Source organism: Somniosus microcephalus, chromosome 2 (genome assembly GCF_052327205.1).
Source record: "Somniosus microcephalus isolate GS21.2 chromosome 2, FLI_Smic_1.0, whole genome shotgun sequence".
NCBI classification, from domain to species: Eukaryota; Metazoa; Chordata; class Chondrichthyes; order Squaliformes; family Somniosidae; genus Somniosus; species Somniosus microcephalus.
Window position 1 is genome coordinate 356,630,697 of NC_140988.1, and position 144,179 is coordinate 356,774,875.

The following is a 144,179-nucleotide window of genomic DNA, read 5'->3' on the forward strand; positions in this document are numbered from 1 at the left end:
GTAGCATGCAGCGCCTGATTTAGCGCCGCAATCACCTTTAGGGGCGTTGCAACCCAATATCGTGTTAGGTGGCGCTAAATTGCGCCTGGCACTAAACTTTGCGCATCGCCAGGACTAGCGCCCCAAACGCAGCTGTACCGAATTTCTAGGCCTTTTTTGAATAAAATCTTACCCAGGTGTAAGTCAGAATAGTTTGTAGAGTGGAAAAACTTGCGGATCTTTGGGTTCTTCCGAGTTGGGTTTCCATTAGTCGCGGTGGCCCAATATTACCCGGTTGGCTGAGGGTAATATTCGGTTGGTTGTTTCGTGGGGCCCTTGGTGCCGCGAGGTGTCGTATGGTGTGTTACTTCTTTGAGAGAGAGAACTGCTTCGAGATGCTTGCTCCTTGATCTTGATGTTACTCGATGATGGCTCTTCTTCAACTTGGAACTGTTGCTCCCCTTACTGTTGTTGTTTTCGAACTGTTGAACAGGCCTCCAATTATACGAATCGAGGCCTGCTAATCTGCGCGCCAAATCAGTTTAGGTTTATTGTTAGATTTTGGTGGGCTCATTAACATTGAGTTGTGTAAATTGTTTAAGCGGTTTCGAGATGGCTCCCTGAGCTGTTGAAGTCGTTTAAAAATGTGAGAAGTGGATTCGGGATGGTTTCCTGAGCTGGTGAGCTCTTCTTTAATTGTAGTGAAATTGTCTTCAAGCTTTGAATTTCCTGTGGGGCCTGAGATTCTTTGTAGGTTGGTGAAGCGATTTGTTTTATGCATGTTTTTGGATGGGTCCTGTGAGGCTGTTCTTCCGTGGGTCTATTGTTAGCATGTAAATTTCTTGATAGGGGCTGAGTGACGTTTATAGTTCCCCCAGACAGTTTGACTACCTCGAATACTCAAACTGGCTACTGCAGAGGTAGATCCCAAATTCTGTAACAGCCTTTTTCTGTACAAGCCCGAACATGTCCAAAGTCAATTTTTAATAGGGTATTCCTTCGTTTTGAGGAATCTGTTAATTTTGAGAATCCTACAACCTGAAGCTGCACTGGACACAGGGCATCAGTCCCTGACAACATTGCTGGCTGGAAGGCCAGCGATGGCATCACCATGGCCAGATTTTCTTCACTTGATGCTGTAAACCCTGGCTGCCACATAATGCGCCAGGTTGACACCATCCCACACCAGCACCGTGAAGCATTCCTTTAATGTCCAAGCCATTCCATGCACACACATCACTATAGCGGAGGGCGGGGGGAGTTATGACTGAATCATCACTGAAACTCAGTAAGACACTTCTCAATATATGCTCAGATCTATCCAATAAGGGTTACTTTTGGAAAAAGAGATTTCACTGTATGACAACACATTACCAGAAACTTCACATGGACATTGGCTAAACCTCTCAAGTGCCCACCCTTATGTGTTGTTAGTTGGTATGCTTGCAGTAGGATGAGGGTGAGTGTGAAGGGTGGCTAGTGAGATGGGGAAGTGATAAAGTAGATAGAGAGAGTTGGGTGGAGGTGCAAGGTAAGTTGTTTCCTGGGGAGGTGTCTCTTCCACCCTTGGAAGGGAAGAGACCCTCCTTGCATGCTGTGACTCATCCATAAGCATATGGAGGGAGTCATTGGAGAGCCTGGGTGCAGGCGTTCACCTTTGTGCAGTGCTTGTCAGTGTTTGCAGCACCTCAATGCTGTCAAACCCTGACAGAACAACTGTCAAACTCCATGTGGACGTGGTCCCTTTAAGGAAACCGGCTGATGACATGTCATCAAATGACGTCATCAGACCCGCTTCCTGTTAAGTGGCCGGTAAACAAGGCCAATCAAGGGAAAATCATGTCTGCGGAGCGGAGGCAGCTGGGAGCGGGACCGGAACCCGGAAACCAGCCGTCCTGCCCCCCATCCCGCCTCCAGAATTAAATTCACAGCCGTTAACTCTGTTCCTCTCTCCACAGATGCTGCCTGACCCACTGAGTATTTCCAGCATTTTCTGTTTGAAACTTAGAAAATTCTAACAGGACTAGACAGACTAGATGCAGGAAGGATGTTCCCGACGGCGGGGGAGTCCAGAACCAGGGGTCACAGTCTAAGGATAAGGGGTAAGCCGTTTAGGACAGAGATGAGGAGGAATTTCTTCACCCAGAGAGTGGTGAACCTATGGAATTCCCTACCACAGAAGGCAGTTGAGGCCAATTCATTAAATATATTCAAGAAGAAGTTGGATATATTTCTTAAGGCTAAAGGGATCAAGGGATATGGGGAGAAGGCAGGGACAGGGTACTGAATTTGAATGATCAGCCATGATCTCATTGAATGGCGGAGCAGGCTTGAGGGGCCGAATGGCTTACTCCCGCTCCTATCTTCTATGTTTCAATGTTTTCACTTTGTATTATTCCAGCTGCTTTTGGTCATCTATCCTCCAAAGCAGTGGAGATAAGCGGAACGAGTATTTTTTGCCGGGGACTCAAAACCCTTGGAAGCTCACAGGAGTATTCTTGTTGCAGGAAAGGCAAATTAAGAACAGGGATAATGTAACTCTTTAAAATGCAGAGAAGCAAAGATAACCATGATGTAAAAGAGGGTTTTTTTCAGCATGAGGACACGAGTACAAAATTGGAAACCCTCAAGTATGACTAGGAAATAGGATTTTTTCAAGTATATTAGATGTACAGAAGAGACAGACTTGAAAAGTAGTTAACTTATAAAAGAAACAGAGTATAATGTAGTTATAAATGAAGTGAAGGTTATAAGGATAAGTAAAGACAAATGCAAGATGATCAAATGCTGAATAAAACAATACGGTTTCCATCTTATTTGGAACATGGGGGCTTTAGTCTCTCGAATGTAACGTATCAGGAATGAAATTAAAAGATAAAATGCTGGAAGCACTCAGCCGGTCAGGCAGCCTCTGTGGAGAGGGAAACGTCGGGTTAACGTTTCAGGTGGGTGACCTTTCATCAGAGAGCAGGAGTGGCAGCTGGAGACAGTTGCTGAGGAAAGAGATACGGCTGTGAAAGCGAGTTTCAGCAGACACTTTGATCTCACACATACGCAAGAAGGGAGACGGGTCGCAGTGAAGGTGAGTGAACTGGGTAAAAGTGACGAGCGGAAATGCAGTCGAAGAGAAGAGAAAGGTCTTCTTCAAGGTGGGCATCCCTGGAAGAGGATTGGCAGTGAATTATCAAAAGCAAAACACCGCAAATGCTGGAAATCTGAAATAAAAACAGAAAATGCTGGAAACACTCAGCAGGTCAGGCCGCGTCTGTGGAGAGAAAATCAGAGTTAACGTAGCAGGTCAATGACCTTTCATCAGAACCTCAGGATTGAACAATGTTAAGCTGATATCCAAGGGGCAGATGCTTTGATTGGTGGTAACTACACACTTTTGGCACCAAGCCAGTAACGTAATATTTCCTGATATTTATATAGGCCCGTATTTTCCGATGCCTATGGGAGTGTACGGGCTGTGTACACACCCGTAGGGACATCAGAAATGCCAGTTTCAGGCATGCGAAGCGCACGCACTGAAAACCAGCATTTCCGATCTGTCAAGAAGGCTCTTGACAGATTGGACGCCTGCCCGGGAGAAGGGCCTCTGCGGGTGGAGAGTTCCGCTTTCTGCAGAGCCTCTGCCCGCTGAAAACCCTTAGAAATCTTACGCCTGGTAAAAACAGGCGTAAGGCCTGCTTTTACCAGCATAAGAGTTTAAAAAAGCTAAAAAATAAAAATTTTCACTCATTTAAAATTTTAAAATATCTTTAAAAAAAGGTAAGTTTATTTTTAGCTCTGTAAAAATCCTTAATTATTTTTTCAAAAAATAAATTAAAAAAAATATTAAATTTAATGTAATTTTAACTCATTTTAAAAACGTGATTTAAAAAAAATTATTTAATGTTTTAGTGTCTTTTTTCAGTGATCCCCATTCATATTTTTGACAGTTCTATCTGTCAAAAGTATGAAGGGAGATTCCCTTCTCCCATTGGCTCGCCTGGCCCACGTGATCCCAGGGATGCTTGCGAACCACATGCGCCCCTGGGATACGTGGGCCCTGCGCATTTCGACTGTGGAGAGGCCCAGGAGCGGAAGTGACCGGACCTCGGGAGACCTCAGGTAAGGGCGTAGAGTTTTTTCTGATAGGAGGCATCTGCACGCAGGAAGCCTCCGATCGGAGATTACAGGCCATATTGTCAGTGGTAAGTTAAGACATTCACCCACTTGAGATTATCCAAATTTACTGCACTAACAAGCAGAAATGAGTCATTTGACCAATGTTTATTGGGACAACATGTAGCGTCGGTGCAGTAAAAGGTGGGCAAAACAGAGAAGGCTCACAGAAGATCATACTTCAACCGAGATGATCTGATAGTTCCTGTTACGCTGCGACAATGTTAAACTTGTTTCCAGACAAAGAAGACTTCTGAAACGCTTGGGTCAATATTTTAATAACATTTTTATGTTATAAGAATTGCAGAGGAGTGCTGAAAATGGGTCTGTGGCTTAAAATATGTGGCCAGGATAATGTACATTAAATAAAATATGCCCCACGGGAGAGCAAGCAACATAACTGCAAGAAAATACTAAACTGGCCAGGGAAATGGCAGCTGAACATTTTAATGTTCTGGAGCAGAGTGCCGGCATACCCAAGTCACCTCAGCCATAAACTCTACTCAATCCAATTTAATTACCCAAGGAAAGGCTCCAGCAAATATTTCCTATTCCCCAACAAAATGAGGCAAAACTACAAAGTATCTAACCTCAGATCCAAGTATTCAGCTATCTCCCTCCCATCTCCATTCCAGTTGCATTGATTTTAAGTTTTTTGCTTGTATCCATCATGTTCATTGATGCTTTCCTTCCTGTACCTCTTTTCTTGTTCCATTAGTTCTCCTATATGACTAAGGTACCCAACAATACTGCCTACAGTGGTTCACCAGCGATACTACGACTAAATTCCCATCCGTCAGCCCAGCAGCGCCGATGGGGCCCAATCAATTCACTCCACTGCTGTCACACCTGAACCAGCCCGGCCGCTTCATTCATCAGTATCCCTTTCCGAGACAAGTCATTCTTGACATTGTCTATCCAGCGCTTCCTTGGCCTTCCTCGGCTTCTTGCTCCGTGTACCTCTGTTTGCCGGGCCGTGAATGGTATTCCAGCTGTTTCCATTCTTGAAACGTGCCCCAAACCATCTCAGTCGTCTTTCTTGGACCTTCTGTTATTGGCTATTTCTTGAATGTTGGAAATTTGAAATAAAACCAAAAAATTATGAAAAGACACAGGACAGGTTATAGTTTCAGGGGATGTCCTTTTATCAGGACTGGAAAGGAAAGCCCTTCGCAGGACAAATCAGAAGAAAGCAGGGATGGGGAGAACAAGGAAAGTTCATATATCTCCCCAATCGCTCGTATTTTCTCACATTTTCCTTCGGTCTTTCACTGAGCTATTCACAGGCCCTTTGTTTCTTTAATGTCTTTTATTTCTTTAATATTTCTCTTTATTTACTTGATTGAGACAACCTGCTACATCATCATACTGATATTGTGAAGGAATAGCCATGATTCAGAGAAATACACGATACCATGAACAGATTTCTCATATTATTAATAAAAGACATGCTGGCCTAGAAATTCGGTTGTGGGTCCGCCAGGGCTTTAGCGCCCGAAATTTTGCGCCAGCGTTAATGCCGCTGCGCCCGACGAAAATTCGGTTGCCCCGGGCCCAGACGGCGGCGGGCGCTAATGGAGGGTTTTTGCGCCTCACTATGGGCGTTCAGTGCAGTTTTGAGGCGCTAATCCCCCGCTGCGGCACCCGGGGCGGTGCGGCAGGCTGGGGTACTGCAGGCCTCCTCCTTCTGTTAAGGAGGAGCTGCCTGCAGCCGACCGCTGGCCGGTCGATTCGCCCGACAAATGAGCCCGGCACCTCGGGGAAGAGCCGGGCTCGCGGGCCACACACATCAGTGCCGCGGGGGGGTGGTGGAGGAGTCCGGGGAGGGAGGTGCGGGCAGGCGGCCGCTGGGAAAGCGGCCGGCTGCCGCTCCACCTTTATGCGCCGGCGCAAAGGTGTGTAACATCCCTTTCAACAATCGTTGGTTGCGGCTGCCATGGGCGAGGCGGCCGCAACTGAATTTGGGCTTGGGGCCGGGTTACCACGGCAACCGGGATGCTGCGCACACCGATGACGTCATCGGTGCCGGCGCAGCGCTACCGGCAAACGCCGATGGTAGGGCCCAACGCAATTTCGTTACCAGCTATAATTCCGGCGCAAGACCCTCTAACGCCTCTAATTGGGCGCTAACCCCACCGAATTTCTAGGCCATTGGGTTTAAAAGATACAAGTCTCAGCAGACAGGCTGTAAACAGAAATACAGGCTTCTGAGAAAAGATGAAAATATGACTGTTAAGTCTGTGTGTTCCAGTTATATTTAAGGTCAATTACTGACACAGACTACAAGAATAACTTTTCAATAGGTCTTTACTATTCGGAGGTTAGGGCTGTACTACCCAGCAAATTACTACACAGCACTTATATACCGGTGTGGTCACCACCGGTATTACCGTATACAGCAGCCAGAGAAAGTAGTACATCTCTTAAGGTGGAACAGGTTTAAGTTCTCTTAAGGTGGAACAAGTTACATACACCACAATCCTCCCTTTTTAGCTTAACAGTTATATCCCCATTTAACATAACAACATATATACATATACAACTTTATGTAGAAACAGTTCAAAGGTTCAGTCTCTCAGGAGGCCTCCTGATTCGAGTTGGATAACGCCTTTCAGGGGTCTCTGATTCTTGTTGCTGAGGTGACTCCTCTAGTTGGTCTCTTATGTCTTGGACATCATCATCAGGTACATTCACTGCCGAGGTAGATGCTTCAGGTTCACTAACTTCTTCCACGGTTGTCTCTGTCGTAACCATGGGTTCGACCCTTGTTCTCGATTCTACCAGTTGGTCAGCATGACACCGTATTACATTTTTACCAACATCTACCGTGTACATCAGGGGTCCTTGTCTGGCCTGAATTGTTCCGGATTGCCATTTCTCGTTTCCATAGTCCCTGGCCAACACTGGCTGTCCTACCTCGAAACTCCGAGTGGTCTTGTTATTTATATGCTGGAACTGTTTGTTTTCAACTTCCCTCCGCACATTTGGTTTTAACAAGTCCAACCTGGACCGCAACCTCCTGTTATAAAACATCATGGCAGGACTTTGGTTTGTCACTGCATGAGCGGCGTTTCGATATGCCAGTAGAAACTTGTCCACCTTATGTTGTAGTGGAATCTGATCTTCGCTCATGGCCTTTATTGCCTTTTTGAATGTTTGTACAAATCTCTCGGCCAACCCATTTGTAGCCGGATGATATGGGGCAGAGGTATAATGTTTCACCCCATTCTTCTTTAAGAATTTTTGGAATTCTTCTGACACGAACTGTGGTCCGTTGTCGGAACATATTTGTTCTGGCAATCTGTTCCTTGCGAATATCGTTCTTAACACCGCAATTGTCTTTTCTGAAGTAGTGGTAGTCATCTTGATCACTTCTGGCCATTTAGAATGTGCGTCCACCGCAATTAGGAACATGGAGTCCATGAATGGACCAGCAAAGTCAATATGTACGCGTTGCCATGGGGCTGAAGGCCATTCCCATGGATGCAGCGGTGCAATCGGAGGTGCATTTTGCACTTTTTGGCACCCTGAGCAGCTTTTCGTCAACTCCTCTATCTGTTGGTCGATACCCGGCCACCACACATAAGCCCTAGCAAGGCTTTTCATCTTGACTCCCCCCAGATGACCTTCATGCAGTTCCTTTAGAACTCTTTCCCTTAACTTAGGAGGAATAATCACTCTCGTTCCATACATCAATGTTCCTTGACAGACGGACAGCTGGTCTCGTCTTGCCGAGAATGCCGGTAACAGAGAATCACCATGTGCTGGCCATCCCTTCACTGTCACCTCGTAGACTCGGGACAGTGTCGGGTCGTTCCTGGTTTCTCTTTCAATACTTGCATTGGTGACTGGTAAACACTCGATGATGGTCGAGTGAAATAACTCAACAGGGTCAACCTTCGTTGTCTCCTCTTCTTCAGGTAGTGGCAGGCGCGACAGCCCATCAGCATTACCATGCTGCTTTGTACCTTTGAATTCTATCTGATATTGATGTGCCCCTAGGAAAAGGGACCACCTCTGGAGTCTCTGTGCTGTCATCACCGACACACCCTTCTTAGGGTTAAAAATGGATACCAACGGCTGATGGTCTGTCAGAAGCGTAAACTTTTGGCCCTGCAGGTAATGATTAAACTTCTTTACTCCCCACACAAGGCTGAGAGCCTCCCTATCTATCTGAGCATAGTTGCGCTCAGCGGAGGTCAATGATCTGGATGCGAACGTGACTGGCCTCTCCGTGCCATTTGGCAACTTGTGTGAGAGTACTGCCCCAGTACCATACGGAGAAGCATCACAAGCCAAACGAATAGGCAGTGTTGGGTTGAAGTGAGCCAACACTTCCTCTGAGGTTATCAATTCCTTGCTTTTGCGAAAGGCCTTCTTACAGTCCTCGCTCCACTCCCATGGTACTCCCTTCTGCAAAAGAGCGTTCAGCGGGTGCAGTACCGTGGATAAATTTGGCAGAAACTTATGGTAATAGTTAATCAATCCTAGGAACGACCTCAACTGAGATACATTAACCGGAGCAGGAGCCTTCACAACCGCTTCGATCTTGTCAGGAGACTTATGAAGTCCCTCCTGGTCAATGACATGGCCACAGTACGAGATCCGCTTCTGAAAGAACTCACATTTCTGCCGATTAACTCGAAGTCCATATTCTTTCAATCTGATGAGCAGCAGTTCCAAATTTGCGAGGTGTTCCTCGTCACCATCTCCTGTAATCAGAATATCGTCCAGGTAACATTGTGTGCCTGGAATTCCCTGTAATACCTGCTCCATGGCCCTCTGCCAAATTGCTGGAGCCGATGCCACTCCAAAAACCAGTCTATTATACCGGCACAAGCCTCTATGCGTGTTGATCGTGAGGTACTGGCGTGACTCTTCCTCAACTTCCATCTGTAAGTACGCCTGCGCCAGGTCTATCTTGGTGAAGTGTTTCCCGCCCGACAATGAAGCGAAGATATCCTCAATCCGCGGAAGCGGATACTGCACCGTGTGAAGTACCGGATTAACAGTGATCTTGAAATCTCCACAGATGCGAACCTTCCCTGGTTCTCCCGGATTGTTGCTCGAAGGATGTTTCATCACGGGAACAATGGGCATAGCCCACTCACTCCAGTCTACCTTAGACAGTACTCCTGAATGTTCTAGTGCTTCCAGCTCCGCTTCCACAGCAGGTCGTATCGCATAGGGTACCGGTCTGGCTTTGAAAAATTTTGGTTGTGCATGTTCTTCAATCTTGATGTTTGCCGTAATTCCTCTCAGTGTTCCCAGTCCCTGCTGGAACACCTCTTTAGCATCGTCCAATATTCTGGACAATCGTTTAGGTTTGACATCTGTTTCCCTGGCATCTACCGTTAGTGCTTTTAAAGAATGCCAGTCCATATTCATTTTTCTAATCCACTCCCATCCCAGTAGTGGTGGACCTCCTTCAGGTAGCACATATAAGTCCATTCCTCGGCTTTCTTTGCCCTTGTGGACCACCTTTACCTCTATCTTTCCGATGGGGTATACTCTTTGCCCCGTGTATGTTTTCAATACAATCTCCGTATCCCATAGGGGAATATGTTGGAATAACCTTTTGTAATCTTTCTTATTCATGACCGTCAATGCCGATCCAGTGTCCAATTCCATCTTCACTTGGACTCCTGCTATCTGAAGTGTGACCCAAATTGTCTGGAGGTCTGCTTCCTTACCAACGTTGTGTACTCTTAAGCTACCCAGTTCATTACTGCTGGCGTCTGAATCTGACTTCTGTTCATTCGAACTGTTCTCTGTCACCTTGTGTACCTTTCTGTACTTTCCCTGCGGTGACTTTTTGTTGCTGGTCTTCTCTCCTGACCGGCATACTTTAGCTATGTGACCAAGCCTGCCACATTTTCTGCATTCCTTATTTTTGAACCAGCACTGGTTCTGATCGTGCGTTGTCTTTCCACTATGATAACATTTTACTGTACGCAAGACCATTTGATTTGTGCTGAGTTCCGGTGACCGTAGCTGCATTACCGCCGTGCCTCTCGCTGTGGCTTCGTGCGATGCTGCCATAGTGACAGCTTTATCAAGCGTCAGCTCATTCTCCTCAAGCAGTCGCTTTTGTGTCTCTTCTTTTAACAATCCACACACAAATTTATCTCTTAGCGCATCTGTTAGTCCTGTTCCAAACTGACAGTACTTTGCTAGCTTACGCAATTCAATTAAAAATTCAGCATTGCTTTCATCTTTCAGCTGCTTTCTGCTGTAAAATTTAAATCGTTCCGCTAGCATCAACGGCGTGGGGCTTAAATGATTTTTCAGGACGGTAACAATATCCGCGAAAGTCTTATCCGCCGGTTTCTCTGGTGATAGAAGGTGTTTCAATTGCCCGTATGTCTTCGCACCCATTAAGTTTAATAAGGTTAGTGCTTTCTCCCCATCTGGTATCTTATTTGCTCTACAATAAACTTCTATGCGTTCTACATACGTGGTCCAATCTTCGATGTCGCTATCAAAAGTATTAATGTTCCCATGTTTAGGCATCTTTGCAATTTTTTTTTTCCAAAATGGCGGCTTCCCGCGCTTGGCGGTCTTTCCCGCGCTCGTCTTCTTCACCCGCTGGCTGCAATGGCGATTGCTGTGCTGCTGCCGGTCTCGCCTCCCCAGTGGTTAACAACTCCCCCGACGCTGCTTCTACTCCACCGCGATTCCCGTGGGCATTCGCGCTTCCCTGCCGTCGCGCCTCGCAGCCCTTCTTGCAGCCCGGTTATGTGCACCCGCTGCGTTCGAATTCACCGCGGCTCTCGCGCCTTCAGCTGCCCCAGTCGCTGCGCCTTTCGGCCCGAATGCGGCCCGGCCCTTTTCACCGGCCGCGTTCGATTTCACCGCCCTCTTTCCTCCGTCTTCCCTCCCCTTCGCTACAGCCAACGCGGCCGACTTTCGCTGATTGGCTTACCCACCACCGTGGTAGAAGGAAGATAGCTGTCTGCCGCTGATGGGGGCTTCGAGTTCAGAATTTCTCTTCTTCACTCCAGGTCCTCGATGCCTCCCGCGCGACGTGCTGTTCAGCAGGATGATGAGGGTGGATGCCTCTTCTCGACGCCCGTTCTGAGGACGAAGTTGCTGTGGATGTAAACTGCCGCAGGGTAAGATCGGACTCGTCGCCACTGTTAAGTCTGTGTGTTCCAGTTATATTTAAGGTCAATTACTGACACAGACTACAAGAATAACTTTTCAATAGGTCTTTACTATTCGGAGGTTAGGGCTGTACTACCCAGCAAATTACTACACAGCACTTATATACCAGTGTGGTCACCACCGGTATTACCGTATACAGCAGCCAGAGAAAGTAGTACATCTCTTAAGGTGGAACAGGTTTAAGTTCTCTTAAGGTGGAACAAGTTACATACACCACAATGACTTCAATAGAAACACAAGGCAATTGCTTGGTGTCTCTATTGAAGTCATATTTTCAAAGCCTTCTTGTTGGTATCATATTTACAATATGTAAATCAAAACCACTTTAACTGTGTGTTTACTTGTTTTCTAGCTATCTCAATTGGTTGCATATTTAATCTTATGGTTCCTGTTTTCCAAGTTTAACATAAAACTATTTGACCAGCAGGTTTCTTTACTTGATGTCATGTTTCAAAGGCACATGCCTCTTTTAATATTTGTGTTTCTATTTTACGTGTTAGCTCTTCACACTTTAAACTGGGTCTTCTCATTGTGTTCGTTGCAAACCGTAGACCTTTCGGAACCACCAATGGTTTGCTTCAATCTTTCATTGTTTTAGAATATTTAACTAATTCCCATTTCAAAGCTTGTTTACAACTTTGTTATCAACTGATCTTATCTCAGAAGCCTGTATTTCTGTTTACAGCCTGTCTGCTGAGACTTGTATCTTTTAAACCCAGTATGTCTTTTATTAATAATGGCCCAGAAATTCGGGTCGGGGGCTTCCCGCGGGTGCAAACCTCCGACCTGCACTTACCTAGCCAGGAAGAGCTGTCAAAACCATAAATACTATAAGACCCAAAACATCACTAAAACTTCAATTAAATTTTAAAAAATCACATTTTTAAAATAACTATAAATTATATAAAATACCTATTTTAAACAATAATTTAAATTTTTGAAAAAATTAATTACATTTTCTAATGGGGCTAAAAATAAACTTACCTTTCTTTAAAGTATTTAAAAATAATAAACCTGTGGAAAAAATGTTTTAATTTTAATTAATTCACCACTTACCTTGTTAAAAGCAGGCCTTGCGCCTGCTTTTTACATGTGTAACTCCTGGAGACTTACCCTCCCGGAAAAACCTGGAATAAAAAACCTAAGTTCAATGCGCATGCGCTGCCTCTCCGGCGCATGCGTTCCACCTCTGAACCCCTTCTTTCAAGGGAACGGAAGTTCCGGTTTCCCGCGCATGCGCTGTGCATGCACGAAACCAGCACTTCCATTGGGCCTATGGGTGAGTACCCCGTGCGTACTCACCCGCGGAGACCTGAATTTCTGGGCCAATATTAGAAATCTGTTCATGGTATCGTGTATTTCTCGGAATCATGGCTATTCCTTCACAATACTTCTGTGTTTGTTTGTTTCTTTGTTTTTTTATAAACATACCTGAAACATTGACTGTCTGCTCCCTCCACAGACACAAGATTGATCTGCTTTTCTGCCAAGGTTCGGTACAGAAATGCTAAACCATAAAGAAGCAGCTAATGAACGTATTAGCCTGTAATTAGATTTAAGGCAAAAAGCTGGAAAGAGGTTGAAACGTTTTTGCGGTGTATATACAAAGGCCATTTCATTTGGGCAGTGTTAAGGTGGATGCTTGTTGAAGGAAATCTACAGCGAGTGAGGGACGACTGAAACTGTTAAAGTCAATAATGCTTCCTCTCTTTTCTCTTGTCAGAGCTAATGGATTTGCTGTGGATTACCAGTATTTTCAGGTTTCATTTCCCCCTCTCAGTATCACTTGTGTTCAGACTTGCAACTTGTTCCATTGGCATCCTGGGACAAAGATGCTCAGGGGCTGTTTGAAATGAACTCACCTGCGGGAAACTGATGGGATCAGTTTAGTCAGCACATTTTACACCCCGTCCAATTTTACATTCCATTGACTGCAATGGAGAGTAAAAGCTGGGGGCGGGGGTGGGGGGGGCGGTGATAAAACAAGGGGGGGGTGTGATCGATCCCCGGCTGTTACCCCCCCCGCGTCGGGTTAGGTTAAACTTACCCCCATTGTGTCCCAGTTGGTATGTTTGTCTTTTGTAAGTCATTGGTTTGACGAAGCCAAATAATCGATTCTCATTCCATATTTCCTCACATTCTTATGATTTTTAATTATTCTGAATTATTTGCACGGAGATTTGTTGTATAGAATGGAAGCAAATTCAACAGTGACTTTCAAAAGGGAATTGGATATACATTTGAAAAGGACATCATTTGCAGGGCTATGGGGAAAGGGCAGGGGAATGGGTCTAATTGGATGGCTCTTTCAAAGAGGCACACTGGGCCGGACGGCCTCCTTCTGTGCTGTATCATTCTATGGTTCTATTAGAATGGCTCTTGCTCACAGAGTTCTTTAACCAAAGGTCATGAATTAAGAAAAAAACAGTAGCTTTACCACGATGACAGGCTAACAATGGGAACATTCTGTATATAATTATCAGATGAGAAATGTAGTAAAACTACGAGGACATGTCTGGAAAGCAGATCGGTTGATCAATTATCACAAAAGTTGTCGCTGCAGAACAGCACACAAGTAAGTGAAACAGTAATAACCTTTCAGCTCATCCACACTTCTAATCAAGGTTGAGTTTCTCTTTATCAATGGATGGCTAATCGTTCAATGTAATTTATTTCAGGCTAGATTGTATGCTGCTTCAAAATGGCTCCATTTGCTGCTTAGCAGCTGGAGAATGGGATGAATTTAATTCATTAAAGTTATATTGATAAAACAAGGTATTCAATTTTTCTTGCTCCATTAATACCCACACAAAGAGTTTTACATAATTAGGGGTAATAAGTGGCACACTGGAATAAAATATAATCCACCATTAATTAAATATTATTGCCAAATGCACACACAAATATACACAGACACCCATGCAAACACATATAGATACATGCACACGACACACAGAAGTGCACACAGTCACCTACATCCCCATGCACATACAGCCACGCAATCACCTACAGGTACACATACATATACATACAGACACAGTACCGAAATGGCTCTCATCAAAGTCACAAATGACATCCTTTGTGATTGTGACAAAGTTAACCTATCCCTCCTCATCCTTCTCGACCTGTCTGTAGCCTTTGACACAGTTGACCACTCCATCCTCCTCCAACGCCTCTCCACTATCGTCCAGCTGGGTGGGACTGCACTCACCTGGTTCCATTCTTATCTATCTAATCATAGCCAGAGACTCACCTGCAATGGCTTCTCTTCCCGCTCCTGCATCAATACCTCTGGTGTCCCCCAAAGATCTATCCTTGGCCCCTTCCTATTTCTCATCTACATGCTGCCCCTTGGCGACACCATCCGAAAACACAGCGTCAGTTTCCACATGTACGCTGATGACACTCAGCCCTATCTCATGGCCACTTCTCTCGACCCCTGCACTGTCTCTAAATTGTCAGACTGCTTGTCCGACATCCAGTACTGGATGAGCAGAAACTTGCTCCAATTAAATATTGGGAAGGCTGAAGCCATTATTTTCGGTCCCCGCCACAAACTCTGTTCCCTAGCCATCGACTCCGTCCCTCTCCCTAACATCTGTCTGAGGCTGAAACACACTTTTCGCAGCCTTGGTGTCATATTTGACCCTGAAATGATCTTCTGACCACATATCTGCACCATAACTAAAACCGCCTATTTCCACCTCCGTAACATTGCCCGTCTCTGCCCTTGCCTCAGCTCCTCTGATGCTGAAACCCTCATCCATGCCTTTGTTACCTCTAGACTTGACTATTCCAACGCACCCCTGGCTGGGCTCCCACATTCTACCCTACATAAACTTAAGGTCATCCAAAACTGGGCTGCTACGTGTCCTAACTCGCACCAAGTCCCGTTCACCCGTCACCCCTGTGCTCGCTGACCTACATTGGCCCCCGGTTAAGCAACGCCTCGATTTTCAAATTCTCATCATTGTGTTCAAATCTGTCCATGGCCTCGCCCCTTCCCTATCTCTGTAATCTCCTCCAGCCCCACAACCTGCCGAGATATCTGCGCTCCTCTAATTCTGCCCTCTTGAGCATCCCCAATTTTAATCGCTCCACCATTGGTGGCCATGTGTTTAGCTGCCGAGGCCCTAAGCTCTGTAATTCCCTGCCTACACCTGTCCGCCTCACTACCTCTCTTTCCTCCTTTAAGACCAAGCTTTTGGTCACCTACCTTAGTTTCTCCTTGTGTGGCTCAGTGTCAAATTTTTTTGTCTTATAATACTCCTGTGCAGCACCTTGGAACGTTTTACTACATTAAAGATGCTATATAAATACAAGTTGTTGTTGTTGTTGACACATATACAAAGCCAGGAAAACACCTACAGGTATACACAACAATGGAAACACATAAAGGCAGACACACACAGCTACGCAAACACACACACACATAAGAAGATTGATGGCAAAAAAATGTATTTCTGAAATTTGAGAATAAGCTAAAAACTTTCACTGCCAAAATCTATGTTCTAATTTTTATTTTTAACGTGTCAGCCAAGTTGTAATTTTTGAGTCAACTGCAGAACAAATGTGTTGACAAAAAGAAAAAAAAATACCACCAATGGTGAAAATCTGAAACAGAAACAGAAAGTTCTGGAAAAGTGCAAGAAGGCTGGGGTGGAGATCGCCTTTACAGAAGGTAAGTACTGTAGAAAATATAGGGACAGAGTGATCTCCTGGAAGAATTTCGATCGCCTAGATGGGTCGGAGAGGAATTTCCCAGATTTTTTTCTCCCAAATTGGCCATTGGGTCTTTATCTGGTTTTTCGCCTCTCCCGGGAGATCACATGGGTTCGGGTGGATGCAGAGTGATAGAAGATTTGAGGTTAGGATCAGATCAGCCATGATCTTATTGAATGGTGGAGCAGGCTCGAGGGGCCGATTGGCCTACTCCTGCTCCTATTTCTTATGTTCTTATGTTCTTATGTAAGGATACTGGCGAGTTATAATGAAGGGTCTCCACCAGAACCATTCGTTTTTTTCAGATGTTGACGGGCGTGCTGTCTATTTCCAGAATTCCCTCTTTTATTACAAGTCGATGGTTTTCATGGGAGAATTTCCCTTTCGAGAGCCGAGTGCGGCCTGGCTCGGCTGGCACCGCTGGAGAAGAACGCCTGGGTGTTCCACCTCTCCCTCTCTGTGAAGGAGGCAACAAAAACTGAAATAAAGGTGAAAATAAGATTTTTTTTTGCACGTACGGTTTTAAGTCTGTCGATACATAACAGGCCCACAATGGAATGACGGGGCTTATTCATGAATAAGTGAGATCTCAGAATCTACAAGGTGTTAACAGTCATTAGTTATCTCCTGGAATCACTGGAGGCTTCTTGATGTGTCACTCAAAACACCTTCATCTGTTTAAGACCAGCACAATTGCTTCTGGATGGGATTTCACCATTAAAATGGTTCCCATAATGGAACTCCAAATGCGGTTAACCTTTTGACTACTCGAAGTCCTTTTCTATACAACTGTCAAACAATTCATTAAATATATTCAAGAAGGAGTTAGATATATTTCTCAAGGCTAAAGGGATCAAGGGATATGGGGAGAAAGCAGGGACCGCGTACTGAATTTGGATGATCAGCTATGATCTCATTGAATGGCGGAGCAGGCTCGAGGGACCGAATGGCCTACTCCTGCTTCTATCTTTTATGTTTCTATGTTTCTAAGGCATTGGATAGGCCACTCAGAGGGTGGTAGGTCCATGGAATATGCTGCCCCAAAAAGCTGTAGAAGCTACATCATTACATAAATTTAAAACAGAAATAGACAGTTTCCTAGAAGTAAAGGGAATAAAGGGTTATGGGGAGCGGGCAGGAATTTGGACATGAGTCTAGGTTTGGATCGGTCATGGCCCTGTGGGTAGCGGAGCGGGCCCAGGGGCCGTGTAGCCTGATCCTGCTCCTATTTTGTGTGTCTAATTCTGTTAGATTCAGGAGATGGTTCTGTGATAGTAGATTGGCGGTTAGGATCAGATCAGCCATGATCTTATTGAATGGCAGAGCAGGCTCGAGGGGCTGTTTGGCCTACTCCTGCTCCTATTTCTTATGTTCTTATGTTCTTATGTTCTGTGTTGCAATATTGGCCTGGATTTTAGGGTAAGAATAACAGTGAGGCTATCAGCGGTCACCGTTAATAAAGAATAAATCGGACAGCAATTTCCGGCCTCCGCACATGCACAGTTAAATGCTGAAATCAGAAAGTTGCTGTCCGAGTTGCCCTGCTGCTCCAGAAGCTGCACAATACTGGCATCGTGCCGAGAGACTCAGCATTGAAACACAAGGAAGGGCATGAAGTTATGGTACTTCCCGAATGGACAACTACTAAACATGGGTGGGGTCGGGTGGGGAGGGATATGCTGAGCGGAAATTTAAAAATTCAAAGAAAAATGAGAAGGCAAAAGTGCAGGGTAGCAATAGGGGTAATGATAACCAGAGTGTGACAGGAAGGGACAGAGCGTATACACATAAGAGTGCATCAGAAAGAGGGGTCAGAGTAGGGAAAAATGGTAAAAAGACAACATTAAAAGCTCCATATCTGAACGCACGCAGCATTCGTAACAAGATAGATGAGTTGACAGCACAAATAGAAATAAATGGTTATGATCTGATAGCCATTACAGAGATGTGGTTGCAAGGTGACCAAGGCTGGGAACTGAATATTCAGGGGTATTTGCTATTTCGTAAGGATAGGCAGAAAGGGAAAGGAGGTGGTGTAGCTCTGTTAATAAGGGATGAGATCAGTGCAGTAATGAGAAATGATATTGGCTTAAAAGATCAAGACGTAGAATATGTTTGGGTGGAGATAAGAAATAATAAGGGTAAGAAGTCACTGGTGGGAGTGGTCTACAGGCCCCCAAACAGTAGCCACACTGTAGGACAGAGAATAAATCAAGAAATAATAGAGGCTTGTAACAAAGGTACAGCTATAATCATGGGAGATTTTTATCTTCATATTGATTAGACAAAGCAAATTGGCAAAGGTAGACTTGAGGAAGAGTTCTTAGTGTATATGGGATGGTTTCTTGGAACAATACATTGTGGAACCAACCAGGGAGAAGAATATTTTAGATCTGGTAATGTGTAACGAGGCTGGATTAATTAATGATCTCGAAGTGAAGGATTCTCTTGGAAGAGTGATCATAGCATGGTAGAATTTCAAATTCAGTTTGATGGTGAGAAAGCTAGGTCTCAAACTAGTGTCCTTAACTTAAACAAAGGTAATTAAAAAGGTATGAAGACAGACATGACTAAAGTGGACTAGGAAAATATATTACAGGGTAAGACTGTAGAAAAGCAGTGGCAAACATTTAAGGAGATATTTTATAACTCTCAGCAAAGATATATTCCAGTGAGAAAGAAAGACTCTAAGAGAAGGATGAACCATTCGTGGCTAACTAAGGAAGTAAAAGATGGTATCAAATTGAAAACAAAAGCATACAATGTTGTGAAGAATAGTGGAAGGCCAGAGGATTGAGGAATTGTTACAAGGGAGAGAAGATAGCTTATGAGCCTAAGCTAGCAAGAAATAAAAAAAAGACAGTAAGAGCTTCTACAGGTATATAAAAAGGAAGAGAGTAGCTAAAGTAAATGTTGGTCCCCTAAGTTGGGCCTATACTCATTGGAGTTTAGAAGAATGAGAGGGGATCTTATTGAAACATATAAGATTCTGAAGGGGCTTGACAGGGTAGATTCAGAGAGGATGTTTCACCTTGTGGGGGAATCTAGAACTAGGGGGCATAATTTGAGAATAAAGGGCACCCATTTAAATCGGAAATGAGGAGGAATTTCTTCTCTCAGAGGGTCGTGAATCTTTGGAATTCTCTTCCCCAGTGAGCTGTGGAGGCGGAGTCACTGAATATATTTAAGGTGGAGATAGACAGATTTTTGAAAGGTAAGGGAGCGAAGGGTTATGGGGAACGGGCAGGGAAGTGGAGTTGAGGCCAAGATGAGATCAGCCATGATTTTATCGAATGGCGGAGCAGGCTCGAGGGGCCGAATGACCTACTCCTGCTTCTACGTCTTACGTTCTTATGTAAAAAGTCAAGTGTAAGTGAATTTTTCACAGCGTGATAAGTCTTAATTACTGCCATTCACCTCTCTGGCACTAAAAACTTACTTTTACAAGTGTGGAGTCTCATTCCTTCACATTTTAATTATTTAAGAAACTTAAAAATTATTTAAAAATTAAAATATAAAAGTTTTTAACTTTTTCTTTCTGTCTCTCTTTTCACTTCCTCTTCATCCCATTTTTCTTTCCCTTTCTTTGTTTCACTTTCTGTACATGATTTTACATTGAATTAAATATTCTAACTGACACTTCCTGGATTAGACTTTGCGTGTCTCAGTGAGGATTCTTCAATCTGATTGGTTAAAGAGACACACCATTGCTGTCCCTGTTCACACACACCACAGATCCCCTGTAGAGGGTGTTGTTAAGTCTGTGTGTTCTAGTTGTAATTACTAACACAGACTACAAGATTAAAGTTCAACAGGTCTTTACTGGTTGGAGGTCAGGACTATACTACAATACAATATTACTACACAGATCTTATATACCGGTGGTCACCACCGGTATTACGTATACAGCAGCCAGAGAAAGTAGTACATCTCTTAAGGTGGAACAGGCTTAATTTCTCTTAAGGTGGAACAGGTTACATACACCACAATCCTCCCTTTTTAGCTTAACAGTCATATCCCCATTTAACATAACATAATAACATATATAACTTCAGGTATAAACAGTTCAAAGGTTCAGTCTCTCAGGAGGCCTTCTGATTCGGTTTGGATAACGCCTTTCAGTGGTCTCTGATTCCTGTTGCTGAGGTGACTCCTCTCGTTGGTCTCCCATGCATTGGGTGTTATCATCCTCAGGTACATTCCCTGCCGAGGTAGATGCTTCAGGTTCATTAACGTCTTCCACAGTTGTCTCTGTCGCAACCATGGGTTTGACCCTTGCTCTCAATTCTACCAGTTGATCCGCATGACGCCTTATCACATTGTTACCAATATCTACTGTGTACATTAGAGGTCCTTGTCTGGCCCGAATTGTTCCGGACTGCCATTTTTCGTTTCCATAGCCCCTTGCCAACACTGGTTGTCCTACGTCGAAACTTCGAGTGGTCTTGTTATTAATATGCCAGAACTGTTTGTTTTCCACTTCCCTCCGCACATTTGGTTTTAACAAGTCCAACCTGGACCGCAACCTCCTGTTATAAAACATCATGGCAGGACTTTGTTAGTCACTGCATGAGCGGCGTTTCGATATGCCATTAGGAAATTGTCCACCTTGTGCTGTAGCGGAATCTGATCATCGTTCATGGCCTTTATTGCCTTTTTGAATGTTTGGACAAATCTCTCGGCCAACCCGTTTGTCGCTGGATGATATGGGGCAGAGGTATAATGTTTCACCCCATTCTTCTTTAAGAATTTTTGGAATTCTTCCGACACGAACTGTGGTCCGTTGTCCGAACAGATCTGTTCTGGCAATCCGTTCCTTGCGAATATTGTTCTTAACACCGCAATTGTCTTTTCTGAAGTAGTGGTATTCATCTTGATCACTTCTGGCCATTTGGAATGTGCGTCCACCGCAATTAGGAACATGGAGTCCATGAATGGACCAGCAAAGTCAATATGTATGCGTTGCCATGGGGCTGAAGGCCATTCCCATGGGTGTAGTGGTGCGATCGGAGGTGCATTTTGCACTTTTTGGCACCCAGCGCAGCTTTTCGTCAACTCCTCTATCTGTTGGTCAATACCCGGCCACCATACATAAGCCCTAGCAAGACTTTTCATCTTAACTCCCCCCAGATGACCTTCATGCAGTTCTTTTAGAACTCTTTCCCTTAACTTGGGAGGAATAATCACTCTTGTCCCGTACATCAAAGTACCATGGCAGACGGACAGCTGGTCTCGCCTTGCCGAGAATGCCGGTAACAGAGGATCACCACGTGTTGGCCATCCTTTCACTGTCATCTCGTAGACTCTGGACAGTGTCGGGTCGTTCCTGGTTTCTCTTTCAATACTTGCATTGGTGACTGGTAAACACTCGATGATGGTCGAATGAAATAACTCAACAGGGTCAACTTTCGTCGTTTCTTCTTCTTCAGGTAGTGGCAGGCGTGACAGCCCATCAGCATTGCCATGCTGCTTCGTACCTTTGAATTCTATTTGATATTGATGTGCCCCTAGGAAAAGGGACCATCTCTGGAGATGCTGTGCTGTCATCACTGAAACACCCTTCTTAGGGTTAAAAATGGATACCAACGGCTGATGGTCTGTCAGAAGTGTGAATTTTTGGCCCTGCAGGTAATGATTAAACTTCTTCACTCCCCATACAAGGCTGAGAGCCTCCCTATCGATCTGCGCATAGTTGCGCTCAGCGGAGGTCAATGATCTGGATGCAAACGCGACTGGCCTTTCCGTGCCATTTGGCAACTTGTGTGAGAGTACTGCCCCAATACCATATGGAGAAGCATCACAAGCCAACCGAATAGGCAGTGTCGGGTTGAAGTGAGCCAACACTTCCTCTGCGGTGATCAATTCTTTGCTTTTGCGAAATGCCTTCTTACAGTTTTCGCTCCATTCCCATGGTACCCCCTTCTGTAAAAGAGCATTTAGCGGGTGCAGTACCGTGGATAGATTTGGTAGAAATTTATGGTAATAGTTAATCAATCCTAGAAACGACCTCAACTGAGAGACATTATCCGGAGCGGGAGCCTTTACAACTGCCTCTATCTTGTCAGGAGACTTATGAAGCCCCTCCCGGTCAATGACATGACCACAGTACGAGATCCGCTTCTGGAAGAACTCACATTTCTGCCAATTAACTCTAAGTCCATACTCTTTCAGTCTGTTGAGCACCAGTTCCAGGTTTGCGAGGTGTTCTTCATCACCATCACCTGTAATCAGAATATCGTCCAGGTAACATTGTGTGCCTGGAATTCCCTGTAATACCTGCTCCATGGCCCTCTGCCAAATTGCTGGAGCCGATGCCACTCCAAAAACCAGCCTATTGTACCGGTACAAACCTCGATGCGTGTTGATCGTGAGGTATTGGCGTGACTCTTCTTCAACCTCCATCTGCAAGTACGCCTGCGCCAGGTCTATCTTGGTGAAGTGTTTCCCGCCAGACAACGAAGCAAAAATATCCTCAATCCGCGGAAGCGGATACTGCACCGTGTGAAGCACCGGATTAACGGTGATTTTGAAATCTCCACAGATGCGAACCTTCCCTGGTTCTCCTGGCTTGTTGCTCGAAGGACGTTTCAGAACGGGAACAATGGGCGCAGCCCACTCACTCCAATCTACCTTAGACAGTACACCTGAACGTTCTAGCGCTTCCAGTTCCGCTTCTACAGTAGGTCGTATTGCATAGGGTACCGGTCTGGCTTTAAAAAATGTTGGGTGTGCATGTTCATCAATCTTGATGTTTGCCGTAATTCCTCTCAGTGTTCCCAGTCCCTGCTGGAACACCTCTTTAGCAATATCCAATATTTTGGACAATCGTTTAGGTTTGACATCTGTTTCCCCGGAATCTACCGTTAGTGCCTTCAAGGAGTGCCAGTCCATATTCATTTTCCTAATCCACTCCCGTCCCAGTAGTGGTGGACCTCCTTCAGGTAGCACATATAAGTCCATTCCTCGGCTTTCTTCGCCCTTGTGGACCACTTTTACCTCTATCTTTCCGATGGGGTACACTCTTTGCCCCGTGTATGTTTTCAATATAATCTCCGTATCCCGTATATGTTGGAATAACCTTTTGTAATCTTTCTTATTCATGACCGTCAATGCCGATCCAGTGTCCAATTCCATCTTTACTTGGACTCCTGCTATCTGAAGGGTGACCCAAATTGTCTGGAGATCTGCATCCTTACCAACGTTGTGTACTCTTAAGCTACCCAGTTCATTACTGCTGGCGTCTGAATCTGACTTCTGTTCGGTCGAACTGTTCTTTGTCACCTTGTGTGCCTTTATGTATTTTCCTTGCGGTGACTTTTTGTTGCTGGTCTTCTTTCCTGACCGGCATACTTTAGCTATGTGGCCAAGCCTGCCACACGTTCTGCATTCTTGGTTTTTAAACGAACACTGGTTCTGATCGTGCGTTGTCTTTCCACAACGATAACATTTTACAGTACTCAAACCCAATTTATTTGTACTGAGTTCCGGTGACCGTAGCTGCATTACTGCCGTGCCTCTCGCTGCGGCTTCGTGTGCTGCTGCCATAGTGACCGCTTTCTCAAGCGTCAGCTCATTCTCCTCGAGCAGTCGCTTTTGTGTATCTTCTTTTAATAAACCACACACAAATTTATCTCGTAGCGCCTCTGTCAGTCTCGTTCCAAACTGACAGTACTTTGCTAGCTTACGCAAATCCATTAAATATTCAGCATTGCTTTCATCCTTCAGCTGCCTTCTGCTGTAAAATTTAAATTGTTCCGCTAGCATCAGCGGCGTGGGGTTTAGATGATTTTTCAGGACAGTAACAATCTCCTCGAACGTCTTATCCGCCGGTTCATCTGGTGATAAAAGGTGTTTCAATTGCCCGTATGTCTTCGCACCCATTAAGTTTAATAATGTTAGTGCTTTCTCTTCATCTGGAATTTTATTTGCTTTACAATAATTTTGTATGCGTTCTACATACATGGCCCAATCTTCGATGTCGCTATCAAAGGTATTAATGTTCCCATGTTTAGGCATCGTTGCAATTTAATTTATTTTTATTTTTATCCAAGATGGCGGCTTCCCGCTCTTGTCTTCGTCCTCCGCCTACAAAATGGCGGTTTTCCCGCGCTTGGCGGTCTTCACCCATCCCCCGACGCTGTCTCCGCTTCACCGCGGCTCTCGCGCCTTCAGTTGCCCCAGACGCTGCGCCTTTTTAGCCCGAATGCGGTCCGGCCCTTATCACCAGCCGCGATCGATGTCCCCACGCTGCGCCTTTCGGCCCGAATGCGGCCCGGCCCTTATCTCCGGTCGCGATCGATCTCACCGCCCTTATTCCTCCGTCTTCCCTCCCCGTCTGTACAACCAACGCGGCCGACTTTTTGGTCGCGTCGCTGCCCGGCTTACCCACCACCGAGGAAGAAAGAAGATAGCTGACAGCCGCTGATGGAGGCTTCGAGTTCAGGATGTCTTCTGCACTCTGGTTTCTCGATGTCTGCCGCGCGCCGTGTCTTCCAGCAGGGTGATGAGGGTGGAAGCCTCTCTTCGACGTCCGTTCTGTGGACGAAGCCGCCGTGGATATAAACTGCCGCAGGATAAGAATCGGACTCGTTGCCACTGTTAAGTCTGTGGCCTAGAAATTCAGTATAGCCACTTTTGGGGCGGTAAAGTCGGGCGGCCGCTAAAGTTTGCGCCCGGCGCAAAGTGGAGGCCACTTCGCCGATATTCAGTAGCTTTGGCCAAGGAGTTTGCTCGAGCGCTAAAACTGGTGATGCACGGCTATCTTTAGGCGCTAAGCCGGCGGTGCAGAGTGATACCGCCGAGGCCAGGCGCAGCACAGGTGCGGTCATTTCTTGATTGACAGCAGACACCCTGGCGTCGGCCAGCTCTTAAAGGGGGAAGGGTCGAGTTCGTCTGCTGCCACGCCCTGGATACTGCAGCCCTCCAGCTAGGCCTAAACACTGCTGCTGGAGAGAAATAGCACCAGGAAGGATGCAGAGGGCCCGTGAGCGAGCGCAGCGCTTCTCTGCCCATGATTTAAAGGTGCTGGTTAGGGCTTTGGAGAGAAGACGCCATATCTTGTTCCCGGACAGTGGCAAGAAGTCTGCCACCAGGGTGTACAGGAAAGCCTGGAGGGATGTCGCCCAGAGGGTCACAGCCACCTGCGATGTCCCCAGGACTGGTGTCCAATGCCGGAAAAAGTTTAACGACCTCACTCGGATTGTCAGGGTGAGTACCCTTTCCAGTGTCCTCCTCATCCTTGCATGTGCACCTCACATTATGGGCAAAGGGACCTCAAAGCCCTAATGGCCAGCCCTCATCCAGCAGCTATGGCACTGGCATGAACATCAATTGTACTTTCTGCACTTTACACACTGGCCAAGCTATTCGACCATGGGAGGCAGTGCATACAGCAACAGGGCACCACACTGGCCAAGCTATTCAACCATGGGAGGCAGTGCATACAGCAACAGGGCACCACACTGGCCAAGCTATTCGACCATGGGAGGCAGTGCATACAGCAACAGGGCACCACACTGGCCAAGCTATTCGACCATGGGAGGCAGTGCATACAGCAACAGGGCACCACACTGGCCAAGCTATTCGACCATGGGAGGCAGTGCATACAGCAACAGGGCACCACACTGGCCAAGCTATTCGACCATGGGAGGCAGTGCACACAACAACAGGGCACCACACTGTACTTAGAGGCCGTCCTTTCTCTTGCAGGCCAAGCTGGCCCAGAATCTGAGGAGCCGGACTGACACTGGGGGAGGCCGTCCCCAGTTCCAGCAGCTCAGTGACCTGGAGGAGCGCGTGGGTCGACTCATGGGTGGCCGGCTGATTGGCCCCGTTGCATGTGGAGATGCCGACCCTGTGCTGGGCCCCAATGGTAAGGACATGACCTTTTGGACCTCTCTTGTTCCCCTTGCACTTCAGATCTACATCCTTTGCCACTGTCTGACCAATGCGCTGAATGCCACCACTCATGCCTCCCTCGCTGACGCCCTGTCCTCACTCTAAAGCTACTCTTGTGCCTTCCTGCTTTCAGCTGGTGAGGAGGAGGTCCCTGAAGCTGCCAGTGACAGTCCCTCGGAAGAGGAGGAGCAAGAGGAAGGCGGCCCATCGGGGGAACCCTCATCCGCGCCAGGGGATGGCAATGGAGGGGACACGTCTTCCCTGGAGGAGAGCCAGGGGGAAGTGTTGCAGGGGGGTGTAGCTCCTGTGCCCAGTGGCGTCCAGCCACGCGGGAAGGGTCGGGCAGCTCGGCGACCTTCTCCCCAGAGAGGGGAAGTGTTGCAGGGGAGTGTAGCTCCTGTGCCCAGTGGCGTCCAGCCATGCGGGAAGGGTCAGGCAGCTCGGCGGCCTTCTCCCCAGAGGGGGGAAGTGTTGCAGGGGAGTGTAGTTGCTGGGCCCAGTGGCGTCCAGCCACGCGGGAAGGGTCGGGCAGCTCGGTGGCCTTCTCCCCAGAGGGAGAGTCCGGCCTCCAGTCCGGAGACGGTCCTCGCCCAGGAGGTGCGCCTCCTCGATCAAATGTCCGCAGACTCGGATCGCCGGCACACCGAGTTCATGGGGGTTGTGGCACGGTTGCCTGAGGCCATCGAGTCCCTGGCTCATAGTGTGTCCGATTTCGGGGCCTCACAGGCCAGGGGTTTCGAGCAACTCGGGGCAGCACAGGCCAGGGGCTTCGAGCAATTCGGGGCAGCACAGGACGTGAGTCGGGCCGAATTCAGGGCAGCACAGGACGCGAGTCGGGACGACTTCAGGGCAGCACAGGCAGCGAGTGGCCAGTTGATCAGTGGTGCCGTGCAGTCACTGGCTGATCTGATGCGGGCACAGACCAGGGCAGTACGGGCACTCACTGCTGCCACACTCGCTGTGTCAGCCAGGCATCGCCAGGGCACCCGCCGCGCTGCAGCAGCACAGCGGTCTGGCCTTCAGCAGATTGCTGCGCTTGCTGCAGTGCCAGCCCAGCCGAGTGCCAGTGTCTCAGGTGAGCAGCAAGCGCCTGGCATCAGCCAGCTTGCCCCCATTGCTGCAGCCGCCACTGCCACTCCCCCAGTGAAGCTGCCACGAGCTGCTGGAGAGACTGATGCTGCCCAGCCACAGCTGCAGCAGTCAGCAGCCGGCCCCTCGAGGGCCAGAGCTCGTCTAGGCCGACCCCCAAGGGCATCTGCCGTCACGCCATGTGCCCCTCAGGAGCCTTCCCCCAGCCTTGCAGCACCCACAGGGCCCAGGTTGAGGCGGAGCAGCAGGTCGGCCAGGGGCCGGAAAAGGCTGGACAAGGACTCGCCCTCTCGGCACACAAAGTAGAGGGTGTTGCCAAATGTTTTTTTATATGGGGGTGGTTGTGTTGTCTATGGGGGTGGTTGTTTTGGTAAGGCCGAGGATGAAGGCCATTTGGATGGAAAAGTTTTGTTATTCCTCCCCAGGTTGTGGGAGTGAGTCATGTGTTTGACTGTTTTTTGGGGGTGTTGTCTGTTTTTGGGTTTCATGTGGGAAGGGCCCTGAGTTTGTTCAATAAAGCTTTTTCTTTATTCAGCTTGTCCATGTTTGATGTTTGAAGTGGTTGTTGCGTTAACCGGCTGAGGACTTGCGGAGCGGCTGCATTCATGTCCCTTCATTGCCACAAGCCATTCCCTGACAGGGGGCCTAGAAGTGTCGTTCAATAAGCCGCCGACGGACGGCCCTTGGACCTTGTGGCTCCCTCCTGGGCTGGTACTCCTCCTCCTCCTCCTCCTCCTCCTCATGGTCCTCCTGCTCCTCCTCCTGAGGTGTTGGTCCAACGTGAGGTGGCAGTGCCTGAGTCCTGCGGATAGCCAGGTTGTGCAGCATGCAGCAAACGACGACGAACTGGGAGACTCTATCCGGCGAATACTGCAGAGATCCGCCGGAGCGATCCAGGCAGCGGAACCGTTGCTTGAGGACGCCAATCGTTTGCTCTATGATGTTCCTTGTGGCTTGATGGCTTTCATTGTATGCCTCCTCAGCAGGGGTCCTGGGCGCGCGGAGCGGGGTCATGAGCCATGTACACAAAGGATAGCCTTTGTCCCCGATAAGCCATCCTCTTGGGGGAGGCTGTGCCTGGAACATGTCAGCCACAGTAGTCTGGCGCAGGATAAATGCATCGTGGCTGCTGCCTGGAAAGCGGGCATTGACAGCTAGGATGCGCTGCCTGTTGTCACACACCAGCTGTACATTGAGGGAATGATAGCCCTTCCGGTTGCGGTAATCCTCGGCATTGTCGATAGGTGCCCGCAAAGCCACATGCGTGCAGTCAATGGCGCCCTGCACCATGGGGAAGTCCGCGATCCTCGCAAATCCGACTGCACGCTGCTCCTGCCTCTCCAGGGTCATGGGGAAGGAGATGAATTGGTGTCTCCTTGTGAAAAGGGCATTGGTGACCTGCCGGATGCAGCGATGCACGGCGAACTGGGATATGTTAGCTATGTCCCCAGCAGCAGCTTGGAAGGAGCCGCTTGCATAAAAGTTCAGAGCCACCGTGACCTTCACTTCCACCGACAGAGACGTCCTGCACATCAGCTGTGGACGCAGATCTCTGCGAAGCAGCTGGCAGATCTCTGCAACCACCTCCCTTCTGAAGCGCAGCCTCTTAACACACTGCGCGGCAGTCATGGTGAGATAGGACACCTGCTGGCGCTATTCCCTGAGTGGGTAAGGCCTACGTTGCCGACGCCTGATGCCCCCTCTGCGTCTAGGCATGGCTGCCCCTCTCACACAGCGTCTGCGAGCCCTTCGCACATAATGCTGGAACTGAGGGTTGGCACCCCATGCAGCCCCCATAATATACTGGCAAACAATGAAATCACAATGAGGCAAATTTCCAAGCTCTGGCCAGAAGCCAAAAATACCTCTCCTATGTTGGGCCAAATCAGTAAGGTCTCTTCCTTGGTCTCTGTCCAGAAATCCGTTGCACAAAAGTCATTGCAGCAAAATGGCTGGCCTTTATAGTTCAGTGTAAGTGCCCTTTAATTAGCGCTCCCCGAGACCCGCAGGGCCTCTGCTGCGTTCCACTTCACAGTTCTTAGCACCGCCACGCCCACATTGGGCGGGCGCGACTGAAGTTCCGGTTCGGGGTGCACAAAGGGCGTTGCACGACGAAATGACGTCATAAGCTGCGCACGCAGCTGAGCGCGCGCAAACACTTTGCGCCGGTGCTAAATGTCTACTGAAGTTGGGCGTAGGCGCAGATCGCGCTGCGCCCGGCCGCTAAGTGCCTAGCGCTCGAAGTCTACTCCTCTTAAGGCGCTAACGGCTGGCGCACGCAACTGAATTTCTCGGCCTGTGTGTTCTAGTTGTAATTACTAACACAGACTACAAGATTAAAGTTCAACAGGTCTTTACTGGTTGGAGGTCAGGACTATACTACAATACAATATTACTACACAGTGCTTATATACCGGTGGTCACCACCGGTATTACGTATACAGCAGCCAGAGAAAGTAGTACATCTCTTAAGGTGGAACAGGCTTAAGTTCTCTTAAGGTGGAACAGGTTACATACACCACAGGTGTCACGCTGTTTTGACTCTCCAATTACTGCAAGTCATGGTGTAAAAGCCCACAGAAAGTCTGTGGGCACGTATAAGTGTAATGCACGGCGAGCGCCATTCATTCACCGCTGATCGTAAATTCCAAGCCATTGTATGCAGTTCTGGAAATGAGAGGTATGAAGAAAGGCTAACAAAAATAGATTTTTTTCTCACTCAAATACAGGAAACTTCGCGATATCCGGCACCGACGGGACCGAGCTGCTGCTGATCTATCAAAACTTCCGGATAGACCAGCGCTAATGTTGAAGGATACGGAGGTTTTCATCTCCGTATCTGACAACAAACACTGTTGCTTAGCAACAGCTTGTAAACACTCGGCCCATACCTTGGAAGCGTCTCTGAAGCTGTTGCTAAGCTACAGAGACGCTTTCCAGAGCCTGACTGTTAAAAAAAAAATGCTAGGAAAAGAAAAAAAACCTAACCAAAACAGCTGCTGATTTCTGCCATTAGATCGTGGTTTCCGGACATACAACCTCCGGATAAACCAAAGTTTCCTGTAGTGGGAGGGGGGGAAAGCTCTAATTAAAGGTTTTCAAAATTATGAAGAAATATTGAGATGGTAAACAGCGAAAAATTGGTTCCGCTGGTTGGCAAAGTGGCAGCAAAGGTGTATGGACTCAAGTCTATTACTAGAAGAATTAAGGGGCAAAATTAGATTAACTTTTTTCGCCCAGAAGGTCACTGACAAAAAGAGGGCAGGAACACTGGAGCCAGTCAGCATGCATGGTCTGCCTGCATGTCTTCAGTGATGGCTTTCTCAAGCCTATTGTCACGCTTGACAATATATTTTAACAAAGCCAGCTGACTGAATGGTTCGCAAGCTTTCTCAGGCCGGGCTCCAGAAGAAATAAAATCCACCTCTAACGCCCCCTTTAGCGAAGGGTGCTGGCAGTGATAAGTCTGCAAAAATCAGCTTTCCTTCCATCCTTCACTTCTGTTTCTCTCGCATTTCTCCTTCACGTCTGCTCTTCTTTCACGCTTGTTTCTCACTCTCTACCTCATTTCCAGCACTCTCCACATTCCTTCACATCTCCTGCTTGAGTTTTATCTTTTCCTCTTTCCTTACTTTCGTCTCTCTGCCCTCACTTTCTTGTGTCGCTTCACTCTGATTTTATTCTCTCGCATCCTCCTTCACTTTCATGTCTCTCTCCACCCTCTTTCATCTCCTCCTTCATTTTCAAGTGTCTTTCCTTCCTCGTTGTTGTCTTTCTCTCCTCCCTCACTTTCATCCGCCTCTCCATCTTCATTTTCTCCTCTCTCTCCTCCCTCACAATTGCCTATTCTCCTCTTCAACATTTTTCTTTTAATTCTACTTCCTATGTCAGTGGGACTGCTGCAAGGAGGAAAGAGGGAACATAGGAACAGGAGTAGGCCATTGAGCCCCTCGAGCCTGTTCCGCCATTCAATGAGGTCATGACTGATCTGTGACCTAACTCCGTATACCTGCCTTTGCCCCATATCCCTTCATACCTTTGGTTAACAAAAATCTATCAGTCTCAGATATAAAATTAACAATTGATCTAGCATCAACTGCTGTTTGCGGAAGGGTGTTCCAATCTTCTACCACCCTTTGTGTGTAGAAGTGTTTCCCAACTTCACTCCTGAAAGGCCTGGCTCTAATTTTTAGACTAAATGGGATAGATTCAAAACAGATCTAGCAGCTCAAAACTGGGCATCCATGAGGCACTGTGGGTCATCAGCAGCAGCAGCAGAATTGTATTCCACCACAATCTGCAACCGCATGGACTGGCATATCCCTCACTCTACCATTACCATCAAGCCAGGGAACCAACCATGGTTCAATAAGGAGTGTAGAAGAGCATGCCAGGAGCAGCACCAGGCGTACCTAAAAATGTGGTGCCAACCTGAGGAAGCTGCAACACAGGACCACATGCATGCTAAAAAGTGGAAGCAGCATGCTATAGACAGGGCTAAGTGATCCCACAATCAACAGATCAGATCAAAGCTCTGCAGTCCTGCCACATCCAGTCGTGAATGGTGGTGGACCATTAAACAACTAACGGGAGGAGGAGTTCCATGAATATCCCCAGCCTCAATGATGGCGGAGCCCAGCATGTGAGTGCAAAAAACAAGGCTGAAGCGCTTGCAACCATCTTCAGCCAGAAGTGCCAAGTGGATGATCCATATTGTCCTCCTCCTGAGGTCCCCACCATCACAGAAGCCAGTCTTTAACCAATTCGATTCACTCCACGTGATATCAAGAAATGGCTGAGCACACTGGATACAGCAAAGGCTATGGGCCCCGACAACATCCCTGCTGTCGTGCTGAAGACTTGTGCTCCAGAACTAGCCGCGCCTCTAGCCAAGCTGTTCCAGTACAGCTACAACACTGGCATCTATCTGACAAATTGTGGAAAACTGCCCAGGTATGTCCTGTCCACAAAAAGCAGGACAAATCCAATCCGGCCAATTACCGCCCCATCAGTCTACTCTCAATCATCAGAAAAGTGATGGAAGGTGTCGTCGACAGTGCTATCAAGCAGTACTTACTCACCAATAATCTGCTCACTGATGCCCAGTTTGGGTTCCGCCAGGACCACTCGGCTCCAGACCTCATTACAGCCTTGGTCCAAACATGGACAAAAGAGCTGAATTCCAGAGGTGAGGTGAGAGTGACTGCCCTTGACATCAAGGCAGCATTTGACCAAGTGTGGCACCAAGGCGCCCTAGTAAAACTGAAGTCAATGGGAATCGGGGAGGAAACCTCTCCACTGGCTGGAGTCATACGTAGCACAAAGGAAGATGGTTGTGGTTGTTGGAGGTTGATCACCACAGCCCCAGGACATCGCTATTTAGAAAGTACTCTGTTCTATCCTTTTTAGGTCCAAAGTCCAAATCTCACATTTACTTACATTGAAATCCATTTGCCACATTCACTTAATCTATTAATATCTCTTTATAATTTTATGCTTCCATCTACACTGCTTATAATGCCACCTAGAGGGAGCCAGATTGATTGCTAAATCAAACATGGTGCAGGACTTCAAAAAGAACAGGGAAGAGAGTAAGGGGGAAAAATTGGGTAGCGCCCATTTTGGGATGCTAACCTCACCCCCAAGAAGGAGGTGGGGCGCGACTGAAAGCGCTCCTCCTGCTTCTTGGGGTGCTACTACTCAATGTCGCAGCGGCACGTAGCACCGTGTCATTGCGAGCCTCCTCCCCTGTTTAAAGGGGAGGGGCCTAGCGCTGCACGCAGCGGGGCCCTGCCAGCACCTCGCACAGAAATGGTAAAGGCGGGCAGGTGCTGGCAGTTGGCCAAAAGAAAAATGGCCGCTCGACACCTGCCATTTAAGTAGTGCCGCCGCACGCTACCACCACTGCAAAACTGCCCCCTGATCCTGTCGGTCCCATCGCCCGGCGATAGTTCAGGTGGCGTAAGGAAAGTTTGGGGCTGGGTCACAAACGGGGCGCTGCGCATGGCGATGACATCATCATCGCCGGCGCTAACCTCCCTCTGAATTTCGTAGGAGGCGTTAGTGGCGCCGCGCCTGGGTGCTAGGGCACTTGCGCCCCGTTAGCGCCCCTTGGGGGTGCTAATGAGAGTCGCAAAGCAACCCAATTTCTCCCCCTAAGACTCCAAAAAGAATATGAGTGGAGGTGGAGTAAGACTCCAAACATAATGGGAAGAGCTGAACAAAATTGGTATTTCAAAAAACGGGCAAAGGAAATGTTAAAAAAAAAATGGGGGAGTGGGACAAAAATAGCTTAAAAGAACAGAGAAAGCAGGATGTTGAAAAATTCAGAGCAAGCATGTCTTTAGCTAAATCACAGGATGACAGGCTCAATTAATAATTAAGTAAATCTAAGTTAAAAAGCTAGTATCAGTAATGGTGACTGGATTGTTGTAAAAGCCCATCTGGTTCACTAATGTCCTTTGGGGAAGTAAATCTTCCTCTATGTAACTCCAGACCCACAGCAATGTGGTTGACTCTTAGTTATACTGTGGGAGTACCTTCACCTCACCTCATGGACTGCAGTGGCTCAAGAGCATCGCAGGGGGATGGGCAACAGATGCTGACCTTGCCAGCGACACCCACATCCTGTGAGTGAATATATATATTAAAACGTTCCAGTTGAAGTGCTGGCACCAGCACAGGCCAAATGGCTTCCTCTGTGATTTTATAATTGTGAGGTGTTTGAAGAATTCGATAGGGTAGATACAGAGAAACTATTTCCTCTGCTGGAGGTATCAAGAATGAAGGGAAATAATTTTGGGGCATTTAGGAGGGAAACCAGGAAACATTTTTTCACACAAAAGGTAGTAGAAATAAAGAATTCTCTCTCCCAAAAGGCTGCGGATGCTGGGGGACAATTGGAGCTTTCAAAACCGAGATCGATAGATTTTTGTTAGCTAAGGGTATTAAAGGTTATGGAGATAAGGCTGGTAAATGGAGTTGAGGTACTGATCAGCCATGATCTGATTAATTGACGGAGCAGGCTCGAGGGGCTGAATGGAAATAAACTTAAATTTTGGAACCTTGATACATTTTGGATATTGAGTGACGTAACAGTGAAGTTAAATACTTCTTGCCTTCCCTTTAAACACCAATCTGATTTGGTGTGAAACTCCTGTGGGGCATTTATCCATCCATCCAAAGCAATGATAGGCTGATTTCCAATTCCTCAGGATAATTCAGTGGGTGATAATCATTGAAGCACAGATTGTCTCCTGATATTATCAATACTTGAGACAATGGGATATCAAGACTGAACAAGCTGGGGCTCTTTTCTCTAGAAAGGAGAAGGCTGAGGACATACTTAATAGAGATCTTTAAAATTATAAAAAGGTTTGATAGGGTAGATTTAGATAAGATGTTTCCACTCATGGGGAGACCAAAACTAGGGGCCATAAGATAGTCACTAATAAATCCAATAGAGAATTCAGGAGAAACTTCCTTACCCAGAGAGTGGTTAGAATGTAGAACTGGCTGCCACAGGGAGTGGCTGAGCCGAATAGCAGAGATGCATTCAAGGGGAAGCTAGATAAGCACATGAGGGAGAAAGGAATAGAAGGATATGCTGATAGAGTTAAATGAAGTAAGGCTCTTGTGGAGCATACAAACTGGCATAGACCAGTTGGGCCGAATGGTCTGTTTCTGTGCTGTAACTTCTATGTAATAAGGGCTGATTTGTAATTCCCAGAGCCTGATGAGAATGGGGAGGGGGGGTGGGGTTAAAACAGAGGCAACGTCTCCCCCCTCCCCTGGGTTGGTGCCGCACAAACTCGCTATCAAGCTAACTGGTGTGTTTCAAGCAGCATTTGAGGCTCCTTGCTACAAGCAGCCAAAGGCTTCATATATATGCAAATGTCGGGGTCCTATGAAGTAAATGGGAACCCGATGCAATTTTAAGGCGTTGTTGCGCCACGCTCGCCAGAAAAAGCTGGCAGCAGGCAGGAGCAGTCCCAGAATAGGGCCCAGAAGGTAAGTTTAAAAAAAAAAGCCTTTTTGAAGGATACCTTGTAGGCCAGGAGTCTTTCTCTGGGCCCCACAAAAAAATACCTTGGGACCTCCCCTGCCCAAGCTTCCCCCCCCCCACCTCTAGCGACCGCAATCACCTTCGGACACCCCCCCCCCCAACCCACTTACCTGACCACCAGGAAGACATACCGTAAGTCCCTGACTGTAGCCTCCTGTCGCCCGAAATCTGGCTCCCGCCCACCAGCCAGGTACTGATTGCCATCGGGACCGGGCGGGAGACTCAACTGCGAGATGGAGTTGGAGATCGAGGAGTTAAAATGGCCCAGACCCCACTCCAGGGTGGCTATGTCAGCTTGACACTCGCCTCACCACCCAAAACCCCGCCTCAAGTTAAAATCGGGGCTTTATGCTGAAAAAAGCATAATAAGCAAATCTTGAATGATAATAATTCACAGCAAGCACAATGACTCCAGAAGATAAAGCTTCAAAGCTTGCCAGGCCCACTGCACTGAAGTGGCATTGTGTTGTAGCACTGCATTCTCCAAATGCTGCCTCACACACCTTCAAACGGCACTGAGGTGACACACATTCTGCTGCTTCAGTGCAAGAGCTGCCGATAAACTACTAACGGAGCATAGAGTGTGGGGATGACAATGTTCACAAATGAGGCAATTGCAAAGTCATTTAGTCTCTCCCACACATCGCACAATAGTTAAAAGTGATGGCACCTGTCAGCACTCCGTGTCGGAGTGGGATGTGTACTACAAAACCTCATCCTACTCCGGCACGACGAAGCGTCTATTGAACCTGACACCGCGCTGCCAGTCAACTCCTTGTAAGATTGTAATCATCAGGTAGAGTGTGGTTCCATATGTACTTATGCTGGCAGTTATTTCACTCATTGAGTTCACAATCTCTATTGCTCTGTTGTGCTTTCTGGTGAAATACTGGACAGAGGCTTTCCAGTACATGGAACTACTGGAAGGTATTGGAAGAGTTGACTGACATCCTGGGATGCTAACACACTTTCCCCATTGATCCTGGGAATCTGATACACTCCCATTACCCATTGACCCTGGAATCTGACACACTCCCATTACCCATCGATCCTGGAATCTGACACACTCCCATTTCCCATTGATCCTGGGAATCTGACACAGCCCCATTCCCCATTGATCCTGGGATTCTGACACACCTCGTTCCCCATTGATCCTGGGATTCTGACACACCTCATTCCCCATTGATCCTGGGATTCTGACACTCCCATTCCCCATTGATCCTGGGATTCTGACACTCCCATTCCCCATTGATCCTGGGATTCTGACACTCCCATTCCCCATTAATCCTGGGATTCTGACACACTCCCATTCCCCATCGATCCTGGGATTCTGACACACCTCATTCCCCATTGATCCTGGGATCCTGACACATCCCCATTCCCCATTGACCCTGGGATTCTGACACTCTCCCATTCCCCATTGATCCTGGGATTCTGACATACTACTACTGTATTATCCGTCAAAATACGACTAAAAACCTGAACCCCAAAAATCCATGGCCCATAAACCTGGCAGCTATGTTTCCACCAAGGCCCACGATGTTGCAGGGTCATTGGGAGGGCATTTAATTGACATAGGGCTGCCGGATAGCATCATAGGCATATCTCTAGCACCAGCGTACCAAACACTCTGGGGCTCGGCCGACATTGCTTGATGTTTAGCCACTCCCCTCAGAGTCCCCAACTAAACCTTTCCGCCGCTGCGTTAGGGGGCCAATAGAATTTTTTAAAGAAGGTATCCTTCTTTGGGTGTTCAGAATAATTTCCTGGTGATGGATCCACTGGTGGGGCCAATTGCATCCTTTTTGATGCTAGCATGACTCACCTCACTGTGTATTGGCCTCCAGATTTACGCCAGGCTTCTGACAGTTCAGGGCCGAGAAAATGTGCAGCCTGGGAGTCCTGATGCCCTATTTTCCAAGCTCTGAGGTAGCTGGTGCCAGCTATCTTGGAGATGGAACTGGGTGGACCCAAATAGAGGAAAGTAACATGAATAGATAAGTTTAAGAATGAAAAACAAAAAAACAGACAGGCATGATGGAAATAATGTGACAGAAATAGCATGATAGGAAAGTATTACAGGAAGTGCACACTATATGGAAGAACTTTAATATATCATTTATACATCTGTTTTACTTAGTAATTTGGATATGTTAAAATGAGGCCCCGTCTGCTCTCTCACGTGGACGTAGAAGATCCCACGGCACTATTTTGAAGAAGAGCAGGGGAGTTATCCCCAGTGTCCTGGCCGATAGTTATCCCTCAGTCAACATCACTAAAACAGATTATCTGGTCATCATCACATTGCTGTTTGTGGGAGCTTGCTGTGCGCAAGTTGGCTGCCGCGTTTCCTACATTACAACAGTGACTACACTTCAAAACAAAAGTACCTCAATGGCTGTAAAGCGGTTTGGGACGTCTGGTGGTGGTGAAAGCCTTTTCCTTCTTATAGTACAATACTATTTAATATTAAATAGTGACTTTCTGAAACTGGGTAGAACAAGTAAGCAGTTTCTAAAGATGACATGTTGTTTGTGTGTTGATGAACTAGACAGCTTCCGGTCAATTGGATGCACCAGGTGTTTATGGAGCGTCTATCAGGTGGGAACATTTTTTGCCCTTTGGCTAAGCCATTTACATTTGACAGAAAGGGCTTGTAACATTGTCCCCTTTTTCCAGATATTCAGTAAACACTGCGAGCAACAGATGGCCAGTCTTGGCAGCAGCGACGTGTGAAATGCAGCCGAGGAAGAATTTAATCCTGGAGTGAAGGACGAGAAGCAGATAGCTTCATCAACTTCATTGGTGAGAAAACGCTTCTCAGGAGATTCCTCCTCTCCAGAAATTAATTTATGCATTATGCAAATTGATTTATCTGAAACGAATTTTCTTCTTGTGGACAAGACATAAAAAAAGATTTCCAAAAATGGAGTTTGCTTTGCAAGTGTCACTTGGCTCAGTTGGCCGCATGTTCAGTTATGACAGATGACAGTAGATTCCAGCCTACTATAGAGGTGTTCAAAACCATGAAAGGTTTTCATAGGGTAAATAAGGAGAGACTGTTTCCACTGGCAGAAGAGTCTATAACCAGAGGACACAGATTTAAGGTGATAGGCAAAAGAACAAAAAGGCGACATGAGGACATTTATTTTTACGAAGCGAGTTGTTGTGATCTGCAATGCATTGCCTGACAGGGTGGTGGAAGCTGAATGGCCTCCTTCTGTGCTGTTTCATTCTATGATTCTTTGATTCTATTAGTAGCTGATGTCAGCTGCTAGGGACTCTAGAATTAACTGCAGTGACTCTGGCCCAGGGAGGGTAAAATTAGCAAAGACAGTTCTTGCTCCTGTTTCCCTTCAGTGACACCTGTTAGAAACTGTGCGCGAATGGATATTGGGATAGGACTGTATTGAACTTACCTATTGACATGAATCAGTCATTCATGAAAGAAAGACTTATGAAATAATACTGAGCGGCCTATGGGTGGCGCAGTCAAGGGAGAGTATAAATACTCGGGCATGGGCCCAGCTTGCATAGGACATTCTTAATAGGAACTAGTGAAGGACACAACTAGACCTCCATGTTGTAAAACAGTTGATTAAAGCTTTGTTTAACGCTTAGACCAAGTGCCTAGTAGTTTTCTTACGTCACCTATGTTGTTGGTATTGGTCAAATAGCCTTACAATACTGTCAGACATACATACAAAGAATGCCTATTGGACGAGACTCCAGAAGGATCAATGAAAATGTTCCCCAGCAAGAATCAGCACCTTCACCAGAGGCGAGAGAAAATAGCATAAAGGTTTACATTTACAATAAAAGCTTGCGATTTATTTCTGTTGGGGCAGATTGGACAGGAGTACAGGACTTTTTATGAGATAATCTTTTACAACAATAACCAGAAATGAGATAAATGCAAATTGCCCAGAAAAATGGAAGCAGCGATGTGAGCGATCGATGAAACATTGACACTCAACTAAAAAACATGGCACCAGTGTATAAACACACTAAAAAGCTTACTGGATATGCCAAGGAGTTGCTGCACCGTGGCTGCAGTGTGTACCATCCACAAGATGCACTGCAGCAACTCGCCAAGGCTTCTTTGGCAGCACCTCCTAAACCCGTGACCTCTACCACCTAGAAGGACAAGGGCAGCATGGGAACACCACCACCTCCAAGTTCCCCTCCAAGTCACACACCATCCTGACTTGGAAATATGTCACCGTTCCTTCATCGTCGTGGGGTCAAAATCCTGGAACTCCCTCCCTAACAGCACTGTGGGAGTACCTTCACCACACTGACTGCAGCGGTTCAAGAAGGCGGCTCACCACCACCTTCTCAAGTGCAATTAGGGATGGGCAATAAATGCTGGCCCTTGCCAGCGACGCCTACATCCCATGAATGAATGAAAAAAAATTATACGGGACATCCCAATTAAACCCCATTGCTTGCTTACAATGGCTAAAATAACACAGAACAGTATAGAAGGCCAAGAAGGTGGAGCACAGGGCATTGTTGGTTCAATATTACTGTTCCTTGGTAATATGTTCTTAGTTATTTAAAATTTATACGGCTGGGTACTTACTCTGTGTCAAGAGTTAAAACATAGCATAACATCATTACCTATACTGGAAGGAAGCTTTACTACAGTTTGTCTCCTCTTAAAGCAATACAAATTACCCTAACATTGGCCTCAAGCTAAATTCTATTGTTGATCCTGCCTTATATGTTTAAAGTGGGTTTCCAGTTCTGCTCAATATTTTCAATGTAAAAGGGTCCTTGCAGATGTAGCACTTAGTGCTCCTCCTCCATTTTCTGACAATCTGCATTAATCGCAATCTCATCAGATCACCCGCCAATGCAGCGACATGACATTTCTAGTTATACATGGAGGTAAGATTCTGCTGAAGCTGGAGTTGTAGATGCCGTGAGGTGTGACCATGTTTGATATAATTGGCACCCGGGGATCATTATATACTGTGGATGCTGCTGGACTTAATTAGCTGGAATATAAATAGGCGAGCCACATGCTACTTTTTAATGCTCCGCGAGGAGGTGAGGGATGCGACTGCTGGAGATTCAGGCACCCATTCCCTGCATCAAGCAGCCTCAGGCCATGCATAGGCCAGGCGCAGGTAGATGCAGAGTAAAGCTCCTTCTGCTCTGAACCAACAATTGGCCCCAGCCCCAACCCCGGAAGAGCACTTCCTAACTGCAGCAGTCGAAATAGTTCCATTTCCTATGTTTACCGGGCTTGGTCCTGTCTGACTGTTCTGCCGACTAGGAACCGGATTGAGATCGCCCAAGCTCATTTCACATGGGACCCTCGCGGCCAGCAGAAAGAGCAGATGTTTTTCTTTTCAATAGGAGCTGGATTTGATCCACATGTGGAGGGACAGTGTCCAACTACTGTGCCCCCAATTAGAATCATAGAATGATGAAGTACAGAAGGAGGCCATTCGGCCCATCATGCCTGTGCCGGCTCTTTGGTAGTCCAATTAGTCCCACTCTCCTGCTCTTTCCCCATAGCCCTGCAAATTGTTTTCCCTTCAAGTATTTATCCAATTCGCTTCTGAATGTTATTATTGAGTCTGCTTCCACCATCCTTTCAGGCAGCACATTCCAGATCACAACAACCCACTGTGTAAAAAAAATGTTTCCTCAAGTTCCTCTGGTTCTTTTGCTAATCACCTTCAATCTGTGTCCTCTGGTTGCCGACCCTTCTGCCATTGGAAACAGTTTCTCCGTATTTACTCTATCAAAACCGTTCGTGATTTTGAACACCTCAATAAAATCTCCTCTTAACCTTCTCTGCTCTCAGAAGAACAACCCCAGCTTCTCCAGTCTCTCCACATTACTGAAGTCCCTCATCCCTGGTACCATCCTAGTAAATCTCCTCTCACCCTCTCCAAGGCCTTGACATGCTTCCTGAAGTATGGTACCCAGAATTGAACACAATACTCCAGCTGAGGCCTAGCCAGTGTTATACAAAGGTTTAGCATAAGTTCCTTGCTTTTGTACTCTATTCCTCTAGGATCCCATATGCTTTTTTAACAGACTTCTCAACTTGTTCTGCCACCTTCAACGATTTGTGTACTTACACCCCCAGGCCCCTCTGTTCCTGCACCCCCTTTAACATTGTATCATTAGTTTATATTGCCTCTCCTCATTCTTCCTATCAAAATGTATCACTTTACACTTCTCTGCATTAAATTTAATCTGCCATATATCTGCCCATTTCACCAGTCTGTCTATGTCCTCTTGGTGTCTCTTATTATCCTCCTCATTGTTTACTACGTTTACGAGTTTCGTATTATCTGCAAACTTTGAAATTATGCCCTGTATACCCAACTCCAGGTCATTAATATCCAGAGTCGCCAACCAAAGGACACAAATTTAAGGTAATTGGCAAAAGAACCAGAGGTGACATGAGGAAATAGCAGTGATCCTACTACTGACCCCTGGGGAACACCACTGTATACTTCCCTCCAGTCCCAACCTTATAAATTTTAAGTAACTAAGAACATATTACCAGATTCCTCTGCTGTGTTATGCCCTGTGGCCTAGAGCCATTTAATTTATATTCCAATGTCTTTATTTCCCTTTCCCAGTCTCATACTTTGTCAACCTTAAAAGCCATTTGCCACCCAACAATCCAGCTTTCCAACTCATCCCAATTTTGTGTATGACTTGCCTGTTCTTAGAGCTTTGACGCCCACTTCACTCCAATTCAATGTCAACATGCAAACTTAGACAACCTTGCTTCTGTCCCCAGCTCCAAATCATTCACATTTGCGTATTGCACAACAGTGCTCTGATAAACTTTACTCCATCAGGAATTAGATTTTTAAATATTAATATTCACTTGGCAGGATTACATACAATGTTGCCCATTCTAAGATCAATTCTTATACAGTCAAATCTGGTATGATTCTATTACGTCAATTCCATTTCAGTCTCACCTGATAAAGCTGTCTCGCTATTCAGATCTCTTTCATACCATCTTTAACATAGCTGCCTTAATGGGTCTTCATTGAAATTAAATAGGGTATATTTGAAACAACCCTTTCATAAAAGTTATGCATATCTTATGAAATATTTCAAGAATCTATTCAACTAAACTGAACTGAATATTTAAGGTGCACTGAGAATACTGGGTTTCAGAAGTCTAACCATCTTGAGTCTATTTCCAGTCTTTGGAAATTCTCATGACATCATCTGAATGTTATGAAGAGTTTGGTTATCATTTTGCGTCAATATGTCCCCTCTATTCTCAATCAAACTTCAATCAGATTTCCACATACCCGCGTAACAGCCTCCCCCTATTCCATTACTCAGCTTCAGTTAGAGCAATAGTAAATTGCATTGTAATCCTCCCTCCCTCCATCATCCTGTTAGCCAGTAATTAATCATCGTAAACTTCCATTGGGATTTAGATGCCAGTCGCTCAGCTTCTAGAAGATTAGCAGTGCTGTATGGATCAGCCGTAGCTGCTGTAACTAGTTTCTGCTTCAGTGGGAATAGGCCAAACAACAATACACAGTTCATAGACTCATAGAATGATACAGCACAGAAAGAGGCCATTCGGCCCATCATGCCTGTGCCGGCTCTTTGAAAGAGCTACACAATTCGTCCCACTCCCCTGCTCTTTCCCCAGAACCCTGCACATTTTTCTTCTTCATGTATTTAGCCAATTCCCTTTTGAAAGTTACTGTTGAATCTGCTTTCACCACCCTGCGGCAGCGGCGGACCTGCGAGGGAGCAGCGGCTGTGGGTGAAAATAAAGGTTGGTGATTTTCAGTCCCAGTCGAGCAATGGCAGCAGTGGGAGCGGCGGGAGAATTCGAGAGTGACGTCACAGTACAGAAAGTGATGCCGGCGCAGGGGAAGCAGCTGATTGGGTGAGTGCGGCCAGATGAGTATTTATACTACTCTATAGTTTGACAGTTAAGGTTAATAGTTTATAGGGATTAAAAGGTCTTAATTTTGTGGTTTATAGTTGCTAAAGTCTCTGTTGTGTAGTGGGGAGTGCTAGTAAACAAGTATATCATTTAATTGTAGGGTAATTAGTGGTATTGGTTTGATTTAATTTAATTTAAGTTAATTAAAAGGGTAAGTCATGGCAGCACAGCTCGGCCCCGTGGCATGTTCCTCCTGCACTATGTAGGGAATCAGGGACACTTCCTGTGTCCCTGACGACCATGTGTGCGGGAAGTGTATCCAGCTGCAGCTACTGGCAGACTCCATTGTGGCGCTGGAGCTGTGAATGGATACATACTGGAGCATTCGCGATGCTGAGGATGTCGTGGATAGCACGTTTAGGGAGTTTGTCACACCGCAGGTAAAGGCTGCACAGGCAGGAAGGGAATGGGTGATTGCCAGGCAGAGTAGTAGGTGCAGGCAGGTAGTGCAGGGGATCCTGTGGCCATCTCCGTCTCAAACAGATATATACCGCTTTGGATATTGTTGGGGGAGATGGCTTATCGGGGGAAGGCAGCAGCAGCCAACTTCCTGGCACCATGGGTGGTCCTGCTGCACAGGACAGGAGGGAAAAGAGCAGGAGAGCTATAGTGATAGGGGATTCTATTGGAAGGGGGATAGATAGGTGTGTCTGCAGCGGCAAACGAGACTCCAGGTGGTATGTTGCCTCCCTGGTGCAAGGGTCAAGGATGTCTCAGAGCGGCTGCAGGGCATTCTGGAGGGGGAGCGTGAACAGCCAGTTGTCATGGTGCATATAGGTACCAACAATATAGGTAAAAAATGGGATGAGCTCCTAAAAGCTGAATATAGGGAGCTAGGAGGTAAATTAAAAAATAGGACCTCAAAGGTAGTAATCTCAGGATTGCTACCAGTGCCACGTGCTAGTCAGAGTAGAAATAGAAGGATATTTCAGAAAATTATGCGGCTAGAGGAATGGTGCAAGGGGGAGAGATTCAAATTCCTGGGACATTGGAACCAGTTCTGGGGGAGGAGGGACCAGTACAAACTGGATGGTTTGCACCTGGGCAGGACCAGGACCGATGTCCTAGGGGGACATTTTTCCACTCCTTTCCACCCCCCCCATTCCTTTTGTTTCGCTCTCACACCTGGCAGCTATCCCTTGCCCTGCCAGTACACTTTACACCCAATCTCAGCCTATTACCATCTCGTCTAGCTTCTAACACCATTTATTGTCTCTTTTTTACTTCTTTTGTTTCTTTTATTCTTTTGTCCGATCGCAGCCCTGCCTCCGATCTATCTTTTCTTTCCAGTTTTGAAGAAGGGTTCGACCTGAAACGTCAACTCAAATTTCTGTCCACGGATGTTGCCTGACCTGCTGAGTTTTTCCAGCATTTTCTGTTGTTATTTCGGATTTCCAACATCCGCAGTATTTTGCTATCATCCTAGGGGGAGTGTTTGCTAGTGCTGTTGGGGAGGGTTTAAATTAAAATGGCAGGGAGTTGGGAACCTGTGCAGGGCGACAGAGGAAAGGGAAGCAAGGATAGAAGCAAAAGACAGGAAGGAGAAAAGCAAAAGTGGAAGGCAGAGAAATCAAGGGTGTAAATCAAACAGGTCCACAGTAAATAATAATTCTAAAAGGATTAAGAGTGTTAAAAAAAACAAGCCTGAAGGCTTTGTGTCTTAATGCGAGGAGCATTCATAATCAGGTGGATGGTTAGCTGCACAAATGGATGTAAACAGATATGATATAATTGTGATTATGGAGACATGGCTTCAGGGTGACCAAGGCTAGGAATTCAACATCTAGGGGTGTTCAACATTCAGGAAGGACAGGCAAAAAGGAAAATGAGGTGGGGTAGCATTGCTGGTTAAAGAGGAGATTAACCAACACTAAGGAAGGATATTAGGTCTGATGATGTGAATCTATATGGGTAGAGCTGAGAAATGCCAAGGGGCAGAACATGTTAGTGGGAGTTGTATACAGACCCCCAAACAGTAATGCTGAGGTTGGGGATGGCATTAAATGGGAAATTAGAGACGCGTGCAATAAGGGGACAACAGTTATCATGGGTAACTTCAATCTACATATAGATTGGCCTAACCAAGTTAGTAACAATACTGTGGAGGAGGAATTCCTAGAGTGTATATGGGATGGTTTCCTGGACCAATATGTCAAGGAGCCAACTAGAGATCAGGCCATCTTAGACTGGGTATTATGTAATGAGAAAGGATTAATTAGCAATCTTGTTGCGCGAGGCCCCATGGGGAGGAGCGATCATAATATGATAGAATTCTTCATTAAGATGGAGAGTGAAGTAGTTGACTCAGAGACTAGGGTCCTGAATTTAAATAAAGGAAACTACGATGGTATGAGGAGCGAGTTGGCTAGGATGGATTGGGGAGCATTACTTAAAGGGTTGACAGTGGATAGGCAATGGCAAACATTTAAAGATCACATGGATGAACTACAGAATTTTCATCCCTGTTTGGCATAAAAATAAAACAAAAAAGGTGACTCAACCGTGGCTAACAAGAGAAATTAGGGATAGCATAAGATCCAAGGAGAGGACATATAAATTGGCCAGAAAAAGCAGCAACTTGAAGATTGGGAGCAGTTTAGGATTCAGCAAAGGAGGACAAAGGGATTAATTAAGAGGGGGAAAATAGAATATGAGAGGCAGCTTTCAGGGAACATAAAATGCTCTTGAGTATATCATTTAATTGTAGTGTAATTGGTGGGATTGATTTAAGTCAGATACGGGGGAATATATAATGGGAAATAAGGAAATGGCAGATCAACTAAATGCATACTTTGGGTCAGTCTTTACGAAGGAAGACACAAAAAACCTCCCTGGGATATCGGGAAAAATAGGGACATTGGCAAAGGAGGAACTGACGCAAATCAATATCTCTAAGGATATGGTGTTAAGGAAGCTAAAGGGATTGAAGGTGGACAAATCCCCAGGGCCTGATAACATGCATCCTAGGGTACTGAAGGAGGTGGCCCTAGAGATAGCGGATGCACTAAGGATGATTTTTCAGAATTCATTAGACTCGGGAACAGTGCCGATGGATTGGAGGGTAGCTAACGTTACCCCACTATTCAAAAAGGGGGGTAGGGAAAAAGCAGGTAATTACAGACCTGTAAGCCTTACATCAGTTGTGGGCAAAATGCTGGAGTCCATCATTAAGGATGAAATAGCGGAGCACTTAGCAAATGGGGACAGGATAGGACAGAGTCAACATGGATTTACAAAGGGTAAATCGTGCTTGACTAATCTATTGGAATTTTTTGAGGGAGTAACTGGTAGAATAGATGGGGGAGAGCCAGTAGATGTGGTGTACCTGGACTTCCAAAAGGCCTTCGATAAGGTCCCACATAAAAGATTAGCATGGAAAATTGAGGCTCATGGGATAAAGGGGAAAGTTTTGGCGTGGATAGGGAACTGGCTGTCAGATAGAAAACAGAGAGTTGGAATAAACGGCTCATTTTCTGAATGGCAGGCAGTAACAAGTGGGGTACCACAGGGATCTGTCCTGGGCCCCCAGCTGTTCACAATTTACATTAATGACCTGGATCAGGGAGTCGGATGCAGCATTTCCAAATTTGCAGACGACACTAAACTAGGAGGGGGGATGGGCTCAGAGGAAGAGACCAGGAAGCTCCAGAGCGATTTGGACAGACTGGGCGATTGGGCGGATAAATGGCAGATGCACTATAATGTGGACAAGTGCGAAGTTATCCACCTTGGGTGCAGGAACGGGAGGGCAAATTATTATTTAAATGGCAATAGATTGGGAGAGGGGGAAGTACAGAGAGACCTGGGTGTTCTTGTACACCAGTCACTGAAGGCGAGCATGCAGGTGCAACAGGCGGTCAAGAAGGCAAACGGTATGCTGGCCTTCATAGCAAAAGGGTTAGAATACAGGAACAGGGATACCTTGCTGCAGCTGTACAGGGCACTGGTGAGACCACACCTCGAGTACTGTGTACAGTTTTGGTCGCCTCATCTGAGGAAGGATGTTCTTGCCATGGAGGGGGTGCAGCGGCGATTCACCAGGCTGATACCAGGAATGGCGGGAATGACCTATGAGGAGAGACTATGTAGTTTAGGGATGTACACACTGGAGTTTAGAAGATTGAGAGGGGACCTCATAGAAGTGTATAAAATTCTGACAGGTCTAGACAGACTGGATGCAGAAGGAATGTTTCCCTTGGCGGGTGAGAACAGAACTAGAGGACATAATTTAAGGATAAGGGCTAAACCATTTAGGACAGAGATGAGGGGGAATTTCTTCACTCAGAGAGTGGTGAACCTGTGGAACTCATTGCCACAGAGGGCAGTGTACGCCAGCTCATTAAATATATTTAAGAGGGAATTAGATATATTTCTACGGGCAAAAGGGGTTAAGGGTTACGGAGAGAAGGCGGGGACGGGATACTGAATTAAAGGATCAGCCATGATCTCATCGAATGGCGGAGCAGGCACGAAGGGCCGAATGGCCTACTCCTGCTCCTATCTTCTATGTATCTATGTATCTATGTAAGGCCCGCCCTGCCTCCAGCACATTGGCTGACACAATGGTATCAATAGACACTCTGAGGAAAAATGGCAAACACCTCAGATCAGAGCCTGCAGAGTCTGCTGGGTTAGATGTCATCACCGAGGCGCCATGAGGAAACATTTTTTTTTCACAGCGAGTTGTTTTCATCTGGAATGCGCTGCCTGAAACATACAAACATAGATGATAGGAGCAGGAGTAGGCCATTCGGCCCCTCGAGCCTGTTCCACCATTTAATGAGATCATGGTTGATCATCCAAATTCAGTACCCTGTCCCTGCCTTCTCCCCATATCTCTTGATCCCTTTAGCCTTAAGAAATATATCCAACTCCTTCTTGAATATATTTAATGAATTGGCCTCCACTGCCTTCTGTGGTAGAGAATTCAACAGGTTCACCACTCTCTGGGTGAAGAAATTCCTTCTCATCTCTGTCCTAAATGGCTTGCCCCTTATCCTTAGACAGTGACCCCTGGTTCTGGACTCCCCGGCCATCGGCAACATCCTTCCTGCATCCAGTCTGTCCAGTCCTGTTAGAATTTAATAAGTTTCAATGAGATCCCCTCTCATTCTTCTAAACTCTAGCGAATATAAGCCCAATCGACCCAATCTCTCCTCTTACGTCATTCCTGCCATCCCAGGTATCAGTCTGGTGAATCTTCGCTGCACTCCCTCGATGGCAAGAACATCCTTCCTCAGATAAAACGACCAAAACTGCACACAGTACTCAAGGTGTGGTCTCACCAAGGCCCTGTACAACTGCAGCAATACATCCTTGTTCTTGTACTCGAACCCTCTCGCTACGAAGGACAACATACCATTCCCCTTCTTAACCGCCTGCTGCACCTGCATGCTTACCTTCAGCGACTGGTGCACAAGGACACCCAGGCTTCCCCTTCTCCCAATCTATTGCCGTTCAGATAATAATCTGCCTTCCTGTTTTTGCCACCAAAGTGGATAACTGCACATTTATCCACATTATACTGCATCTGCCACGCTTCTGCCCAATCACCCAACCTATCCAAATCATACTGGAGTTTCTCTGCCTCCTCCTCACAGCACACATGCCCACCCAGCTTTGTGTTGTCTGCAAACTTGGAGATATTACATCTAGTTCCCTCGTCTAGATCATTATATATAGTGTGAATAGCTGGGGTCCTAGCACCGATCCCTGCGGTACCCCACTAGTCACTGCTTGCCACTCGGAAAAAGAGTCATTTATTCCAACTCTTTGCCTCCTGTCTGCCAACCAGTTCTTTATCCAAGCCAGTACCTTGCCCCCAATCCCATGTGCCTTAACTTTACATGCTAATCTCTTATGCGGGACCTTATCGAAAGCCCAAATACACCACATCGACTGGTTCTCCCTAATGTATTCTACCAGTTACATCCTCAAAAAATTCCAGTAGATTAGTCAAGCACAATTTACCTTTTGTAAATCCATGTTGACTTTGTCCGATCCTGTCACTGTTTTCCAAGTGCTCTGCTATTACATCTTTTATAATGGATTCTAGCATTTTCCCCACTACCGATGTCAGGCTTACTGGTCTATAATTCCCTGTTTTCTCTCTGCCACCTTTTTTGAATAGTGGGGTAACATTAGCTACCCTCCAATCCATGGGAACTGTTCCAGAGTGTATAGAATTTTGAAAGATGACCAGCAATGCATCTACTATTTCTAGGGCCACTTCCTTAAGTACCCTAGGATGTAGATTATCAGGCCCTGGGGATTTATCGGCCTTCAATCCCGTCAATTTCCCTAACACCATTTCCCTACAAATACTGATTTCTTTCAGTTCCTCCCTCTCGTTAGACCCTATGTTCCCCGACATCTCTGGGAGGTTATTTGTGTCCTCCTTTGTGAAGACAGAACCAAAGTATGTATTTAATTGATCTGCCATTTTTTTGTTCCCCATTATAAATTCCCCTGATTCTGACTGCAAGGGACCTACGCTTGACTTCACCAATCTTAGAGGAAGGGAATGGGTGACTGCCAGGCAGAGTAGTAGGCGCAGGCAGGTAGTGCAGTGGTCCCCTGTGGCCATCCCCCTCTCAAACAGATATACCGCTTTGGATATCGTTGAGGGAGATGGCTTATCAGGGGAAGACAGCAGCAGCCAACTTCCTGGCACCGTGGGTGGGTCTGCTGCACAGGACGGGAGGAAAAAGAATGGGAGAGCTATAGTAATAGGGAATTCTATTGTAGGGGAATAGATAGGCGTTTCTGCAGCCGCAAACGAGACTCCAGGATGGTATGTTGCCTCCCTGGTGCAAGGGTCAAGGATGTCGCAGAGCGGCTGCAGAGCATTTTGGAAGGGGAGGGTGAACAGCCAGTTGTCGTGGTGCATATGGGTACCAACGATATAGGTAAAAACCGTGATGAGGTCCTAAAAGCTGAATATAGGGAGTTAGGAGGTAAATTAAAAAAAATAGGCCCTCAAAGGTAGTAATCTCAGGATTGCTACCAGTGCCACATGCTAGTCAGAATAGAAATAGAAGGATATTTCAGGTGAATATGTGGCTAGAGAAATGGTGCAAGGGGGAGGGATTCAATTTCCTGCGTCATTGGAACCAGTTCTGGGGGAGGTGGGACCAATACAAACTGGACGGTTTGCACCTGAGCAGGACCGGGACTGATGTCCTAGGGGGAGTGTTTGCTAGTGCTGTGGGGGAGGGATTAAACTAAAATGGCAGGGGGTTGGGAACCTGTGCAGGGAGACAGAGGAAGGGGAAACAAGGATAGAAGCAAAAGACAGGAAGCAGAAAAACAAAAGTGGCAGTCAGAGAAATCAAGGGTTTAAATCAAACATGGCCACAGTAAATAATAATTCTAAATGGTCTAAGAGTGCTAAAAAGACAAGCCTGAAGGCTTTGTGTCTTAATGCGAGGAGCATTTGTAATAAGGTGGATGAATTAGCTGTGCAAATAGATGTAAACGGATATGATCTGATTGGGATTACGGAAACATGGCTCCAGTGTGACCAAGGCTGGGAACTCAACATCCAGGGGTATTCAATATTCAGGAAAGACAGGCAGAAAGGAAAAGGAGGTGGGGTAGCATTGCTGGTTAAAGAGGAGATTAACACAATTGTAAGGAAGGATATTAGCTCTGATGATGTGGAATCTATATGGGTAGAGCTGAGAAATACCAAGGGGCAGAAAACATTAGTGGGAGTTGTATACAGACCCCCAAACAGTAATGCGGAGGTTGGGGATGGCATTAAACGGGAAATTAGAGATGCGTGCAATAAGGGCCCAACAGTTATCATGGGTGACTTTAATCTACATATAGATTGGGCTAACCAAATTAGTAACAATACTGTGGAGGAGGAATTCCTGGATTGTATACGGGATGGGTTCCTGGACCAATATGTCGAGGAACCAACTAGAGATCAGGCCATCTTAGACTGGGTATTATGTAATGAGAAAGGAATAATTAGCAATCTTGTTGTGCGAGGCCCCTTGGGGCGGAGCAATCATAATATGATAGAATTCTTCATTAAGATGGAGAGTGAAGTAGTTGACTCAGAGACTAGGGTCCTGAATTTAAATAAAGGAAACTATGATGGTATGAGGCGCGAGTTGGATAGGATTGATTGGGGTATGTTACTCAAAGGGTTGATGGTGGATAGGCAATGGCAAACATTTAAAGATTGCATGGATGATCTACAGAATTTGTTCATCCCTGTTTGGCATAAAAATAAAACAAAAAAGGTGACTCAACCGTGGCTAACAAGGGAAATTAGGGATAGCATAATGTCCAAGGAGAGGGCATATAAATTGGTCAGAAAAAGCAGTAAACCTGAGGATTGGGAGCAGTTAAGGATTCAGCAAAGGAGGACAAAGGGATTAATTAAGAGGGGGAAAATAGAGTATGAGAGTAAGCTTGCAGGGAACTGACTGTAAAAGCTTCTATAGATATGTGAAGAGAAAAAGATTGGTGAAGTCAAGCGTAGGTCCCTTGCAGTCAGAACCTAGGGAATTTATAATGGGGAACAAAGAAATGGCTGACCAATTAAATACATACTTTGGTTCTGTCTTCACAAAGGAGGACACAAATAACCTCCCAGATATGTCGGGGAACATAGGGTCTAACGAGAGGGAGGAACTGAATGAAATCAGTATTTGTAGGGAAATGGTGTTAGGGAAATTGATGGGATTGAAGGCCGATAATTCCCCAGGGCCTGATAATCTACATCCTAGGGTATTAAGGAAGTGGCCCTAGAAGTAGTAGATGCATTGCTGGTCATCTTCCAAAATTCTATAGATTCTGGTACAGTTCCCATGGATTGGAGGGTAGCTAATGTTACCCCACTATTCAAAATAGGTGGTAGAGAGAAAACAGGGAATTATAGACCGGTAAGCCTGACATCGGTAGTGGGGAAAATGCTAGAGTCCATTATAAAAGATGTAATAGCAGAGCACTTGGAAAACAGTGACCGGATCGGACAAAGTCAACATGGATTTACAAAGGTTGAATGGTGCTTGACTAATCTACTGGAATTTTTTGAGGATGTAACTGGTAGAATAGATTAGGGAGAACCAGTCGATGTGGTGTATTTGGGCTTTCAGAAGGCTTTCGATAAGGTCCCGCATAAGAGATTAGCATGTAAAGTTAAGGCACATGGGATTGGGGGCAAGGTACTGGCTTGGATAAAGAACTGGTTGGCAGACAGGAGGCAAAGAGTTGGAATAAACGGGTCTTTTTCCGAGTGGCAGGCAGTGACTAATGGGGTACCGCAGGGATTGGTCCTAGGACCGCAGCTATTCACAATATATATTAATGATCCAGACGAGGGAACTAGATGTATTATCTCTAAGTTTGCAGATGACACAAAGCTGGGTGGGCATGTGTGCTGTGAGGAGGATGCCGAGAAACTCCAGTCTGATTTGGACAGGTTGGGTGATTAGGCAGATGCATGCCAGATGCAGTATAATGTGGATAAATGCGAGGTTATCCACTTTGGCGGCAAAAACAGGAATGCAGATTATTATCTGAACGGCAATAGATTGGGAGATGGGGAAGTGCAACGAGACTTGGGTGTCCTTGTGCACCAGTCGCTGAAGGTAAGCATGCAGGTGCAGCAGGCGGTTAAGAAGACAAATGGTATCTTGGCCTTCGTAGCTAGAGGGTTCGAGTACAGGAACAAGTATGTCTTGCTGCAGTTGTACAGGGTCTTGGTGAGACCACACCTTGAATATTGTGTGCAGTTTTGGACGCCTTATCTGAGGAAGGATGTTCTTGCCATGGAGGGAGTGCAGCGAAGATTCACCAGACTGATACCTGGGATGGCAGGAATGACGTATGAGGAGAGATTGTGTCGATTGGGCTTATACTCGCTGGAGTTTAGAAGAATGAGAGGGGATCTCATTGAAACTTATAAAATTCTTACAGGACTGGACAGACTATATGCAGGAAGGATGTTCCCGATGGCGGGGGAGTCCAGAACCAGGGGTCATAGTCTAAGGATAAGGGGTAAGCCATTTAGGACAGAGATGAGGAGGAATTTCTTCACCCAGAGAGTGGTGAACCTGTGGAATTCTCTACCACAGAAGGCAGTTGAGGCCAAGTCATTAAATATATTCAAGAAGGAGTCCAAAGATGTGCAGGTTAGGTTGATTGGCTATGATAAATTGACCATTAGTGTTAGGGGGATTAAATGCGTGGGGTTACAGGGATAGGGTGGGATATGTGTTGGTGTAGGGGTTACGGGGATCGGGTGGGATATGTGTCGGTGCAGGCTCGATGGGCCGAAATGGCCTCTATCTGCACTGTGGGGTTTCTGTGATTCTGTGATATATTTCTTAAGGCTAAAGGGATCAAGGGATAAGGGGAGAAGGCAGGGACAGGGTACTGAATTTGGATGATCAGCCATGATCTCATTGAATGACAGAGCAGGCTCGAGGGGCCGAATGGCCTACTCCTGCTCCTATCTTCTATATTTCTATGTTTGTCTATCCAGCCCATTCATTCCACAGTTTAGCCCAACATGGACTCTATCCGATGTATTTAATCTGCTGAAGAATGGCGTGACAAAGGTTTCCCCACGGCCCCTGAAGGCAGTTTGGTGATATTCCAGTACATCTGTCTTACTTTGTACTCTGTTTCCTTTCTCTTAATACTCACACATTCCAAACGACCCAGGAGCCACACCATAACCCATAGCATTCAGTCAGCGCTATCTCCACTCATCCTTATAGCCCTTATTCCCCTTGCTAACTATACATTCATCCAGCTCTTTTTTTTTTTAAAGGTATTGAACAAAACAACATCGATGGTTTTAACTGGGAGTCTGTAACCCGTACAAAAATTTAAAAAAGGAAGGTTTGCATTTATATAGCACCTTTCATGACCTCAGGATGTCCCAAAGCGCTTTACAGCCAATTAAGTACTTTTGAAGTGTAGTCACTGTTGTAATGTGGGAAACGCGACAGCCAATTTACGCACAGCAAGCTCCCACAAACAGCAATGTGATAGTGAGAAGATAATCTATTTTTCGTGATGTTGGTTGAGGGATAAATACTTAATGCAAGTTCTTTCTTTTATTAAAATGAGTGGGGTTGACGCCATTTATGGTATGAGCACTATTTTCTTGTGTCCGTGCATGCGAGGCGCCGAGTGTAAATAACACCCGTATATAAGGGGGGCCCGGGGCTGCTGACAGGGCGGCTCCCGCGCTTGCTCGAGATTAAGTATCTTGCCTCCACGTTGAGTTTCCTTCCATTTTTATTTTTACCATCACTCCTTAGCCATTTCCCACTTTAGTTTTGGCAAGGCCGCCAATGGGTCGAGCTAAGGCCTTTTTGAGTCTTTCCAAATCCTCCGAGCGTTTTTTGGTCCCCTATTCTGCCACTCCTCTTTGAATGTCCACATGCCTTAAAAGATTTCACCTGAATCATAATTTTCCGCTCCCATCAATAAAAAAGAAAAGAAATTAATTAATTTCTATAGCGCCTTTCACAACCTCAGGACATCCCGAAAACGCTTCACAGCCAATAAAGTACTTTGGAAGTGTAATTACTGTTGTAATGTAAGCAAACACAGCAGCTAATTTGAGGATGGGAATTGCAGTATGCAGACAATGCTTGCGTCTGCGCTCACTCGGAGGTCGAACTCCAAACCATCGTCAACACTTTCACCGAAGCATACGAGAGCATGGGCCTTACACTAAACATCCGTAAGACAAAGGTCCTCTACCAACTTGCCCCCGCCACACAGTACCGCCCTCCGATTATCAAAATCCACGACAAGGCCTTGGACAACGTGGACCACTTTCCATACCTCGGGAGCCTACTGTCAACAAGGGCAGACGAGACGACGAAGTCCAACACCTCCTTCAGTGTGCCAGTGCAGCCTTCGGTCGCCTGAGGAAGCGAGTGTTTGAAGACCAAGACCTCAAACCCCGCACTAAGCTCATGGTCTACAGAGCAGCAGTGCTGTATGCCTCAGAGACATGGACCATGTACAGCAGGCACCTCAAAGCACTGGGGAGGTACCACCATCGCTGCCTCCACAAGATCCTGCAAATCCATTGGCAGGATAGGCACACCGACGTCAGTGTTCTTGCTCAGGCCAACATCCCCAGCATCGAAGCTTTGACCACACTCGAGCAGCACCGATGGATGGGTCACATTGTCCGCATGCCCGATACGAGACTCCCAAAACAAGCGCTCTACTCAGAGCTCCGGCACGGCAAGAGAGCCCCAGGTGGGCAGAGGAAATGCTTCAAGGACACCCTCAAAGCCTCCTTGAAAAAGTGTAACATCCCCACCGACACCTGGGAATCCCTGGCCCAAGACTGCACAAAGTGGTGGAGAAGCATCCGGGAAGGTGCTGAACACCTCGAGTCTCTTCGCCGGGAGCAAGCGGAAGCCAAGCGCAGGCAGCGCAAGGAGCGCACGTCAACCCAAGCACCCCACCCACCCACCCCTTCAACCACCGTCTGCCCCACCTGTGACCGAGACTGTAGGTCCCGCATTGGACTCATCAGTCACCTGTGAACTCATTTTTAATGTGGAAGCAAGTCATCCTCGGTTCCGAGGGACTGCCTAAGAAGAAGTAATTTGTGTGCAGCAAGCTCCCACAAACAGCAATGTGATAATGACCAGGTAATCTGTTTCAGTGATGTTGGTTGAGGGATAAATATTGGCCAGGACACCGGGGACAACTCCCCTGCTTTTCTTCAAAATAGTGCCATGGGTTCTTTTGCATCCACCCGAGAGAGCAGACTTGGTTTAATGTCCCATTCGGAAGATGACACCTGCAACAGTGCAGCACTGCCTCAGTACTTCACCAGGGTGTCACCATAGATCTTGGGTTCAGGTCTCTGTAGTGGGACCTTGAACCCACAACCTTCTGACTCAGAGGCAAGAGTGCTACCCACTGAGCCATGGCTGACACCATATCCATTTAGCAGTGCAAAGGCAAATCCTTCAAATCTCAAGTCTTCCTTGAGGTTTATTAATTTTATATAGTCCTCTGCTCCACATGTGCATGCACAGTTCAAGCTGTACAATTTCTATCTATTTTATCCACAGCTCTTAGCATTTTAAAGACCTGAATTTTGGTCCAGCTCAGTGTTTAATAATATATATTGTGTTATTAAATTTATGTCCTGGATTTTTTCTTCAATTACCTTCAGGGTACAGAATACATTTCACAGAATTATCATTGCATACAAGTTTTAACTGTGGTTATTCACCTTTGATGGGATATTTAAATAAGTTAATGAGGCTGGGAAATTCGATAAGGTCCGAAAACGGGCGGGGGCACCACGGGGCGAGATTTCCTCACACCTGTTTAGAAGCGCAGGCAGCGTGTTAATTTGGTGCTGCCCGCTAATTTAAATGAATTTAGCGCAGAGCCCAGCAATTATCGCGCTGCTGACAGGCTATGTGCTCAGCAAGAGGCCCAAGATTGCATCGCTGGAGCTACGCTGTGTTTTCTTAAAGAAAGGCAGTCAGTTTTGAAAGCAGTCTCGAGTCCTTAAAGGTGAGTTACCTTCTGGAAAAAAAATTAAAATAATCCAAAAATAGGCAGTCTCTAGCTGTTAAAGCTGAACTACCTTCTTCAAAAAAAATTAAAAATCATTCCAAACTAAGCAGTCTGCTGCTCTTGAAGCTGAACTGATGGTCTGCACATAAAAAATGGTAAAAGTGCATCAGCACTAAAACAAATGGCTCAACGGGCCAGGGAAAGGGCACCCAGGGTCTCGGACTCAGCACTTGAGCTTTGTGCAGGGGGTCAACAATGGAAGAGAGGTCCTTCACCTGCAGGGGCCAGGAGGACCTCCAGAAAGAAGGATGGGGGACCAGATTGCCGAGGTGGTCACTGTCAACAGCGTCACCTCCAGGACCTGGCTCCAGTGCCCAAAGAAGTTTCATAACCTCAGAGAGTGGTCAAGGTTAGTGAATGCATCTTCAAAAGCCATCTCCTACCAACTACACCACTAGCCTGCACCATGCACAACCACCCCATCACTCACCTACCAACAATATGTACCAAACATAAGGCACACCTCACATTCCAAGCTTCATCTCACCCCCTTGGAGGAGATGGTGCTGGCCATTTCAGCCCCTTGAGCCTGTTCTGACATCCAATTAGATCATGGCTGGTCTGTAACTCAACTCCATATTCCTCCATATCTCTTGATACCCTTTACCTAATAATTATTTTATATGGATGGTATTCTAGATATATGGTATTCCATTCCCACCAATCCTTCTGGGTTTCTACAGAATTAAGTATTTATGGACATCTCCTACCTAGAATATTGTGGCTGTGTGTGGCAGCTGGCACACATGGAGCAGGAAGTTTAAATTACCACTGCAGCCTTCTGAAGGGCTGCAGCAGCGCAGTGAATACTCCTTGTTTACCGCTTGCAGACTGCACTCTTCGCAGAATGAAAAATATAGAAATTCAAGGCAATAATTTCTCTGAATTAAACTCCCATTTTATATGAAATGAAGGGACGATTAAATATTCACAGCATTTGTCCGCAATGGAGGGTTCCTGCATTACGTGTAGGCGTAATTTCAGTTTCCATAATCATGTTGCCAACTCCCAGCTCTACCTTACTATCACTAGCCTTGGCTCCACAAACATCTCTCTATTGTCTGATTTGTTCGACATCAAGGCTGGAGCGCTTCAGCTATGAAGAGAGACTGGACAGGCTGGGGTTGTTTTCCTTCGAGCAGAGAAGGCTGAGGGGGGACCTGATTGACGTGTACAAAATTATGAGGGGCATAGATAGGGTAGATAGAAAGGAACTTTTCCCCTTAGTAGAGGGGTCAATAACCAGGGGGCATAGTTTTAAGGTAAGGGGCAGGAGGTTTAGAGAGAATTTGAGGAAAAGCTTTTTCAGCCAGAGGGTGGTTGGAATCTGGAACTCACTGCCTGAAAGGGTGGTAGAGGCAGGAACCCTCACAACATTCAAGAAGCATTTAGATGGGCACTTGAAACACCATAGCATACAAGGCTACAGACCAAGTGCTGGAAAATGGGATTAGAATAGACAGGGCTTGATGGACGGCGCGGACACGATGGGTCGAAGGGCCTCTTTCTGTGCTGTATAACTCTATGGGGGAAAAATTCAGTATCGCCCCATTTGGGGTGCCATTATCGGCCGTGCGCAAAGTTTAGCACCTGGCGCTAATTATCGCCTCTGACGGCAAACTTGGCTTTTATCGCCCCTGGAGCTGATTGGAGCGCTAAATCAGATGCTTCACACCTGTCTTAAGGTGCAAAGGCCGAGGAGCGAGGCGCTACCTCAGAGCACTGGCGAAGCAAGGAAGGGCAAATCAAAATGAACCTGCAAAATGCTGCTCAGTACCCAAAACTCCTTCACACAGCGTTGAATCTCTCCAGAAGTCAGTCTCTCTCTCTCAGAATGAGTGGTGCAAAAATGTCACCAACAAAAAAAGGCAGGAAGCGGTCGCCTTTAAATAGCGCTCCCCCAGTCCCTTTCTGACAGCAAAACGCTCCCCTTCAACCTGTCGTTGCTAGCGGCAGGCGGTAAGGCAGGGGGCGCCACTCAATATCTGGAACGGGGCATTGCGCATTCGACTGACGTTACGATCTGCCGGCGCAGGAGATCGTGGTGGTAGTGTTTAGCGCCACCACAAAATGTCTAGTTAATTTCACGAGCAGCGCAAACATCGCCGCGCCCGGGCGCTAGTTACTTTGCGCCCCATTAGCGCACTCTTAAGGCGCTAACGGGAGGCGCAAACAACTGAATTTTTCCCCCTTTTACTCTAAGTTGTCAATGAGCCAAGACTTCCTCCAGTTGAATCTTGGGAAGACCAAAGCCGTCTTATTTGATACCTGTCGAAAACTCCATCATATCTGTGACACCAACTCCATCGCTTTGCTAACGGCTTACCAGACAGGAGCATAGGTTGGAAGTAGGACTGATTCTGCGACCCCTGTTCCTATCTAATAAGACTCCATACTGGGAGCAGAGCCTTGTAAAATTGTCCCTTATCTGTGCTTATTTCAGTATTTAAAGATTACTTCAGGTCGAATTGGACTCCTTCTGGCAAATCCTTCATGTTCCTCCTGACCTAGATTTAAGTTCTGCGATGGGCCTCCCTCACTCAGATATGGTTAATCACAAGAGGGAGATTAGCTAACATCATACAATACTGTACTCAGCCAGAAAATGCATCAGCTTTGGCTGGTTACAGATAGAACCACTATCTAGCTCTGCAAGGAGGAGGTGTGTGAAACTGTTCGGACTTTGGATGAAAAATACACAAGCACTTTGTTCACCCTTCACCTTGATCTTCTGATAGTGTTCACCAGCCATGCATAACTTTTCTCTACTTCAAGGACAGAAGGTTTAGGGCTAGTCCTAATTACCAACATTATTGAGTGTGCAAAGAATATTAATCTTGAAATTATACTCTTATTATGATTTGTTTTCCTCTTTTGTAATAACAGGGGCCGTTGTGTCTTTTAGATATGATCTACGTTTTTAATATATTTTGTGCTGCTAGGCTTTTTTATTCTTAGTTTTGTCCCTGTTAGACTTCCCTTTCATTAATCTTTCCTGCTTTCTTTGACCTTTCTTGCTGCTCTCAGCTACGTTCTGTTGCAATCGATCTCGCTTCCCTCTTTGTTTCCTGATTTCACAGGAGGGCCTGGAGTTTCCTCTTGCCCGGTTTGAAAGACCACGGAATTTTTGGATGGAAGTGAGTCACACGCGTCATTGCAATTACGCCCCCAAGTCTCCTCGATCTTTTACCTCCGCCCGATCGAACCTCCGCCCACACAACTGACCACGAATTTCCTCCAATTGCGTTGTTCGGGGGTAGGGGGGCGGGATCTCTCGACGTTGCGACCAGATATTCAGGCGCAGCGGGAAACAAAATCATTTTTACGGTTTTTTAATTTAATTGCAATGTTTTTGAGCGTGTTGCTTAACCTTATCCTCAGTGGAACCTTCTCTGTATTGTCTGTTTCTTTTCATGCACTTTTATAGCAAAGTAAAAGTCACATTTATAACTGAAAAGCTTCCCCGATTGCAGAATTTTAAACATGCTGTGCCTGATGTGCCTAAATGAGTTGAAACTTTGGGGGAAAATTTCGTTAGCGCCTGGGCGCTAAATTTAGCACCCGGCGAAAAATAGCGCCAGCGATCGCTAACTTCAGTTTTAGCGCCTCAGTGGGGTGGAGCACTAATTCAAACGCTCCACTTCCTTCTTAGAGCGCTATCCCCGAATATCGGGCTGGTGCGTTCTGCAGCGCTACGCACTGGGCCACATAGCGCTGCCTCATGGAAGGGCTCTTGCCCTCATTAAAGGGGAGGGCCCAAGCCCAGAACTCTGCGGGGCCCCTACCTGGACCACCGGGGAGTGGGGGTGCCATGCCAGCAGCCCAGCACACAAGAAGAATGTCGGGCTTCCAGATTGCGGCACGGACCCCATGTTCAAAGACCCAACCAGCTGCGACAAGTAAGTCGGCCGATTTTTTTTTTTTTCCCCTGCCCGCCACCTCCCCTTTACTTACCGCCCCATGAGCCTCCTGCCGCTCCGTTCCCGCCCCCTGAATCGGTCGCTGTCATCGCTCGGCCGAAAACGGGGCGTTGCGCACAGTGATGGCGTCGTCTTCGCCTGTGCAGCAGAGCGGGACGCTACCGGTTACCGCCGCCGCTAAACTCCTGTTGAATTTAGCGGGAGTCGTTAGCGGCGCCGCACCTGGTCAAAAAGTCTTTGCGCCCCATTAGTGCCCTCCCCCCTCCCCCCCCCGCAGGCACTAACAAGAGGCGCAAAGGCACCGAATTCTAAGACTCAAAGAAGAAATAGACTGGTGTGGGTTTGACAGCGATAGTTTATGTTGACTTACGCCAATTTTGAGTTTGGGCGTATTCTAATGAGATTGGACAGATACTTAGGTGTAACCTGACATTAGCAGTTATGGGGGCAGCTTCAAGAGCAATTTTAAGTGCAACTGTAGTGCGCTGCACTTGTCCAGCTCTGACAGGGCTTAACGCTTGCTGTAGGATCTGGAAGTTGAGAGGAAGCTGCTGGCCTGGGTAACTCCTAACTTACTGGCTGCTGTTGGAGATTGAGGTGCAAACATCTGGGACTGGGAGTGGGTGCGGGGATAAAAACAATACAAATTGAGGCCTACCTTAGGATTTTCAGCCTGCTCCTGGAGCCTCCAGTCAATAGCGGGTTGGGGCAGGTAACAGTGGTAGTTTTTGCTGGGTATCCCAGCAGGCGTTCCAAGCAGAAACAGAGGTCGGGACCTGGATCACCTCCCTCTGCCTCATTTACATCGCTCCCTCTGACCTGCGCTTTCTGCAGGTGCAGGCCTGGTTTTGCCCACACAGTAAAGCCCCAGTAATCCTAAGGCAGCATTGAAGGGGTGGAGATCTGGTAATACAGGACTCCTCCGCCTCTTTTTCCTCAATTCCTGGGTGCAAATACAAGGAAACATCATCCCTTTAATGTTTTGGGAAGTGCGGCCACTTTCTCAAAACATTAAAAGAGAGTGCTCAAGTTTTTATGATGTTCGGGAGATTCAATGAACCGCCTGAACACCTTTTAAAATCAGCTTGATAATGTATTGGAATTATACCCCAAATAGAGTCAACACTTATCAGTTGGAGAGGCATAACTACATTCTGGAGTCAGATGGGGACTGAGTTATAAGGTCATTGTGTTATGAATATTGCTTTGCAACAATACAATACCTGCAGTATAATTGCAAGCTGAGCTGCCATTCACACACTGCTTCCCTATGCCCTGTCACCAATATGTGTTTGGCTATCGTTGTTAGCCGTGGCTCAGTGGTTTTTGAACTCTCACTTCTGAGTCGGATGGTCATGGATTCAAACCACTTGAGTGCATAATCTAGGCTGACCCTACACTGAGGGAGTGAGGCACCATTGCCAGTGTTGTCTTTTGGATGAGAGATTGAACCAAGGCCCACCAAGGTGGACATAAAAGATCCCATGTGACTATTTGAAGAAGAGTAGTGGGCCTTAGAAATTGGGTATAGCCCCGCTTGGGGCGTTAGAATTGGCGCAGCGCAAATTTTATAGCCAGATGCAACTTATCGCCACCTCGCGCGATATTAGGTTGCAGCGCCCCTAAAGGTGATTGAGGCACGAGTTCAGGCGTTACACGGGACTCCTAAGGCGCTAACATGCCGGCGCAACCCAATATCGGGGCGGGCGGGTGCAGCGCACGTGCTCTCAATTACCGATGACCACGAGACTTCCAGGCGCCGGCCAGCTCTTAAAGGGGTGGGTCAGGCAGCTCCAGCATCCACACTCTGCGCCTTGTAGGCCTGCAAATTGGCGCAGGCCCTTCTCTGGCGTAAAAAACTTGGTGCAGATGGAGAGGGTGAGGCAAAGAGCAGAGCGCTTCACCAATGAGTCTCTGGAGGAATTGGTGGCCGCAGTGGAGCGCCGGCGAGATGTACTCTACCCCGACAATGGCAGGAGGCCTAATCATAAGGACTACCGACGAGCTTGGAGGGATGTTTCTCAGAGGGTCAACTCCAGCAGCATGGCGACCAGGAGCCCTGTGCAGTGCAGGAAGAAATTCAACAACCTCCCTCGGGTCGTGAGGGTGAGTGGTGTTTATGTAAAATTATGCATCCCTCCATTCGCACCTGGCTTTATGGCTACAGGGTGCGCTATGCCCCAATGGCCATCTGTCAGCAAGCACCCATGGCCCTTTCTGGTCACACACATGCACATTTGACTCAGGGCATCATGTCAGGGCTGTTCCACCATGGGGGGCATGAGATGATAACTCAGGGCATCATGTGAGGGCTGTTCCACCATGGGGGGCATGAGATGATAACTCAGGGCATCATGTGAGGGCTGTTCCACCATGGGGGGCATGAGATCATAACTCAGGGCATCATGTGAGGGCTGTTCCACCATGGAGGGCATGAGATCATAACTCAGGGCATCATGTAACATCACTTCCCGTCCTTTCCCCTGCAGGCCAAGCTGGCGAGAAACCGCAAGGACCAGCTTCACACCGGAGGAGGTCGTCCTCAACTGCAGCCTCTGATGGATCTCGAGGAGAGAGTCCACCAGATTGTGGGAGGACGTCTGATTGGTCCTGTCACCACTGCAGCTGCCAACCCCATTGTCCACAGCGATGGTGAGGTTCTCAACTATTACAGCTGTCTCCTTCCACTTGTTTCCCCCGCCAGCATGCTTTCTCACTGTGGACCCATGTCATAGCATTGCCGCACTCTTGCATCCCTTGCTGCCAAACTGTCCTTTTGCTAAAGCCACTCTTCAACCTCCCTGCTTTCAGATGCTGCATCACCAGCTCGGGAGCCGGCCCCTCAAGCTGCCAGTGCCTCCGGAGGCGACAAGCAGGAGGAAGCCAGACCATCCGTGCCAGCCTCAGGGGAGCCACCGCATCTGGAGACTGGGGATAGTAGTTCCCTGGAGGGGAGGGGGGGCTCTGATGAGGAGCCAGTTGCAGGAACCAGCAGCCTGCAGCAACGCGAGAGGGGTAGGGACGCTCGGGGGCCATCTCCCCGGAGGGCGAGGCAGGCCACCATGACTGCTGCACAGAGTGCAGAGGAGGTACGTAGCCTAGCCGAAATGAGCGCCCAGGCCCGGCTCAGGCACACTGAGCTTATGGCTGCAGTGGGGAGGATGCCTGAGTCGATCGACACACTGGCAAAGAGTGTGCTGGACTTTGGGGCAGCAATAGAAGGGACTGTCCAGGGCTTCGGGGCAGCAATGGAAAGGTCTGTCCAGGGCTTCGGGGCAGCAATGGAAAGGTCTGTCCAGGGCTTCGGGGCAGCAATGGAAAGGTCTGTCCAGGGCTTGTCCGAGGCAGTGGAAAGGAGTGTTCCGGCCTTGTCCGAAGCAGTGGAAAGGACTGTCCATGGCTTCTCCGAAGCACTGGAACCTGCCATGCAGGTCCTCACTGCTGCCACGCAGTCTCTTGCTGGCCTCGTCCACACGCAAATTGAGGCTACGCGAACACTCACTGCTGCCACCCTAGCTGCATCAGGCAGGATCACCCCAGGCCCTTGCAGCACCACAGCAGGCCATGAACCTGTGGAGCAGTCGATTGTGACGGATGATCCGGTGCGGCCCCGTCAGAGTGCCAGTGTGTCGGCCAACCACGGTGCAGGTGTCCTATCTCTGCATGTGAGCATTCCCGATGCCACCGCTGGAACGTCAGCAGTGCAGCTTCCACCACCTGCACGGCAGACTGCTAGCAGACATGCCCAGTTGGAGCAGCCAGCTTGCGGGCCCTCCAAGCCTAGAGGTTGTCCAGGCCATCCCTCAGGGGCTTCAGCGCTTCCAGACACTCAGCAGGCGTCCCCCAGCCTTGACGCAGCCACTGGGGTCCAATTATGGAGGAGCTGCAGGGAGGGAAGGGGTCGACCTCGTAAGAGGAGTCGGTCTCCATCAAGGGGTCAACAGTAGAGGGAGGTGCTAAGACGTGTCTTTTTTTGAATTGAAGGCCGTCCACACCTGCTGTGTTTGTTATGTTTTGGTTAGTCTCGCCGGGTTGTCAGACAGTTATCTGTTAGTTTGTTAGTTATGATTTCTGTTACCATTACGTTGTCATGCTGGAAGGAAGCACTTGTTTGAAAATAAAGAAAATGTTTTATTTACAATGGAGCTGTAGACTATTTACAATCATGGTGGCCTTCATAGACTTACTGTGAACCGAAGGGCGCTGTTCCAATCACAGCCAGCATTCCGTCCGAGGGGCCTGGAACCGAGTCCTTATGAGCCTCTGACGAATGGCCCTTCCAGTTTCTGGAGCCCTCCCATCTTCCTCCTCCTCCTCCTCCTCCTGATCCTCCTCGTCCGCATGCTCCTCCTCCTCCTCCTCCTTGTCCGCCTGCTCTGCTGGAATTTGAGGGTCGGCTGGCATTGGCTGGGTGCGTCGGATGGCCAGGTTGTGGAGCATGCAGCAGACAACGACGATGCGCGCCACATGCTCCGGCGAGTATTGTAGGGCGCCCCCCGAATGGTCTAGACAACGGAAACGCTGCTTCAGCACACCAATTGTGTGCTCCACAATGTTCCTGGTCGCCTGATGGCTGTTGTTGTAATGCTCTTCTGCCGGGGTGCTGGGCAAACGGAGCGGGGTCATGAGCCATGGGCAGAGAGGATAGCCCTTGTCGCCAAGAAGCCAGCCTCGTGGGTGAGCCGGGGCCTCAAAAAGGTCAGCCACTGAGGTCTGCCGCAGGATGAACGCGTCATGGCTGCTGCCAGGGAATTGTGCGTTGACCGCCATGATCATCTGTCGGTGATCACAGACCAGCTGGACATTAAGGGAATGGAACCCCTTGCGGTTGCGGAACTCATGATTCTGTAATGGCGCCCGCAAAGCCACGTGTGTGCAATCAATGGCCCCCTGCACCATGGGGAAGTCTGCAATAGCCGTGAAGCCCTGCGCGCGCTCCCCCTGCTTCTCCAGGGTCACAGGGAAGGTGATTAATTTGCGCCTCCTTTTATAGAGGGCAGCTGTCACTTGCCGGATGCAGCAATGCACCGCAAATTGTGAGATATTTGAGATGTCCCCAGTTGCTGCCTGAAACGAGCCGCTGGCGTAAAAGTTGAGGGCAACAGTGACTTTCACGGCCACCGACAGAGAGGTCCTGCACTGTAGCCGCGGCTGCAGATCCTGAGCAAGCAGGTGGCACAGCTCAGTCACAACATCCTTACCGAATCTGAGCCGTCGCAGACACTGCTCCTCCGACATGGTAAGGTATGAGACCTGCTGCCTAAAAACCCTGGCAGCGTATGGTCGGATTTGGCGACGTCCATTGGCCCTCCTCCTTCTGGCCAATCCCGGCCCTCTCTCCCTCCATCTCTGTGCCCTTGCCAGTTGTTCAGCCAGGATGACGTTCCCCTCCAAAGCAGCTCCCATTATTCTGTCAGACGAGTAAGACGCAGTAATCTCTCAGGATCAAACTGTTCTGGACAGGGCTGAAGGTCCCAAGGCTCCTCTGGCTCAATGAGAAGAACTCTCTGCAACTGAAGGTCTGCAACTCTCTCCAGCAGCGAGCAGGATGGCCAGGCCAAATGGCTGCCACTTTTATACTAGTGCTGTCCCCTTTAAAGAGTGCCCCCCGAGTCCGAGAAGGACCTGGTAACGTTCCATCCAACTGTCACTAATAGCGCCAGGCGGAACGGAGGGGGGCGCCACTGAATTTCCGGTCCGGGGCACCAAAAAGGCGTTGCACAATGAAATGACGTCATCATCTGGCTGCGCCCGCGAGCGGGCGCAATGAGTTAGCACCGGCGCTAAAAGGCTACTCAATATGGCAGGAAGCGCTGGGATCACTGCGCCCAGCCGAAAATTGGGTAACGCCCCAAATCTTGGGCTCATTAGGCGCTAATCGCTGGCGCAACCAACTGAATTTCTAGGCCACGGAGTTTACATGGCCAGCATTGATCCCTCAACCACCATCACTTAAAAAAAATGATCTAATAATTTATCTCATTGATGTTTACGTTCAAATTGGCTGCTGCGTTTGGCACATTACAACAGTGACTTCAAAAGTACTTCATTGACTGTGACTGGTGTTAGGACGTCATAGAGCCATAGAGTCATACGGCACAGAGGGAGGCCATTCAGCCCATCGAGTCCCTGCCGGCTCTCTGCAGAGCAATCCAGTCAGTCCCATCGCCCCGCTCTATCCCCGTAGCCCTGCAAGTTTATTTCCCTCAAGTGCCTATCTAGTCTCCCCTTGAAAACATTGATTGTCTCCGCTTCCACCACTTCCATTGGCAGCAAATTCCAGGTCCTCACCACTTGCTGCATAAATTTTTTTTTCCTTACGTCCCCCCTGTATCTCTTGCCCAAAACCTTAAATCTGTGTCCCCTAGTCCTTGTACCATCAACGAGTGGGAACAGCCTTTCCCCGTCTTGCCTATCCAAACCCGTCATAATCTTGTACACCTCTGCCAAATCACCCCTCAACCTCCTTTGCTCGAATGAAAACAAATCCTTGTAGCTAAGATCCCCCATCCCCGGAACCATTCTGGTAAATCTCCTCTGCACCCTCTCAAGGGCCTTCACATCCTTCCTAAAGTGTGGTGACCAGAACTGGACGCAATACTCCAGTTGTGGCCTAACTAGCACTTTATAAAGACTCAGCATAACTTCTCTACTTTTGTACTCAATACCTCTATTTATGAAGCCCAAGATCCCATATGCTTTGTTAACCACTCTCTCAATATGTCCTGCCATCTTCAGGGACCTATGCACCTTAACTCCCAGGTCCCTCTGTCCTGCACACTCTTTAAAACTGTACCATTAAGTGTATATTGCCTCTCCCTGTTCCTTCTGCCAAAATGCATCACCTCACACTTCTCTGTATTAAATTCCATCTGCCACTTGTCTGCCCATTCTGCTAGCCTTTCTATGTCCTGTTGCAGTCACTTGGTATCATCCTCACTGTTTACCATACCCCAAGTTTGGTGTCATCGGCAAATTTAGAAATTCTACACTGTATTCCAATATCCAGGTCATTTATATATCAAAAAAAGCAGTGGCCCCAGCACTGACCCTTGGGGAACAATACTGACTACCATCCTCCAGTCTGAAAAACAGCCATTTACCACAACTCACTATTTTCTGTCCTTAAGCCAATTCCTGACCCTCCTATTCCATGGGCCTCAATTTTGTTAACCAGCCTTCTATGTGGTACTTTGTCAAATGCCTTCTGAAAATCCATGTAGACAACATCCATTGCATTCCCTTCATCAATCCTCCCTGTTACTTCATCAAAAAATTCAATTTGATTAGTCAAACACGATCTACCTTTTACAAATCCGTGTTGAATCTCCTTAATTAGCTTAAACATCTCCAAGTGCCCGTTAATTTTTTCCTTGATTATTGTTTCTAAAACTTTACCCACCACTGAAGTTAAACTGACTGGCCTGTAGTTACTAGGATTGTCCTTACACCCTTTTTTGAACAATGGTGTCACATTTGCCACTTTCCAATCCACAGGCACCTCCCCCCGCATCTAGGGAAGATTAGAAAATTATGGCAAGCCCTTCTGCTATCTCCTCCTCCTTTTCCCTTAGCAACCTGGGATACAAGCCATCTGGACCAGGCGACTTGTCCACTCTAAGCATACCCAGCCTTTCTAGTACATCCTGTCTATCAATTTTCACCCCTTCCATTGCTTCTACCTTTTCTACTTCTACCGATATTTTGTCAGCATGCACCTCCTTAGTAAACACCGATGCAAAGTACTCATTGAGTATTCTAGCCTTGCCCTGTGCCTCTAAGCATATATCACCTTCTTTGTCTCTAATAGGCTCCACCCCGCCTCTTACTACCCGCTTACTGTTTACATGAAGATTTTTGGGTTCCCTTTTATGTTAACCATCATTCTACTCTCATATTCTCTCTTTGCCAATCTTATTTTCATCTTCACTTCCCCTCTCAACTTATTGTATTTGGTCTGGTTCTCCCTTGAAGAATTCACCTGACATGCATCATACACCCTCTTTTTTGGTTTCATCATCTTCTTTATCTCCCTCGTCATCCAAGGAGCCCTTGCTTTGGTTCCCTTACCCTTCCCTCTTGTTGGAATGTACCTAGCCTGTACTTGGAACATCTCCTCCTTAAAGATCACCCATAGTTCCGTTACAGTTTTTCCTGTCAGACTTTGGTTCCATTTTACTCTGGCTAGTTCCTTTCGCATCCCATTGAAGTTAGCCCTATTCCAGTTTAGAAGTTCCACTCTAGGTTGTTCCTTGCTCCTCTCCATTGCTAATCTAAATCTTATGGTACGATGATCACTCGTACCCAAGTGTTCTCCCACAGACACTTGGTCGACCTGGCGCACCTCATTCCCCAGCACCAGATCCAGCAATGCCTCCTTCCTAGTTGGGCCAAGAACATATTGGTCAAGGAAATTCTCCTGAACACATTTCAGAAATTCCTCCCCCTCCTTTCCCTTTACCCTAGCATTACCCCAATCGATATTTGGGTAATTAAAGTCCTCCAATATCACCACTCTATAGCTCTTGCTTATCTCTGCGATTTCCCTGCAGATTTGCTCCTCTACCTCCCGGTCACTATTTGGAGGCCTGTAGAATACCCCAATAGTGTGATCATACTCTTTTTGCTCCTCAACTCTAACCAAATGGATTCTGTGCTTGTCCCCTCAAGAGCAATCTCCCTTTCAAACATTACAATGTCTTCCTTAATCAGCACTGCCACCCCACCTCCCTTTTTTCGTTCCCTATCTTTTCTTAACACCTTGTACACTTGAATATTAAGTGCCCAGTCCTCACCGTTTTTAAGACACATTTCCGTTATTGCCACAGCATCATGTTCTCACACAGCTAATTGTGCTTGTAGCTCATCAACCTTATTCACCACACTTTGTGCGTTTACGTACATACATTCTAAACCCATTTTTGAATTTTTCGTAGTCTTTCTTACACTGCTCCTATCTAATATGGCACTACTTCCGCCTCTGGTACTACTTTCTTCTCTAGTACTATCAAACACACTCACTCTTTTATGCACCTTATTCTTCTTTTCTATTCCTATATGCTGGAGCCCATCCCCCTGCCAAGCTAGTTTAAACCCTCCCCAACAGCACTAGCAAACCGCCCCGTGGGAATATTGGTCCCGGCTCTGTTGAGGTGTAACCTGTCCGGCTTGTACAGGTCCCACCTTCCCCAGAAATGGTACAATGGCTCAGGAATCTAAAGCCCTCCCTCCTGCGCCATCTCTCCAGCCACACATTGATCTGTTCTATCCTTCTATTCCTGTACTCACTAGCACGTGGCACTGGCAGTAATCCAAAGATTACTACCTTTGAGGTCTTGCTTTTTAATCTCTCTCCTAGCTCCCTAAACTCTGCCTGCAGGAACTCAACCCTCTTTCTGTCTATGTCATTGGTACCGATATGGACAATGACCTCTGGCTTTTCACCCTCTCCCCTCAGAGTGTCCTGCAGCCACTCAGTGACATCCTTGAACCTGGCACCAGGGAGGCAACATACCATCCTAGATTCACGTCTGCGGCCGCAGAAACGCCTGGCTGCTCCCCTAACTATCGAATCCCCTACCGCTATTGCTCTTCCACTCTATTTCCTCCCCCTCCTGTGCAGCTGAGCCACCCGTGGTGCCATGGACTTGTCTCTGGCTGCACTCCCCAGAGGAACCATCGCCCTCACCAGTACTCAGAACAGAATACTGATTGGAGATCGCGATGCACTCCGGGGACTCCTGCACTACCTGCCTGGCCCTCCTCTTCTGCCTGGCAGTCACCCATTCCTTCTCTGCCTGCATACTCTTTAGCTGCGGGGTGACCACCTCTAGAAACGTGTTATCCACATAACTCTCAGCCTCGCAGATGCACCGCAGTCACTCCAGCCGCCGCTCAAGCTCCAAAACCCGGAGCTCGAGCTGCTGTAGCTGGCGACACTTCCCGCACATGTGGTCGTCCAGGCTACGCGAAGTGTCCAGGATTTCCCACATGGCACAGGATGTGCACTCCACGGGACTGAGCTGCCCTTCCATGTCTCTATTTAATAGACTAAGAACTAACCCAGCAGAAATAAACTTAAAACTTAACAAAAACACTCCCCAGCTATTCACCAATCAGCTCCTTCCGTTGCGCTGATGTCACTTTTTCAAAAACTGCCTCTGTTGAATTGCTGCCGCTCCTTTTAACTGCTCTGCTCTCGCTGTGCTCCCACCAGGTCCGTTCCTTCCGGTATTAGGCTCTTGCCGCTTGGGACAGCTCCTTTAAACTGCTCCGCTCTCGCTGTGCTCCCACCAGGTCCGCTCCTTCCGGTCTCAGGCCTGAGGTTATATATAAATCCTTCCTTTGCATTGCTTCGTATACAAGTGTTCCGCAAGGCCCCTTTACCACAATGGGATTTGCTCGTAAATGCTTGCAATAATTGGGAACGGGCTTGCCAAAAATCAAAAAGCTGAGTGGGAGAGTGGGACAGCTGCAGTACTGACAAGAAAATTGCCTATTTTAGATGCTAATCAGATATGCAAGTTGCGATACAGATCCCAGCAGAACACTACAGAGCAACAATTAGGGGAGGGTTGCACAAGCAATCACGGAAACGAGTAAACTATTTACTACAAGAATTAAACAACAAAGCTGAGCTCTCCCTCTGAAATGAACCAAGCACAAGCCTCAGCCACTCATTGATAGCAAATTTATAGCCTAGTAGAAAGCAGCCAAAACAGATTGAGAAGGGGAAGGTGTTACCTGCCCAAACCCTTGACATTTTTGAGGAAGTGTCATGTCATATGGACTGTGTAACACCACGGGCATTTGTGTGATAGTGTAAAATGGGTGATAACGAGTCGGCAGCCCGTTATAGAACTCTCCCGAGTTTTATTTCCATTGATTTACGACACATCTCCTAACACGTCCAATCATTACAGAGCAGCAATCAACAAGGCAAGTAGAATACCGAAATAGTTAGCCAAAGCAATAGAGTACAAGTTGGAAGCTGTTATACTTAAGCTGCACAATGTTCTGGTTGACCACACATGATAACATCAACACAGATGAGGATTATCATCACACAATAACCATTTTGGCCCATCCACCTCAAGAAAAGATCTCTACATGCCCCCTGAGTCAGTATCCAGCCACTTCTTAAATTATTTGGGTTTTCCCTTTATTACTCCAGCTGAAAGTGCATTCCAGATGTTAATTGTTATATTCAATTCTGGTCATAAGACACAAGGGAAACAGACACTTTTTTTCATTCACGGGAGATGGGCATCGCTGGCATTTATTGCCCATCCCTAATTGCACTTGAGAAGGTGGTGGTGAGCCGCCTTCTTGAATTGCTGCAGTCCGTGTGGTGAAGGTACTCCTACAGTGCTGTTAGGGAGGGAGTTCCAGGATTTTGACCCAGCGACGATGAAGGATCGGCGATACGTTTCCAAGTCAGGATGGTGTGTGATGTGAAGGGGAACTTGGAGGTTGTGGCGTTCCCATGCGTCTGCTGCCCTTGTCCTTCTAGGTGGTAGAGGATGTGGATTTGGGAGGTGCTGCTGAAGAAGCCTTGGCGAGTTGCTGCAGCGCATCTTGTAGATGGTACACACTGCAGCCATGGTACGCCGGTGGTGGAGGGAGTGAATGTTTAAGGTGGTGGATGGGGTGCCAATCGGGCGGGTTGCTTTGTCCTGGATTCTCTCGAGCTTCTTGAGTGTTGTTGGAGCTGCACTCATCCAGGCAAGTGGAGAGTATTCCATCACACTCCTGGCTTGTGTCTTGTAGATGGTGGAAAGATTTTGGGGAGTCAGGAGGTGAGGCACTCGCCACAGAATACCCAGCCTCTGACCTGCTCTTGTAGTCACAATATTTATGTGGCTGGTCCAGTTAAGTTTCTGATCAATGGTGACCCCCCAGGATGTTAATGGTGGGAGATTCGGCAGCGGTAATGCCATTGAATGTCAAGGGGCGGTGGTTAGACTCTTGTTGGAGATAGTCATTGTCTGGCACTTGCGTGGTGCGAATGTTACTTGCCACTTAATCAGCCCAAGCCTGAATGTCGTCCAGGTCTTGCTACATGTGGGCATGGACTGCTTCATTATCTGAGGAGTTGTGAATGGAACTGAACACTTTACAGTCATCAGCGAACATCCCCACTTCTGACCTTATGTTGGAGGGAAGTATTATGTCCGTGTATAATTGAGACACGGACTGCAGGAGTTGGTTATAACAGGTCTTTACTGAATGGAGGCAACCTGGAACTACTATGCAAATGTTACTACACAGGCTTATATACAGGGGTGGTCACCACTGGTACTGCAGTATACAGGGGCTGCAGAATATAGTTCCTTCTGCAAAGTACATACACTACAGGAAGGTCATTGACGAAGGAGCTGAAGATACTTGGGCCTAGGACACTGCCCTGAGGAACTCCTGCAGCAATGTCCTGGGGCTGAGATGATTGGCCTCCAACAACCACAACCAACTTCCTTTCTGCTAGGTATGACTCCAGCCAGTGGAGAGTATTCCCCCTGATTCTCATTGACATCAATTTTACTAGGGCTCCTTGGTGCCACACTTGGTCAAATGCTGCTTTGATGTCAAGGGCAGTCTCTCTCACCTCACCTCTGGTATACAGCTCTTTAGTTCATGTTTGGACTAAGGTTGTAATGAGGTCTGGAGCTGAGTGGTCCTGGCGGAACCCAAACTGAGCATCGTTGAGCAGGTTATTGGTGAGTAAGTGTTGCTTTATAGCACTGTCGACGACACCTTCCATCACTTTGCTGATGATTGAGAGTAGACTGATGGGGCGGTAATTGGCTGGATTGGATTTGTCCTGCTTTTTGTGGACAGGACATACCTGGGCAGTTTTCCACATTGTCGGGTAGATGCCAGTGTTGTAGCTGTACTGGAACATCTTGGCTAGAGGGGCTAGTTCTGGAGCACAGGTCTTCAGCACTACAGCCGGGATATTGTCGGGGCCCAGAGCCTTTGCTATATCCAGTGCGCTCAGCCGTTTCTTGATAAAACATGGAGTGAATCAAGTTGGCTGAAGACTGGCTTCTGTGTTGGTGGGGACCTCAGGTGGAGGCCAAGATCGATCATCCACTCGGTACTTCTGGCTGAAGATGGTTGCAAACACTTCAGCCTTGTCTTTTGCACTCATGTGCTGGACTCCACCATCATTGAGGATGGGGATATTCATGGAGTCTGTTCCTCCTAGTATTGGTTAATTGTCCACCACCATTCATGACTGGATGTGGCAGGACTGCAGAACTTTGATCTGATCTGATGGTTGTGGGATCACGTAGCTCTGTCTATAGCATGTTGTTTCCGCTTTTTAGCATATATATAGTCCCGTGTTGTAGCTTCACCATGTTGGCATGTGATTTTTAGGTATTCCTGATGCTGCTCCTGTCATGCTCTTCTCCTTATTGAACCAGGGTTGGTCCCCTGGCTTGGTAGTAATGGTAGAGTGAGGGATATGCCGGGCCATGAGGTTACAGATTGTGGTGGAATACAATTCTGCTGCAGCTGATGGCCCACAGCGCCTCATGGATGCCCAGTTTTGAGCTGCTAGATCTGTTTTGAATCTATCCCATTCAGCACGGTGGTAATAACACAATGGAGGGTGTCCTCAGTGTGAAGACAAGGACTGTGCGGTGGTTACTATACTGTCATGGACAGATGCATCTGCGACAAGCAGATTGGTGAGAACGAGGTCAAGCAGGATTTTCTCTCGTGCTGGTTCTCTCACCACCTGCCGCAGGCCCTGTCCGACAGCTATGCCCTTTAGGACTCAGCCAAATCGGTCAGTAGTGGTGCTAGTAAGCTACTCTTGGTGATGGACATTGAAGATCCCCACCCAGGGTATGTTCTGTGCCCTTGCTACCCTTTGAGCTTCTTCCAAGTGGTGTTCAACATGGAGGAGTACTGATTCATCAGCTGAGAACATAAAAAATAGAAGCAGGAGTAGGCCATTTGGCCCTTCGAGCCTGCTCCACCATTCAATAAGGTCATGGCTGAACATCTGCCTCAACTCCACTTTCCTGTACAATCCCCATGGCCCTTGATTCCCTTATTATCCAAAAATCTCTCGCTCTCTGTCTTGAATATACTCAACGACTGAGCCTCCACAGCCCTCCGGGGTAGAGAATTCCAAAGATTCACCACCCTCTGAGTGAAGAAATTTCTCCTCATCTCAGTCCTCACTGGCCGACCCCTTATTCTGAGACTGCGACCCCTGGTTCTAGACTCCCCAGCCAGGGGAAACATCCTCCCTGCATCTACCCTGCCAAGCCCTGTAAGAATGTTGTATGTTTCAATGAGATCACCTCTCATTCTTCTAAACTCTGGAGCATATAGGCCTAGTCTACTCAATTTCTCCTCATAGGACAATGCCCCATCCCAGGAATCAGTCTGGTGAACCTTTGTTGCACTCACTCTATGGGAAGTATATCCTTCCTTAGGTAAGGAGACCAAAACTGTACACAATACTCCAGGTGTGGTCTCACCAGGGCCCTATATAATTGCAGTAAGACGTCTTTACTGTTTTACTCAAATCCTCTTTTAATAAAGGCCTTCATATCATTTGCTTTCTTAATTGCTTGCTGTACCTGCATGTTCACTTTCAGTGATTCATGTACAAGGACACCCAGATCCCTCTGAACACCAACATTTCCCAATCTCTCACCATTTATAAAAACTCTGCTTTTCTATTTTTCCTACCAAAGTGGATAACTTCACATTTCTCCACATTATATTCCATTTGCCATGTTGTTGCCCACTCACTTAGCTTGTCTATATCCCCTTGAAGCCTCTTTGCATCCTCTTCACAACTTACATTCCCACCCAGCTTTGTATCATCAGCAAACTTGGATATATTACATTTGGTCCCATCATCCAAATCATTGTGAATAGCTGAGGCTAACACACTGATCCTTGCGATACCCTACTAGTTACAGCCTGCCAACCTGAAAATGACCCGTTTATTCCTACTCTCTGTTTTCTGTCCATTAACCAATACTCAATCCATATTACCCCCAATCCCATGAGCCCTAATTTTGTTTTAGAACCTCGTGTGGCACCTTATCGAATACTTTCTGAAAATCCAAATACACGACATCCACTGGTTCCCCTTATCTATTCTGCTAGTTACAACCTCAAACAACTCTTAACAGATTCGTCAAACATGATTTCCCTTTCATAAATCAGTGTTGACTCTGCCCAATCCTATTATTATTTTCTAAGTGCACTTTTACCACGTCCTTAATAAAAGATTCTAGCATTTTCCCTACTACTGATGTCAGGCTAACTGGTCTGTAGTTCCCCGCTTTCTCCCTCCCTCCTTTCTTAAATAGTGGCATTATATTTGTTATCTTCTAATCTGCAGGAACAGCTCTAGAATCTATGGAATTTTGGAAAATGACAACCAATGCATCCATTATCTCTATAGCCACCTCTTTCAAAACCCTAGGATGTAGTCCATCAGGCCCAGGGGTTTTATCAGCTTTCAGTCCCATTCATTTCTCCAATACTATTTTTTTACTAATACTAATTTCTTTCAGTTCCTCATTCTCGCTAGACTCTTGGCACTCTACTATTTCCAGGAAGTCTTTTGCGTCTTCTTCCGTGAAGACAGACAGAAAGTATTTGTTTAATTTCTCTGCCATTTCCTTATTCCCCATTATAATTTCTCCTGTCTCAGCCTGTAAGGGACCCACATTTACTTTCACTAATCTTTTCCTTTTTACATATCTATAGAAGCTTTTACAGTCTGTTTTTATGTCTCACGCTAGTTTACTCTCATATTCTATTTTCGCTATATTTATCAATTTCTTGGTCCTCCTTTGATGAATTCTAAAATCCTCCCAATCCTCAGGCTTACTACTCTCAGGCAGTAGTCCCTACATGCTTCAAGACCGCCACCATCATTCCTGTGCCTAAACAAGCGGCTGTGACGTGTCTGAATGACTATCGACCTGTCGCACTCACACCCATCATAATGAAGTGTTTCGAGAGGCTGGTCTTAGCCCACATCAAAGCCAGTGTTCCTGCCTCCCTTGACCAACACCAGTTTGCCTATTGGGCAAACAGATCAACGGAGGATGCAATCACAACTGCTCTACAGTCGGCACTGAATCACCTAGATGGTAAGGAGACCTACATCAGAATGTTGTTTATAGACTACAGCTCAGCATTCAACACTATCGTCCCCAACAAGCTGGCCACCAAACTCCAAACTCTTGGCCTGAACACTTCCCTCTGCAACTGGACCCTGGACTTCCTAACAAACAGACCCCAGTCTGTCAAATTAGGTAACCACACCTCCCCCCCCCCCCGACCCTGAACACGGGGGCCCCACAAGGATGTGTGCTGAGCCCCCTCCTCTACTCCCTCTTCACCCACGACTGTGTGGCTGTTAATGGTTCCAACACCATCATCAAGTTTGCAGATGACACCACGGTAGTAGGCCAGATCACCAACAACGATGAGTCAGCCTACAGGGAGGAGGTCCAGCATCTCGTGAAGTGGTGCGCCGACAACAACCTGGCCCTTAACACCAAGAAAACAAAGGAAATAATCGTGGACTTCAGGAAGTCCAAAGGCGGAAGTCACACCCCCATCCACATCAATGGGGCGGAGGTGGAAAGGGTGGCCAGCTTTAAGTTCCTCGGAGTCCACATCACAGAAGACCTCTCCTGGTCCCTCAACACCTCCTCTCTGGTGAAGAAGGCCCAGCAGCGCCTATATTTCTTGAGGAGGCTGAAGGGATGTAATCTGTCACCCCTGATCCTCTCTAACTTCTACCGCTGCACTATAGAGAGCATCCTGACAAACTGTATCACGGTATGGTACGGCAGCTGTAGCTCCCATGACCGGAAAGCCCTGCAGCGGGTAGTCAAAACTGCCCAACGCATTACCGGCACCCGGCTACCGACCATAGAACATATATATCAGAAACGCTGCCTACGGAGGGCACGGTCCATCATCAAAGACCCTACCCACCCCAGCCACAGTCTGTTCGCCCTCCTACCATCTGGAAGACGCTACAGATGCATTCGCACCCATACGACCAGATTTAGGAACAGCTTCTTTCCCAGGGCTGTCATCCTACTGAACTCCACAAATAAACACTAAAGCCTGCACATCTGCCGATGCACTTTATTATGGTCATATTTATGCTAATATATATGTACAAGTGTATGTTGAAATGTTTAAGTGTCCTAATCCAAATTGTACACTCTCGGGAGCCGCAAGCCTACATTTCGTTGTACTGCACTTGTGCACTAACAATGACAATAAAAGTTGATTTGATTTGATTTGATTTGATTGGCAGCATTATCAGCCTCTTCCTTTGATCTAATACTGTCTTTAACTTCTCTTGTTAGCCACGGTTGCACCACTTTTCCTGTGGGAATTTTGTGCCTTAAAGGAATGTATATTTGTTGTAAATTATGTATTAATTCTTTAAATGCTAGCCATAGCTTCTCTACTGTCATACTTTTTAATGTAATTTCCCAATCTACCTTAGCCAAATTGCCCCTCATACCTACGTAGTTTGCTTTGTTTAGATTGAAGACCCTAGTTTCAGATTTAACTAAATCACTTTCAAACACAGTATAAAATTCTATCATATTATGGTCACTCTTCCCCAAAGGCCCTTTTACTACAAGGTTATTAATTAAACCTTTCTTGTTGCACAATACTAGATCTAAAATAGCCTGTTCCCTAATTGGTTCCTCAACATACTGATCTAGAAAACTCTCTTGCATACATTCCATGAATTCGTCCTCCACACTGTTACTGCAAATTTGGTTTGCCCAGTCTATATGTAGATTAAAGTCCCCCATGATTACTGTATTACCCTTGTTACATGCGCCTCTAATTTCCTGATTTATACTCTGCCCTACAGTACAACTACTGTTTGGGGGCCTATAAACAACTCCCACTAATGTTTTCTGCCCCTTGCTGTTTCTTAGCTCCACCTAAACTGATTCTACTTCTTGATTTTCAGAGCTAAGATCCTTTCTCTCTACTGTCTTTATCCCATATTTTATTATCAGGGCTACCTCTGCTCCTTTTCCATTTTGCCTATCTCTTCTAAAAGTTAAGAGTTCTGGAATAGTTACTTCCCAATGGTCACATTGCAACCACGTCTCTATAATGGTTATTAGATCAAACCTATTCATTTCTATCTGCGCTATTAATTCATCTATTTTGTTGCGAATGCTTCATGCATTCAGATATAGTGCCTTTAACTTTGACTTATTTCTATTTTTCCCTGATGTCACCGTAGTCACTGATATCTTATTACCTTTGTTACTCTCTCTGTCCCTTCCTGACCCACTCCTCTTATTTTTTACCCAAAAAAACAGGCATATCCAAGTGGCCTGACACCTGTTTTAGGGGGTTGACTTGGACACCTGAAAATCGTGTGAGGCCAATATGGTGTCGGACATTTTTCAGGCGCATATCCCTGCGAAATCGGTCGTTTTTGCCCCATATTCCATCTGGAAGATCATAAGATAGATGTGGACAAAGAAGGACATTCGACCCATTTGAACTCTATCCTTCCCTAAAGTATGTTAGTGAATCAGATGGGTTTTTATGACAATCTGGTAGTTTCATGGTCACCATTACTGACACTAGCTTTTTTTAAATTCCAGATTTATTTCATTAACTGAATTTCAATTTGTCAGTTGCTGTAGTGGGATTTGAACTCATGTCTCTCAGATCATTAGTTGAGGTCTTGGGATTACTCGTCCAGTGACATAACAACTATGCTACCATACCCTTAGGGCAACCTTTCAGGCAATGCAAAGAAGAACCACAAGACAAATCCCTAACATCCGAGGACTGTATTATGTTTAAAGATGAGCGAAACTTGGCCCCTGTTCTCCACTACCAACCTTCTCCTTAAACCCCTCTGCACTCCCACCTCCATCCTCAGCTCCAGCAACAAGTGTGGCTAGCCCATGTCACTACATAGTATTACATAGTCTTTACAGCACTGAAACAGGCCATTCGCAGTTCCATGTCAGTGTTTTCCCAACATTGGCAGCTGGGTCCTAATCTCTAAAATTCTCTCCATATATCTCCCCAATTTCAGACCCTCCTCTCCCCTTTTAGGCATTCCTTAAAACCTACCTCTTTGACCAAGCTCACAACCACCTTTTTTAATATCGGCTTCTTTGGCTTGGTCTTGATTTTTGTTTGATAACGCTTCTGTGAAGTGCCCTGGGATGTCTTTCGATGTTAAAGGCACTATATAAAGGCAAGTTATTGTTGTTGCGTTTCTCTCTTGAAAGGAGGTGACTAAGAAGGAACCTGATAGAGGTATGTAGGATAGTAAACACTGTAGAGAAAGTAAATTTGGGACACTACTTTAAAATGAGGCCACAGCTTCAAGATCAATTTAGAATTCCTGTTAATAAATTAGTCTTCAAATAATGAGTGGGAGAAGCAACAACCCTGGAAACATTTGAATGCTGCGATGTTGGCATATAGTTTTTTTCCCCCAATAGAGTTTGAATGGGTCGAATGTCCTTCTTTGTCCACGTCTATCTTATGATCTTCCAGATGGAATGTGGGTCAAAAATTACCAACTTCGCAGGGATATGCGCCTGAAAAATGTCCGACACCGTATTGGCCTCGCACGATTTTCAGGTGTCCGAGTCAGCCCCCTAAAACAGCCATTAGGCCCCTTGCATACGCTAATAATGGGCCTGTTTTCGGACCTGTCAGGTAAATGGTGCTGCCCTGAGCGGGGCAGACACCGCACCTGCGCCCCTTCAGGATCCCCAGGCGTGAATGCGGCCTAGCAAGCAGCTGCCACCAAAAAAGTTCAATTCAAATTTAAAAGAAATTCATGCGGAGCCAGGAAGAGCTCCTCCCGTCTCCACAGCATTCCTGACATCCGCTGCCCTCCGAAATTGGCCCTCTCTCGCTGCCCTACCCCCATCTCTCGGCACTTACCTGAGGGCCGCAGCCAGCGGGGCAAGTGGCCTGAAATTCATTGTCTGAACTGGGCACACTGCCTATGGTGACAGGAGATGGCAGCTCACCAAATTCAGTGAAATGAGGCCTGAGGCCTCCTGGTTACTGCCCGCGCAGTGCCGAAAACGGGCCCAGATGAATTTCTGCCCCTGTCTTATTTGTTCTGGAGGAGAGAAGCCTCTGCTTTGCTATTGCACTGGTGTAGCCAGCATTACATTTTGACCTATTTAAATACGTGACAAAGTAGAGTTCCCCTTTAAGTGAGCTTAACTGTTTTTATTGCAGCAGTCCATTTATTGCAAATCTCTCTTATAAATCTTCGAGAGTAGCAAAAGAGGATCGTCGGCTGTTTGCTTCTGAATTAATGGCATTGACCTGAAATTGACAGGTAGATTACTGGAAAAGTTATATACTGCGGCTTTTTATTGGCATTAAGATTGCATTTCAGAATGAAACAAGTGAGTCTTAATGGAGATCTAACAGTAACTGGAACCAAACGACTTTAACATAATAGACTGAGGTATCAGACTACGTGGAAAGAAGTGACCTTCTCAGGTGATATCTTAGCTATTGAGGGAGTGCCGCACCGTCAGAACGTGCCGTCTTTCGGATGATTAAACCGAGACCCAATCTGCCCTCGTAGGTGGGCGTAAACGATCTCATGGCACTATTTCGAAGAAGAGCAGGGGAGTTATCCCCGGTGTCCTGGCCCAATATTTATCCCTCAATCAACATCACTGAAAGAAATTTCCTACTCACGTTGCTATTAGTGGGAGCTTGCTGTGCGCAAATTAGCTACTGCGTTTCCTACATTACAACAGCGACTACACTCCAAAAGTACTTAATTGGCTGTAAAGCGCTTCGGGATGTCCTGAGGTCATGAAAGGTGCTACATAAATGCAAGTCTTTCTTTCTCTCTCTCTTTTCTCTCCAATGATTGCCCTGAATGAATGTTATCAATGCCCCTTTTTGTGGTCAAAGGTTTTCCTCACGAAATATAAGTATTCTACATGAATTGTATCTCTTCTCGGTACAACTCTGAAGCAATCGAACATTTTAAATTGAAGAAGATTTAGTGATCAATTTCAATCTGTCATCCAAAAATCCAAAAGTGACAGAAGTAGGATTTCACACCAGTTTGCAATCATTGACATTATTAAAGTGTTTTACTCTCAAAATCACAGCAGAATAAATCAGTTCCTTGCTGAAATCACTGCTGCTGCAATTTAATAGGGTTTGGTATCAATTTTACAGCGAGCTGTGAATACCATAGGTGATGCCATAGGAGAAAATTTAATACTTAGAAACCCAGGAGCAGACAAAGTCTCGCTGGCCCCTCAAGCCGAATCTCCCATACCTTTTGCTATGGGACATAGCAACATTGGAATTGCTAGACAAAAAAAGACCAAGGTCCATTAGGTTTGCTTTCAACTATCTTGGTAGTGGTTTGATGCAATAATGATGCTGTTGATTAATCATAACGATCAATCTTTATCAATTAGTCTACAACAGACCCAGACATGACGTGAGGAAAACTCCAGTGGTGGAGAGCTTTGGGAACCATAGGTCCAAAGTCACCTGTTCCTCCCAAGCATGCTACACTGACCACATGGCATGTCTCAAAGTAATCATATGGCAACTCTTTGGGGGCAAAATTGGGTGCCTTTACACCTCCCATTAGCGCCCCTGGTGGGGGGGGGGCGCTAATGGGGCATAAATGGGTTCGCGACCGGGCGCAGCGCTGACATCGACTCCCGCCATACTCGGCTGGAGTTGGGCAGCAGCGCTACGATGTTGCGCCCTGACCTCCTTTGCCTGGAGATCGTGATGTCATCGCCATGCACATCGCCCCAGACCCGAAATTGACTTCCGCTCCCTGCAGCAGCACCAGGCGAAAACACCGACAGCTGCAGGAAGCGTGCATCGGACGGGCGGCTGCTTCGGGGGCATTGATTAAAGGCGAGGTGGTCGAGGTAAGTGAAAAATTAACTTTCTTGTTGCAGTTTTTTTCGCGTGTTCCTGCCTGTGATCGATCAGGCCGGCACTCTGCTTGAGTGCGGGGCTGATCGCGCGGGATCGCAGCTGCCTTGGTGATCCAGGTAGGTAATTTTTATATTGCAGAGCCTGCAGTGATAGCCCTTCCCTTTAAGGGCAGCTTGGGTGATTGGGCAGATACATGGCAGATGCAGTATAATGTGGATAAATGCGAGGTTATGCACTTTGGTGGCAAAAATAGGAAGGCAGATTATTATCTGAACGGCGATAGATTGGGAAAAGGGGAAGTGCAACGAAAACTAGGTATCCTTGTGCACCAGTCGCTGAAGGTAAGCATGCAGGTGCAGCGGGCGGTTAAGAAGGACTGTATCAGTGCCATTTCCTGCTCTCGCCTGAACTAGACAATTTCATTCACTTTGCCTCCAATTTCCACCCTTCCCTCACCTTCACATGGTCCATCTCTGACTCTTCCCTTCCCTTCCTCGACTTCTCCGTCTCCATCTCTGGGGATAGGTTATTGACCAATATTCACTACAAGCCCACTGACTCTCACAGCTACCTGGACTACACTTCCTCCCACCCCGCCTCCTGTAAGGACTCTATTCAATTCTCCCAGTTTCTCTGTCTCCGCCGCATCTGCTCCGATGATGCCACTTTCCACACCAGTGCTTCCGACATGTCTTCCTTTTTCCTCAACCGAGGATTCCCCTCTACCATGGTTGACATGGCCCTCGACTGTGTCCGTTATATCTCCCGCACTTCTGCCCTCACCCCTGCCCCTCCCTCCCGGAACCACGATAGGGTTCCCCTTGTCCTTACCTTTCACCCCACCAGCCTCCACAGTCAACGGATCATCCTCCGCCACCTGCAAAGTGATCCCACCACCAAACGCATCTTCCCCTCCCCTCCCCTTTCAACATTCCGTAGGGACCGCGCCCTCCGAGACACCCAAGTCCACTTCTCTATTACCCCCAGCACCCCTTCCCCTTCGCTTGGCACCTTTCCGTGCAAGCGCAGGAGATGTAACACCTGCCCTTATATCTCCCCCCTTCCCACTGTCCAGGGCCCCAAACACCCCTTCCAGGTGAAACAGCGATTTACTTGTACTTCTTGCAATCTAGTATACTGTATTCACTGCTCACGATGCGGTCTCCTCTACATTGGGGAGACCAAGCGCAGATTGGGTGACCGCTTTGCGGAACACCTCCATTCAGTCCGTAAGGGTGACCCCGAGCTTCCGATCGCCTGTCATTTTAATTCACCGCCCCATTCCCACTCGGACCTCACCGTCCTTGGCCTCTTGCATTGCTCCACGGAAGCTCAACGTAAACTCGAGGAACAGCACCTCATCTTCCGATTAGGCACTTTGCAGCCTTCCGGACTCAATATCGAGTTCAACAATTTCAGATCATAACCTCGGCCCCTATTACATTTTTACTTATATTTTTTATCCACACCTTTGTTTTGGTTTTTCCCCCCCCTTTCCTTTTTTTTCTCTCTCCCACATGGCAGCTGTCTCCCATTCTGCCAGCGCATTTCACGCCTAATCTAGAGCCGTCTTCTGTCTCCACTAGTCCTATCACCATCTCGTCTCATTTTGAATACCTCTTAATGTCTCTTCTCTTTTGTTCTCTCCCAGCCTGGCCTCTTAATCTATTTCATTCCCTGTGCCTCTTTAGCCTTGATAAAGGGTTTTGACCCAAAACGTTGACTCTAATTTCTCTCCACGGATGTAGCCTGGCCTGCTGAGTTTTTCCAGCATTTTCTGTTGTTATTTCAGGCAAATGGTATGTTGGCCTTCATAGCGAGAGAATTCGAGTACAGGAGCAAGGATGTCTTGTTGCAGTTGTGCAGGGCCTTGGTGAGACCACACCTTGAGCATTGTGTGCAGTTTTGGTCGCCTTATCTGAGGAAGGATGTTCTTGCCATGGAGGGAGTGCAGCGAAGATTCACCAGACTGATACCTGGGATGGCAGGAATGACATATGAGGAGAGATTGGTTCGATTGGGCTTATATTCGCTGGAGTTTAGAAGGATGAGAGGGGATCTGATTGAAACTTATAAAATTCTAACAGGACTAGACAGACTAGATGCAGGAAGGGTGTTCCCGATGGCGGGGGAGTCCAGAACCAGGGGTCACAGTCTAAGGATAAGGTGTAAGCCATTTAGGACAGAAATGAGGAGGAATTTCTTCACCCAGAGAGTGGTGAACCTATGGAATTCTCTACCACAGAAGGCAGTTGAGGCTAACTCATTAAATATATTCAAGAAGGAGTTAGATATATTTCTTAAAGCTAAAGGGATCAAGGGATATGGGGAGAAAGCAGGGACAGGGTACTGAATTTGGATGATCAGCCATGATCGCATTGAATGGCGGAGCAGGCTCGAGGGGCCGAATGGCCTACTCCTGCTCCTATCTTCTATGTTTTTATATTGAGCCTTTGAATATGGCGGCGCTGCACGACCCAGTGTGCGGTGCTGCTGAACTCTCCACCCCGCCTGCTGCCGATTGCGCTCCAAGAAGGAAGTGGAGCACTTGATTTAGCGCTCCACTTCCTTCCTGGAGCGCAAACCCGAATTTTTAAAAAGTTTAGAAACAATAGTGCCTGCCGCTAATTTTCTCAACTTTTAAAATTCAGTGCCCCAAACGGGGCTATTATGTATTTCTCCCCCTTTATCTTTTCAATTGCAATTTCCTGACCTTTCTCCATATCCCCAAACACCCTTACTTCCCAAGAATGTCCACATTCATGAGAAAAAATGGAAATTTGCAGAGAAAATACAAACATCATCTACTTTCCGGGTGGGTTTTACTGCAATCTGTACATAGACAAATGGAACTGCATTAGTTAGGGAATCGAGATCAGAGCCAATGGTTTTCAGTTTTCACAGAAAAATAAACAGATGGAATCACAGAATACAATTTCCAAACTGCCAGTTAAAACCCCAGAAACCCATGTTTTCAATATTTTTGTTCCCCTCACACGATGGGTGACATAGAACAGATGGCAAAGGTTTCGAGGAGGGCCATTAGATTGAAACCTAGCTCAAAAGCCCTTCGTTACTATGATAGTTAGAGAGCTGGGTCTTTTTACTCTAGAAATTTGCATGACGTCTTTAGAATAACGAAGGGACAAGCCTGGGTCCATGCGGACAGACTATTTGATTTTGAATTAGATAGGTTAGGAAGAACCAGAGGACATGCAGATAATTTATGTAAACGTAGAACTAGGTTAGATGTTAGGAGGTTTTTTTCACAGAGAGTTCATCGGACTTTGGAACAAGTTGTCAGCTCGGGCTGCGAGTGTGGATTAGCTGTAAACATTCAAAGGGGAGCTGGATAAGTTCCTTGCCCTGGCTGAAATCAAAGCATACAAAATGGAGGTGATGTGCCTCATTGTCACTGTAGCCTCCTGGAACTCATTTTGAATGCCTTTGAGCGCTGAAGAGGAGCTTCTTAGATTTTCTGAATTGGCCGAGGGGTCTTTAAAATCTGTTTTTAATTTGACTCTCCCAGAAGATGACATGGCTGCTGGTGGGTGGGGCGGTGTTAAGGATCATGATGCTCAGTTGCAATATGTTTGTGTGGGTGAGACACGATGGACCAGCTGGCCTTTTCTTCGTCCATCATTTTTATATGTTCATATGTAAAATAAACCACAGCTTGACTTATTCAACAACAATAATTTGCATTTGTGTAGCGCCTTTAACAGAGTAACACTTCTCAAGGTGCTTCACAGGAGCATAATTAGGTAGGAATTGACACCGAGCAACGTAAGGAGATATTAGGACAGGTGATCAAAAGCTTGGTCAAAGAGTTAGGTTTCAAGGAGTCACTTAATGGAGGAGAGAGATAGGCCGAGAGGCGGAGGGGGTTTAGGGAGGGAATTCCAGAGCTTTGGGCCTGGACAGCTGAGAGCTCGGTCGCCAATGGTGGGTGATGAAAATCGGGGGATGCGCAAGAGGCCAGTATTGAAGGAACGCAGAGTTCTCGGAGGAGGTTACCAAGATAGGGAGGGGGCGAGACCATGAAGGGCTTTGAACCGGAGGATGAGTATTTTAAAATTGAAATGTTTGAGGATCGGGAGCCAAAGAAGGTCAGCGAACACAGGGGTGATGGGTAACATAAACCAGTAGCCTTGCTTATGTGAAACAATAGCTCCTTTGTATGTTGTAGTCAAAGCCAATCCAACTTCCATATTCTAGGAAAAATGGACAAAATCAGAAAAGCAATCCTCAAAACACTGATTAAAAAATCCAGTCTACCATGGAGTATAAGAGGAATTTGACTTATTCAGTGACCCTGGTCATGGTTCATTCATTTTGAAGCCATGAAGTTCGACTAGATGACTGGAGGGAGGAGAATGTCATTCTACCTCTTAACATACAGAGATCACTGTTTAATGTGAAATCATAAAGGTGTAATTCTCCTTTCACCTGGTTCCATTCTTATCTATCTAATCATAGCCAGAGAATCACCTGCAATGGCTTCTCTTCCTTCTCCCACATTGTTAGCTCCGGGGTCCCCCAACGAGCTATCCTTGACCCCTCCTATTTCTCATCTACATGTTGCCCCTCGGTGACATCATCCGAAAACACAGTGTTAGTTTCCACATGTATGCTGACGACACCCAGCCCTACCTCACGACCACTTCTCTCAACCCCTCCACGGTGTCTAAATTGTGAGACTGCTTGTCCGACATACAGTTCTGGATGAGCAGAAATTTTATCCAATTAAAAATTGGGAAGACCGAAGCCATTGTTTTCGGTCCCCATCACAAATTCTGTTCCCTAGCCATTGACTCCATCCCTCTCCCTAACATCTGTCTGAGGCTGAACCACACTGTTCGCAACCTTGGTATCATATTTGACCCTGAAATGAGCTTCCGCCACATATCCACAGCATAACTAAGAATGCCTATTTCCACCTCTGTAACTACGCCCGTCTCTGCCCTTGCCTCAGCTCATCTGCTGCTGAAACCATCATCCATGCCTTTGTTACCTCTAGACTTGACTATTCCAACACACTCCTGGCTGGTCTCCCACATTCTACCCTACGTAAACTTGAGGTCATCCAAAAATTGGCTGCCCGTGTCCTAACTCGCACCAAGTCCCATTCACCGATCACCCCTGTGCTCACTCACCTACATTGGCTCCCGGTTAAGCAATGTCTCAATTTCAAAATTTTCATCCTTGATTTCAAATTCCTCCATGGCCTCGCCCCTCCCTATCTCTGTAATCTCCTCCAGCCCCACAACCCCCCGAGATATCTGCGCTCCTCTAATTCTGGCCTCTTGAGCATCCCTGAGTATAATCGCTCAACCTTTGGTGGCCGTGCCTTCTGTTGCCTAGGCCCTAAGGTCTGGAATTCCCTGCCTAAACCTCTCCGCCTCGCTACCTCACTTTTCTCCTTTATTACGCTTCTTAAAACCTACCTCTTTGACCAAGCTTTTGGTCACCTGCCCTAATTTCTCCTTATGTGGCTCGGTGTCAAAGTTTTTGTCTTTTAATACTCCTGTGAAGCGCCTTGGGACGTTTTACTATGTTAAAGGTGCTATATAAGTACAAGTTGTTGATGTTGTTGTTGCAGTCTCCTTTGTCCTTTCTCTCAACAGTCTTTGCCCTTTACAATGCACCAAAACAGAAGGACACAATAGTGTGGATTTGTGAAAGATCAGTGCTCCAGACAGCCATGCCTTTGAAAACTTGTGGCAAAAGCCGGGCAATTCTTATGCGTCCTACACATGACCTCCTGCTGAATTTGAGTGTGGTTTTGATAGTACTGACAATGTAAATAGAAGGCTCTGGAAGGTGGCTGCAGTCATACACCTCCATTACATCCTATATACCAATGAAAGATGCATTCAGTGTAATACAGTGAATGAGTTTGGAACCATAGCATTTTACAGGACAGAAGGAGGCCATTCGGCCCATCGTTCCTTGATCTGATTCTTTGAAAGAGTTATGTACTTTGGCCTAGAAATTCAGTATAGCCACTTTTGGGGCGGTAAAGTCGGGCGGCCGCTAAAGTTTGCGCCCGCCGGAAAGTGGAGGGCAGTTCGCCGAAATTCAGTAGCTTTGGCCAAGGAGTTTGCTCGAGCGCTAAAACTGGCGATGCACGGCTATCCTTAGGCGCTAAGCCGGCGGTGCAGACTGATACCGCCGAGGCCGGGCGCAGCGCAGGTGCGGTCATGTTTTGATTGACAGCAGACACCCTGGCGCCGGCCAGCTCTTAAAGGGGGAAGGGTCGACTTGGTCTGCTGCCACGCCCTGGATACTGCAGCCCTCCAGCTAGGCCTAAACACTGCTGCTGGAGAGAAATAGCGCCAGGAAGGATGCAGAGGGCCCGTGAGCGAGCGCAGCGCTTCTCTGGCCATGATTTAAAGGTGCTGGTTAGGGCTTTGGAGAAGAGAAGCCATGTCTCATTCCCGGACAGTGGCAAGAAGCCTCCCAACAGGGTGTACAGGAGAGCCTGGAGGGATATCGCCCAGAGGGTCACAGCCACCTGCGATGTCCCCCGGACTGTTGTCCAATGCCGGAAAAAGTTTAACGACCTCACTTGGATTGTCAGGGTGAGTACCCTTTCCATTGTCCTCCTCATCCTTGCATGTGCACCTCACATTATGGGCAAAGGGACCTCAAAGGCCTAATGGCCAGCCCTCATCCAGCAGCTATGGCACTGGCATGAACATCAATTGCACTTTCTGCACTTTACACACTGGCCAAGCTATTCGACCATGGGAGGCAGTGCACATAACAACAGGGCACCACACTGGCCAAGCTATTCGACCATGGGAGGCAGTGCACACAACAACAGGGCACCACACTGTACTTAGAGGCCGTCCTTTCTCTTGCAGGCCAAGCTGGCCCAGAATCTGAGGAGCCGGACTGACACTGGGGGAGGCCGTCCCCAGTTCCAGCAGCTCAGTGACCTGGAGGAGCGCGTGGGTCGACTCATGGGTGGCCGGCTGATTGGCCCCGTTGCATGTGGAGATGCCGACCCTGTGCTGGGCCCCAATGGTAAGGACATGACCTTTTGGACCTCTCTCGTTCCCCTTGCACTTCAGATCTACATCCTTTGCCACTGTCTGACCAATGCGCTGAATGCCACCACTCATGCCTCCCTCGCTGACGCCCTGTCATCACTCTAAAGCTACTCTTGTGCCTTCCTGCTTTCAGCTGGTGAGGAGGAGGTCCCTGAAGCTGCGAGTGTCAGTCCCTCGGAAGAGGAGGACGAGGAGGAGCAAGAGGAAGGCAGCCCATCGGGGGAACCCTCATCCGCGCCAGGGGATGGCAATGGAGGGGACACGTCTTCCCTGGAGGAGAGCCAGGGGGAAGTGTTGCAGGGGGGTGTAGCTCCTGTGCCCAGTGGCGTCCAGCCACGCGGGAAGGGTCGGGCAGCACGGCTGCCTTCTCCCCAGAGGGGGGAAGTGTTGCAGGGGAGTGTAGCTCCTGTGCCCAGTGGCGTGCAGCCACGCGGGAAGGGTCGGGCAGCTCGGCTGCCTTCTCCCCAGAGGGGGGGAAGTGTTGCAGGGGAGTGTAGTTGCTGGGCCCAGTGGCGTGCAGCCACGCGGGAAGGGTCGGGCAGCTCGGCGGCCTTCTCCCCAGAGGGAGAGTCCGGCCTCCAGTCCGGAGACGGTCCTCGCCCAGGAGGTGCGCCTCCTTGATCAAATGTCCGCGGACTCGGATCGTCGGCACACCAAGTTCATGGGGGTTGTGGCACAGTTGCCTGAGGCCACTGAGTCCCTGGCTCATAGTGTGTCCGATTTCGGGGCCTCACAGGCCAGGGGTTTCGAACAACTCGCAGCAGCACAGGCCAGGGGTCTCGAACAATTCGGGGCATCACAGGACGCGAGTCGGGCCGAATTCGGGGCATCACAGGACGCGAGTCGGGCCGAATTGAGGGCATCACAGGACGCGAGTCGGGCCGAATTCAGGGCAGCACAGGACGCGAGTCGGGACGAATTCAGGGCAGCACAGGCAGCGAGTGGACAGTTGATCAGTGGTGCCGTGCAGTCACTGGCTGGTCTGATGTGGGCACAGACCAGGGCAGTACGGGCACTCACTGCTGCCACACTCGCTGTGTCAGGCAGGCATCGCCAGGGCACCCGCCGCGCTGCAGCAGCACAGCGGTCTGGCCTTCAGCAGATTGCTGCGCTTGCTGCAGTGCCAGCCCGGCCGAGTGCCAGTGTCTCAGGCGAGCAGCGAGCGCCTGGCATCAGCCAGCTTGCCCCCATTGCTGCAGCCGCCACTGCCACTCCCCCAGCGAAGCTGCGACGAGCTGCTGGAGGGACTGATGCTGCCCAGCCACAGCTGCAGCAGTCAGCAGCCGGCCCCTCGAGGGCCAGAGCTCGTCTAGGCCGACCCCCAAGGGCATCTGCCGTCACGCAATGTGCCCCTCAGGAGCCTTCCCCCAGCCTTGCAGCACCCACAGGGCCCAGGTTGAGGCGGAGCAGCAGGTCGGCCAGGGGCCGGAAAAGCCTGGACAAGGACTCGCCCTCTCGGCACACAAAGTAGAGTGTGTTGGCAAATGTTTTTTTATATGGGGGTGGTTGGGTTGTCTATAGGGGGGGTTCTTTTGGTAAGGCCGAGGATGAAGGCCATTTGGATGGACAAGTTTTGTTATTCCTCCCCAGGTTGTGGGAGTGAGATATGTTTTTGACTGTTTTTTGGGGGTGTTGTCTGTTTTTGGGTTTCATGTGGGAAGGGCCCTGAGTTTGTTCAATAAAGCTTTTTCTTTATTCAGCTTGTCCATGTGTGATGTTTCAAGTGGTTGTTGCGTTAACCGGCTGAGGGTTTGCGGAGCGGCTGCATTCATGTGCCTTCATTGCCACAAGCCATTCCCTGACAGGGGGCCTAGAAGTGTCGTTCAATAAGCCGCCGACGGACGGCCCTTGGACCTTGTGGCTCCCTCCTGGGCTGGTACTCCTCCTCCTCCTCCTCCTCCTCCTCCTCCCCATGGTCCTCCTGCTCATCCTCCTGAGGTGGTGGTCCAACGTGAGGTGGCAGTGCCTGAGTCCTGCGGATAGCCAGGTTGTGCAGCATGCAGCAAACGACGACGAACTGGGAGACTCTATCCGGCGAATACTGCAGAGATCCGCCGGAGCGATCCAGGCAGCGGAACCGTTGCTTGAGGACGCCAATCGTTTGCTCTATGATGTTCCTTGTGGCTTGATGGCTTTCGTTGTATGCCTCCTCAGCAGGGGTCCTGGGCGCGCGGAGCGGGGTCATGAGCCATGTACACAAGGATAGCCTTTGTCCCCGATAAGCCATCCTCTTGGGGGAGGCTGTGCCTGGAACATGTCAGCCACAGTAGTCTGGTGCAGGATAAATGCATCGTGGCTGCTGCCTGGAAAGCGGGCATTGACAGCTAGGATGCACAGCCTGTGGTCACACACCAGCTGTACATTGAGGGAATGGTAGCCCTTCCGGTTGCGGTAATCCTCGGCATTGTCGATAGGTGCCCGCAAAGCCACATGCGTGCAGTCAATGGCGCCCTGCACCATGGGGAAGTTGGCGATCCTCGCAAATCCGACTGCACGCTGCTCCTGCCTCTCTAGGGTCATGGGGAAGGAGATTAATTGGTGTCTCCTTGTGAAAAGGGCATCGGTGACCTGCCGGATGCAGCGATGCACGGCGAACTGGGAGATGTTAGCTATGTCCCCAGCAGCGGCTTGGAAGGAGCCGCTTGCATAAAAGTTCAGAGCCACCGTGACCTTCACTTCCACCGACAGAGACGTCCTGCACATCAGCTGTGGACGCAGATCTCTGTGAAGCAGCTGGCAGATCTCTGCAACCACCTCCCTTCTGAAGCGCAGCCTCTTAACACACTGCACGGCAGTCATGGTGAGATAGGACACCTGCTGGCGGTATTCCCTGAGTGGGTAAGGCCTACGTTGCCGACGCCTGATGCCCCCTCTGCGTCTAGGCATGGCTGCCCCTCTCACACAGCGTCTGCGAGCCCTTCGCACATAATGCTGGAACTGAGGGTTGGAACCCCATGCAGCCCCCATAATATACTTGCAAACAATGAAATCACAATGAGGCAAATTTCCAAGCTCTGGCCAGAAGCCAAAAATACCTCTCCTATGTTGGGCCAAATCAGTAAGGTCTCTTCCTTGGTCTCTGTCCAGAAATCCGTTGCAGAAAAGTCATTGCAGCAAAATGGCTGGCCTTTATAGTTCAGTGTAAGTGCCCTTTAATTAGCGCTCCCTGAGGCCCGCAGGGCCTCTGCTGCGTTCCACTTCACAGTTCTTAACACCGCCACGCCCACATTGGGCGGGCGCGACTGAAGTTCCGGTTTGGGGCGCACAAAGGGCGCTGCACGACGAAATGACATCATAAGTTGCGCGCGCAGCTGAGCGCGTGCAAACACTTTGCGCCGGCGCTAAATGTCTACTGAAGTTGGGCGTAGGCGCAGATCGTCCTGCGCCCGGGCGCTAAGTGCCTAGCGCTCGAGATCTACCCCTCCTAAGGCGCTAACGGCTGGCGAACGCAACTGAATTTCTAGGCCTTTGTCTCATTCTTTTACCCTTTCCCTATAATCTTTAGAAACATAGGCCCAGAAATTCGGGTCGGGGGCTTCCCACGGGTGCAAGCCTCCGACCTGCACTTACCTAGCGCGCCGGCCGTTGTGCTGTGGGCCCGCGTGGGATTCCGATCCTGGGCCTCCTCCAACTGCCGGTGCGCAGTGCTTGCGAATCCCAGGGGCGCAGTTAGTTCGAAGTGTCCCCTGGGATCACGTGGGCCATGGAGAGCCAATGGTAGCAGGGAATCTGTATTCATAGATTTGACAGGGACAAGTTCCTGGGACAGTGGAACCGGTTCTGGGGGAGGTGGGACCAGTTCAAACTGGACGGTTTGCACCTGGGCAGGGCTGGAACCGATGTCCTAGGGGGAGTGTTTGCTAGTGCTGTGGGGGAAGGTTTAAACTAAAATGGCAGGGGGTTGGGAACCTGAGCAGGGATACAGAGGAAAGGGAAAGAAGGATAAAAGCAAAAGATAGGAAGGAGAAAAACAAAAGTGGCAGTCAGAGAAATCAACAGTTTAAATCAAACATGGCCACAGTAAATAATAATTCTAATAGGTCTAAGAGTGTTAAAAAAAACAAGCCTGAAGGCTTTGTGTCTTAATGCGAGGAGCATTTGTAATAAGGTGGATGAATTGGCTGCGCAAATAGAGGTAAACGAATACGATTTGGTTGGGATTAAGGAAACGTGGCTCAAGGATGGCCAAGACTGGGAACTCAACATCCAGAGGTATTCGATATTCAGGAAAGATAGGCAAAAAGGAAAGGGAGGTGGGGTAGCATTACTGGTTAAAGAAGGGATTAACACAATTGTAATGAAGAATATTAGCTCTGATGATGTGGAATCTGTATGGGTAGAATTGAGAAATACTAAGGGGAAAAAAACGTTAGTGGGAGTGGTATATAGACCTCCAAACAGTAAGGCGAAGGTTGGGGATGGCATTAAAAGGGAAATTAAAGAAGCGTGCAATAAGGGCACAGCAGTCATCATGGGTGATTTTAATCTACATATAGATTGGGCCAACCAAATTAGTAACAATACTGTGGAGGAGGAATTCCTGGAGTGTTTACGGGATGACTTCCTGGACCAATATGTCGAGGAACCAACCAGAGATCAGGCCATCTTAGACTGGGTATTATGTAACGAGAAAGGATTAATTAGCAATCTTGTTGTACGAGGCCCCTTGGGTCGGAGCGATCATAATATGCTCGAATTCTTCATTAAGATGGAGAATGAAGTAGTTGACTCAGAGACTAGGGTCCTCAATTTAAATAAAGGAAACTACGATGGTCTGAGGAGCGAGTTGGGTAGGATTGATTGGGGAATGGCACTCAAAGGGTTGACGGTGGATAGGCAATGGCAAACATTCAAAGACCGAATGGATGAGCTACAGAATTTGTTCATCCCAGTTTGGCATAAAAATAAAACAAAAAAGGTGACTCAACCGTGGCTAACAAGGGAAATTAGGGATAGCATAAGATCCAAGGAGAGGACATATAAATTGGCCAGAAAAAGCAATAATCCTGAAGATTGGGAACAGTTTAGGATTCAACAAAGGAGGACAAAGGGATTAATTAAGAAAGGGAAAATAGAATATGAGAGTAAGCTTGCAGGGAACATAAAAACTGACTGTTATAGCTTTTATAGATATGTGAAGAGAAAAAGATTGGTGAAGTCAAGCGTAGGTCCCTTGCAGTCAGAATCAGGGGAATTTATAATGGGAAACAAAGAAATGGCAGACCAACTAAATACATATTTTGGTTCTGTCTTCACAAAGGAGGACACAAATAACCTCCCAGAGATGCCGGGGAACATAGGGTCTGATGAAAGGGTGGAACTGAAAGAAATCAGTATTTGTAGGGAAATGGTGTTAGGAAAATTGATGTGACTGAAGGCCGATAAATCCCCAGGGCCTGATAATCTACATCCCAGGGTACTTAAGGAAGTGGCCCTAGAAATAGTAGATGCATTGCTGGTCATCTTTCAGAACTCAATAGACTCTGGAACCCATGGATTGGAGGGTAGCTAATGTTACCCCACTATTCAAAAAAGGTGGTAGAGAAAAAGCGGGGAATTATAGACCCTGACATCGGTAGTGGGGAAAATGCTAGAGTCCATTATAAAAGATGTAATAGCAGAGCACTTGGAAAGCAGTGACAGAATCGGACAAAGTCAACATGGATTTACAAAAGGTAAATCATGCTTGACTAATCTACTGGAATTTTTTGAGGATGTAACTGGTAAAATAGATAAGGGAGAACCAGTGGATGTGGTGTATTTGGACTTTCAGAAGGCTTTCGATAAGGTCCCACATAAGAGATTAGCGTGCAAAATTAAGGCACATGGGATGGGGGCAAGGTATTGACTTGGATAGAGAACTGGTTGGCGGACAGAAAGCAAAGAGTTGGAATAAACGGGTCGTTTTCCGAGTGGCAAGCAGTGACTAGTGGGGTACCGCAAGGATCGGTCCTAGGACCCCAGCTGTTCACAATATATATTAATGATCTGGACGAGGGAATTGGATGTAATATCTCCAAATTTGCAGACGACACAAAGCTGGGTGGGAGGGTATGCTGTGAGGAGGATGTCATGAAACTCCAGTACGATTTGGACAGGTTGGCTAATTGGGCAGAAACATGGCAAATGCACTATAATGTGGATAAATGTGAGGTTATCCACTTTGGTGGCAAAAACAGGAAGGCAGATTATTATTTGAATGGCAATAGATTGGGAGAAGGGGAAGTGCAAAGAGACCTGGGTGTTCTTGTGCACCAGTCGCTGAAGGTAAGCATGCAGGTGCAGCAGGCGGTTAAGAAGGCAAATGGTATGTTGGCCTTCGTAGCAAGAGGGTTTGAGTACAAGAACAAGGATGTCTTGCTGCAGTTGTACAGGGCCTTGGTGAGACCGCACCTTGAGTATTGTGTGCAGTTTTGGTCACCTTACCTGAGGAAGGACGGTCTTGCCATGGAAGGAGTGCAGCGAAGATTCACCAGGCTGATACCTGGGATGGCAGGAATGACGTATGAGGAGAGATTGTGTCGATTGGGCTTATACTCACTGGAGTTTAGAAGATTGAGAGGGGATCTCATCGAAACCTATAAAATTCTGTCAGGTCTGGACAGATTAGATGCAGGAAGGATGTTTCTGATGGCTGGGGAGTCCAGAACCAGGGGTCATAGTCTAAGGATAAGGGGTAAGCCATTTAGGACAGAAATGCGGAGGAATTTCTTCACCCAGAGAGTGGTGAACCTGTGGAATTCTCTGCCACAGAGGGTGGTGGAGGCCAGTTCATTAAATATATTCAAGACGGAGTTGGATATATTTCTTAAGGCTAAAGGGATCAAGGGATATGGGGAGAAGGCAGGGACAGGGTACTGAATTTGGATGATCAGCCATGATCTCATTGAATGGCGGAGCAGGCTCGAAGGGCCGAATGGCCTAATCCTGCTCCTATCTTCTATGTTTCTATGTTTCTATGAATACAATTCAGCCCCAAAACATCACTAAATCTTCAAATACATTTTTTTTAATCACATTTTTAAAATAACTATAAATTACATAAAATAGCTATTTTAAACAATAATTTAAATTTTTGAAAAAATTAATTACAGTTTCTAACAGGGCTAAAAATAAACTTACCTTTCTCTAAAGCAGTTAAAAATAATAAACCTGTGGAAAAAATGTTTGAATTTAACTTAATTCACCATTTACCTTGTTAAAAGCAGGCCTTGTGACTGCTTTTTACAGCGTAGCTCCTGGAGACTTACCCTCCCAGAGAAAGCTGCAAAAAAAATGGAAGTTCCAGGCGTACGCACGGCCTCTCCGACGCACGCGTTCGACCTGTGAACCCCTTCTTTCAGGGGAACGGAAGTTCCGGTTTCCCGTGCATGCGCAGTGCATGCACAAAAGCGGCACTTTCGTTGGGCCTATGCGTGAGTACCCAGCGCATACTCACCCGTGGGGACCCGAATTTCTGGCCCATAGAAATATAGAAAAATAGGAGCCCTTCGAGCCTGCTCCGCCATTCAATATGATCATGGCTGATCCTCTATCTCAATACCATATTCCCGCTCCCTCCCCATACCCCTTGATGCCTTTTGTGTCTAGAAATCTATCTATCGCCTTCTTAAATATATTCAGTGACTTGGCCTCCACAGCCTTCTGTGGTAGAGAATTCCATAGGTTCACCAGCCTCTGAGTGAAGGAATTTCTCCTCATCTCAGTCTTAAATGTCCTACCCCTTATCCTGAGACTGTGACCCCTCGTTCTAGACCCCTGAGCCAGGGGAAACATCCTCTCCATCTCTAGTCTGTCTAGCTCTGTCAGAATTTTATACGTTTCTATGAGGTCCCCTCTCATTCTTCTAAACCCTAGTGAATACTCTTTAAAATACTGTATTTATTTTTCTAAATATCTATTCACTTCCCTTTTACAAGCTATTATCAATTTTGCTTCCACCACTTTTTCTGTTAGGGAATTCCAAGTGCTCAAATATTTTTGTTCTTTCGGTGATGAGGTTAAATTTATGCTATCTAGTCACTCGTTCATCGACCAGTGGCATTAGTTTTTCCCTATTCACCTTATTAAAAGTTGTGGACTTGTTAACCCATTTATAATTCACTTTCTTTACAACTGTTTCAAAGAGCTGGCAAAGACTTTACTCTTGGACCTTGTCGATTCTCAGACTTGGTGTTGCTATCCTAGTTAACTTCAGGGATGACCTGGATAATATATTAATAGCTTTCAACTAGGAAGGAAAGTAAAGCAGCCTACAAATCATTGGGACTAGGATAAAGGCTATGTACATCATATCGACAGCACCAAGCCTCATGCTAATCAACCTTGAGGATTGAAGAGTGGATTGAAGAGTCCACCCTTGAATCACCCCCAACACCCACTCCCCTTCCCACGGCACCTTCCCGCGTAAGCGCAGGAGATGCAACATCTGCCTTTTTACCTCCTCTCTTCCCACCGTCCAGGGCCCCAAACATTCCTTCCAGGTGAAGCAGCGATTTACTTGTACTTCTTTCAGTTTAGTATACTGTATTCGTTGCTCACGATGCGACCGCTTCTACATTGGGGAGACCAAACGCAGATTGGGTGACCGCTTTGCTGAACACCTCCGTTCTGTCCGCAACCGTGACCCTGAATTCTCCGCCCCACTCCAACTCTGACCTCTCTGTTCTCGGCCTCCTTCACTGTTCCAATGAAGCTCAACGGAAGCTTCGGGAACAGCACCTCATCTTTCGATTAGGCACTTTACAGCCTTCCGGACTCAACATCGAATTCAACAATTTTAGATCACAACCACTGCTCCCATTTTTTCGGACAGTGGGTGCTGGTAATGTTTCTGCTGTTGCCATTTACAGCTCCTCTAGACCCATCTCTTGTTTCTTTACTTGTCCCATTACCACCCCCTTTCACCTTGACCCATCATCCCTTTAGTCATTTAAATCTCTCCTGCCTTCCATCCTATCACAGACCTTCCCTTTTGTTCTTTCCTCCGCTCCCCACCTTTCCCTGCCTCTGGAGCTGCTTAAAACCTGTTATATTTCTAACTTTTTCCAGTTCTGACGAAGGGTCATCGAACTGAAACGTTAGCTCTGTTTCTCTCTCCACAGATGCTGCCCGAGCTGCTGAGTATTTCCAGCATTTTCTGTTTTTAAACTTGAGGATACTTACTCCATCAACAAGTTCACTCACCTTCTTAACCTGCATGAAAGTAACCAGTGACACTAAAGCTAACTAGCTTGTAGAACAAAAGACAAGCTTTCAGCTTTAGAAAACGTCTTGGTCCTGAATTTCCTTGATGCTTGTTATGTTGCTGTTGTGTTGAAGAGTTAAGCCGTTCACCAACAAAGGGCGTTGCACGCAAGTTTCCTTGGCAAGTTACTTTGCATATGACGTGTTATACATTCTGGCATAATTGCGATATAAAACGCAGTGAGCTGCATAGGCCCCAGGAAACTCCAGTGCAGAAACAGTGCAGCCTCTGTGTAGACTTCAGTCTACGTTAGGGTACTTGGGAACAGCAAGAGGAGGCTGCAGAGATTCGTTCCTCAACTCCTTTGCATTTTGTTCACTCAGGGCATCTCCCACCCTCAACTGAAGCGCCTTTTGCCAGTACCGTGAGCAGTCGCACGCCAGCTGTGCCCACGGGGCACCATGACAGGGCAGCATCTCGCCAAAGGGCTGCAAATTATTCACAGGAAGACCTACAAACCCTGAAGAAGTGGAAGACAGGAGCGACTGACTCCCGGGGTGATGTTGCACAGATCCACCGTGGCAGAGTGACAGACAGAGCCGTCCTAGCAGTGGAGAGAGGCTGAAGATACTCACGAAGAAGCTTGTGGATATGTGCAATGGCTGCCTTGGACAATCACATCCTTCAAACACAGGGCTGCTTCGCAAGGTCCTCAAAGAATCCGTGCTGCCTATAGACACTCCATTGCAGTGGAGGATAGTACCTGGTGGGCTGATGTATTCTCCTTGCATCCACGTGCTGCTGTCCTCCTTTACCTCCACAAAGATGGCACAGAAAGGTATGACCATAGAATCATAGAATGGTTACAGCATAGAAGGAGGCCATTCGACCCGTCGAGTCTATGCCGGCTCTCTGTAAGAACATTTCAGCTAGTCCCACTCCCCTGCCCTTTCCCTGTAGCCTTCCAAATCTTTTTCCTTCAGGTACTTATCCAATTCCCTTTTGAAAGCCATGATTGAGTCTGCCTCCACTACCCTCTCAGGCAGTGCATTCCAGAGCCTAACCACTCGCTGTGTAAAAAAGTTTTTCCTCATGTCGCCTTTGGTTCGTCTGCCAATCACCTTAAATCTGTGTCCTCTGGTTCTCGACCCATCCACCAATGGGAACAGTTTGGCTGTGATTTTCTCGATCGATGCTGCTTGGGAGCAGGCCAGGTGGCTTCAGGGTTCCAGACCTGCCCCCAACTACATCCAGCCCACAGACGTGATTTTACGCCAATTGGCATTGTTAAGCCCGCCCTGCAGGCTTGCCGGCCAATTAAATTGAAGCCGGTCAGATGATGTCATTTGATGACGTGTCATCTGCTGGTTTTCTTAAAGGGACCATGCACAATTTCTCTTTGACAGCTGATTTCTCAGTGTTTGACAGCATTGCAGTGCTGCAAACACTGAGAATCACTGTACAAAGATGATCTCTTGCACCCAGGCTCTACAGTGACTCCCTCCTTAGGCTGGAACATATGGCAGCTGCAGGTGATGTTACAGAAGCAATCTGTCACTGGTGAGAGAGGTTCTCCCAATGAGGTGGGACTACACATACAATTCAAAACTTGTTAACTACAGAAAAGTCTAAATGCATTAAAAATGAATTTCCCAACATTTTGTTACCTCTGAAACTCACCAGTGCATCATGGGATCCTTCACACCACTTCTGCAGCTGTCATCAACGCACAAACCTTACAGCAAACTCACAACACGCCACACTTATCTGGCGTGGTGTCCGAACGTCGGGAAGCCCAAAGTAGAAGTGTCAAAATTGAAAAGGAGCCAATTAAGTGGTTATAATCCTTTTCCCGCCACTATGTGTCAGGTCCATGCGCAAATCGGGGACCCGACACTTGGGAAATTGATTGGAGGCAGGTTGACAATGGGTTTCCTGCCCGCTGTCAATCTTTGCGATTTTGCCGAATGTCCCACCTCCAAACCCGCCCCCTGAGTGCCAGCAAATTTCCGGCCTTTCTCTCCATCTACTCTGTCTTGACCCCTCATGATTTTGAACACCTCTATCAAATCTCCTCTCAACCTTCTCTGCTCTAAAGAGAACAACCCCAGCTTCTCCAGTCTATCCACATAACTGAAGTCCCTCATCACTGGAACCATTCTTGTAAATCTTTTCTGCACCCTCTCTAAGGCCTTCACATCCTTCCTAAAGTGCGGTGCCCAGAATTGGACACAGTACTCCAGTTGAGGTCGGACCAGTGTTTTATAAGGGCTCATCATAACTTCCTTGCTTTTGTACTCTATATAGGGCTCGATTTTCATTGGGCCGTTGAGGCGGGATTGGAGGCGTGTGGGGGGTTAAAATCGCGACATCGGGAGGCATGAACCCTTCCCGCCCCCAACCTGCCTCCATGCCAGTTTCAAAGGAGGCGGATACCCGACCTGTGCTGGGACCCGCCTCCCCGAGGCGGGAAGGGGATTAGTGCCAATTAACTGCCTGTTAATAGGTAGTTAACAGGCAGTTTTTAGCCTAATCCCTATTTTCAATCTTGAAGTGTGGGATTCCCGACAGCTCCAAACCACGGCAAGTTTGCGAGGTGGGCCGTCGGGCTGAAGGGCTTGGAGGGGTCGAGATGTCCGGTGTTCAGGTGAGTGATGTGTGTATGAGTGCAGAGGTAAGTGCGTGTAAAATGTTTAAATACGTTTTACTTACCTTTACTTACCTTCACAGCCTTCCTTCCTTCAGGTCTCGGGAGTCCCTCATCTCACAGGCACAGAAAGCAGAATGGCCGCGAGCTGTCAAAAGTTGCAGCATTCAGCTTTCTGTTCTGGAGAGATCTCTAAATCAGCCTGAGAGGAAGGAATTAACTTAGTGTACAGATTGTCAGTGTTTGACAGCTTCAAACAGCTGTGAAACGCTGATATTTCATCTGTCAAAAGCTCTTGACAGATGAAATGTCAATCTGTGACGTCACCTGCTGCCGGGTGGCCCTTAATTGGCCTGCTGAGCCCGCTGGGCGAGCTCAACAAGGTCAATCAAGTGAAAATCGCGTGGGTTGGCCACAACTCGATGGAGGCGGAACTACAACCCCAAAAGTTGTAGTCCCGCCTCCTACACTCCTCCGGTATCAAAATCTAACCCTTTGCCTCTATTTATGAAGCCCATGATGCCGTATGCTTTTTAAACCACTTTCTCAACTTGCCCGGCCACCTTCAATGATTTGTGTACATATACCCCCAGGTCTCTCTGTTCATGCACCCCCTTTAGGATTGCACCCTTTAGTTTATATTGCCTCTCCTCGTTCTTCCTACCAAAATGTATCACTTTGCACTATTCTGCGTTAAATTTCATCTGCAATGTGTCCGCCCATTTCACCAGCCTGTCTAGTCTTCTTGAAGTCTATCACTATCCTCCTCACTGTTCACAATCCTTCCAAGTTTTGTGTCATCTGCAAATTTTGAAATTGTGCCCTGTACACCCACATCCAAGTCATTAATATATATTGTTAGGATAAAATTTGGCTTAGGGGGTATAAAGGGGTGGGCCTCAATATTTGACCAGTATAATATGTCTGAAAGATACCATTCAGTCTTGTTAGGCTGGAAAACAAATGCAAAGCACCATGGGCTACTTGGCTATATTAACCCTTTTAAACTAACATAAATAAATTTAGCTGACCAAAAGACATTCTGAAGTGTTGCTTGTAATTACAACTTGGTAGGAACTGTTTAGAAAGAGCCTGTTCTTGGAAAAGTTAAGAGTACAAAGGCACGATTAAGGAGTAGCAGCAAATAAGGCCTTGAAGAGTAGTCAGCCAGCTGCATAATTTAATGTGACTTTGTATTCATCCAGCCTTGTCTCTGCTGGAAAATACTTTCCCATACCGATAACAAGAGTAAGAGATAGCTCATGAATATGAAGCCTCTATAGTCAACAAGCTTTTAACTGACATATCCAGAGGGTACTCAAGTTCAAAGGACAGGCCTAATAGTTGATTGATTAATCATGTAAACCAATGAAGCATCAATATTCACATGTATACACCCCCATTAGTAATTGTTAAGTCTGTGTGTTATATTGAGAATTACTACACAGACCACAAGAGTAAAATTTAACAGGTCTTTACTAGTCGAAGGTCAGGGCGGAACTGCCCAATAAATCATTACACAGCACTTATATACCGGTGTGGTCACCGCCGGCATTACAGTATACAGCAGCCAAGATAAAGTAGTGCAACTCTTAAAATAGTTCTCTTAAAGGTGGAACGGTTACTAAAATAGTTCTCTTAAAGGTGGAACGGTTACATACACTACAATCCTCCCTTTTTAGCTTAACAGTATATATGTTCCCCATTAAACATAACATCATAACATATATACACAACTTCATGTAAAAACAGTTCACAGATTCAGTCTCTGCGGAGGCGCCTCCTGTGCTTCCTGACTCGGTCTGGATAACGCCTCGGTGGTGTAGTAGTTCTCGGTGGTGTAGTAGTTTTCGGTGGTGTAGTAGGTTCTTTTGGCAAGGTCGATTCGGCTTGAATGCCAGTGTCGGGTTCATCTGGTTGCAGTATCACCGGATCGGAGGTAGATACTATGGGTATCTCTGCTTCATCATTAGGCGTATAAAGTTGTGGTGTAGGTTGTCCCTTTTCGGATGACTCTATGATCTGGTCAGCATGGCGCCTTTCAGGGGTCTCTGGTTCTCGTTGCTGGGGTGACTCATCTAATGGTCCTTCACTGGACTTAACAGCTTGAACTTTCGTAACTTCAGAACCAGCATTGTTGACTTCTAAAGGCTCGAGTACCTTGGGAAGTTGTTCTACTTCCCGACTGATTTGGCTCAGTTCGGAGGGACCACGTGCGTGACCTGGCAGGGGTGATAATGGTTCAGATGGATCATCATCTTCTGCTTCTTCTCTATTGTCTTCTATTTCCTCCATCACTTCAGCCTTTGCCTCTGCCACCAATCCCCTGAGTGGCTTATTACTGCTGACACTGCTCACAAAAGGGTGCTCTTTCTTCTTAGCTTTCAACTGATCGAAGAATTTGACATATTCCCTTTCTTGCTCAGCTTTGATTCGTTTGGCCTCATCGCGCAGACGGTTTGTGTGTTCCTGATACATTTTCTCAATCAGCTGCTTCTGCTGTCTTCCCAGAATCTCCCACTCTGTGTCAAAGAACTTTTTCGTTGCATTCATCTCTTGCTCAAAACGGCGAATCATTTGTTCTAATTGTTGTTGTAGTTTGAAATGGAGTGGAGTTCGAGCCTGGTGTTTCTCAGAAATGTGCATGTCTGTAGACTGGACAGACTCAGAATTCTCTGTCAAACTATGTTGTTGTTGTTCAGTGGAATTCTGTTCTGATACTTTGTTCTCTTCTGAAGCATTTATGCACTCTTTCGTTTTTCCATCATTAGTCTGTAAGTCCATTTTAGACTTGTCTTTTGCACATGGGCTGGTCTTACCATCATCAGTTCCAGAGTCTGAGCTGATTGTCTTCGCCGAGTTCTCACTCTCTGCTTTGTCACTGTCACTGCTGCATATGCCCTCATCCAGTACTCTGGACAATCGTTCAGGTTTGACATCTTTTCTTTTTCCGGAATCTACCGTCATTGCTTTTAGGGGGTGCCAGTCCATATTTATTTTCCTGATCCACTCCCGTCCCAGAAGTGGTGGACCTCCCTCAGGTAGTACATATAAGTCCATTCCTTGGTGTTCTTTGCCCTTGTGTCTCACCTTGACTTTTATCTTTCCGATGGGGTATACTCTTTGCCCCGTGTATGTCTGCAATACTATCTTCGTATCCCGTAGGGGAATATGTGTGAATAACTTTTTGTAATCTTGCTTATTCATGACCGTCAACGCCGATCCGGTGTCCAATTCCATCTTCACGTGGACTCCTGCTATCTGCAGTGTGGCCCAGATAGTTTGTCGGTCAGCTTCCTTACTCACATTGTGAATTCTCAGACTACCCAGTTCCTTGCTGTTGGAGTCTGAATCCGAATTCTGTTCATCCGAACTCTTCTCAGCCACCTTATGTACCTTTCTGCACTTTTCCTGCGGTGACTTTTTGTTGCTGGTCTTCTTTCCTGACCGGCATACTTTAGCTATGTGACCAAGCTTGCCACACTTTCTACATTCCTGGTTTTTAAACCAGCATTGGTTCTGATCGTGTGTTGTCTTCCCACAACGATAACATTTCGTTGTACCCAAAGCCATTTGATCTACGCTGAGTACCGCTGCCTTCAGCTGCATTTCTGCAGTGTCTCTCGCTGCAGCTTCGTGCAATGCTGCAATAGTGACAGCCTTATCAAGTGTAAGATCATTCTCTTCAAGCAACCGCTTTTGTGTTCCTTCTTTCGACAATCCACACACGAATTTGTCTCTCAGTGCCTCTGTCAGTCTTTCCCCAAACTGACAGTATTTCGCTAGCTTACGCAGTTCAATTAAGTACTCCGCGTTGCTTTCCTCTTTCAGTTGCGTTCTCGCATAAAATTTAAACCGTTCCGCTAACATCAGTGGTGTGGGGTTCAAATGATTCTTCAGGACAGCAACAATTTTAGCGAAAGTCTGATCCGCCGGTTTAGCTGGTGATAGAAGATGCTTCAATAGCCCGTATGTCTTCGCACCCATTGAGTTTAGTAAGGTTAGTGCTTTATCTTCATCTGATATTTTATTTGCCTTACAATATATCTCTATGCGTTCTACATACGTGGCCCAATCTTCCACATCGGGATCGAAATCGTTGATGTTACCACGCTTAGGCATCCTCGCAATCTTCTTGAGAAACAAAAAGAAATTTTTCTTTTATTTATTTTTTTAAAAATGGCGGTTTCCCGCGCTTGTCTTCTTCCCCGCCTTTTTAAAATGGCAGTTTCCCGCGCTTGTCTTCTTCCCCGCCTACGAAAATGGCGGCTTCCCGCGTTTGCCTTTCACCCCCACTGGCTGTCTCTTGTCACTCCCGCTTGCTCGGTCTCGGTCTCCCTCGCTCGCACGGTCTCCCTCGCTCGCTCGGTCTCGTTCTCCCTCGCTCGCTCGGTCTCGTTCTCCCTCGCTCGGTCTCCCTCGCTCGGTCTCGGTCTCCCTCGCTCGGTCTCCCTCGCTCGCTCGGTCTCTTCTCTCTCCCGCTCGCTCGGTCTCGCTCGCTCGCTCGGGCTCTGTCTCTCCCGCTCGCTCGGGCTCTGTCTCTCCCGCTCGCTGTAATGGCGATTGCCGTATTGCTGTGTTCGCCCTCCCCAGCGGTTCTCGAATCGTGCCTCCCAGCCCCTCTTGCAGTCCGGTCCTTTCCCCCCTGGCTGCGGCTGAGTTCTCCGCGGTTTTTTTAAAATTTTCTCCCGCGCCTTCACTGTCCCGGTCGCTGTGCTTCGCGGCCTCGGTAGCTGCCCGGCCTTTTTCACCGGTCGCGGTCTTTTGCAGTCCGGTCCTTTCCCCCCCCCCGGCTGTGGCTGAGTTCTCCGCGGTCTTTTTATTTTCTCCCGCGTCTTACGCTGTCCCGGTCGCTGCGCTTCGCGGCCTCGGTAGCTGCCCGGCCTTTTTCACCGGTCACGGTCGAGCTCTCTCTCGACGCTGTTGCGTCTCCCAGCCCGCTTGCAGCCCAGTCTCTCACACCGGCTGCGTTTGCATTCACCGCGGCTTCCGTGCCTTACGCTGCCCCAGTCTCAGCGCCTCTGGCCCCGACTTCTGTCCGGCTCTTTTCCCCGGCCGTGGTCGAGTTCTCCGCCCTTATATCCTCCGTTTTTCTTTCTCCCCTACTCACAGTCAATGTGGCCGACTTGCTGCTCGTCGCTGATCGGCTTACCCACCACCGTGATAGAAGGGATGATCACTGCCTGTTGCTGATGGAAGGCTTCGTGTCAGAATTCTTCCTTTGCTCTGCAGACCCGAGTCTTTTCTCAGCAGAATGATGAGGGTGGATGCCTCTTCTCGACGCCCATTAAACTGCCTTGGATGTATCTCTGTCGCAGGGTAAGATCGTACTCGTCGCCACTGTTAAGTCTGTGTGTTATATTGAGAATTAATACACAGACCACAAGAGTAAAATTTAACAGGTCTTTACTAGTCGAAGGTCAGGGCGGAACTGCCCAATAAATCATTACACAGCACTTATATACCGGTGTGGTCACCGCCGGTATTACAGTGTACAGCAGCCAAGATAAAGTAGTGCAACTCTTAAAATAGTTCTCTTAAAGGTGGAACGGTTACATACACTACAGTAATAAGTGGGTGCTGTCTAATAAACTGTATAAACTAAGCTGTATTGCCACTTTTTTCCCTTGAGAATGAGGTCTCTTGCTAAGGGTAGCTGAGATAGTTCTCCCGTGTGCACTCGTAATAAAACTATTGATCTGGGTAACACCTGAGCCTGTTCTGTTTTACCATCCAGATTTTCCTCGCTTACATATATATATTAATAATATAAAAGCAGTAGTCCTGGTACCGACCTTTGGGGAACACCACTGTGTACCTTCCTCCAGTCTGAAAAACAACCGTTCACCACGACTCTCTGTTTCCTGTCACTTAGCCAATTCCGTATCCATGCTGCCACTGTCCCTTTTATTCCATGGGCTTCAACTTTGCTGGCAAGCCTATTATGTAGCACTTTATCAAACGCCTTTTGGAAGTCGATGTACACCACATCAACCGTATTGCCCTCATCAACCTTCTCTGTTATCTCAACAGAAAATTCAATCAAGTTAGTTAAACACGATTTGCCTTCAACAAATCCATGCTGGCTTTCCTTAATTAATCCATTCTTGTCCAAGTGACTGTTAATTTTGTCCCTGATTATCGTTTACAAAAGCTTCCCCACTACCGAGGTTAAACTGACTGGCCTGTAGTTGCTGGGTTTATCCTTACACCCTTTTTTGAACAAGGGTGTAACATTTGCAATTCTCCAGTCCTCTGGCACCACCCCTGTATCTATAGGGAATGCCGTAGTCGTTCTGAGTACGTGGGGCCCCCGGAGAGGGTGGGTGGTCAAAACATGTAGGGGTGGGGGTGAGGCTGTAGTATGGTGTGGGGGTCAAGTGCAGGTCTCAATGAGAAAAACTGTGGGGGAAAACATATGAAGCCAGAAATCAGCAAGGCAAGTCTGGGGACTCTGCAAAGCTCCAAACCCCTCACTTTCACCTGAATCAGTGACAGGCAGGGAGCGGCTGCACTTGTTTTATTTGAATCTAACTCCCCCAGAACATAAAAGTATGATATTCCCAGGCAGAGTGCCACCAGATGCGTGGTGCTCCGATGCAAATTAACCTCATGGGGTTTAGGTGGACGGATTGTAAAATCTGACCAAAAGATCGAGGAAACTGATGTCCAGTGCATTAATGGCGTTTATTTAAAGAAGGACCCCATTGGCTTCAGGCAGGTGTCCGTGCCACCTGCTCTGACGAGCAGGTTAAAATTGAAGTCAGCGGGATCCATGCCGGCGGGTGAGTCACCCGGCTTATTTTAACAGCCCATCCGCCCAGTTTCTGCCCAGTAGGGTTAAAATCGGCCCTAATGTCTACATTCAGGGGTTATTTTTGTCATGGCAGGCCAGCCCATTTTTTTTGAGCGAACTTGTTTTTTAACCCTACGTGTCCCGTTGTGGAAAGAAAGAAGCCACTACCACGATACAGGAAGTATATAAACAAAATGTAAGTACGCACCAGTCTTCTAAGGTACAAATTCTGCAGTGCCATTGTGCTGGTGGAAGTGCAGTACAGTGTAGGGGGGTGGCGTGTGTGCCCAGTCAGCTTTGCCTCTGACTGTCTTTGAGCGGTTCGAATCGCTCCCACACCCCTGGGTTCTAGACACTGAACTTAGGTACAGGCGGCGATACAGAAAATCGAGTAGACAATGGTTTGGTGTAAGAAAACCAAAATTTTATTGAAAACAGAATAAAAGAATCTTATGAAAATTACTGGTATGAAATACAGGCATAAACAATTACACTTATATGGGAATGGGGGAACACACGGCACATCGAGGGAAAACAACTACATTAACAATCCCCTTATCCTTATCCCACCCCCTATACCTAACTAGATTAAGCTATGAGGGGCCAGGAATTCATGTTCACCAATCCAAAACCTGTTGCTTTAATTGGGTGGGTTTTGAGGTCCGCTCTCGCTGTCCTTTGGGGTATCCCGTCGCCACGTGGTCTCAGGGCGCGACGCTGAAGTTGTTTATGCGAAGCCCCCTCCTTTTCCTCAGCTACAATCGTCGTTGAGTTGCAATGGGTTTCTTCTTCTTCTCCCCCGGGCGGTCGTCGGCGGTAATGTTACGGTTGGGGGTCGGTTGGCGGTTTTTACCATCTAAAAGATTTTGCTAGCCATGCTTCGAACACCAGTTTATTCATCACGGGCACTGCTAACCATTCTTTGAACACCAGCTTATTCTTTAATCGGGTTATTACTGTCCATGTGACAAAAGCCAGCTTATAACTAGGCCGTTTGTCTTGATTTTGCTACCCATCCTTCGAACGCCAGCATATTTTTTAATTGGGGTTTTACTGTAACGTCAATTTATTCACCAAACACCAGCTTATAACTGGGCGTTTGTCCCCAAATGCGTCTTTCCGCTGTCCTTCTCTGCTTTTATCGGTTTACCTTCTTCTTCATCTCGTCTCGTCTCATCTGCCCATTTGTGGCCTGTGTGTCCTGTGTGGTTTTGAACTCGGGTCTCGTTCTCCTCCTCCCGCGTTTGGCCCCGGTGTAATGGGCGTCCTTGGTTGTTGAGCAGCGCGGGGAGCGAGAAGAGAGCCCGCCACAAGGCCAGGGCATGAGAACGAGCGGCAGCAGGCCAAAAGCCAAACGATAAGAGGCCAGAGCAAGAGAAAGAGATCACTACCGATGGGCCTACAATTATACCCGTTCTTCAACTCCTTACCTGCGCGCCAAATCAGGTCAGTCCTTTGTCTTACTTTTGGCGGGCTCGTTTACACTGATCACAGCCATTTACTTTAATGACTTGTGGAGTGGTTGTCTCCGGGTCTAATGGCCCCGATATCCTGGTTGTTTGTCGTGGATGAAACTTAATTGTCTCCATCCTGACTTGATGGCTACTGTGAGCTGTTACCGATTAAATAGGCAGAAACCTAATGGCCTCGATTCTAGGCCCATTCTAGCTTGATCTATTTCAAGTCGAATGAATGCATATTCTGTGTTTACTTTGGCTGGCTGGCTCCAGAGAGTCCTTTTCACAGATTCCTGCATTTTAAGTTTCATCTCCAGGCCTGCTTGGCTGCAGAGCCCTGTTTTAAAAATCCTGTCAGTTTTGGTCACGAGGTTACAGGAGCCATTTTGGGTACCCTGTTTTTAATAACTTGTCCAAACAGGGTCCCTTGATCCATAATTTGGGGAGTGCGGGAATTTTGAGAACCCTGCACTTACAACAGTAAACTCCCACCCACCTCTTTAACCTGTTGCCAACCTGTCCCCAATCTGAGGGACTGAGTGAGTTAAATACATAAGCTAGGTTGACACTTTAGTGCAATACCGAAGGAGTACTGACAAGCACTTACCCTTCTATCAACATAATTAGAACAGATTATCTGGTCGTTTATCTTATTGCTGTCTGTGGGACCTTGCTGTGCACAAATTGGCTGCTGTGTTTCCCTACATTATAACAGTGACTACGCTTCAAAAGTGACCTGTGTCCTGAAATGTGGACTGACTGACTTGTGTTTCTCCACAGAGGTTGCCTGAGCTGCTGAGTACTTCAGTCTTTTCTCTTTCTGTTTTCAGATTTCCAGCATCTTCAGTAGACTGCTTTTTGTTCATTGGCTGTGAAGAGCTTTGGGATGACCTGAGGTTGCGAAAGGTGCTATTTAAATGCAAGTTCTTTCTTTGAAACTGTTTACAACTTAGGTAAGCAGCGAAGTTATGAATTAATTAATGTTCTTCCCAACCGCATTGAGCAACGTTCCATAACAAAGAGCCTGTAGCAAATTATTAAATCTCCCTCACTATTCCCTGTGCTGTTTTAGCACAGCAACTCAGGGCTAATGTTCTTTCTGCAAATAAGAATGGAGTGCCAATGAAAAGAGTCCATGGTGTCCACGCCATTCTTCACAGCCATTTTTCCTCATTAGAATTTAGGGAATAGTACTCATAGCTAGAGCTTCAAAGCTCAAACCTGTCCATAATTAGGGACAAATTGGTATTCTCATTCAGAGGGACATTAAAGGCTTCTTTGTTATTGGATGTGGTGCCACTGTGTTACCACAGTACTCATTGGATTCGCAGGGCTAGGCAGTTAACGGAAGAATGAGAGTTTACAGAATGTTCAATAATTGTGCATTCTTCTTCTCCTTTATTTATGCAGCCAATTTAAACAGAAAATGCTGGAACCACTCAACAGTGTCAGTGGGCGAACAGACAAGTTAGCATTTTGTTGTAAAATCCTTTATTGGAGCTGGATTGCAGGCATTTTGTGCGGTGAGCACTGGTGCTACCTGTGTACTGTTTCCTCAGTCCTAATCATTTCACTTATAGCTCGTCTGTCTATTAAGGTTTACACCTCCTGACCTGTTTTCTGTACCAATCTGCACTGTCAATCAGATCAGCCATGAACTAATTGAATGGGGGAGCAGGCTCAAGGGCCGGAAGGCAGAATTCTGCTGCTGTGTTCTTAGACTGAATTCAGAAAACATTTTATCCTGGGTTTTTAAGTAATGTTACACTATTAAATGAATATGGGCAGGTTGAGTAACAATGACCTTTACTGCTCAGTGTCTATTCCTGAATAAACTTTCTGAAGCACACAGCCTTATAAACACTGTAGTCTTGACATTCATGGGGGTTGGGAAGGATGTAATGGTGCCAGCTTTTGCGTGGGGGCCAGGAATTTGAGGCAGGAGCCAGGTCCCCTGGGTTTCCACCCCACATATAATGTGCCCCAAATTGGCCTGAAGTGAGATGGGAGGAAGAAGCTCCTGCCCAGTATGCAGTCTAAGCGCACTGTAACATGACTTCTGAAATCCCATCATCTCTGTCCTGAATGTCGTCCTTCTAATACGTGCCTTGATAAAGCAGATGTGCCTGCCAGGGGTTTGTGAATTAAAGGTGCAAGTGGAGCCTTAAAGGCAAACTGCACAAGCTGTTTGGTAGGAATATGTCTTTTAGTATAACTTTGCTTTCACTGCATCTTTCTGGAAAAATTATTCCTGCACTGCTGATCTGAAGGCTTCAACTGCAAAGCCAGAGAATTTAGAGATTGGGGATGTTGGGGTAAATTGTTTGAAGACTGCACAATGGGGGTTCCCAATGGGAATTGTTTCTGATATAAATTTTGCAGGAAGAAGAGCAAATAGCTTCAGGAGAAGCAGGTTTCATAAGGCAGTGTCAACGAAGGGACAGACCTTCCTGCAAATACTTCCTGAACAGAATGCAAAAAGCCAGCCACCTTTTCCTGAATCTGTCTCGGGAGTTATCCCAAAGGACGTTTTGACTCAACCCTGAAGCCCACAGGCCCTCTGCTCCCTGCTGCAACTGGAGCTCTCTGGAGCTCGGACAATGCTAACCATGGGTAAGGTGACCACAGCCTCGAGTTTTCATACCATCGGTTGTTTACAAGGATTGATCGGTGCCTTCAGTTACATTAGTCAGTTTTCAGTCACCTAATGCTCCGTTTGTCAGGTCTGTCAATTTGATCAAGCTTGATACAGAAAAGAGGTCAATGAACTAGAGTTTCCCACGGTTCTAGATGTTACTGACTACACTCATGTGACTATATTTGCCTCGGCTGATGATCCTCAACCTTTCATTAACAGAAACTGACTTCACTCCTTGAACGTTGAACTAGTTTCTAGTCCAATTTCTTCACGTGAATGCCAAGCATATTGGCAGCTGCCACGATGCATTTATACTCAGGCAGCCCAACATTCTTGCTATCTTTCAAATCAAAGGGCAAAGATGGCTCCTTGGAGAAAGGCAACCCTGTGCTTCCGTTGCTGAGGACACCACTGCACAGGATGACCAGTGAAACAGAAGGGAGATTCAGTGTAGCTCACACCAGAAGAAGAATTTGCATTGATAAAGCAACATGAATACTCCAAGCAAGCTTCCGACCTTTCCACAAGTGTAGGCATCTGGGGTCATTGTCTGCAGATCTCTGTAGTGTTGCTATACTGAGGGAAAACAGTCTCTTCAGTTTGATCTACAGCTATTCTATTTGAACTGGCAACAGGATACTGGCACAGCATAATTTGTAGGCGAGCCGATTGGATTGAAGCACTCATATCCCTCAAACCCTGAGAGAGAGTGTACTGGATATTTTCTAAGTCCTCCAAGATGTTGTTCAAAATCCAATAACCATTGTGCTCTCCATATCGTCTGCCAAGGTCTGAAGGCCAGTGGCCAATCCTTCTAGTCAGAAGCCACTGACTAATCTGGATGACTTGCTATTCGAGGTCAATAATGTAGCGGTTGCTGGAGCTGCTAATCTCTCTAGCATGCACTGCATTGAAGTAAATCCTTCTTTAATAGTGCCATAGAAGATCACATTGGATGCTGTCACCATGACAACCGATTGCTGCTTATCTACTCAGAGGCTGTGCAGTGCGTCCACTTGGGTCTGATCTTCTGAGAACATCTTTCATTTCATTGCAAGACAGCTGAGATCATCATCCACTTGCTCGGCACCCAGCCACTGAGATTTCTTAGGTTCCGCTCAGCAACATCAGGCTCCAATTCCACACAGTCATCCTTTTGGCTTCCTTGTGAGTCACCCTATTACATGTCCTCATCAATACTACCTTTCTGATCTCCAGTAGCTCTATCTGGGCTGCTGAGTGGAAGTAAGAGTGAAAGTGTAGGGGTGGTTGAGTTTCCACAGCAGCCGTCAAAGGGGGCAAGGCTTTGGAATCTCTTCCTCCACTTCTTCACTGTCTATGACTTTGGTGGTTCTGAGAAGATTACAAGAAAAGGTCTCTTGTTACTCGATTTCTGCCGTTTCAGACCATGATATGGTGGTGCTCCTGCATGAAATATGGGTGAAAAGGGAAGGGACTTCTTGGCTCAGGAGGCAAGAGACCTGTCCATGCAACAGTTTGTGTTATGTGAAAGAAGGTGGCGGAGCCAGTCAGCAGCACCTCCATAACACCAAGAATCCCCCTACAATGTAGAAAGAACTTTAATTACCTCACCAGAGCAGCAAAGGTAAGTGATATGCCAACTTCCTGCTATCCTCATCGTCTTATGTTGCAGCTTCAGTGATAAGGGGAAGTTAGATAAGCACGTGAGGGAGAAAGGAATAGAAGGATATGCTGATGGGGTTAGACGAAGAGGGATGGGAAGAGGGGAGCAAAAACGCTGGCATAGACCAGTTGGGCCGAATGGCATGTTTCTTTGCTGTAGACTCAATGTAACTCGATGTAAATTCTGTTCATGCATTGTATTTCCATAATCAGAGTTTTCCGTGTGATAACTTGGTCACCACCAACTGACTGTGCGCTCAAACCTTCCAACATTTGCATTTCCCATTGGTGGAAAGGTGTTCCTCCCCATGATATCAATGACTGCTTCCCTTTGCTGGGCAAATTGCCTGATGTCTGGCTGACTGCACTGTAGCCTACAGCTCTAGTGTTGTGTGCCAACTTCCCCTGCGAGAAGGATTCATCAATATGAAATAACAGCAGTGCTCTCAGATCTTTATTTCAATTGACTGTCAGCATTCAAGATGTGCATTAAAATCATTGGATGTCTGGTCATGGGAGGTGAGCTTCACAAGAACACACAGGCATGGCAAGATGTGATGGCATGTTAAGTGGAGTTCTTTTTTATTACAGGAATGTTTTTCTATATTAAAAGAGCAAGCTGTCGTCATTCTCCATGGGACACACTGACTGGTGTAAGGAGAAATATGTGTTCCGTCTGACTCCAAGGATGATGTACCTCGACACTGAGGACATGGAATGAGGAACTTTCTCTGTGGCTATCAGGGCACTAAGTTGGCATCTCACTTACATTTGCTACCCTGGTGAGGACATTACATTTCTTCCTACATTGTAAGGAGGGAGGGGCTACTTCGTGTTAGGGACGAACTGCTGACTGCCTCTGCCACCTTCTTTCACATAACATGACAGGTGTCAGCCGTGGCTCATTGGGTAGCACTCTCGCACTCTAAGTCTGAAGGTCATGATTTCAAGTCCCACTCCAGAGACTGAAGCACAAAATATAAGCTGGCACTCCAGCACAGTACTGAGGGAGCGCTGCACTGTCGGAGGTGTTGTCCTTTGGATAAGATGTTAAACCGAGGCTCCATCTGCCATCTCAGGTGAATGTAAAAGATCCCATGGCACTATTTCGAAGAAGAGCAGGGAAGTTCTCCCTGGTGTCCTGGCCAATATTTAACCCTCGACCAACATGACTACAAATAGATTTACTGGCTATTTATCTCATTGCTGTTTGCGGGAGCTTGCAATGCACAAATTGGCTGCCGTGTTTCCTACATTACAACAGTGACTACACTTCAAAAGTACTTAATTGGCTGTAAAGCGCTTTGGGACGTCATAAGGTCTTGAAAGGTGCTATAGAAATGCCGGTCTCTCTTTCATTAACACCAGCTATTGCATGGGGCAGGTCTCTTGCCACCTGAGCCAAGAATTCCATCCCTCTTCATGCAACAGTACCTCCATAATCCTGGTCTGGAAAATTTGATGCCATCTCCTTCTCTCCTCCATCGACAGGTCTTTAACGCCCGCTCCTGTGCCTTCCTCTGACCTCCATCTAAATTTTCCTGGTTTCCCTGGGGCGCAACTGCCCCAATTGCTGGTAGCACTGACGTCCTTGTCCCGCCTGGCACTGTTTGAGCGAGTTGACCGGGTCGACGTCCTGCCGTGCTGGCGACTGGAAGTCCTGGCTCGCTGCAATTCCTCTGGTGGAATGAATTTCAGGGCCCAAGTGATTGTCGAACTGGTTGAGTCATTAACAAAAGACGTTGATTTACAGCGGCTATTTAACTTCAACAGCTACATCAGTTCTCCAGCTACCTGGCTGTCTGCTTGTAATTATGAAAACAGCCCTCTGGGTTAGAGAATGCTCCTTTTACTCTGGAGCCCATGTTTGAATACAGTGATGGGATAAACATCTCCTGTCTCTCTCTCTCTCCCTCTCTGCTTGCTGCAAATGGTATTCTAAGTGAAAAGAGGCAGGGGAACCTCAAAACAGTTTCAAGTGACTGCCACTTCACGACGTGAAAATACCCATATTTCAGCACCAAATGACCCTAAATTGGAAATCTCATTCAAAAAAGCTATAAAAATGATTGATGGTGGCTGAGAGTTGTGACACAATATTGTGGCAGAGGAGCGGGAGCTCACCTCTGCATCTAATCACCACTTGACTTCAGCTTCGAGTGCTTTACACAGGTGTTAAATGGAAAATGTGAAATAGCCTGTCCTTTACAGAAACGGGTGGGTGTTTTAACTCTCTACCGTGTGGCGGAAACCGGGCAGGTTAGCAGTTAAAATGGAGGGGGCGAAACACCCAAACCGTTCCCACTCTGCTCCGATGGTGAGGGTCCTGATTTTTCAGCAGGAGGAGGCACCTGCCTGAGACAGGCCGGAGCCTCAGATGTTTATGTAGAATTACCCGCCATCTTAACCCGGAAGAGAGTGGGGCTCCCGTAGCGGCTACAATTAGGCCTAAAGACCAAAGAAGCCTTTCCAGGTATGTAATAAACATTCCACGAGCACTCCTCCAGGATCCGCAATTAAAGTATAGGCCTCACCTGCCCAGGACTCCTCCACTCCCCTTTGCAAACCACTGATGCCCCAGAACCAATGCACCCCCACCCACACAGTTACCTTGGGCCTGGCGGGCGGTCTCTGCATCGTGCTTTCTTCCCACTCGCTTTGGGTGGAAAGTTGGCCAGCAGCATATTAATGCGGCCTGGCCGTTTAAATCAGCTGGGCCTCCCACTGCCGCTCCCGGACGAGCCGGGGCTGCTTTTGTGCTCAGGAGGTTAAATTCCCACCAAAATTTCCCTGCTTTCCTAAACTTTTTCATTGCATAAACTTTACATGATAAAGAAATTAGGGTTAAAACTTGGGTCGGAGTTTTTCCCTTTGAACATAAGAACATAAGAATTAGGAGCTGGAGTCGGCCATTCGCCCCCTCAAGCCTGCTCCGCCATTCAACAAGATCATGGCTGATCTTCTACCTCAACTCCACCTTCCCGCACTATCCCCATATCCTTTATTTCCCTTCGTTCCCAAAAATGTATCAACCTCTATCTTAAATATCCTCAATGACTGAGCATCCACAGCTCTCTGGGGTAGAGAATTCCAAAGATTCCTAACCCTTTGAGTGAAGAAATTTCTCCTCACCTCAGTCCTAAATTGCCGACCCCTTATTCTGAGACTGTGACCCCATGTTCTAGATTCCCCAGCCAGGGGAAAAATTTTCACAGCATTAACCCTGTCAAGCCCCTTAAGAATTTTATATGATTCAATGAGATCACCTCTCATTCTTCTAAACTCTAGGGAATATAGGCCTAGTCTACTCAACCTCTCCTCATAGGGCAATCCCCTCATCCCTGGAACCAGTTTGGTGAACCTTCGTTGCACTCTCTCTAAGGCAAGTATGTCTTTCCTTAGGTAAGGAGACCAGAATTGTACTTAATACTACAGGTGTGGCTTCACCAATGCCCTGTATAATTGTACTAAGACATCCTTACTCTTATACTCTAATCCCTTTGTAACAAAAGCTAACATACCATTTGCTTTCCTAATTGTTTGCTGTACCTGCATGTTAACTTTCTGTGATTCATGTACAAGGACACCCAGGACCCTTCTGAATGCAAACATTTCCCAGTCTCTCACCATTCAAAAAATATTCTCCTTTTTTTGTTTTTCCTGCCAAAGTGGATAACTTCACACTTCCCCACATTGTATTCTCTGCCATATTCTTGCCCACTCAGTCAAGCTGTCTATATCCCTCTGCAGCCTCTTTGCGTCCTCCATCTAACTTTGTGCCATCAGTAAACTTGGATACGTTACTCTCAGTCCCTTCATCTAAGTCATTAATATCAGTTGCAAATAGCTGAGGCCCTGATACTTGCGGTACCCTGCCAACCCGAAAAAGTATGTTTATTCCTACTCTCTATTTTCTGTCCATTTTCAAAAGGATATAGAGGCACTGGAGAGGGTGCAGAGCGGATTTACAAGGATGATACCAGAAATGCGAGGGTATACATATCAGGAAAGGATGAACAGGCTGGGTCTCTTTTCTCTTGAAAAAAGGCTGAGGGGTGACCTAATAGACGTCTTTAAATTTATGAAAATTTTGACAGAGTGGATAGAGAGAGAATGTTTCCACTTGCGGGGAAGAGCATAAGATAGTCACCAAGAAATCCAATAGGGAATTCAGAAGAAACTTCTTTACCCAAAGAGTGGTGAGAATGTGGAACTCGCTACCACAGGGAGTGGTTGAAGCGAATAGTATAGATGCATTTAAGGGGAGGCTAGATAAGCATGTGAGGGAAAAGGGAATAGAGGGTTATGCTGATAGATTTAGATGAGGAAAGATGGGAGGAAGCTCGAGTGGGGCATAAACGCCAGCATTGACTGGTTGGGCCGAATGGCCTGTTTCTGTGCTTTATATCCTATGTAATCCTAGGGCTAAAAATTCAGTTTGGGGCGCCAAGCTCGCCTGGGCGCCGGAATTACCGCTGTGCGCGGAGCCACTTGCGCCATCCGCATATTCAGTTTCTGCGCCCCAAATGGAAGCGGGCCGCTAAACGAGGCTTCCCGCGCCCCGCTTGGGGCGCTGAAACTGAATATCGGCGCGCTAAGGGCCGCAGCGCCACACGCTGCGGCACGGCAGGCTGCGGTACTGCAGGCCTTCCTCTCACTCTTAAGGGGGAGGTGCCTGCAACAGCGCGATCCCCGCTCGCGAGTGCCGGCAAATGAGCCCGGCACCAAGGAGAAGTGCCGGGCTCTCGGGAAACAGCCGGCAATGCCGCGGGGGGGTGGTGTAGGAGGCCGGGGACGGAGGTGCGGGCAGGCGGGCGCCGAAAAAGCGGCCGGCCGCACCTCCACCTTAACTAGCGCCACTACCGCCATAGGTAGGCCCCTGTGTACCGGTCGCTATTTGCGGCCGGCGCTGAAGAGGCGGGCGCGACCAAATATGGCCATTGGGGCGATAGCGGGGCGCTGCGCACACCGATGACGTCATCGGTGGCGGCGCAGCGCTACAGGCTAATGCCGCCATTAGCGCCCCGCTAAATATCGCGGTAGGTGTGGCCAGTGGCGTAAAAGCCCTCTTTGGGCACAAACTGGTGGCGCAGGACACTGAATTTCTAGGCCTATGAAATTAACCAATCCTCAATCCATGCTAATATATTACCCCTAATCTCATCAGTCCTAATTTTGTGTAATAACCTCATATGTGGCACCTTATTGAATGCTTTTTGAAAATTCAAATACACCACATCCACTGGTTCCCCCTTATCCATCCTACTTAACATATTCAAAAAATTCTTTCATAAAACCATGTTGACTCTGCCTAATCATAGTACGATTTTCTAAGTGCGTAGGGTAATTCTATTCAGTTTTCTCCTCTCCTATCCTATGTTGAAAGCTTCCACGGGTCCCAGTAGCCCACCAGTACCTTGGCCAGATTCCACGGGCCCCAGTAGCCCACCACTGCCGTGGCCAGATTCCACAGGCCCCAGTAGCCCACCAGTACCGTGGCCAGATTCCACAGGTCCCAGTAGCCCACCACTGCCGTGGCCAGATTCCACGGGCCCAAGTAGCCGACCACTGCCGTGGCCAGATTCCACGGGCCCAAGTAGCTGACCACTGCCATGGTCAGATTCCACGGGCCCAAGTAGCCGACCACTGCCGTGGCCAGATTCCACAGGCCCCAGTAGCCCACCACTGCCGTGGCAGATTCCACGGGCCCCAGTAGCCCACCAGTACCGTGGCCAGATTCCACAGGTCCCAGTAGCCCACCAGTTCCGTGGCCAGATTCCACAGGTCCCAGTAGCCCACCAGTTCCGTGGCCAGATTCCACAGGTCCCAGTAGCCCACCAGTACCGTGGCCAGATTCCACGGGCCCCAGTAGCCCACCAGTACCGTGGCCAGATTCCACAGGCCCCAGTAGCCCACCAGTGCCGTGGCCAGATTTCACAGGTCCCAGTAGCCCACCAGTACCGTGGCCAGATTCCACAGGCCCCAGTAGCCCACCAGTACCGTGGCCAGATTTCACAGGTCCCAGTAGCCCACCAGTTCCGTGGCCAGATTCCACGGGCCCCAGTAGCCCACCAGTACCGTGGCCAGATTCCACGGGCCCCAGTAGCCCACCAGTTCCGTGGCCAGATTCCACAGGTCCCAGTAGCCCACCACTGCCATGGCCAGATTCCACAGGTCCCAGTAGCCCACCAGTGCCGTGGCCAGATTTCACAGGTCCCAGTAGCCCACCAGTTCCGTGGCCAGATTCCACAGGTCCCAGTAGCCCACCACTGCCGTGGCCAGATTCCACAGGTCCCAGTAGCCCACCACTGCCGTGGCCAGATTCCACAGGTCCCAGTAGCCCACCACTGCCGTGGCCAGATTCCACAGGTCCCAGTAGCCCACCACTGCCGTGGCCAGATTCCACAGGTCCCAGTAGCCCACCACTGCCGTGGCCAGATTCCACAGGTCCCAGTAGCCCACCAGTACCGTGGCCAGATTCCACGGGCCCCAGTAGCCCACCAGTACCGTGGCCAGATTCCACGGGCCCCAGTAGCCCACCAGTACCGTGGCCAGATTCCACGGGCCCCAGTAGCCCACCAGTACCGTGGCCAGATTCCACGGGCCCCAGTAGCCCGCCAGTACCGTGGCCAGATTCCACAGGCCCCAGTAGCCCACCAGTACCGTGGCCAGATTCCACGGGCCCCAGTAGCCGACCAGTACCGTGGCCAGATTTCACAGGTCCCAGTAGCCCACCAGTACCGTGGCCATATTTCACAGGTCCCAGAAGCCCACCAGTACCGTGGCCAGATTCCATGGGCCCCAGTAGCCCACCAGTACCGTGGCCAGATTCCACGGGCCCCAGTAGCCCGCCAGTACCGTGGTCAGATTCCACAGGTCCCAGTAGCCCACCAGTACTGTGGCCAGATTCCACGGGCCCCAGTAGCCCACCAGTACCGTGGCCAGATTCCACAGGTCCCAGTAGCCCACCAGTACCGTGGCCAGATTCTACATGTCCCAGTAGCCCACCAGTACCGTGGCCAGATTCCACGGGCCCCAGTAGCCCACCAGTACCGTGGCCAGATTCCACAGGTCCCAGTAGCCCACCAGTACCTTGGCCAAATGCCCATACCTCATACATGAGTTCACTGTCTCTCCTACCTCGCCCAAGGTCATAAAGATAATTGTAGCTCTCCTGCGATCAGCCAATACCACAGAGCAGGGATCAAGCTGGGCACAATCCCGTTCTGTATGGGTCAATGCCAAAACAAGATGTAGAAACATAGAAACATAGAAGATAGGAGCAGGAGTAGGCCATTCTGCCCCTCGAGCCTGCTCCGCCATTCAATGAGATCATGGCTGATCATCCAAACTCAGTACCCTGTCCCTGCCTTCTCCCCATATCCCTTGATCCCTTTAGCCTTAAGAAATATATCTAACTCCTTCTTGAATATATTTAATGAATTGGCCTCTACTGCCTTCTGTGGTAGAGAATTCCAGGTTCACCACTCTTTGGGTGAAGAAATTCCTCCTCATCTCTGTCCTAAATGGCTTACCCCTTATCCATAGACTGTGACCCGTGGTTCTGGACTCCCCGGCCATCGGGAACATCCTTCCTGAATCAAGTCTGTCTAGTCCTGTTAGAATTTTGTAAGTTTCAATGAGATCCCCTCTCATTCTTGTAATCTCCAGCGAGTATAAGCCCAATTGACACAATCTCTCCTCATACATCATTCCTGCCATCCCAGGTATCAGTCTGGTGAATCTTCACTGCACTCCCTGCATGGCAAGAACATCCTTCCTCAGCTAAGGCGACCAAAACTGCACACAATACTCAAGATGTGGTCTCACCAAGGCCCTGTACAACTGCAGCAAGACATCCTTGCTCCTGTACTCGAACCCTCTCGCTACGGAGGCCAACATACCATTTGCCTTCTTAACCGCCTGCTGCACCTGCATGCTTACCTTCAGCGACTGGTGCACAAGGACACCCAGGTCTCGTTGCACTTCCCCTTCACCCAACCTATTGCCGTACATTTACAATGTACATTTACCCGCAGAGCCATTGGGGAACGAACGAGACTAAGATGTTAACAAATAAGCACATTGAAAACACGGCAGCCATCCCTGACTTGTTCGAAGATGGACTCTAGCAGACAGAAGGCGGATCATTCTGGAAGGCTGTGACATATTTTGAAATATTTGCAGCATCAATCAATCAACCGATGTTGTGATAAATTCTTAAAGTTAAATGTTTTGGAAGCTGTGCGTGCCATCAATTTTAACTCCAGTTTCTGTTCACAAGTTAGGAAGATTTTCTGATAAGTGGAAATAAAAGCCAGCTGATGGGCTAAAGTCAAGCTGCACAGTATTTGACTATGGCTGAGGTACTAAATGAATACCTTGCATCTGTCTTCACCAGGGAAGAGGATGCTGCCAATGTAGCAGTAAAGAATGGAAGCAGTAGCGATGCTGGATAGGATAAAAATAGATAAAGAGGATGTACTTAAAAGGCTGGCAGTCCTTAAAGTAGAAAAGTCACCCGGTCCGGATGGGATGCATCCTAGGTTACTGAGGGAAGTAAGGGTGGAAAGAAATTAAAGAGGCTCTGGCCACAACCTTCCAATCCTCCTTGGATATGGGGTTGGTCCCAGAGGACTGGCATTTCTGTAGCGCCTTTCACGACCTCCGGACATCCTAAAGAGCTTCACAGCCAATAAAGTACTTTTTGAAGTGTAGTCACTCTGTTGTAATGTAAGAAACGTGGCAGCCAATATGCGCGCAGTAAGCTCCCACAAACAGCAATGAGGTAATGGCCAGATAATCTGTTTTTAGTCATATTGGTTGAGGGATAAATATTGGCCAGGACACCAGGGAGAACTCCCCTGCTCTTCTTCGAAATAGTGCCGTAGGATCTTTTACATCCACCTGAGAGGCCAGATGCAACCTCGGTTTAACGTCTCATCTGAAAGACAACACACCCCGACTGTGCAGTGCTCTCTCAGTACTGCACTGAAGCATCAGCCTAGATATTGTGCAATACTTAGGCATTCACATAAAATTCCTTTGTGAGCTATTTCAATACAATTATCGCCAGTTTTATTTAAACAGCTTAACAACTGTTAAATGAGGTCATCCACTTTGGACTTAAACAGGATAGAACAGGATACTTTCTAAATGGTAAATATTTAAAAACAGTGGAGGTCCAAAGAGGCTTGGGTGTTCACGTACATAGATCATTAAAATTTCATGAACAGGTACAGAAAATAATCAAAAAGGCTAATGGAATGCTGGCCTTTATATCTAGAGGACTAGATTACAAGGGGGTAGAAGTTATGCTGCAGCTGTACAAAACCCTGGTTAGACCACACCTGGAGTATTGTGAGCAGTTCTGGGCACCACACCTTAGGAAGGATATATTGGCCTTGGAGGGAGTGCAGCGTAGGTTTACCAGAATGATACCTGGACTTCAAGGGTTAAGTTACAAGGAGAGATTACACAAATTAGGGTTGTATTCCCCAGGATTTAGAAGGTTAAGGGGTGATCTGATCAAAGTTTTCAGGATATTAAGGGGAACAGGTAGGGTAGATAGAGAGAAACTATTTCCGCTGGTTGGGGATTCTAGGACTAGGGGCATAGTCCAAAAATTAGAGCCAGATCTTTCAGGAGTGAAATTAGGAAACACTTCTACACATAAAGGGTGGTAGAAGTTTGGAACTCTCTTCCGCAAATGGCAATTGATGCTTGATCAATTGTTAATTTTAAATCTGAGATTGATAGCTTTCTGTTAACCAAAGATATTAAGGGATATGGGCCAAAGGCGGGTATATGGAGTTAGGTCGCAGAGCAGCCATGATCTCATTGATCAGGCTCGAGGGGCTGAATGGCCTACTCCTGTTCCTATGTTCCTACATTCCTAACTGTGTTAAAATAACACGCAGAGAGATTGTGTGCAAACAGACCAACCATCAGAGGAAATGATACCCCCTTGAGTAACTGTAGTACACATTGCAGCCACGGTACACCAGTGGTGGATGGGGTGGATATATACGCTGGAGATGTCTCCCTGTCATTGGGACTGAGATGCTTTCCAGTCAACTCCAGGATAACCCGCAGGCCAAAGCTCTAGTGACTAGGGTGGCCCCAGAGGGACAAACAGCAAGAAACCTATCAGCCCTCTGTGTTGGTGCGCTGTGCGGTTTGAACTGGTTAAACTCCAGCAGGCTCCTCAAGTATAATTAGGATTCCTTAAGATTTTGGCTCTGCCAACCTATGTCCGACCTCTCAGGTCATAGGCAAGTGGGGAGTGGTGAGTGAGTGTACTCTCCATGTCGGGCAAACAGATATTCTATCTGTGCGTGTCTCTTATTAGCTTGGTTGGTCAATTCAGATGTATGGGGCTGGCTTTTTGTAAATATTAGACATACAGCTGTCCAAAAAAAATGATTTACTCTTTGTAAAAACACATATATTTTCCGATTAAAACAGAAAATGCTGGAAAACTCTCTGCAGGTCAGGCAGCACCTGTGGAGAGAGAGAAACAGAGTTAACGTTTCGGGTCGAGGACCCTTCATCAGAGCTGAAACTGATGAATGAATCAGTTCTGATGAAAGGTCATCGACCCGAAAGGTTAACTCCTTTTCACTCTCACTCTCCCTCCACAGATGCTGCCCGACCTGCTGAGCGTTTTTCCAGTATTTTCTGCATTTTATTTCAGATGTACAGCGCCCGCAGTGTTTTGCGTCTGTATGTTTTAGATGTTGAGTTGGAAAAATAAAAGCTCGTCCGTAGATATTACAATCCATAACAGCCGGCTACAGTTCAAATTTTAAACGCTACCTCCTTTTAGATTTATTGATTTAAATCTCACCATTCAGGGACAATCAACTGGAAAAAGTTGATTTTGAAAATCCCGAGCTCCACAAGCTTATTTTTCTCCAGCTCATAGCTGAAAGCTTAAATGTGTACAATGCTACAATCTTCTGATTCAGAGAAGGAAGTGGGAGAGAAAGGAGGCGTACTACACATTCCTTTTAAGAAGCGATGCCACATTTTATTGTGGATTTGTTTTTCTTTTATTCCATCAGATCATGTGGCTGAGAAATGAGAAAAAACATTAATCACATTTCAGGTTTGCTTCACATTGCAATTCCTTTCAAATCATGGATTTCTTTATGCTGTTAGCTAATAAAAAGAGGAAAGAAAGCCTTTCACAATCTCAGCACATCCCAAAGCGCTTTGCAATCAATGAGTGCTTTTGAAGTGTAGTCACTGTTGTACTGCAGGAAACACGGCAGCCAATTTGTGCAAAGCAAGCTCCCACAAATAACAATGAGATACTGACCAGCTAATCTGTTTTTGTGATGTTGATTGAGGGATAAATATCAGCCAGGACACCGGGGATAACTCACCCCGCTCTTCTTCGAAATAGTGCCATGGGATCTTTTACCTGAGAGAGCAGACGGGGCCTCAATTTAACATCTCATCCGTAGGACGGCATCTCCGACAGTGCAGCACTCCCTCAGTACTGCGCTGGAGTGTCAGTCTAGATTTTTGTGCTCAGAGCTCTGGAGTGGGGCTCTGAACCCACAACCTCCTGACTCGGAGGCGAGAGTGCTGTCAACTGAACCACGGCTGACATTTCCAAGCCAGAATGTTTCTCAATCTGGACCCCCAGGTGGGAGCCGCTGCCAGCAAACCTACGCCAGTTCACTCTGAGGGGCAGGGATTCAGGAACTTCTGGCATTAAGGGGGGAGTTTTTCGGGGGGTCAGTGGGCGTGTTCAGTGGTGGGTCAGGTGGGAAAAAAATGTTTTTGACAGTGGGTCAGGACCCCACTGTCAACCCGCCGCCATGTGATTTTCCCAGATGTCGGGTCTGTTAGCGCTGAACAAAGCTGACATGCAGCGGCAGGGGAGGCAATTCAGGTCATTATGAGTTTGCTAACAGCCCATTAAAAAGTATTTTGAGCTCACCTTTACATTTTACGAGATTGCCCACGGGGTCCACGCTGCTCGGGCATCACGCCAGGTAAGCAGATCGGGAGTTGTACGAACATGGAATCATCTCCTTACTTGACAGCTGCAAATGTGCTATAAAGGCTCCCATCTCACAGCTGTTCACTTTCCAAGCGCAGAAGCTGTTGCTCACTGCATTTGGAAGAAAGATTGAGCTTTGTGCAGGTTGCAAATGTTTGGAGTAAACTCTCTATCCAGTGTCACCTCATTGGAACAACATCTCTCACCATTGACAGATCGCTACTGTCATCTCAAGTTCACCTGCCATCTATTACACCAGCATCGATGCCCTTGAATCTATCTCACCTTGGTCCTCAGAATCCCACCACGATCAGCCCCAACACCAGCAGCATCAGGCACACCAGCAGCACTAACAGCAAAAGCAACCTTCTCCGCAATCAACTGATGCTGCACAGCACCAGACCTCATTGCTGCCCACGATGCCAGGGATGGCCTCACCATGGCCATAGAAACGTAGACACATAGAAGATAGGAGCAGGAGTAGGCCATTCGGCCCCTCAAGCCTGCTCCGCCATTCAATGAGATCATGGCTGATCATCCAAATTCAGTACCCTGTCCCTGCCTTCTCTCCATATCCCTTGATCCCTTTAGACTTAAGAAATATATCCAACTCCTTCTTGAATATATTTAATGAATTGGCCTCTACTGCCTTCTGTGGTAGAGAATTCCACAGGTTCACCACTCTCTTGGTGAAGAAATTGCTCCTCATCTCTGTCCTAAATGGCTTACCCCTTATCCTTCGACTGTGACCCCTGGTTCTGGACTCCCTGACCATCGGGAACATCCTTCCTGCATCTAGTCTGTCTAGTCCTGTTAGAATTTTATAAGTTTCAATGAGATCCCCTCTCATTCTTCTAAACTCCAGCGAGCATAAGCCCAATCGACCCAATCTTTCCTCATACATCATTCCTGCCATCCCAGGTATCAGCCTGGTGAATCTTCGCTGCACTCCCTCCATGGCAAGAACATCCTTCCTCAGATAAGGTGACCAAAACTGCACACAATACTCAAGATGTGGTCTCACCAAGGCCCTGTACAACTGCAGCAAGACATCCTTGTTCCTGTACTGAAACCCTCTCACTACAAAGGCCAACATACCATTTGCCTTCTTAACCGCCTGCTGCACCTGCATGCTTACCTTCAGCGACTGGTGCACAAGGACACCCAGGTCTCGTTGCACTTCCCCTTCTCCCAATCTATTGCCGTTCAGATAATAATCTGCCTTCCTGTTTTTGACACCAAAGTGGATAACCTCGCATTTATCCACGTTATATTGCATCTGCCATGCTTCTGCCCAATCACCCAACCTGTCCAAATCATACTGGAGTTTCTCGGCATCCTCCTCACAGCACACATGCCCACCCAGCTTTGTGTCGTCTGCAAACTTGGAGATATTACATCTAGTTCCCTCGTCTAGATCATTAATATATATTGTGAATAGCTGGGGTCCAAGGACTGATCTCTGCAGTACCCCACTAGTCACTGCCTGCCACTCAGAAAAAGACCCATTTATTCCAACTCTTTGCTTTCTGTCTGCCAACCAGTTCTCTATCCAAGTCAATACCTTCCCCCCAATCCCATGTGCCTTAACTTTACACGCTAATCTCTTATGCGGGACCTTATCGAAAGCCTTTTGAAAGTCCAAATACACCACATCCACTGGTTCTCCCTTATCTATTTTACCAGTTACATCCTCAAAAAATTCCAGTAGATTAGTCAAGCACAATTTACCTTTTGTAAATCCATCAGATTTACTTCACTTGATGCTGTACACCCTGGCTATTTTATTATGCACCAGGTTGGCACCACCACACGCCAACACCATAAAGCATCCCTGCAATGCCCAAGCCATTCCTTTCACACTCACCACCATTGCGGGGACCATACCATTATGTCTCACCATTCACTGCAACTCACTAAGCCACTTCCAAAGGTGCACACAAACCTGTCGAAGAACGCAAAGTGTTTGTAATAAAGGTTTCAATGTTTGACATCACATTAACAGCAACTTTACATGAACATTGCATAAAACACCCAAGTGCCAAACTTTGTGTGTTGTTAGTTTGAATGATTGGACTAAGATGAGGGTGAGTGTGCGGGGTGGCTAGTGAGATGGAGAAGTGATAATGTAGATAGAGAGGAATGAGTGGAGGTGCAAGGTAAGTTGGTGTGAGTGAGGATGTGCAGGAGTAGGTTAGGGAAGGCAGAGTGGTCGGGACGTAATGAGTGGCACAGCAGGATGAGGTTGAGTGTGGCTTTGCAGTAACGTTTTGTGATCGACTGAGATCATTGAAGTGTTTGCGCCACTGCAGCCTGGTCCTCCTGACCACATCCCTGCTTGTGTCCTCCTGGGCAATGTGCAACCAGGCTGCATTGGTCTCCTGGGGATGTCTCTCCCACCCACTGGAAGGGAAGAGAGCCTCCCTGCGTGCTGTGACTCCCTCCATAAGCAAATGGAGGGCGTCATGGGAAAGCCTGGGTGCAGCCATGCACCTCTGTGCAGTGGTTGTCAGTGTTTGCAGCACCTCAATGCTGTAGAACTCTGACAGCACAACTGTCAAAATCAATTTGCGCATGGTCCCTTGAAGGAAACCGGCTGATGAGCCCAATTAATGTAAAATCATTTCAGACAGCGGGCTAGAGCCAGCAGCGGGATTGGGACCCGCCACCGACGTCGCCCGTTATGGGCCCGTCGAGGTAGGGGAAACCGCGACCTGAGAGTCCCTGCCATGCTCCAGGATTTTGACCCAGTGACGATGAAGTGCAAGTGAGGACTCTCTTATGCTTTGGGCCGTGTAAGGGACAGGTGGAGTTTCCTTACGAGGCCCGCAGAAATCCCAATCTTTGGCACAGGCTTAGCATAAGAAGATCCCAAAATTGTTTTCAGCACCTGCAGCGTATTCCAGCTGAATGTTATGGCTGGAAGTGCAGCAGAAAGGCTGCAGAGTATCAACACCTTAAACTACTTAAAATGGAAGCCGTAGAATTTCCGCAAGGATTCTTTACACTGTTTTTCCGGGGTTTCTGCCCACTTACCACCAAAGTTACAGCGGGAGATTGGAAGAATCCCCACAGAAATTCCAGATGTACATTTTTAGGGTTTATTTCAAGACATTATTAGTGATGTGGTAATAGGGCACTTAGAAAATCATAATATGATTAGACAGAGTCAACACGGATTCGTGAAAGGGAAATTGTGATTGACAAATCTATTCGCATTTTTTGAGGTTGTAACTAGCACAGTAGATCAGGGGAAACAAGTGGACGTAGTATATTTGGATTTTCATTTGATGAAGTGCCACACAAGTGGTTGTTACACAAAATTAGGGCTCATGGGATTGGGGTTAATATATTTGAAAGGATAGAGAATTGCTTAACCAACAGAAACCAGAGAGTAGGAATAAATGGGTCATTTTCAAGTTGGCAGGCTGTAACTAGTGGGGTGCCACAGGGATCAGTGCTGGGGCCTCAACTATTTACAATCTATATTAATGACTTCGATGAAGGGACCGAGTGTAATGTAGCCAAATTTGCTGATGATACAAAGATAGGTGGAAAAGCAAGTTGTGAAGAGGACTCAAATAATCTGCAAAGGGATATAGAGAGGCTAAGTGATTGGGCAAAAATTTGGCAGATGGATTATAATGTGGCAAAATGTGAGGTTATCCACTTTGGTAGGAAAAATAAAATTGCAAATTATTATTTAAATGGAGAGAGATTACAAAATGCTGCGGTACAAAGGGATCTGGGGGTCCTTGTACATGAAACACAAAAAGTTAGCATGCAGGTACAGCAAGTGATTAGGAAGGCAAATGGAATGTTGGCCTTTATTGCTGGGGGATGGAGTATAAAAGTAGGGAAGTCCTGCTACAACTGTACAGGGAATTGGTGAGACCACACCTGGAGTCATGCGTACAGTTTTGGTTTCCTTATTTAAGGAAGGATATACTTGCATTAGAGGCAGTTCAGAGAAGGTTGAATCCAGAGATGAAGGGGTTGTCTTATGAAGAAAGGTTGAGCAGGTTGGGCCTATACTCATTGGAGTTTAGAAGAATGAGAGGGGATCTTATTGAAACATATAAAATGCTGAGGGGGCTTGACAGGGTCGATGCAGAGAGGATGTTTCCCCTCGTGAGGGAATCTAGAATCTAGAACTAGGGGGACATAGTTTCAGAATAAGGGGTTGTCCATTTAAAATGGAGATTGTTGTGTATGTAACCTGTTCCACCTTAAGAGAGCTTAAGCCTGTTCCACCTTAAGAGATGTACTACTTTCTCAGGCTGCTGTAGACGTAATACCGGGGGTGAACACACCGGTATATAAGCACTGTGCAGTAATCTTGTATTCAGTATAGTCCCTACCTCCAACCAGTAAAGACCTGTTTGAGTTATACGTTTAAGTCTTTGTGTTAATTGTTCAATACAACACACATACTTAACACTGGCGACGAGTCAGGTTCTTACCCTGCGGCAGTTATTCCACGGCGGTTGAAGAGAGGTTTCAAACCTCACCACTCACCACCCCACTGGAAGCGACAGGCATTAGGACCCTGAAGCCTCCATCAGCTTGTGAACCGGAGTTGAAGACAGGACTGGGGAAGAGAGAGGTACAGGGCGATAGCGATCGGCAGATAAGGGCCGGGCCGCTTTGAAGTGAGGGGCGCAGCCGGGCCATCGATCGCAAGCACTGATAAGGGCCGGGCCCCTTTCAAGTGCGAGGCGCAGCCGGGCCATCGATCGAAATCCCTGATAAGGGCCGCACTCGGGCTGAAAGGCGCGGCGGCTGCAGAAGCTCAAGGTGCGAGAGCCGCGGTGAAAAGCGTGGGCCATCGATCGCGGCGGAGATAAGGGCCGCACTCAGGGGCTGAAGGGAGACGGCGTCGGGGGACGGGTGAAGACCGCCAAGCGTGGGAAAACCGCCATTTTGTGGGCGGAGGACGACGGCAAGAGCGGGAAGCCGCCATCTTGGATAGCAGTAAAAAAAAAAAAAATCTGAGAAATTGCAAATCTGATAAAGTACTACAATGCCTAAACACGGGAATATTAGCAACTTTGATAGTGACATCGAAGATTGGGCCATATATGTTGAACGAGTTAAAAATTATTGTAAGGCCAATAAAATTCGTGAGGCTGATAAAGCACTAACATTATTAAATTTAATGGGTGCGAAGACATACGGGAAATTGAAACACCTGTTATCACCAGATGAACCGACGGATAAGACGTTCGATGAGATTGTTACTGTCCTGAAAGATCATCTAAACCCCACGCCGCTGATGCTAGCGGAACGATTTAAATTTTACGACAGAAGGCAGCTACAGCATGAAAGCAATGCTGAATATTTGCTGGAATTGCGTAAATTAGCGAAATATTGCCAGTTTCGAACGGGACTGACAGATGCACTACGAGACAAATTTGTGTGTGGTTTATTTAAACAGGATACACAAAAGCGACTGCTCGAGGAGAATGAGCTGACGCTTGAGAAGGCGGTCACTATGGCAGCAGCACACGAAGCCGCAGCGAGAGGCACGGCAGTAATGCAGCTATGGTCACCGGAGCTCAGTGCACACAAATTGGGTGTGAGTTCTGGCAAATGTTATCGTTGTGGAAAGACAACGCATGATCAGAACCAGTGTTGGTTTAAAAACCAAGAATGTAGAACTTGTGGTAGGCTTGGACATATAGCTAGAGTATGCAGGTCAGTGAAGAAGACCAGCAACAAGAAGTCACCGCAAGGGAAATACGCAAAGGTACACAAGGTGGCCGAACAGGAGTCCGATTCAGACGCAAGCAGTATTGAACTGGCTAGCTTAAGGGTACTCAACGTTGGTAAGAGTGCAGACCTCCAGACAATTTGGGTTACTCTTCAGATAGAAGGAGTCCAAGTAAAAATGGAATTGGACACTGGATCGGCATTGTCGGTCATGAATAAGAAAGATTACAGAAGGTTATTCCAACATATTCCCCTACAGGATACGGAGATTATATTGACAACCTACACGGGGCAGAGAGTGTACCCCATTGGGACAATAAAGGTTGCAGTGGCCAACAAGGGCGAAGGAAGTCAAATAATGGACTTATATGTGCTACCGGAGGGAGGTCCACCACTACTAGGCCGGGAGTGGTTTAGAAACATAAATATGGACTGGCATTCGCTAAAAGCCATAAAGAGTGAGAACTCGGTGCAGATAATCAGCCCAGACTCTAGAACTGATGATGGTAAGACCAACCCATGTGCAAAAGACAAAGTTTCAGCACAGAATTCCACTGAGCAACAACAACATAGTTTAACAGAGAATTCTGAGTCTGTCAAGTCTACTGATATGCACATTTTTGAGGGACACTGGGCTCGAACTCAACTCCATTTCAAACTACAACAGCAATTCGAACAAATGATTCGCCGTTTTGAGCAAGAGATGAATGAAATAAAAAAGTTCTTTGTTACAGAGTGGGAGAATCTGGAAAGGCAACAGAAGCAACTGATGGAGAAAATGGAGCAGGAGCACACCAACCATCTGCGCGAGGAGGCCGAACGAATCAAAGCTGATTCAGGTTCTGAAGGTGCGTGCCATAATCTGGTGTCAGAAGAGTTAACGGTCAGCCAACTCCTTCATATGCTGAGGGACAAGACTCTGAAATGGGAAAAACTTGAACACGAGCTGCGATCTTCAAAGGAAAAGGGTTCGGAGCTCTCAAAAGTCATTGAGATGGCTGATGTGACGACACAGACTGAAACGACTGCAACAGAGCAGCCATTGGATGCCAAAAGTACGCTGACTCACGTCAATGTAGAACAACAGACCGCTGAAACAGCTGCTCCGGTAGAGGGACTGCATAGTCCGAGCAATCAATCTCCAAAGGAAGTTGAAGTATTAAAATCACAAATTAGGTCACTAGTAAACGACTTGCTGAAAGCCCAGAAAAAGCTGGATGCAGAGGTACACATGAAGAAGTCTCTTCAGGAAAGATGTCTGGATTTGGAACAAGAGCTGGCTAACGTCCAGCTGGGTATGGAGGAAATAGACGACCCTCTCGCTGGCCTAGCTCAGGACGACACCGAATATTACCATGACCTGTCGGACGACTCCGAATATTACGATGTCCTGTCCTGCCCAGCTTGTAACTTCGACCCCCAAAGTGCAGAAATCATGGAGGAGCACCAAAAGTCTACGGAACATCGGAAGAAGGTGGCTCTACTACGGGAAGTAAGAGAGATAGAGAAGGAACAGCAGTCGGATAGCGTCCAGTTGGGTAAGGAAGAAGTAGAAGGGCCTCTCGACCTGTTGAGTGATAGTGAATACTACGAGGATGTGGTATGCCCAAATTGTGATGGAAACTCCCAAAGTGCTGAAATCCGGAGGAAGCACTTAAGGTCTAAAGAACATAGAGAGTTGGTAGCATTACAGCTGTCCGCCGAGAAGATGGGAACGACAAGAGTTGTAAAAAGGCAGAAAAGAAAAAGAAGAGGCCGAAAATAATAATTGTTAAAATATTGTTACTTCTACTACCTCCGGCCGAACAGTACGAAAAGATGCTGTCTGGAACGAATTAAGATCAGAGACTGAATTTACGAACTGTTCCCACAGAGACTGAACCTGTAAACTGTTCCCACTAAGAGTATGTTGCAACTGTTCGTAGAGATTGAATCTGTGAACTGTTTTCCGCAGAGACTGAATCTGTGATATGTTACGTTAAACATGAAGTTATATATGTATATATGTTATTACGTTATGTTAAATGGGGGGGATGACTATAAAGCTAAGAAGGGAGGAGTGTTGTGTATGTAACCTGTTCCACCTTAAGAGAGCTTAAGCCTGTTCCACCTTAAGAGATGTACTACTTTCTCAGGCTGCTGTAGACGTAATACCGGGGGTGAACACACCGGTATATAAGCACTGTGCAGTAATCTTGTATTCAGTATAGTCCCTACCTCCAACCAGTAAAGACCTGTTTGAGTTATACGTTTAAGTCTTTGTGTTAATTGTTCAATACAACACACATACTTAACAGAGATGAGGAATTTTTTCTCTCAGAGTGTCATGAATCTGTGGAATTCTCTACCCTAGAGAGAAGTCGAGGCTGAGTCATTGAATATATTCAAGGCGGAGATAGACAGATTTTTGAATGATAAGGGAGTCAAGGTTTATGGGGAGCGGGCAGGGAAGTTGAGTTGAGGCCAAGATCAGATCGATCTTATTGAATGGCGGAGCAGGCTCACAGGGCCAAATGGCCTACTCCTGCTCCTATTTCTTATGTAAAAAGTGAAGTGCTGCAAGGATCAGTGCTTTGGACTCATCTATTTACAATCTATATCAATGACTTGGATGAGGGGACCAAGTGTTTGCTAACAATACAAAGCCAAGTGGGAAAGTAAGCTGTGAGGAGGACACAAAGAGGCTGCAAAGGGATATAGACAGGTTAAGTGTGTGGGTAATATGGTGGCAGATGGAGTAAAAGGTGGGAAAATGTGAAGTTATCCACTTTGGTAGGAGGAATAGAAAAACAGAATATTATTTAAAAGGTGAGAGACGAGGAAATGTTGGTAATCAGAGTGATTTAGGTGTCCTTGTACACGAATCACAGAAAATTAACATGCAGGTACAGCAAGCAATTAGGAAGGCAAATGATATGTTAGCCTTTATTGCAAGGGGGGGTTGGAGTACAAGAATAAGGAAGTCTTGTTGCAATTATACAGGGCTTTGATGAGACCACACCTGGAGTACTGTGCACAGTTTTGGTCTCCTTGCCTATGGAAGGATATTTGCCTTATAGAGGGTGCAATGAAGGTTCACTAGATTGATTCCTGGGATGAGAGGGCTGTCCTATGAGAAGAGATTGTGTAGAATGGGCCGATACTCTCTGGAGTTTAGAAGAATGAGAGATGATCTCATTGAAACAAATACATTTCCTACATTACAACAGTGACTACACTTTAAAAAGTACTTCATTGGCTGTAAAGCGCTTTGGGACATCCGGTGGTCATGAAAGGCGCTATATAAATGCAAGTCTTTCTTTCTTTTAAAATTCTTAGAGAGCTTGACAGGGTGCATGCTGAGAGTCTGTTGCCTCTGGCTGCAGAGTCTAGGGCATAGTCTCAGGATAAGGGGTCGGCCATTTAGGACTGATATGAGGAGAATATTTTTTACTCAGAGGGTTATGAATCTTTGGAATTCTCTACCCCAGAGAGCTGTGGTGCTTGAGTATATTCAGGACTGAGAGCGATAGATTTTGGGGCACTAAGGGAATCAAGGGATATGGAGATCGGGTGGGAACGTAGTGTTGAGGTCGAAGATCAGCCATGATCTTATTGAATGGCTTGTATTCCCTGGAGTATTGAAGATTAAGGGGTGATCTAATTGCGATATTTAAGATAAAGGATTTGATAGGGTTGATAGTGAGAAACTATTTCCTCTGGTGTGGGAATCCAGAACAAGGGGGACATAACCTTAAAAGGGGAGCTAGACTGTTCAGGGGTGATGTCAGGAAGCACTTCTTCACACAAAGGGTAGTGGAAATCTGGAACTCTCGCTCCCAAAAACCTGTTGAGGCTGGAGGTCAATTGAAAATTTCAAAACTGAGATTGGTAGATTTTTGTTAGGTAAGAGTATCAAATGTTACAGAACCAAGGCAGGCAAATGGAGTTAAGATACAGATCAGCCATGATCTAATTGAATGGCAGAACAGGCTCCAGGGGCTGAATGACCTACTCTTGCTCCCATGTTCTCACATCACAGTGTGTGACATGAAAACAAGCAAAACCAGTCAGTCCAGGAAGACTGGGACCAGTCAGCACTCCAAGAGTTAACGCTGAGGGAAGTAAGGTTAACCTAATCCACCCAGCGGGAGATTGACTGATGGGAAGTAAAATCGGGCGCGGTATAAAACAGGCAGCCAATCCGATCCCGTCAGTTTCCGCTGGGCGGGTTAGTGTTAAAATTACCCCATGAATTTTGAAAACTGTCAGAAAGCATTGCTTTACATCACTCAGTCTGACCTAAAAAGATCCTGGAGTGGCCACATTACTTTTTTTTTATTCGTTCACAGGATGTGGCTGTCACTGGCAAAGCCAACATTTATTGCCCATCCCGAGTTGCCCTTGAAAAGGTGGCGGTGAGCCGCCTTATTGAACCACTGCAGTGTTTGTAGGTTTGTTACAATTGAATGGCTTGCTACGCCATCTCAGAGGGCAGTTAAGAGTCATCCACATTGCTGTGGGTCTGGAGTCACATATAGGCCAGACCGGGTAAGGACGACAGATTTCCATCCCCAGAGGACATTAGTGAACCAGATGGATTTTTACGACAGCTAGCTTTTTATTCCAGATTTATTTAATTAACCAAATTTAAATTCCCCAGCTGCCATTTGAACTCACGTTTCCAGATCATTAGGTCCAGACCTTCTGGATTACTCATCCAGTAACATAACCACTATGCTACCGTACCCCTAAGGTACTGAATAAGGAACACAGGCGCTAAGTAAACCCAAACCGAGAAAAGGGAAACCTTTTTTTAACTAAGAACGCTTCATGAACATTCCCATTAACTAATAGTTAGAGGTGTGAATTGTTGTTAAATGAATATTTTTGCACATTCTGCCGCATTTACTAAATTGTAGCCCTTCGTATTCCTAATGTAATCCTTCACAGTGTCTACCATATGTCGTGTGATATTTATTTCCCACCAAAAATATATTTCAGAATGGAGTTACATTTTCCTATTTTAGAATTGCCTTTGCCACAATTAAAGCGAATCAGGAACTGCACTGTGAAACCTGCTTGTTAATATTTTAATAGGAATTTCTATCATTCCTGCCAATAGATAGTACAGCGCTCGTCATTCTTTGGAGCCTTTATGGACTAGTTACGCAACCACTTTTGCATCAATATGAAATTGTTTTTTGGATGCGCAGTGATGGAAATATGGCACGAAAAAGTAAAGGTCCTTATACATAGCACACCTCTCAGAAATGTCACAAACTAAATTACATTGAAGTGTGGTGAAAGTTTTGATGCAAGCAAACATGGCAGCCAATTTGGACACAGCAAATCTAACAGCCAATAATGAGACAAATGCTCAGTTAATCTGTCTTTGATGGCGTTGGTTTAGGAGGGAATGCTGGCCAGGACACTGGTGATTAATATTCTGATTGAGGCCACCCCATGGGCTGAAGCGATTTGTATTATGAGGTGCATAGGCTTGAGGCCTGTATTGTGCCTAAGGCACCTAGCATGCCTCAATGCGGCTAGCCAGCAAGCTTGGCTGGCAGAGCAAGGTCGAGTGATCCCGTCACTGGCCTCACATGGCGCCAACCTCTAGACCAAGTTCTTTCTTCTAATAGTGCCGCCCAAACAGGTAAATCGTTTAAACATCTCACCTAAAAGATGCCACCTTCAACGATGCAGTGCTCCCTCCCTATTACACTAAAGTACCAGTTTAGATTGTGTTCAAATGGGGCTTGAACTTACAGGGCTAGATTTTCAGTTGCTTGCGCCAGCAGTTAGCGCCTTAAGAGAAGTGATTTTCGGGCGCTATACGTGTAGCGCCCGGGCGCAGCGCAGTTTGCGCCCCGCCCCAAATTAAGTTGCCCGTTAGCGCCGGCGCAAAGTTTAGCGGCCGCCCGGATGCGCGCGCAGAAAATGACGTCACATCCTCGTGCAACGCCCTTTGGCCGCCCCGAATACAAACTTCAGTCGGACCGCCCCATTGTGCGGCTGGCGTCCAGAGCGTTTGTAAAATGGAACGCAACACACCCTGGGGAGCGCAAATTAAAGGGCACTCCTCCTGCACTATAAAAGGCAGTCTGCATGTGTTGTGTGGAAGGATCCAGTGTGTTGTTGTGAACGGTGTATTTATGTTTCCGGCCACCACCACCACCACCACCACCACCACCACCACCACCACCACCTCCTCCTCCTCCTCCTCCTCCTCCTCCTCCTCCTCCTCCTCCTCTCTTCCCCCCCAGACTCTGCCTTTGAAAAACACACATGCACCCTTCCCCTTTAAGAGCTCACTGGCACCAGAGTGTCTGCCGTGCGCTGCGCCCGAGCTCGGGTGTTGCGCTCTGCACCGCTGGCTTAGCGCCTAAAGATAGTAGTGGAACGCCTCTTTTAGCGCTCCACCAACCTCTTAGGGCGAAGCCACTGAATTTCCGGCAACGGGGCGCTACTTTGGGGCGGGTGCTAACTTCGGGCGGGCGCTAAGGTTAGCGCCCCAAAACTGTCTATACTGAAAATCTAGCCCACAATCTTCTAACTCACAGGCCAACCATACTACAAACTCAGTAGCTGAAGCAGTAGCTGATTTCCACCCCCAACACCCACCCCCAACACCCACACCCACCCCCACCCCACCCAGTACCTCCATCCTCAGACCAGAGACACTGAGACCCAATTGTCGTATTTTAACCCAGGTTAACCTCATCCAACTCAGCACAGACCAGGGTTCAAACCCGCAAAATCCCCTTGTTTACATGGCAGTGCCTTTATAGAGAGAGCTCTTTGTGAAGAGAGCTAACCAACAGGGCTAATTCCAGGAGGCATGTCTTCTTGTTGCAGTTGTCTGCCACTGCACTTTGTTGCTATGCTACCCTAGATACAAACAAAAAAAGGAGACGATAATGTTCTTTTAATATCACTGCCACAAAAATACTGTGGAATAATTATCATGCTGAGTACGTGATACTTTAGTCCTCGCCTAATCAACCTGACATTGAATAACCGTGAGCTTGACAATGGAATTAATTGATTTTGCTTTGATTTAATAAAAGAAGGTATGAATCATAGAATCATTGAATAACAGAATGGTTACAGCACAGTAGGCAGCCATTCGGCCCGTCAAGCCCGTGCCAGCTCTCTGTAGGAGCGCTTCAGCAAGTCCCCCTCCCCCCGCACTTTCTCCCCTAGCCCAGCAATTTTTCTTCCTTCAGCTACTTATCCAATTTCCAATTTGAAAGTCACGATTGAGTCTGCCTCCACCACCACCCTTCCAGGCAGGGAGTGCATTCCAGATCCTAACCACTCGCTGCGTAAAAAAGTTTTTCCTCACGTCGCCTTTGGATCTGCTGCCAATCTATGAAGCACATCAGGTGTATAACTCGAGCCTCAGCGCAGAGGGCTGGTTGTGAACTAACTGTTCTGCATAAATGGCAGACGATCATTTTTATTACTGCAATCTAAAACTGATTCTGGAATTAAGTTTATAATTCATACTTCAAACTTTCAAGTGCTGTCCTCTCCAACATGGATTTAATGAGATGTCATTGGAAAGTAACCAAGCAGCTTAATGACAGCACGAGTGTAAATTATGGATACATTTTAAAATGAATGGCTCTGTGATGCTGTTCAGAACTTACCTAATTGCTTTAATTGTTAAATTTTATTACCTCAATTAATTCGGAAGGAAATATCGATGTTTTTCTGAAATGCGCTGGGATCCTGGGCCGCCCAATGGTGCAGCGCACTGAGAGTATTAAGGTGCCATGTCATAAAGTGGTAGGACTCACATTGATACCAAAAGGATTGTGTTGGAGGGAGCTGTGTTGACATCTCAGTGTTAATATTTAATAAGAACATAAGAACATAAGAAACAGGAGCAGGAGTAGGCCAATCGGCCCCTCGAGCCTGCTCTGCCATTCAATAAGATCAACACCGCTTTCCCGCTCTCTCCCCATACCCCATGACTCCCCTGTAGTTCAAATGTCTGTCAATCTCCGCCCTGAATATATTCAGTGACTCCACCTCCATAGCTCTCCGGGGTAGAGAATTCAAAATATTCACGATTTTATTTTTATATGTAAAATAAAAAATTTAGGTTGCCATACGCCCTCAATCTGAAGGAAATTATTCACGTGCACTTGAGCACAAAATGGAAATCTGTATTGGGTGCAAGCTGAATTTTGTGCCCAATTTGCATCTTCTTGCGGGATTGTCTTGCACCTCGATGTTCCCCACTCACCACATTGACCCTGGGCATCACTCTCTTCTGGGCAATGCTCTTTACATCCACACGATGCAGCAGCACTTCTCACCTCTCACCCTCCGTAAACTTGAGCCCATCCAAAACTCCATCCACCATCTTAAACATTCACTCCCTCCACTACAGGAGCACCGTGGCTACAGTGTGTAACATCTACAAGATGCACTGTAGCAACTCGCCAACGCTTCTCGGACAGCACCTCCTGAATCCGCCTAGAAGGACAAGGGTAGCAGGCGCATTGGGACACCATCACCTCTAAGTTCCCTTCCAAGTCACACACTGTCCTGACTTGGAAATATATCGCCGTTCCTTCATAGTCGCTGGATCAAAATCCTGGAACTCCCTCCCTAACAGTACCTTCACCACACAGACTGCAGTGATTCAAGAAGGCGGCTCACCACCACCTTCTCAAGGGCAATTAGTGATGTGCAATAAATGCTGGCCTTGGCAGCGACCCCCACATCCCGCTAATGAATAAAAAAAACTCTGCTGCCGTATCCCTATCTATGTAACCACCTCCAGCCCGACAACTCGCTGAGATCTCTGCGCTCCTCCAATTCTGGCCTCTTGCCATCCCCGATTTCCTTCACACAACCACTAGAAGCTGTGCCTTCAGCTGCCTAGGCCCCAAGCTCTGGAATTCCCTCCCTAAACCTCTCCGCCTCTCTACCTCTCTCTACTCTTCTAAGTCGCTCCTTAAGACCTACCTCTTTGACCAAGCTTTTGGTCACCTGCCTTAATATCGCTTTATGTGACTCGGTGTCACATTTTGTCTGTGAAGCACCTTGGGATGTTTTACTCCATTAAAGGCGCTATATAAATGCAAGTTGTAGCAGTTTGGCAGCCATCAAACAGGGGTCAGGTGCTGCTCCCCCCGCCCCTGCCACCTAACCACAGACTCTTGTACAAGTCTCAATATTGGGCTCCCTCCACCACTCCTTCATTTGTGGCCTCCTTGGCAAAGGCTGCCAACTGTTTAAAATCCATTTTAACCTTCGTTAAAAGCTCATGAGTTTTTGCTATCATAACCCCCTCATTAAAATTAAAAGAGTACGAAGAGATAACTGCAAGCTACAGACCAATGAGTTTAACATCTGATGCAAGGAAAAGTCTTTGAAATAATCATGAGAGCTCCAGCGGGTGAATACTTGGGAACACATAACTCGTAAATGAAGGGAACTGATGATAGAGAGATCACAGTTAACTGCGCTGTTGCAGTTTTTCTTATTGAAAAAGCTGCTGGCCCAGTGATCAGAGGAAAACCCAATTGATATCAAATGCTTGCATTTCCTGAAAGTCTTTGACAAGGAACCATGCCAGAACTAGGCCACAGTTCCACCTCGCCCCCTTGGCTGCAAGTTTCATCTTCATGATGAATTATATTTGCACCCATAATTAGCATGTCAGCCGTGACTCAGTGGGTAGCACTCTTGCCTTCTGAGTCAGAAGGTTGTGGGTTCTAAGTCACACTCCAGACACTCAAGCTCAAAAATCTAGGCTAACGCTCCAGTGCAGTACTGAGGGAATGCTGCACTGTCGGAGGTGCCGTCTTTTGGATTAGGCGTTAAACCGAGGCCCTGTCTGTTCTCTCAGCTGAATGTAAAAGATCCCACGGCACTATTTCGAAGAAGATCAGGGGAGTTATCCCTGGTGTACTGGCCAATATTTATCCCTCACTCAACATCACAAAAAAACAGATTATCTGGTCATTATCACATTTCTGTTTGTGGGAGCTTGCTGTGCACAAATTGGCTGCTGCATTTCCTACATTGCAACAGTGACTGCATTGCAACAGTGATTGGGCAGAGCCAACGTAGATTTATGAAAGGGAAATTGTGTTTGACGAATCTGTTAAGAGTTTTTTGAGGTTGTAACTAGCAGAATAGATAAGGGGGAACCAGTGGATGTGGTGTATTTGGATTTTCAGAAGGCATTCGATAAGGTGCCACACAAGAGGTTATTGGGGTAATATACCAGCATGGACTGAGGATTGATTAACGGAGAGAAAACAGAGTCCGGTCATTTTCAGGTTGGCAGGCTGTAACTACTGGGGTACCGCAAGGATCAGTGCTTGGGACTCAGCTATTCACAATCTATATCAATGATTTGGATGATGGGACCAAATGTAATATATCCAAGTTTGCTGATGATACAAAGCTAGGTGGGAATGTAAGTTGTGAGGAGGATGCAAAGAGGCTTCAAGGGGATATAGATAGACTAAGTGAGTGGGCAAGAACATGGCAAATGGAATATAATGTGGAGAAATGTGAAGTTATCCACTTTGGAAGAAGATTTGAGTACAAGAGTAAAGATGTCTTACTGCAATTATATAGGGCCCTGGTGAGACCACACCTGGAGTATTGTGTACAGTTTTGGTCTCCTTACCTAAGGAAGGATATACTTGCCATAGAAGGAGTGCAACAAAGGTTCACCAGACTGGTTCCTGGGATGGGGGGATTGTCCTATGAGGAGAGATTGAGGACCCTCCCTCACCTCTTTTTCCGATACATTGATGACTGTATCGGTGCCGTTTCCTGCTCTTGTCCCGAACTTGACAATTTCATTCACTTTGCCTCCAATTTCCACCCTTCCCTCACCTTCACATGGTCCATCTCTGACTCTTCCCTTCCCTTCCTCGACTTCTCCGTCTCCATCTCTGGGGATAGGTTATCGACCAATATTCACTACAAGCCCACTGACTCCCACAGCTACCTGGACTACACTTCCTCCCACCCCGCTTCCTGTAAGGACTCTATTCCATTCTCCCAGTTTCTCCGTCTCCGCCGTATCTGCTCCGACGATGCCACCTTCCACACCAGTGCTTCAGACATGTCTTCCTTTTTCCGCAACCGAGGATTCCCCTCTACCGTGGTTGACACTGCCCTTGACCGTGTCAGTTCTATCTCCCGCACTTCTGCCCTCACCCCTGCCCCTCCCTCCCGGAACCATGATAGGGTTCCCCTTGTCCTCACCTTTCACCCCACCAGCCTCCACATTCAACGGATCATCCTCCGGCATTTCCGCTACCTCCAAAGTGATCCCACCACCAAACGTATCTTCCCCTCCCCTCCCCTTTCAGCATTCCGCAGGGACCGCTCCCTCCGAGACACCCTAGTCCACTCCTCTATCACCCCAAACAGCCCTTCCCCTTCGCCTGGCACCTTCCCCTGCAAGCGGAGGAGATGTAACACCTGCCCCTGTACCTCCCCCCTTCCCACTGTCCAGGGCCCCAGACACCCCTTCCAGGTGAAACAGCGATTTACTTGTACTTCTCGCAATCTAGTATACTGTATTCACTGCTCACAATGCGGTCTCCTCTACATTGGGGAGACCAAACGCAGATTGGGTGACCGCTTTGCGGAACACCTCCGTTCAGTCCGTAAGGGTGGACCCCGAGCCTGTCATTTTAATTCAAAGCTCCATTCCCACTCGGACCTCACCGTCCTTGGCCTCTTGTATTGTTCCACGGAAGCTCAATGTAAACTCGAGGAACAACACCTCATCTTCCGATTAGGCACTCTGCAGCCTTCCGGACTCAATATCGAGTTCAACAATTTCAGATCATAACCTCGGCCCCTATTTCATTTTTTCTTGTAATTTTTCCACTCCTTTTCCCCCCCCCTCTTTCCTTTTGTTTCTCTCTCACACCTGGCAGCTATCTCTTGCCCTGCCAGTACACTTCACACCTAATCTCAGCCTATTACCATCTCGTCTAGCTTCTAACACCTTTTATTGTCTCTTTTTTACTTAGTCATAGAGTCATAGAGTTATACAGCACGGATAGAGGCCCTTCGGCCCATCGTGTCTGCGCCGGCCATCAAGCCCTGTCTAATCTAATCCCATATTCCAGCATTTGGTCCGTAGCCTTGTATGCTATGGCATTTCAAGTGCTCATCCAAATGCGTCTTGAATGTTGTGAGGGTTCCAGCCTCCACAACCCTTCCGGGCAGTGAGTTCCAGACTCCAACCACCCTCTGGGTGAAAAAGTTCTTTCTCAAATCCCCTCTAAACCTCCCGCCCTTTACCTTGAATCTGTGCCCCCTAGTTATTGACCCTTCTACTAAGGGAAAAAGCTCCTTAGTATCCATCCTATCTATGCCCCTCATAATTTTGTACACCTCAATCATGTCCCCCCTCAGCCTCCTCTGCTCCAAGGAAAACAAACCCAATCTGCCCAGTCTCTCTTCATAGCTGAAGCGTTCCAGCCCTGGTAGCATCCTGGTGAATCTCCTCTGC